This window comes from Mytilus trossulus, chromosome 7 (assembly GCF_036588685.1).
Source record: "Mytilus trossulus isolate FHL-02 chromosome 7, PNRI_Mtr1.1.1.hap1, whole genome shotgun sequence".
In the NCBI taxonomy this organism is placed as follows: domain Eukaryota; kingdom Metazoa; phylum Mollusca; class Bivalvia; order Mytilida; family Mytilidae; genus Mytilus; species Mytilus trossulus.
This window is the reverse complement of record NC_086379.1, coordinates 58,820,251-58,943,141: the sequence shown is the minus strand read 5'-3', so window position 1 is coordinate 58,943,141 and position 122,891 is coordinate 58,820,251. Positions and strand designations below refer to the sequence as shown.

Genomic DNA, 122,891 nt, shown 5'->3' with positions numbered 1-122,891 from the left:
CAAATTGCTTTTCATGATTCGTCTTCATTTGGATTTGTGGAAATCAACTGATGTATAATTGTTTGAAACTTTTAAGGTCTATATTTGACCATAAGAGTGTTTTTTTTATTATTATCTTTTATTTTATATCTCGTTAACGATGTAACTTATAAACTTCTTCTTTCGGTAGTATTCTTAATTGTGTCGTTCACTTGGATATTTTAGATGCAAGACCTCGCTACAATGTGGGTTATTGAGAAACAAACAATCATCAAATTATATAAAAGGTTAATTAAAAGCCTTGAACTTTGCCAGATTCTTTTTTATCTTTGATAAGGTTCTGTATTAATATTACTTCACATGAGTCCAAGTACAAGTAGGAGTGGTGCATATTGAAATACTAACTGTCTGCTGAAATATTATCTCACCAAACTCAACAACTCTGTTGTCTATCAAAAGGTCTAGCATTTTGATGATATCCATCTTTTGTGTATTTTTGTTGTGGGAATTAGTATGGTTCACCTCAAAGCTTGATCTGAAACAAGGAATTTGTATCTAAGTTTCTCATTTTGTAGGAAAAAAATCTATGTTTCATCAGATGTTAAAATCGACCTGTCAATTGGGATGCGGGGAAGTATTGTAAAGCGTAGCGAAATCAAAAACGAATTTATATTATTAAAAGTTATAAAGAGTTTGATTTTTTTGGTAGATCTTTAGATTTCAACATCAATCAACATCTGATTGACACTGTTAACTGAATTTTAATTTGGAGCAATCTATACTAAGCATTTACAGTTTGATTAACATGTCAGAAATAGAACACAATAAACTTGTAACACGAGTAACAATGAAAAGTTGAACAGTATTTCAAAGTTGATTTTTTTTGTTGAATAAATAAGTACCATACATGTACAGCATTGCTGTAGTGAGAATAGTAGTTTTCCTTTCGAAATAACTTTTAATTTTGTAATCATTCTACTCGGAATATTTGATACATATAATTGAGTAATTTTTTTCGTGCATTTTTTTTTTTTTTTATTAATTCCTTCATCAGATACTTCCTCTCTTAAGATTCGATCAACATTTGTTTCAATCGTTAAAATGCTATTATATAATAATTGGTTCAACTTTGACATGTAGATTCAAGATTTTTTTTATGAAAATATATTAATAATGGCCTACAGTGTGAAAGACATTAATTATCACCTTTAACTATACTACGTATATCAGAAACAACGAACCGCAAAGTGTAAAGTTTAGAGGAGAAAGTGTTTATTTGAGAAATTAAAACTGTATCATAAATATTTTTTTAAAGGTTATACAATTGTGTAAAACAATCTATCATTTTCGAAAACATTCAAGATTACAAAATTATGACAATAGCATTTTAGCACTATTTTAATGGAGCATGATTATAGTAAATAAATTTCATCACCCAGGAAAACTCATTGTTAAGATAATGCAGTTTAAACGAGGTATTATATTGCAATACAACACAAAGACGAAAAGAACATTTACTGACGATTGTATCTTAAGAATCACATCAATGGGTTGGGTTATATGTTAATGTAATTTGAAGTATGTAAAATTATTGGTTGTGAAATTGTGTGCTCAATTCATACTAAATTATTTCTAATGCGGTTTACCTGATCAAAAGGTATTGACTTATTTCTCATTTGGCTAGCAACTCTTTCTTCTTCAAATCATTTACACATAACTATATTGATGTCGTGCCATTTGCTGAAATTAATATTACAAATAAAACTTTGACCATGATATAACTGACATTTTAAATCTGATTATGTACAAAAAAATATTTATGAAATTGTGATCAAATATTTTAAAAGGAAATAAGAAAGACAAAAAATACCGTTATCTGCGTTCTTAATGAGTGTTAGATGTGATATCCCAGGGAATGTGGAAACGTTATCAGAAATACGCAGGAGAAGCAACCTATTTATTGAATCGTTTCAATAGACACTGCTAGTTTTGAATTAGGTTCCTAGAAGTTAACAGTGTTAATATGTAAATTAGTAATAACTGATTCCTGTTAACTTAAAGAAGATAGAATTACACAAGGACTATAACATACTTGTATAAGGTAAGATCATTTATATAATTTATTATTATATGTAATGTTTAAAAAATAAGCATAACCAATTCGTATGCAGCTATTTCTTCCAAACACAAATCTGCATTTTTGTTTTGATTTATTTCATTTTAACTCAACATAAGGGTTATAAGAACTTCTTTTTGTATTTTTAATAATGAATGAAAAAAATCAGTGAAATTATTTTTTTAAAATCAATTAGCTTTTAGCTTAAAATGCCCGATCTTACTTATCGTTAAGTATTTGGTTGCTCTAAACGACTATTTATAATCGTTTCATCCAAATTAATTACTGTCGAGCTCAGCAGTTTCTTTTTTGAATATAAAAAAATTTATATAAAAATCAGCGACATATTAATGTTTAAATGTGCTGGCATTTAAAGAAAGGCCTTGAATTATTAACAGAGATATTCAAACAGTTAGTTTTATAATACTATAAATCTGACCTGTCCGATACCTTACACAGGAATACAAACCTTTGAGTCAAAATTACGAAAATCATGTAGCATATGCTTTAAACATAACAGAAACCAAAAGTAAATAGTATCACATCTACAAGTAAGTGCCAGATGCGGTTTTCTTTTAGATTATTTTGATTTTCACGGTTAGAATATAGATCTCGGTAACCAAATGGTCCAAGTAGTTTGTCTATGGTGATCCCTACCCTTTCAATTCTTTATGCTGTGAGTTCGAATCGCCAAAGTGTGTTCGATTCTGATATGAATTCACTTAGGTTGCCTAGTTTTCCTACATGGGTCAATTGTTTCTTGAAGTTATTCCGACTTCCTACACAGAGAAAAACTACTACACAACCAAGGTTTCCAAAAGTGTCCATTAAAGTGTTGATACATATTTCCGTTTTAACGATTTAAAGAAATAATATGGTCCTCTGTCCGTCCTTTTTCCATAAAAGTTAAGGCACTTATTATTCAAAATTGTTTAAAAAATTACATGATGTCATATAAAAAAGATGTTGATTGATTGTCAATCAGACAATCTCCACAAGTTACCAACATGACACAGAAATTAACAACTATGGGTCATCGTGCGGTCTTCAACAATTAGTCAGCTATAGTAAGGCCCCGAAATTACAGTGCTTAACTATTCCATTGAAAAAAATGACGGCATTTTTTCTGATAAACTCCAGACAAATTGTAATTTGTCTTAAAAGTTTTAAACGTCCAGTAACACATATTTTACGCATTTTGAGGACGATAAAGTATAAAAGGTATTATTTGTGTTTATTTTTTCCGGATGATATGCAAATGTAAGGGGTTATCGGATTTGAAATTACTGTCTTAATGATTAAATCATTATAAAAAAAAGATGCATGAAGAATTTGCGATTTTGCATAATGACACGGTGAAGACGTTGTGGTCATTTTTTTTTCGTGTAGACCTTTTCCACGCTACAGATTGGTCTAATTGTTGTTTTTTTTCGAAGTCGAATGGAGTGACCTTCTATTTATATATCATTAACACGTAATGTTTACAACAATATCATATGATTTTAATCGCAATTCTGTAAATAAAAGTGAATAGCCAATATAGAGTTCCGTAATAGTTGGCGCACAACTTAATTTTCTACATTTTTTCTGTAAGGTTATAGCGATCTGCTTTAAAAAGTATATAAGGGTTTTATTACATCAAACAAGTGCTCTCTTTCATAATTTTTTTTCAAAAATAACTAAGTTCCATAGTTTGTAAATAAGATCCCTACATCATTCTACAATAGCATACAAGTGCATTACTCTAACATATGTAAAACCACCCGGTAACGTTTCATAGGTATGTATTAACGTAGTTAGCTGTAAGAAGAGTTGATTACAAAAAATGTTGTACCCTGTTTTAGATAACTACCATGTTTTACTCGTTATTAGTTTCAATCCTCTATACATCTCGCAAATGTCCCTTTTAAAAAGCGCAATTGCCCGAATAATTAAAGCGCAAACGATCATTAAAAAAACGCAAACGGCATATTAACAAAGGCCAACGTCGAAGTAGGCGGGATCAAATAATCTAAATGACAACGATATGTAATAGTTTAATAAAACCGCATGCTTCATATAATTGTGTTGCCATTTTATACTTCCCCCAAAGACTATAATGGCCTTGTACAGACTTTCATAATGACCTTGTAGAGACGTAAATAATGACCTTGTAAGACGTCAATAATGACATTAGATTTTAATTTGTTTTGTGGTTACATCTGTAATCTTTTCCTTGGTCATCGTTAAAATTAATTGCAAACCTGGAACTGTCAAGATTTGACAATATGTCATACGCATGGTCTTCTTTCTTGTGACAATACGTTGTAATTGATGTGATTGGTTTTAGTGATCTCACGATACTGGACACTGGATACTTCTTGTTATAAATAATCAACATAATTCATAAATTCCGCGAAAGTTATTCCGCTTAATTTTAGCTAGTGAGTCCCTTGAGTCCTATTTTTTCGACGTGTTTCGGTGTTATACGCGCAGGCTTATTGGGAAATCAATAATTTTGTTTAAAAAGCTAAACAACCAGGATGAATAGTGTCAATTCTAAATAGAGATGACCTCAGAGCAAGTTGTATTACCGGCTGTTACTGCTGCCTCGTAGCTAAGGCAAATTCTATATGAATAACGCAATATTTGAGTTTGAGTATCATATGTTCAGTACATCATAATAGAGCAAGAGAGCAAAGAAAACCAACAAGTTCTTGAGTAGGCCAGGACAGAGAGCGGGTTCAAACAATCTCGATAGAAATCAAATGTTATAGTGCAAATAGTACTGCATGCTTGATATCATAAAGTAATTATACTTTTAACTCGTAAAATAGCAACAAACGGTATGAGATTTTGTGAAAAACTTGACAAAAATAAATTGTTAAGAAAAAAACATATTTTTTTGAAACCCTTGGGCTGTATGTTGTTAAATGAATTATTTTATTGTTATCAACTTATATCACTGACATCGGTAAAATATACAGTATATACTATATGATCATATGGTTGCAGTTGGAAACATTCAGGATGTCTAATTTTTGATGAAAAAAAAGTATTTCAAGTTTTACCGCAATATGTCTTACTTTATTTTTATTTTTTACTTAACGGATCTATCATTGCATCATTCAAGACTAATTTAATCTGAATTTATTTCTCACCGGGACCATTTTCGATGTGTGTGCTTGCAATTTTTAGTAGCAATACGATATACACCGGAAGATAGTGTAAATCTGTACTATTTGTTACTGGCATAATATATGTTTGGTTTTTTAGGGGGAGTATGTTATTCGAAAATTGTATACAGAGACGAAATGATTGCATGACATTACTAATATTTTCGAACCTTGCGGTGCAAACTGTACACGAGTTTTTTTTTTCAAATTTGATGCTGTCAACGTTAAATCTGCCAAATTAGTCTTATTTTTTAAGTTTGTCATTCAAACATGAGCCAATGTCTTATTCGAAAAAGAAATTTTACAACAAGATGTCTTATGCTAAGATTTTTACGTGGGTATGCTATATGTTTAGATAAGACGTTGGCCCGTATTTTGATTTTGCCTAAACCCGATGTGTTAATTTGCAATTTTCAGTCAAATACTAATTATGTCAATTTCAATTTGTTTATGACGCAAAAGTGACAACACAAAGTGACAATTTATGAAGGAAACAACCCAGATTTAACCATGTCATCACTGACATATATGACAGAATTGAACATTTTATTATTTTGGCAATTTCAGAGTCTAAACATAGCTCTTTTCAAGCAACATTTTTTTTCAGATTTAATAACATACTCTTGTATACTATATTCTTTAAAGTTCGATAATATGTTGAATTGGAGAATTTTATTCCATGTGGTTCCCTGGTTAACAAAATGTGTTCTTAAATATGCCAATATGAAATGGCAACCGATAGAAAAGATACTTCTTTCTTTATCGTGTGTTATTAGAAACATCTTAATAAAGTTCAAGGTCCAAAAAGGTTGCTTTAACTACATACGGGCACTCTGTAGAAATAAATGGATCATAATTTACAGTGAACATAAAATAATTAAATCCTTGATAATTTAGTAAGTACTCCAAGATCATTTGTAGTTGATTACAACTGAATTGTTTGTAGTACATAAGGGAGGTCTGGTGCTTTGCAACCGAAAACAAAATTATGAAATTAATCATCGATGTTCCATTCTTCTTCGTTTAAATTGGCAAGTTTTTTATTATGTACATTGATTTATTATAGCATCGATCAAAGTTTAGAAGTGAATTATTATTCCCTATTCTTGTCAGTTGAAAGTTTATTCAAAACTCAACAGTACAGTGTTTACCTCTATGTACATAGAATGTATCAAGATAGTGCATCAGGTTCACAGAGTAATGTTAGCTAAAGTTTCTGTCCCTGTTCGACAGTGTTATTTTCTCTGTTGTGACCGAGCAAGTTATACCAAAACCTAATGCATAGTAATGGAATGTTAAATGCAAAAATTATAAAAATACAATTTGACAATTCTATTGTTAAAAATTTGGGCGTTAAGATTCTAGTTTGAATTCTTTCACATTTTCATTTATGATACTTTTATATGGCGAAGAGTACGGGGGTTTTCTCATTGTTGAAGTCCGTGTGGTAACTTATTATTGCTTATGTTCACTTCATTTGAACTTCGGTGGATATTTGTCTCATTCGTTATCATACCAAATCTCCTTATCTTTATATAGACGAGAAACTTGCCTACAAAACAGATGGACGATTACATCTCAATTTTTCTCCCTAGAACTCTATGCAACTTTTAACTAAACTTTCGAGGTCTGGTATGTATAGTATTACACATAGAGATTCAATACAGACGTGTAGAAACAAGGTGCTATGTTGCCGCTATTGTTTTACACGTGCAGATTGTTTGAAGAGTGTCTTGAAATAACTAACTTCTAGATAAAGATTCGATTAATTTTGTAAAATTTCAGAGAAGAAATATTTTGTAAATTTGCTTATCAGATTTGATATTGTTAACGGTTGCCTTTTATCTTTATACAGTCAAACTCGAACGCCAAATGAGGAATAGTTAAAAGTCTACTTTTTTCATGTGACTTTTTCTCTAAAATTACCAAGTAAATATAACCAAACTATCTAGAAATAATTGAATGCATTAAAAGGTGTATACATGAAATACTCATTGTGTTACGTTATGACGGAACACATGTAACCGCAGACTATCTTTAATTCTGATTGCTAATTGGTTTTCAAAATCTTTTCATCGAAAACTACTATTAATCAAAACATTTTGCAACATTTTCAAGAATACCGAAAACATATTCATTTGTATGTAGCTAAATTTGTCAAAAGTTGTCTTCTCGTAAAAAATTACGGAATTATTTTGCCAGCTGAGCGACACAGACTCTTATGATCTGTTATTTGCCATAACACTTTATGAAACAAACCTCACTTTACAACGAACTAACATACACGTTTTATAACTTTAACCAGTAAAACCTTCATTTTAGCGCATCTTGGTATCTTTTCTTTATAACTGAGAGTTTCAGTTGGAAACGAATTACTGTCACAGTTGAATAATTGATTTTTATAAGAAATTTATATTATACAACCCGCAACTTCGTTCGATTGTTTTATACGTAATGTACCCATTTTCCTAATTGTTAAGACATTATATGGTCATTTTAGGACACATTGTAACAGTTTAGCTCCCAGAAGAGAAATCTTATTAATTTTAGTAGACTTTTTAAGATTCAAATGAGTTTATGCTCATTTCTTTATGAGAGACAACATGCAATAAACGTTGCAATATTTACACCAACGCCATTCTTTTGTAGATGTTCAAACGAGTTTCTTTGTGTTAGCAATTTCAATCTCTTTAAAAATTAATGAATGCAGTGCTGTATGGTTTACAGTGCTATTTGAGTATTATCAAATATTGAATTCGAAATAACCCACACATACACACACAAAACAAAACAAATTAGATCACACACGTCTAAAATGGATATACATGTATTCATCTTCAAAATAAAAACTTTATTCTCAAATGGTATTCTTGATATGTCACACTATTTTTTTTTCAAGTAAGAATAATATTTCTGATAACAACTGTTTGTTACAGCTGTATATGAAATTGAACATGGAAATGGGAAATGTGTCAAGGAGACAACAACCCGACCAAAGAGCAGAAATATAAAACTTCGCGGATTAGCAGAGAACTAGGGATTACAACGACTGATCACATCTTTTATGAGTGATCAATTGTCAGAAGACGTTTTAGTAGGGATTCGTTTAAAAGTTCGATCACGAATATAGTGTCTCAATTCTTCCATTCTAAAACATCGCATTGTTTGATTTTCATTAATGATATTAAAAAAAAAAAAAAAAAAAAAAAAAACACCCTATAAACTTGATATATGTCCCTCAATTAATATGTATCCTGACAATTTGATGTTCTCAAGAATAATAGAAGTAGTATATTAGACTATCCGCCTAATGAAAATATTATAATCAACAAAAAAATATCTTATTAGTAAAGAACCAATTAGCCGTATTGGTTGTAAATAATTGATAAAACAAATGAACACCTATATGATGTTTGTTGGCAAGCTGCACTAACAGTTCACTCCTTACATAACACTTAATATATATACGTAGTGCTTTACGTTTACTTGAGTTGTCATACTAATTTTGCTTATTTTCATTTGTATTCAGAAAAACGTGCGAAGAGTTTGAGAGGTTTTCCCTTCTTTTGCACTAATTTATACCCTTTCCTTCAAGTAGCTTATTATTTTTTAATTAATAACATGTGTTTGAATGCTCATCACAGGTTGACATTCAATTATGCATTTTTTTACTTTTATGAACGCTTAAAAAGCATGCTTTTGAAGTAACGCAAACAAATGAATTTTGCAGAACAACAGAACAATATTTTGTCAAACACTGTGAACAAAAATCGCAAATGGTACAGCCTCTACAACTGTATCACTCGGAATATGCAGTTTGTAAAATTCCAGAGATGTAAACAACAGACCTGCTCCTACAATATACATTCACCTAAGTTAGTATTAGTTCAAATTAGAACTAACTGTCAGTTGGTGCGAGTACTCTCCGATTTGTACTCTGGATTTATTTCTGTTTGTTTCCATCTGATGAGGTAAGCCTTGTTCAAATGAAATTATAGTTTGTTCTTATGTTGTACTGTTACACCACTGTCTCAGGTTAGGAGGGGGTTGGCACCTCTAAACCCCACCACACTCTGTATGTGTGTATATGCATGTCGCAAGTCAGGAGTCTGCACTTCTATGGTTGTCGTTTGTTGCTGTGTGTTACTTTTTTTTCGTTCATTATTTTGTACATAAATTAGGGTGTTAGTTTTCTGAATTGAATTGTTATACATTTTTCGTTTGGGACCTTTTATAGCTGTATATGCTATATATGCTGTTCTCATTATTGAAGGCTGTACGATGACCGATAGTAAACTGCTGTTAATGTCTGTGTCATTTTGGTCTCTTGTGGAGAGTTGTCTCATTGGCTATCATGCTACATTTATCGATACAAAATAACTAGGTTTAAACACGCTCTTCACATAAATTCTGTTTTCACCTAAGAAAGTTGTTGTTCATGCTTCCATTTATTATAACTTTAGAAATATAAACTATATAACTGTCCTATATGTAATTTAGATGGAAACTTTTAAAATTTGACAACGGTCATTTGATTCATTCATTGACTATTATTGGTCCAAACATTTTCTTGCTCTTTTTAAAAGGACAGTAGATTTCGAAAAGAAAATATCATTTAAAACAAATCAACCAAAATCTTGATACATTAACAAGTAAACATTCGAAAGCTTTCTACAGCTTTAAAATTGATATCAACAATCGAGTAACCACTCGAACCAGTTCGATCACAAAAAGTGATGAATTGGAGCGTTTAATACCTACTAAGAAATTGTTGAATTCAAGCAGTTAAAACACTGCTAAAATCAACGCATTTCAAATGTGGATGGAAAATAATTATTCATATATAAAAGATTCACCCATCAGTTATATTGACCAAAGTAAAGACCTTTGAGAAACGTAATTAATTATTTATATTTTCGCCATTGGTAATTTACAAAAACCCACTCTATTTGATCAGCTAAATACTTGTACAAAGAATAGACTATGCAGTTTGCAAATGTGCAATTGTATTCTGTAAAAAATATTACATGAATGATTGCACTTATCAAATAAATCATTCTAAGCACGGAGTTTGAAAGCTTTACAATAAGCCAATGGCAAAATATCATCATACAAGCGATAAAAACATTACATAGGAAACTAAAAACTGTTAATTATAGTGCGAAGACATGCACAACTAAAAAAAGTTTTAAGTAAGATCTTAATTATACATCCTCTTCCTCAACAACACTTCTATACTGATTTGATAGACTTGTTAATATTTGTATGATAAATGTAAATGTGAAGGAATAGTCTTTGATGTAAGTCGTAAGCATTTGTATTTCCTCAATTAAGTTTTATCGGGATTTTTTACTTTTAATACCTTTCTTTTTACTCTAAGCCTTTAGATCAACTAAATGGTATATTAGGGTGCAAACCAATTCATTAAACTAAGCAGATTGAAATGAATTTGTGTCATGTTTAGACCTATAATTGCTATTCCAGAGATGGAATAGCTGATTAAACATCAAATCGTTTAAGTTAACGTGAAATCGTTGTACCTTGCAATAGGGATCACTGATAAAATAGAGACAAAATGCTTCTATTCATTCGATAACTGATTTTACATAGTGTCATGATGTAAGCCAGCTATGATCAGTACACCAAATACGATTTATCTGTATAAGAACAAGAACTATCACCTAAAGTTTCTTATCAGAAGTATTGTCCGTGGGTAAAATATCATGAACGTTAGGTAAAAACGGTATATTACAACAGTGAATGGCTGAGATCGATCGTTTTTCCTGGGCGAAAGTTCAAGCACTGCAAAAAGAAGAATACAAGTTATTCCACATGGAAGTGACTTGGTCACAGCGACGACTTTGAATGTTTCTATACATAAGAAAATATTTTAGATAATTGTATTTTGCACACATCACATGCATTTTAACCTACCTTATCACCCCAAAACCTTTAACTCCCCTTTAATACACCATACATAATTATATTAGCTGTTTAAGAATCTAGCACTGGCCAATATTTACAACTGCGGAAAAAAGGTGTTCAAAGCCATATACATTGTACTTTCATTTTACAATATTTTTGGATACTTACAAATGTAGCCTTTCATTTTTAACTTCATTTTTGATATTGTTTATTAATATCGCTTTGCCTATTTTTATTCAAATATTTATTGAACTGAGGTTGTCGTTGTTTTTCTTTTTTTTTCAATAAGTTTGATAAATATATAGAGATCTATTTGCAATATTCAACCATTTCTAAGGAAAATTATAAAGAATGGAAACGATGTTTGGGTCATAGAGACAAAAAACATAAAACCAATGAGCATAAAAGTATACCTTACTGGTCAACAACAACAAACATATATGACTTTGGATGCACGTACCAAACTAAAAATCTACACTGTAAGTACTACTTTGGTAGAAAAAATATGCATTTTTAATCGCAATTTCAAAATGTTATTATCCTCTGAAAACTTAAAAAATCTGTATTAGAACTATTAACTTGACGAATAAACATTATTTGATTGAAATTTGGAGTGTCTTCGTATTCAATATTGATATTGATACTTTAATACTGAGTTCTCATTCGTGTTATTTCAACAATTTCAGTACCTGTGTTCAATAACACGGCATTTTTCTCAGTTTGCGGCCTGTCCAGATTTTCTGATTCATATGTTGTTGTTTTTTTGGTAAATAAATGTTTGTCATTGGATAATTTAACAGTTTATCCTATTAATTATGTTGTATGATAAATTTGATGTAAAATCTCTGAATCGTTACTTTTGTTGATTAGTATAGTTATATGGAAACGTTAGTGAGTTATAGAGTCGATATTTATACGTCTATAACTAAATATACCGATAAATAAACTCATCATAGATACCAGGACTAAATGTCATATATTCGACAGACGCGCATTTGGTCTACTGTGACAAAAGACTCAGCAGTGACGCTCGAATCCAAAAAAGTAAAAAGAAAAAAAAAGAAGCCAAATAAAGTACGAAGTTGAAGAGCATTGAGATCCAAAATTCCTAAAAGTGTTACCAAATACAGCTAAGGTAATATATGCCATACAGCTAAGGTAAATAAATCTATGCCATACAGCTAAGATAATCTATGCCTGAGGTAGAAAAGCCTTAGTATTTAAAAAAATAATAATTTGCTAACAGCTAATTTATAAATATAACAATATCAATGATAATTCATGTCAGCACAGAAGGGACATCTGTAGCTGAATATACTTATGATGTAACTTCATTAGCTGAATATACTTATGATGTAACTTCATTAGCTGAATATACTTATAAACGTACGGTGACCCAATCTTTTCTTTTGATATTCTCAAAGCATTGTCTAAAAGCTATCTTTTCCTAATTTATTTTACAATTCTATTATTTTGTTTAGTTTCTAATTACAAAATGGTGTTTTTCCCTGTATAATCCATACAAAATGTGTCATTTTGTTACAACCTTAATATCATTTTTATTATATTTTTGAACATATATATATATATATCAAAAGATAGTAGGTTTTGGCAAAATATGAACAAATTCTATCATTTTTATCTTAGACTCCCATACCACTTATATTTACTTTTGACGATACGTCTTATGAAGTTACATCTGTTTACAGAATATAATTATGACGTTACGTTATGCTTATTAAGTTACGTCTGCCACTGAATATGCTTATTTATCGTGCTTCTCTTTGCCATCTACCTGTTCGGGGACTTCGTTATTCTCGTGTGCAAAGAGACGATATTGAGCTTGCCAAATATCTCAGGTAGTAAAACAAGACAAGAAATAACACAATAAACACAGTATCTGTAAAGCCGAAAAGATCACATTGTGGCTCACAGTTGATATTGTTTCGGATATCAATGTAAAAAAAAACGGATAATATTTAAAGAAGTTACGTTAATGAATATGAATGTAAAGTTAATAAGATACATTGAATATAAAATGTTTGTAAATGACCTTATATCAGCTAACAAGTCAAGATCAAAAGAAGAAAAAACGAAACACAGATTGGACAATTTGAAGGTAAAATGAAATAATGAAATACTTTATAAAAAGTAACAATACAAGGAAACGCAACAAAAAGTTTTTAAAAACAATGTTATTGTTCCAAAGATACATGCATAGCTTGTTATAATAGTGATTTATACACATAGACTCTTGAAAGCTTCTATATAAAATACTTTCCTAATAGAAGGAAAATTTTAACAATAGGAGGTAGTCTACATAAACGCACACAGTTAATTATCTCCATCTCGATTCCTCGTCAGCAATATTTGACATTAAAATTAAAAAATTAAAAAGTTACAAAAAGACAAAGGACGTAAAGCAGACAATAATCAATTAATTAGAACAGGCAATTAATTATTATAGAATAGTCAATTAACTAGAACAGTCAAACAAGATTAAAAGTACAATTCATTGTGTAAATGTACTAAAGACTTGAGCCTGTAAAAATGACGAATAAAACAATATTAATTTGCAATTGTATTATCAACAAATCATAAAAACGTCATAAGTTGGAGAGAACAAAATCTCAACAATAACATATAAGTAACCAATTTCGTTTTTATTACGCTTCAATCTTGACATTAAGTAATTATTCAAAACATCAGATCGAACGCCTTATTTCGCTATAATAGCTAGGAATAGATACAGTAAATTAAGAGAAAACCACAAATGCACATAATTCATCACCATTGCTTACATTAATGGAACAAGGATTTGATGGTAATCCATAACGAAGGTTCATTAATCTATGGAACCTCATCTACGTGTTCGATCAAGTTTATCTGTGTTTGGTGGTGTGACATTCTGATTTTTGTTCAAGTAATTGCATAATTCTATTTAAAAAATTTAAAAGCAAATTTAGTTATAACATGTTGATCAAATCATCGTAGAATCATATAAGACAGAAAAACTTGTTTTCTTTACTATTTTTCCTAAGTTAAAAGGATAGTATAAAGTATGTGTAAACAAACTTTCTATTTCTACGAAAGTAAACATGCGGTTACAGAATTTAGTCAAGTTTCTATCAATACAAATTAATGGAATGTAAACTGTAAGATATTTTGTATTTACTCCTGGTATAAAGAAAAGCTAAGTTCATGGTTTCTAATTGAAAAAGGAAACTCCCCAAGACAAATCTGATTACAAAAATAATTAGAAAAAAAGTCATAATTACTTATAGATTGAAGTAAATATGGCAGTACATAGCTATTCCACAGTAAAATGAAGAAGATTTTGCATAAACAAACTTCCAAACATGTTAACATGACAAAGTCCTTGTTTTGAACCTAAAAGTACGTAGAAATTCTTTTTTTATTTGTCAAGGTTTTACCTATTCTGCCATGTTTGGTGTAAGATACATAAAATGTATGTACAGATTTTGCGACAACAACCTTCGTCATATTGTCCAAGGACACAGTTATCGTCCTTTGGTTTAAAGTACTAGAACTAGTGTAAACAGTGTATAACTTGCATGTTTTATTTGATACACTTTCACAATTAATTTCTTGATATTAAAAGAAAAAACACAAAAATATTAAACTCCGAGGAAAATTCAAAAAGGAAAATCAAAAATCAAAAGGCAAAATCAAAAGTCCAAACACATAAAACGAATGGATAACAACTGTCATATTCCTGACTTGGTACAGGCATTTTCTAATGTAGAAAGTGGTGGATTGAACCTGGTTTTATAGCTAGCTAAACATCTCACTTTTATGACAGTCGCATCATATTCCATTACATTTTCAACGATGAATGAAATGCATGAAATATCAAGTAGGAGGATGTAATTACATGTCAAAAAAATTTGGGTGCTGAATCTTTATGTTAATTAAAAAAGTAGTGAATTTGTCCAGTTCTAAAAAGGTCAAATTTTAACACGTCTGAAGCTGTCAAACTGAATTTCACACCCCCTTAACACAGAATTGACAATATTTTGAGTTAGAGCTCGTAGAAGTTTCTATAATTTTAATATTATTTGTCTCACTGGTAGTACACTACACTGTAAAAAATCTTTTTGAGAAAGAGCAGGTGCGATTTTTTTAATTTGAATTTATTGTCTAAAAGAAATGCACTACAAAATAACTGTGTTCTCGTTCCATATGTAGATATTCTGCCATGTTTGATGTTAGATACAGATATTTTGCGACAACAACCTTCGTTATATGTAGTTATCCTTAAGTCAATCAATTGTTAGATTAAACCATAAGAGTCAATCTTATATGAAACAAACCTACTGCAAATCTTCATACAGTGTAAAGAAATTCAGTCAAGTCTACAGCGTCATTTGTTTGTAAATTGTGCATGATTTGATGTTTACAAACTTTTGTATATATAATTGATAAAGTTCATGGTTGCTCTAACAAATAGCTAATAAGTCAAAGTAGTTTCATTTTGTTACAAATTGAACGAGATTTTGGATTGACAATTATTTGTCAAGGACCGACAGACAGAAATGCAATCATTCAGTCAGACACGGAAAGGAAAGGACAAACCAATATTTCCTTACATATATGCAGATGTTGTACATTTTTGTATATCACAATGGATGATAAAATTATTGACTCAAACCATGATAGTTTAGATACATATTTCAATTTCAAATAATTCTATTTGCAAAAAAAATAAGACAATATAATGGAGAGGGGTAGTAAAAAATAAGGAACAAAACAATACCATATAAAAAAAAAGATATTGTATGATTGCCAATTAGACAACTTTCCACAATAGACCAAATGTCACAGAAATTAAAAACAATTGGTCACCGTAAGGCCTTTAACAATGACCAAGACCATATCTTATAGTCGACCATGAACACTAGACAAACAATGAAAAAAAAAGTATTATAATAACAGATAAAGGAGAAAATCCAACCCTATAATGTAAAATACCTTCCGATTTTCCGTAACTTAGCCTCTATAACTGTTTTGACGTACAGTGCTGTAACTTAGCTTCTATAACTGTTTTGACGTACAGTGCTGTAACTTAGCCTCTATAACTGTTTTGGCGTACAGTGCTGTAACTTAGCTTCTATAACTGTTTTGACGTACAGTGCTGTAAATTTCAACGTTTCATATCTAAGAAACTTAAACGGTTTCCCTCATTTATTTTCATTTGTATTCTCACAAGCACTTTTAGTTTATTGATAACACGAAAAAGCTTATACCATTGAGACACTGATTATAACAAATTGAATCTCAATTTCAAAAACCCTTAAGCTATAAATATTACTTGATATTCATTCAATAAAATATTGCATGTCTCAGCAACTTGTAAATCATTCTAATCAGCGATCCTAAAGGTCATCTAACTTATTGATAAGTATACATATTGCGTGCGTGTGTCAAGACATTTGAAAATCTGTTATTGCATGAAACACTGATAATGACAGCATTAAAAGCAGACGGGAGTGAAATCAAATGCACATTGTATTCTAGTAGTAGGGCCATTTATCTTAATATCTTATCCGCAGGTTCTCGTTTAAATTTTGTAAATAGATTAATTACATATGGGCATGTGAATATGATAATAGGAAATGTTGCACGACTTCGAATGATAAGATAAGATTTAAAATGGGAATAGGGAATGTGTTAAAGAGACAATTTATCCCGACCAAAGAGTGTTTTGCAATAACAAAACATGACAAACAAGAATGTGTACATAGTACACGGAGGCCTTACCGGCCGCACTAACATTTTCTATATTATGTGGACCACGAAATTGGGGTCAAAACTCAAATTTATCATCAAAATTAGAAAAATCATATCATATGGAACATGTGTACTAATTAAGTGTCAATGTGCTTGGACTCCAACTTCATCAAACTACCTTGACCAAAAAATTTAACCAGGAGAGACGGATTAACGAACGGGCTGACAGATCGAAAAACCTAATGCCCCTAAGTGTGGCATAAAAGCATATATCTACAAGTCACTGCACTGACTAAATGCACCGATAAACACGTAACAAGTAAGGTACCCACAAAACAAAATATGGAAAATTTTTAAAAAGATAACCAAGCCATCCTTATTTTCTCTATAAAGGAGACAGTTTAAATAATGGTATTTTCAATGATTATAAAAAACAACACTTTTTTACAACACAATTTCGTGTTAATCTGAATATAAAAGTATGAAGTCTACTGGGTGTGTGACTTAAACTTAACCTTACGACCTAATCTTATTTAAAGAATAACACATACATGTACCATCCAACTATGCCAGCGGAGCGAAATACTGCTTTAACATCATTTTTAGGGACAAAACCATAGGCCAAATTTAAATAGGGTGATAAAAACAAATACTAGATGCAAAACAGTCATGAGACTAATTTGGTTATTTTTGGTTTTAGAAATATTGATCAATTTTTTCTAGACTTTTAAATGGAAACAGTATTACTAACACACCTAAAAATGGGTGCTGTATTAATATTGCATTCGACTTGTCCGTTCGTTTGTCAAACTACTAACACACCTAAAAGTTGGTGCTGTAACTAATAATTCGTCCACTCTTTTCTAGGGGTTACTCAATAGAAATACTGTATATTTGGTCGGCTGATTTTCAGTGATGAGTTTTAGCGTAAGCGAGAGTACATTTCAGATCTGTCAGAAAGCATCTTCATGTTTGCCGATCCTGGAAATTTTTCAATATGTCGAATGAACTTACATTTTTTCGTTGCATGTCTCTCAAGAACAGCTGAAAGACTTCAAACTTGGTCAGCATCTATATCATGATTAGTTGTTACGTGTGAGCACATTTAGACCTGTCAGACACCTATTTCCTGTAATCCGATACTTGACTGTTTCGTATTCCATTCTCTGTGGTAGATATTTAATGTTTAAAGAATTACAAAAAAAAATCAAGGCTTAAATTATTACATCTTCATGCTTGTAATGAATATAATCTTTATTTGCCAAAAATAAACCAAAATTTCCTTCACAATAATGGTTAACTTTCTTTTATTTATTGGTTTTCTTTCCTTTTTTTTAACAAGGTATGGAATATTGCTTATTGTTATGCGGTATTATACAGTTTAAAAGACCTCTGAATGTTAAGATGTTGTTTAAGTATATTACCTACTATTATAAAACCGGTTATTATAAACGAGTAATCGACACGGAAATGAATCAAACATGAATATACTTTTTTACTTTCGTAGCATACACAGTCAAGAATAAAATGCATATCAATAATAAACTTGCACAATAAGAAACGGCTTTCATCTTCAGTAGAGTCCTAGCTTTTCATTTCCTCGCTGTCATGCTTAATTCGCAGAGGAGAATAGACAACCGTTGTTAATTAATTCAGTTCCTGGCATGTTTGTAGATTTTGTTGCGTGTTTTATTGTATTTGTTGTTCATTTTAACATTACTTTGAGATGAACGATTTATTAAATGTAAACTGAAGAAAGAAAGTGCATAATAAGTATTTGAATAGATCAATCTTCTGACTACTCAATCAGTGCATGCATCAAGTTGCTAAATAGTAATCACAGCAGATAAATCTGTTAAAAGTACGAAAAAAAAAAAATAACGTTTCAGCCTTATTTAAATAGAATTATACATCTCAGAATGGCGTATGGTGTTCATTAGTAACTCGAGCAAGCTGACATATGTATGATAAAAACGTAAGAATTCCGATATCCCACAATGCAACGCCGAGGCAACAGTTGTACGACTGGAAAAATCATAAACAATCCATAATTTGCTGGGCGAGTAATTTAGTAAAAAGGCGAAATGTGTACAAAGTCATCAAAAAGAAATTCGATCTTAAACTATGATTAGTTTTACTTTAAAGCATTTAACAAATAAAGTCATTGAACTTTTTAATAGATTCCTGCACTATTATTTTAATCGACCATTGGCATTGAAAATGGATAGGTATAATGAGGGGGGATAGAAGGGGTCCTGATCCCGAAATCCCGGGCTTAAAAACATGAAATCCCGAAATCCCGGACTTAAAAACACGAAATCCTGAGGTCCCGAAATTCGAATAAAGGATTCCCGGATCCCATCAATCCCTAAATCCCCCCCCCCAAAAAAAATCGACTTTACATAAATGTAGACTGGCGTATGCAAACTTTGTTTTTTCTCTGAAAAAAAAATCAGGAAGAGCCCTAAAAAATGCATTCTGTAATGTCCACTTTGCTTTTAGATGAATACATTTTTAGATTTGCAGATATGAGGTCAATTTGAAATATTCGAATACAGATTACATAATATAAAAGTGCAGCACAATATAGGTTTCTTTTAATCGCTTTTATAGTGCATCGCTTGAACGAGCTTGCAGTGAGTTAATAGCTTAGGCTCAGTGTTGAAGACATCAACATGACTTTTAGATGAACACCTAAAAAAAAGTTTTTCTTTGCTTAGTTTTTTGTCAACTACCTATAGGGATTTGTTTTAAGAATTAATGCAGCATATTCATTCTAATATTTTCTATAAACATACCTCCATACGCCACATGGTATCATAAACATGGAATAATGGGTACCAACTTAAGTAAATATTGAGTATCAGTTTTTTTTAAATTCTACATACATCTGCATGTGTTATCTTTTAAATGCAAAATCGTCGTCTATATTCTGTACAGTTTTGCATTTATGAAAACGGTATTGAAAAACATATAACATTATATACAATTTCAACCACCTGTTGTTACTGCAATATAATTGCATTAGATGCATGTTTCATTATAATACGTTATTCTGATTGGCTAACTTCACATCACATGTTATTCTGTAAGCAATTGCATCACTCAATAAAACTTATCATGCATGATGACACGAGGTCCCAAAATAAAGTGCACAGGTGAATTAAACAAAAACTTGATAGAAATCGTGTTTTAATGATCCTAGCTTAAAAAAAATGTAATTATAGGTATTGAATGCTTCTTTTTGTAACTTTATAGGGTTGTAAAAGCGTTAACGTTGACCGTGCGTACATACAAATGTACTTCGGTCAACGCTTTTACACCCCAATCAATTTACAAAAAGAAGCATTCAATTCTTAATTAAAGGCCTAGTAACATTGTCGTTATTATCTTAAAGCACACCGATACTTCTTCCGGTTATTGTCGCGTTGTTCAGGATACCAATCCATCTCCAATGATAATGGACGATCAAAAGTATAGTGAAGGAACTGTATATAACATACGATGACCTTATTTGCTAAATGCATAAAAGTAACACAATACATCGTCAGGGGCCGTGTCAATGAAAGTATCCTAGGATATGTCCTAAGATAGGTCTTAGGACATTATTTAGGATGGTCTGAGGACGTGTCTGAGACATGTCTTATGATGTAAAACAAAGCTATCTTTGGACAAAATCGTCGTCTATAATCTGTAGAGTTTTCATGAAAACAGGATTGAAAAAAATATAACATTATATACAATTTCAGCCACCAGTTGTTTAGTGCAATTTAAAGGCCTAGTAACATTGTCGTAATTATCTTAATAAGCACACCGATGCTTCTTTCGGTTATTGTCGCGTTGTTCAGGATACCAATCCATCTCCAATCCAGTCGACGATTAAAAGTATAGTGAAGGAACTGTATATAACATACATGTAAAATGACCTTATTTGTTAAATTCATAAAAGTAACACAATACATCGTCTGGTTTCTATGAAAACCAACACTGATTTTGTTAACATAAAACACACAGAAGTAATCAGAGTTCGATCAAAAATGTCCAAATTTGGGTCTGTTATTGTGTCAAACGCAAAATGTACCTCTCTGTATGGTTCTATAAAAATTCAAAGTTCTCAATTCAACTATGGTGTTATATCTATCTGATAGAATTTCAAAAGATGACAAACATGCTGATTAATAAATTCACGAACATTTGGTCACAACATAAACATTCGAATAAACGGCATATTGTTTGATTTTGATATCAGTATGGAATATTTTGAAACTGTATTTGCGAAGTTGAAAATTCAATGTTTATTCAAAAATTGTATTTATATTTAAAAGGGGGTAATCGTGGAATTTTTTACTGATTTCTAACCTTGGCGGTTTTCATCTACTCTTTTGTTACGCGTTGATCAAGTAAAATCTTATTTTCATATGTAAACTGCATTTAAATAGACTAACTTTCTCACCAAACCACTGATTATTCCGTACCAAGATCATCATAATGTAATAAAAAAGAGAATCCCTGTCGGAAAATGAAGTTATTATAAGGAATTAAAGAACCACTTATATTGGCCAGCTGTTCACCAAAGGGAGTTTAATCTTCGGTCAGCAAGCTTACTTTGAAATATTTTAATGATTAGACAATTCGATCTGTATTATTCAAATCGAAATAAGAACGAAGAAAGTTTCCTTGGTTTTTTTTTAATTTAATTTTGGACTAAACAACAGCTATAAGATCTAAAATTAGTAATGAAGCAATAAAACACAACCGAAATAGGAGTTAATCAGTTGTTCCGATAGCGTAATCGGTTACTGTGGATTCATTTATTTTCGTGGGTACCAATTTTCGTGGATTATGGAAAACTTGCAAGTTCGTGGATACTTAATTTCGTGGTTTTGCCGAAGCCTACATACAAGCCTATAGAAAAGTTGTTATTCGTTGATCATTTAATTTCGTGGTTCGCCAGTACCCACGAAAATTGGTATCCAACGAATAATAATGAATCCATAGTATTGCTTCACTATAAAACACTTTGTCTCATGTCTAGCAAAACACCTAGGAACAAGAGATTATTGCTACTCCAACTTGTGTATCACTCTAATGATAAATACCAATAAGGTAGTTAAATATGTTTTAAAATTGATAAATTTTGCCTCATTTTCACACAAATTTATTACGTAATGAAACATTTCATTTTATGCTACTTCGTTTTATAATTGAGAGTTAAACAGGAGAGACAAGTTCAGATACATTACATCTTCATCAAAATATATTTTACACTATGAGATTTAAAGTTATATAAACAAGTATCTGATGGTTATAATATTAAGAACATTATTGAACAAATGCATGCGTATATACTCAACAATCAACACCGAGTAATTGAAAAGATAAAAAAGAATAAGTGAGATGATAGAGCGATGATGATTTTAAAAGTTTTCCATATTGTCCGTGCTTTCCAAAAAGTGAGTTACACTCTATCGTAGCATATTTTTCAGTTAGTAACTTCGTTCGGACAACTGTTTTATTTGGACCATGGTATTATACGTCCTTCTCTGTAATTCGTTTTTTTATTACTCATTGGTATATTTGGTTATGTAGAACTAAAAGCCCGCCTTGAATATAAGTACTTTTATTTCCGTTATCCAGATTAAACGAAATTTCAAATTGATACATGTAAGAGGAGTTAAAATGTACTCTCACAAATAAATAAGGTTAAAGGCACTCTTTGAAAGAAACTCTTTTCATGTGATAATTCCATAGCAATGCCAGTTAAAGGTTTCGACATATGTGTAGATATACCGATTGTTTACTGTCGACTGCGATCTGGCCTTCGTTTAACAAGATGACATATATAACAGGTTTGTAATTAATAAAGCTCGCATACCCGTCAGAACAAGCAATGATGTTTTGTGCTGGGGCAATCAGGATGTGAAATTGAATGACAACGAATCAGATTCTTGTTTAATATAAAATGACAATCTGACCATAATAATTCCCCAAGCAATAAATCAAACTCATTAAATCATACTGTATTCCTTACCAGCCATTACTTATACGTGCTATGATAGGAATCGACAAGATGTACTTGGTTTAGGACTCACAACGTTTATATTTCGTTCCTGACAAATAAATAAGCAACATGCTTGAACAAATTCAAACTGTTGTACAAAGTTACGTTGTTGTTGAAAATGAATGAACTGTACCAGAGGCGAAAGATACCAAAGGGACATTCAAACTTTGTAGATCAATAAACCGACAACGTCCTGGCAATAAAAGAAAAAGAGCAAAAGGAAAAACAAAAGTAAATGTATACAAAACACAACATAGAAAACTTAAGACTGAGCAATGCGAACCCTACAAAACTCTGGGGGTATACGATATCGAATGCTTGTATTAGACTGAGCAATGCGAACCCTACAAAACTCTGGGGGTATACGATATCGAATGCTTGTATTAGACTGAGCAATGCGAACCCTACAAAACTCTGGGGGTATACGATATCGAATGCTTGTATTAGACTGAGCAATGGGAACCCTACAAAACTCTGGGGGTATACGATATCGAATGCTTGTATTAGACTGCGCAATGAACTCTACCAAAACTCATGGGGTATACGATATCGAATGCTTGTATTAGCAGTTTTGAGGATATAGGATTTCTATGATGCCAAGTAAAAAAAAAACAGTTGCGTTAACAACGGCCTATCATCTAAACTATTTCGATGCACCATGTGATTATGTATTTGACAATATTTGAGTTTTCGTCCATTTAAAATTGACGGATAGACGAATGGACATGTGTTCTTCTTTTTAAGTTGATATCTATAGAAAAAAAAGAGGTCAATTTATGGCCATGAAAAACATTCTAATAACAAAAAAGATATAGAGAGCAACTGCAATTGTATTCTTACTAATAGTTTGCTTTAAGAAGTTTCGCTTGTTGAAAGTTTACCATATGAAGCCGTAGAAAATATTCAAGTCAGAAATCCCTCAATTTATAAAGATTACAAAATGAAAGGTATTTATAACACTCTGAGGATTATCTGATAATTATACTAAAATCAATTCCCTGCATCGGGAAACATCACAGATTGGGATTTCTATCAATATTTAGCCATTATGTACAAGGCTAATGTTTGCTTTGGGTAACCCTTAATATCGTTTAAACTGCATATAATGTCTATAATGACAATCTTGATTTGAAAACAAATGCAAATGCTTGTTCGAAAAATTACCGACCACTGAGCATTATATCTAGGACTAACAGTCTACTAGCAGTGGTATCGACACAGAGTTAGTAATGAAAGTAGCACTTCAGAAATTTCGTCCGTTCGAATAATAACTAAAAAATGTTTGTTGGTATTGGAAACTTACTTTGTTTTAGTTACATAAACTCGAACATACTTTCCTATGATACTAGTGCCAATGTGTCCTTGAGTGCCACAATTTACAGAATATATTTTTGTTTTCCTTTCTTCTTGATATTCCATTTACTGAATGACATTGGCGCCGTGATTCCCAGAAGTACAGAAGCTTTTAATCATGTTTATAATAAAGTCTAATATTACAATGAATTGACTCAACTGCACTTTATTGACGCAGTTTATAGTCCTCAATATAATATTTTAGTATGGTATTGTAATATGCAATTTACGCAAAAGCTTTTAACTTGATTACAGATGTCATAATGATAAAACTCAAAGACACTTCATCTTCACAAATAAGCTAGAACAACAATAAAAACGCTGTTCTTTTGCTTATTCCATGTTTTTGTTGTGCATGTACTGTGTCATGGAAATATACCCCATATCATTTGTTGTTCTATTGAATTACATATGTATATATTACGAAATGTTTGCATTTTAAGCATGTTGAGCAGGAATTATTATTTATTGTGGTGACCATGGTTCCATATCCTTCCTCTTTCGTGCGTTCTCTGTTCATTTATTCGATGTTAACCGTCGTGTGTAGTAATATGTAAAATATATTATCAACATGTTGAGAAAAGCTAAATTCTGGAAGGAGAAGTGGCGGATGACCTAATAAATTATGCAAAATGTTAAATTTTGAATTTGAAAGATGAACAAACACGAATTTCTCCTCTTAGAATTTTGGTATATTTGGTATTATGAAATCAACTGATCAATAAAAACAAAACAAACACACATCTTTTAAAAGGTAAAAAATAACCAAACGTATGTATGTATGTCAACAGTTAAAACGTTCCGGAAAGCTATAAAAAAAAAGAGCACTGCATGACCAACCAAAATCAAACTTGCTGGAAGGAAGCAAACATATCATTGAAAATGTGATACACTTTACTGAAAATTCAAATTGTTAAAAGCCCTTAGACACGTTGAAATCGTTAACCAACCATCTTGTTGAAATTTTCGTGTTAACTTTAAAACATCATTGATTTAATGTATCTAAAACAATTGATTTAGTATGATTTGTATGTTAGAAGATTCATAAATCGAGAAAAAATATATATTAACTAACTCTCAAGGTTTGTAAAAACCAATACCAATATACACTTGCAACGCCTGCAATGAATTTTAAGTAAATACTTGTGACTTTATATTTGAATATTAGGAAATGAATGTTGCGAGCTTCAATAAAAATTATTCAATTTGTAACGATACAAATTTGTCCATGCGTCATTTGTTCGATAAAATTAGAGATTGTCTATGTTCAAACCAAAGAAATTTTTCGCGTTTTATTGACTTTATTCCAAAGGAAGTGTCAATCGGATGTAAATTTGAATAAATTTTCAACATTCACTCAAAGGAATTACACTCAAAATAGTCAAGACATTTGAATTCATTTGCTTCAAACGTGTAACGGTTCAATTTGTACGACTATAAGATCGACCACATTTGCGATCGTTGCGTTTTGTATTTTTTTATGAGTTTTTGCTCTCTAATTTATAAAAGCATGTTTTGTTTTTCTGCAACAAACTTTTGTACATTCTGTCTATGTCATTGCACACGATCGTGACGTCAAATACTGCTTTGACGTTGCTTTGTGAAATATTCTAAATAGTTACTGTACAGCAACCAATTTTAGAGGGGAGTTTCTATAATCAGATTAAGTATGTTACTTAATTTGAGATTGTTTTCAGTGAGCATTCATTGATCAGTAAAATAATATAAAAAGAAGAAGAAATGGTATGTTTTACAATGTTTTTTTTGTAATATGATATTTATAGCGAATGTCGACAAATAATGGCAGATCTTTTGAGTCGCTCTTTATTTTTTTCTCTACTTCTTGTGTCGATTTTGATCTTGACAGAATTTGTAAAGATTGTATAATTTTGAAGACCGTAATTTTTCGCTCTGATATGTTTGTGTTGTTGGAGTGCTTAAATGTTGCTGGAGACAATATAGTACTCTTAGACTAAATAAATTGAAACTAAATAGTTAGCATGTGTCTATAGGTAATCTCATGTTAAGAAAATACAATTCCTTATTTTAAAAGCAACATAAAAGTATATCTCATTTTCGTCTATATTTAAATTATGATTTTAAAAGTTCAGTACGTGCAATCAGACATACTAATCAATGTTATTCTACTACATGCAAAGAGTTCAACATATATGTACCTGCTGCATACATATCGGTATGTTCTACTCCAAATAAAGAGTTCAAAATCTATGTACCTTCATTGTACCACATTATAATGTAATTCGTCTGTCTAATGACAGTTACAGTCCGTTCTTACTTGAATCTTCTAAATCATGTGTCTGACATTGACGTTACAGAAGAAATCAATAACGACAACAGGCATCTTGAAACTATATTTCTATTACTGCAGCCTACACAGAACGCTGAGAAAGCGATGGCAACCACAAGAAGAATTAACGATGATCTTTAACCAACACAAATAGGTCTTATGTAGCAGGTGTCAAATGTAATTACTTATTTTAACTAGAAAAGAAGTTTCTTTAATGCAACGGAACCTAACAACGGTCTTGCAGCTAATAATCCTTTTTATACTAACTTCAATGGAGAATTATGCAATATTTCCATGCAGAATCTAAAATCCTGAGGTTAAACTAAATAATAAACCAATACGTGAGCGATTCCGTTTATAAACAGCTATCAGAAATCTCTTGACATTTCAAAACTACGCTTCAACTTTCAACAATTTAATTCCGTTATCCATTCCCTTTGCTATACGGATCGCAAGATAAAACAAGACTACACGTAATACCGTATCAAAGATTAATCAGCACGCTTAAAGTATTTATTCTCTGGTTCTTAAATATCATCTTCTTAAACTTCATTTGACTGACAAGTGCACTTCTAAATAACTTTCATATAAAAGCGTCATAAAAAGGTGCAATAGAAATATGAGAAGTACAAGGCCTACAACAAATTAGTTCCAATGTATTCAAAATAGAGGGAAACAATATTAGTATTTTAAACTAAATTTTTAACTCTTTTAAGTATATTAATGAGCAATATAAAAGTGTGTTCACTGTTAAAGGCCGTACGATGACCCATAGCTGTAAAAAAAATTGTGTCATTTGGTCTCATGTGAGAGCTGTTTCTGGCAATCATACCACATCTTCTTTTTCTTGTATATAAGTTCGTTTTTTTGGGGGTTAAAATTTTGATATTTTGAAGTATTTAAATCGAGGATTCATAATACTTTCTAGTTCTTACAATTTATCGTACATTAAGATTACAGTCACTATTGCAAACCAGCCAAAATGTACTAAAATGTACATTAACATATATGATTTTGATGACAGAACTACGATATTTTCTGAAAAATAAATTCACTGTGTTGTATATTTAGACGATTCATAGCATGAAACATTGTATAGATATTTGCTTATTGTAGAGACCCGTTTGTTGACCTTTGACGTTTGTTGACCTTTGACATAGGTTTTACTCTTTTGTTGGGTATACTTCACGATTCATTAACGTTAACCACATGTCCCAATTTACATCTTCATATTCGAGTTCGATAGTCTCAATTGAGTTCATTTACATCAATTCCATTTTCGAAATATCTTTACATATAGGATGGACATTTGCCTATCATTGAAGACCATATATTATATTGACCTTTAAATATGTTATATCTTATTTTGGTGTTATGTTTTTGTTGAATTGCTATTTCATTGACCAACAATCCCCTTTTCTTTATATAAGAGGAATTACAAGTGTGAACGCGACGTCCCCATATATGTATACAGCGTATCCATTCAAAAAAGCCAAACAGAATCACCATTTAAGGATTGATTTTACAACTGGATGCGAGAGGTTCAAGTGACCATCTTTCTTTAACCCAGTCAACCCATGGGTTGAAGTCCGACAATCAACTGTAGAGTCCATTTATTAATTAATATGACGTCTGAAAGGTATAGTTAAGTTAATTACTATTTTCCATAAAACAATATAAATACCGGGGCTACTTTACAATATTGAGAATAGACAAATTAAGAAACTTTATCTTTATTGTAAATTATGAATGGTTTTTATCAAATTTCACATTCACATCACGTAGAATAAAGTATTTCGGCCACATAAAACAGCGATTGTATATTGGTTCCATTAATCAGACAAACCATTTTACCGAAAGTTGTTGGAAATAGTTGTATGGTCCTTATACAATAATATTAACTTGAAATGACTTGCGCAGAAGAGGGAGATAATGAAATTTCTGCAAGATATTATTTTTTTTTCATTTACGACTCAGAAATCCAGAAAAGACTATTGTTAAGTAAGTGGCATATCATAATTTTTTTTTTTTTTTTATATTTACTCTACAATTGTTCACGTGTTGGTCCAAAATGAACATTATACATGTATAGAGTTATAAAATGGAAAAATACTGTAAGCAAGTCTTTAATAAAGGTGCACTACCTCAGTAAGTTCTTAAAAGTCGGGAAAAAAGAAAAACTTCCTGAAACCATTCGATAATCAGTTGTTATTTTTAACTTCAATATATTCGCAATCTTTTTCTTAAATTTCAAGGATCATGTATACGCAAAATAGGTACCGTCTATTGTAAATCTTGCTGAAAAATAACTTGGTTCCAAAATCTGGTGAAATGGAGAACAAAAGTATAATAGCAAATGTGCAACCTGTTTGTAAAGTTTCAAGGATAAAGTTATGACGTAATGAGTATTGTATGTTTATATCTTAATCAAAGTCTTAATCACAAACACGTGCATAAAGATGCAGCTGACAAATTAACGCTCAGATTCAATGTAAGAGCAAATTATATGGAAAAACTTTTAGAAATAGTTTGTCCTCGATGACTTTCAACTTTGTACTTTATTTAATCTTTTTCACTCTTTTTTTATTCGAGTGTCACGTTTGAGTCTTTTGTTGACAAAACGCGCGTTTGGCGCACATACAAAATTGCAATCCTGGTATCTATGATGAGTCTATTTATCGTTCAGAAGGGAACAGTTCTGTTTAATAATAGTATGTCTTACGAGTCATATAAAAAGTAAAGAAATCAGACATTGAGTAATTAATATCTTTAATAAAGAACCGAAAGATACAAAAAAGGGATATTTAAAGTTACTATTCGAACACACACTGGCAATGCCATGGCAAAAAATAATGACGATCAAAAGACAAACAATAGTTACTGTATACAAAACGCAAATCGAAAAAAAAATACTAAACCAACCACCACCAAAACCAGAGTGCTTCTTAAGCCAATCCTTGCTCCTCTTTAGTTTTTTAAACACAAGTTTATGAACACATTTTTTAATAGTTTGAGAAGTCATCACCATCGCATGCTACGTCTGTACGATTTCGCTATAAACAATAAAAAAAAACTCGATGTATATTATTTTACTTAAGCGTGGAGCCGTCGAGCATTTTTTTTTTTCATTTACACTGAAATCACAAGAACGTTTTATTTTCGGTAGTATCTACTTTTAACTTATTTAACTGTAAATGAGTAAAATATACTGAAAATTAAAAAATATTTTGTCAGTAATATAACATCTATTTCTCATAATAAAATTAATCTAGAAAAAAAACCACCCATCTTGAAAAAAATACAGGTACATTGTATTACAAACGGATAAAACTTTGCTACACTAGTAGTTCAGAGAATTCAAGGTGATAGCGTATTTAAGAATTATAAAGAAATCGAGCTTAACGAAGCTGCTCGCAAATAGCATTTTCTTATCTGCTTTCTGAACAATCATAGAGATATTTTGAACAAACATACCGAAATTTTATGGTTTAATTAACGCTCTTTTACACTGATCTGTGTACAAGTAAAATTACTTTGACGATGCTACTGTGAATTATTACACGTTAAATTGATTTGTTTATTTCTTGGACAATACGCATGCAGCTGTTAGATTTATTTGTAGCTTGAATATATAACTGTCTTTCCGAGTTGCTACGAGATATTATTGAAATGAAGAAAGAAAAAAAATCATTGAAAATTACACATTTTTACTGGTTGATCTTGCTTACCCAAAAACTAGTTCGGATGAAAAAAAAAGATGTGCGAGGCAACTCTCCACACGAGACCGAATGACGTAGAAACTAAAGGTCAACGTTGGTCCTTCGACAATGAGGTAAACCCATATCAGTTCATTTCAATCATATGATATTAATTTTATACTTGAATGTATTAAACTCGTTTTCCCTTACCTTGAGGCAATACTATCGAAATATTACTTTTGGTTAAAAAAAATTAGAATAATTAAAGAGCGTTTTTTTTTGTATTCAATATTACAAACAAAAATTAAAATGTTGAAATTCAGTTAAAAAATTTTGAAAATGTATTAAAACTAAAACTGTATCTACATGTATCTCACATGTTGACTTTTAACTAGTTTTTATTGTTCTACCTTTTTGCTTTCGATGCTACTTTGGGTCATGCGTATTTAAAATATATTATTTAGTTCAATATCAGTCCATGGGAAAACAAATAAATTTGATTCATAAATTCCAATTTTCAGCACGTAAAGTCAGTTCCTGAAGAGAAATTAATAATTTGACGGAACAATTTAATCTCTTGAGAGATAAGAAAGAACATGCGATGTAACCATACAAATTTATAAAAGTATAAAAAGTAGAATAAAATTGAATGGCAAACGCGCGTTTTGTTAGTCCAAATAATTCACGATGTTAGATGACATTCAAGACCTCAAAATACCACAACAAATTATAGAAAATAAAATACTGAAGTTTTCAAATTTAGCAAATACGTATTATATAAAACGGAAGTCTCGTCTTAATTTTGGATCCAAATAATAATTTAGTGGATGAAAATGATTACTTTGCTGTGTGTCATTACTAAAACATACTGTTCATTGTTTGCATAAGGATTCTGGTCTTCTATTTTCAATTTCCTTTAATTGGCGTGATATATTCATTGAACAGACATGACAAATGTTGTATCATACAACAAGACTGTTTTATCTACAGATATCTCAGACTTTTATTTCCAATTACAGATATTTAATTAACTACAAAGTCGTTCGTTCACCTTACATCAACCTAATAGTCAGAATAAAATCTTTCAGATCGTTTTATTTTTGGTAGCTAATTCGAAACTTATCATTCAATAAATAAATCAGAATAAAAAGTAAAGATATCAGATGTATGTCCCTATTTGATGGCACTGGTGAAGTAATAGGAATCATTTCCATAATTTGGTCATTAGAACTGGACGAAGAATGAAAATTTATCACATTCTCTAGAAAATTGTCTACCCAGTAAATAATTCTTAACCAAATAAGCAAACGCATCAAAGTGGAAATAACCATATAAAGGTTGTGATGTCGTTTGAGTTATAGTGAAATATGGTCTGAATATATAACTATAGATCCAAAGCAGATGTTTGTACGTCCAATTATACAACATGGGAATAGTTATCCGAAAGTTTACCTTATAAATAATTACAATATTGAGGAGTCGAGACTTATTTTAGATGATTGGAAAGGGGTCATTGGTATAATGATTTGTCACCAGATTCTGTAGATACCATTGATGAGTTTACAAACTGATTTCGAACTGAAAGTTTATATGTGAGATGGTTCTATCTTTGTTGGAAATAAGGACTGTATTTTGACTAAAGGATAAATAATGCGAACAATATTCAGCACATTTTTTCGTTTTGATTGCAATCTCCCAACAAAACCAAAACAACTAGATGCTTATATGTTCATCCATTGTCAATCCAACTAAAGGCACGGGGTTATATCCGTACAAAAACCTATTCGTTTTTGTGGAGCTCCTTATAATTTGCTGGCCCTGGGATCTAAAGTAATGTATAGTGGTACTACTTGTCCTACCATGAAATTAAGTTCATGTTAGTATGTATGCGCTAGAGAAGGTTTCTAGAAGTAACACAGTAACTCAATCGTATACGTTTTCTCATTACGATCGTGTTTTTCTTTCCTTTTCTACAGTATAGCCTTGCTTTGCTTGCAGTGTTAGAAAAGCATCTGTTTGGTGTGCTTGCTTTTCATTGTTTATCTACAGTTTATTGGTTCCTGTTCTATCAATATATTATATCATAATTACTAAATAAGAAACCTATAAAAACAATTGATTGTGCATTAAATTGCATCAGATCAGATAATGAAATTGCTTTTAGAATTATTTTTTTGTAACAGCAGCGTTGAAATCAATTCAAGCAACAGTTCATGCTCTTTCATGAATGCCAATTTTGATAAATAGGAACATGGAATTGTCATCTCCTCAAAGTGAAAAACAACATTCTATTTTCACCATTAATTATTTTCTCATTAAGTCTTTCAATTTATCAAAATGTTTGATACTTAATTGATAAGGTTTCCTATAATTCTATAATGATCTAGGTTGTCTTACATGACGCAGAGAGCCTCGCTTAAATCCAACTATAAGCGCGTAATTAGCTTCCGTAAAGATCGTATCATGTTTCAATATTGGAAACCAGAAATAGTGTTAAACTTATCGGTAAATAATGCTGGCAAGCATCGTAATGTTGTAATGTACAGCACTAAAAGTAGTATAAAAATTATATTTCATACTAAAAGATAATATGAATAAAAGAGAACCTAGCTTCGACGAAAATGATGAAAACATCGACAAGAGCAATTTAAATAATCTTTGTTTTATTAATATGTTTGTTTGTTTAAAGTTTCTAGTTAGTTATGTTGTATGTCTGCGATGTATGTTTAAACAGCTATGGCCTCTTGGTCCCAATTATTTTCACATTATTTTGTCAGTTTTGGTTGCTCACCCACTTTTGTAAATATAACGAAACTATAAACAACTGTCATAAAAAAGAGAGATTAAGCTAGCTGTATTAACATATTAAATTTTATGAACATAATATGGTATTTAAAATTAAGAGTATGGTTATTCCTGATTTGTCGATATGTGCGCCCGTTACTTTTTATTATTAGAGACTTCGTGCACTCTTCAGTATACCAAAGGCAAATAAATAATTGTTCTTAGCCCTAACAGAACTAACAGAAATGTCTTTTCAACGCTAGGATGAGACGCGTGTTTTTTAATGCAAAATTGATAGGCATGGAAGATAAGTAACGGGAACCAATATTTTTAGGTCCAAAAAGTACTGTCCGAATAATTCTAGTAAGGTTTCGTTAAAAAAAATCAAACTTCCTAAAGTATGTTTTTCGAAACCATTGTCGCCTATGGGGAAATTATATGTTTAGTACCATCTGTATCTACTCCGGAATATGACTTGTTTTTCACTTGTTCGTCTGATTGATAGATTTTGATTTTGTTAGTTTTATGGAATTTTACGTTTTGGATTTACCTTTGCCGTTCGGTAATTATATTGCACGTTTTGACATCTAATAGACATGGAAAAATTGATTCAAAACACAGTCACTATAGTTTCCAAAGACCAATAATTTGCTTCTTGTACTGGTTTCTTTCTTATTTTGCCAAGTCGTTGTCAGTTTATCTTTTTTACAGATGAGTTTGAATGTGCCTTTGCTATCTTTCGCCTCAATTTTACACCTTACAGTGGCAAAATTATCATCGAAACAGGATTTGACAGCTTATTAAAAGGGATTTAATTTACATAGTGATATGATTGCTCGGAATCAGATACCAATGCTGTACATGTCTTATATCATGTACATGTAATGTGAATCTTTGATTGATTTGAACTTGTACAAACATTCTGAAATTGTTTTTGTTTGTATGACATACATTTCTACATGAATGAATATATTGATAAATGGGACGATAAGTTCGTGAACAATTCGCTTCTTCCTTAAAACAGTATCTTTACCAGTTGCCTATGGACAAAGCACATTTTCTTCAATTTTCCTGTTTCCTGACAGTAAATATTTGAAATAAATGTGTAATTAAGTTCATTTACTATAGCTGGCAGATCATGAAACCCATAAGCAGACCTTAAATGACTGCAGCTGACAGAAATGTCTATAATTTGGCAACATTCAAACGTGGCAATCTCATTTCGACAGATAATTGCCTTAGGTACAAGATTATACAAGACATTATATTTGGATGCCCATGTCATTCGAGGTAGATTATTTCTTATTAAAACGATGCTAAATCAGAATCAATAAAACCTCTATTTAAGTTGTCAATTTTCCATTGACGCGAATCGATCATGTAGTCAACTAGCCATTGTTCTACTACAGCTACTTTCCTCTGGACGCAAACACAGCAACATTCACTGCATCGTCTTCTATATATTAATAGTATTAACGAGTTCGTCTCAATTATAAAATGGAATATGTTCCATATGACAGGAAAATCACGCAAGCAATTTTGTGCTTGCTGAGTTGAAAATGAATAGAGCTTTAGACGTATTTTTAATGTTTTGAAATGACAAAACATTGAAAACTTGATAATACATTTTCAAATTGGTTTATTTTTTTAGATTAAGATAACTAACATTTTTATTTTGATGGTTAAAATGATATTCGATCATCAGTTGTGACTGCGTCATCAAAATTCCTATTACAAACAAATTGATTTTATCTGATAACTAAGCTAATATTATGCCAAGGCTATCAAATATTGAAGTAAATGATCTCGTTATATTTTTTTAACTTGTAAGTCTAAGAAATGGCTATCCCGAATATCATCAAAATAGAATATTATAAGTTATACATTGTGAATTATTTATATTATCATTAATTCATAGACCACGTTGAACGCTGGTATTAAAGAGATAATCGTAACTGCAATTACGATTATCCCAATATGGCGACGGCAGATATAGGTGAAATCTTTACAGTCATTTTTCTCAAATGTAGCATGTTTTTGTCACAAGTTACTCAGCTGCAACATTTTTCTTTACCATTACATCATATTTGAATCGAAACGGTGCACTGGTATTGTCTAAGCGCTTTGCAAAATGCCGTTGAAAAATTCGGGATGATAATCGTAACTCGGAAAAAAGATAGTCGTAATTATGGTATTAAAAAATTGAGAAGATAATCGTAACTGAATAGTGTTTTATTGATATTGACACTAAAACGTATATCTGATAGCACATGATGAAATTATGGTGATGAATTAATCACGTTTCAACATCTTACGACATATTTTTTGTGCATATTTAATTATAAATGGTTCTAATGAAAACAGCTTCATACTATTATATCATAAAATTGGAAGGGTGAACAAGAAATTTGGATATGGGAAAAACACGAACTATTTTAAAATACACTAAACTCCCAAGAACTAGGAATGTCACAAAATATTGGAATGAGCGAAGAGGCAATTTTAAAGGAAGTTGTGATATATGGCAATACTTGTCAGGGGAAACGCATGTGTCACCCTACATTAGATTTGTGATTAATAAAATGAGAATGGAAATGAAGAATGTATCAAAGAGACAACAACCCGACCATAGAAAAAACAACAGCAGAAGGTCACCAACAGGTCTTCAATGTCGCGAGAAATTCCCGCTCCCGGAGGCGTCCGTCAGCTGGCCCTGAGACTGTTAAAGAACATTGATTTATCCTGAATAAAAACATAGTAAATATAGTAAATATTGTTTTAAATCATTTAATGCAGGTGGTAATATGTACTATTTCTTCCCTAGGGAAGCGACTACTGGTTCAATTCTAGCCCGTACCCTTTATGCCATAATGAAGTAGGAAAGAGTCGCCAGAGACAGTTTGACGAGAAATTAAGAACAACAGTTTTGCACTTTTGTGATATGGGATATTGCTAATCCCCCTCCATTTTCTCCACAAAAAAATCACCTTAATCACATAACATTGAAACTTTGAAAACAATTAGAATATCTACTTACCACAATACCTGACCCGACAGCTGCTTCATTGTCAATATCTTGAACAGGTACATGTATATATTAAAAGGTTATGCATATTGTTATCAGTTTTAAGGACATTTTTCAATAAAAGTGTGAATTTCCACTTCAGACCTAAACAAATGAAAAATCAACTTGTCGAAATTTTCATTTCTAGAGTTATTTTGAATACCTCTATTGTAGACATGTTTGTAAATAAAAAGTGCAATCTTAAATACTCTTTGAAATGATATTTTAATGTCTCCTATAGATATTCCAGTTTGTTTTACTTTATTAACTAGAAAGATCTCATTTTTTTCTGAATGTGAGAACCATTTTTTATAGATAAATATTAGACAGTACTTCACATATGAACGTACAACTTATGTAACGTAGTGGACATTTTGGTGAGTGTCGTAGTGAAAATGAAATTGAAATAGTGAAAGAATTTAACTACCTTGGACTTTTGTTAACAAGATCCGGATCCTTCATTAAGGGCATACGATACAGTTTTGATCCTGTATTTACAAGTTCGTGAAAGTTTGCATATAGGCTATTTTTTACCTGATTAAATCAAATATGTAATAAAAAATATACCTTCATGTGCTACTTTTTGAGTAAAATGAGGTCGAAATTTTGTATATTTCTTCAAAATTCAGATTTGTGGCCGTAATTTCTTTTTCGAAAGAAAGACATAACTTTTTTGTTATAAAAGATAAACACAAATTGTTTTTTGTTAAATAATCGGTAATTTCTGTGTTTTATCAGTATCATAAAAAGTTATGCATTTTTTAAATCAGAAATAACTCATATTTATCAAATGTTCATGAATTGAGGAAAATACGTAATTTTTAGCTGCATGTTTATCAAAATTAAAAAAAATCCTCTATTTACAGTTTTATAAAAATTGGGTCACATAATATCCCTGCTGAATGAAACATATTGCTGTTTTGAAAAATCGGGGTCCATGAACTCGTTTTCAAATTAGATAAGTTTGAATGATAAAAATCAGTCGAAAAATGCATCTTTTCCCGATATGTCACAGTTTGACGTCGCGAAAATAACATTTTACGTTAGCAACGTCATTCCCTCCCCTGTAACTGTATCGTATGCCCTTAAAGCAAAGAAAATACTATCAGAAAAAGCAACAAAAGCTATGTACAACGTTATCAAAAAAGGAAGGCAGTGTAATTTATCAACTGAATGCCAATTAGAGTTATTTGACAAACTGGTGAAACCAATTCTTCTATACGGATGTGAAGTATGGGGATTTGGCAAAAATGACATTATTGAACAAGTTCATCTCAAATTTTTAAAGCATTTACTACACCTCAAGAGATCTACCCCAAGCATGATTGTGTACGGTGAAACTGGACGATACCCATTGGAAATAAGCATTAAATGTCGAATGATAACATATTGGTGCAGGCTGCTTATAGATGAAAATAAGTTATCATCAATCTTATATAAATTTGTATATTCCCGATATCACACAAACAATGATGATATTTTATGGATAAAGAACATTAAAAATATATTGGACAATGCCGGATTTTCAAATTTGTTTTATGTGCAAAATACAGACTTCACCAAATGGTTACCAAAAAGTATCAAACTTAGATTAATTGACCAGTTTAAACAAAGTTGGAATTCAGCTATCCAGAGCACATTAAAATGCATTACTTATAGGCTCTTTAAGGAACATTTTGAATTTGAGAATTATTTCAACATCATAAATGACCGAGATATATATGCACTTTGTAAATTCCGAACATCGAATGGTATAACATTGATAGAAGCGATAGAAAATGTTCAATATGTACGAAAAGTGATATCGGAGACGAATACCACTATATTTTTGTTTGCCCGGCTTTACAAGATGAAAGAAGAAGATTTATCCCAAATGAACTAATACCAAGACATAACACTATTGCATTCAACAAACTGTTTAATTCAAAAAAACCAAAAACACTTAGAAATCTCAGCAATTTTATAAGATGTATTAATAGTAAGCTCACTCCTTCTTAACAACCATAATTTATATACCATACCTATACTTATAGGAAGTATTTCGTTATACAATTTTTAACTATTACACTTGACTATCAAAATCTATATATATATTCTTTAATATGTTATCTCATCCGAAAATTTTTGAATTTTATGCATTTTAAATGCATAATTTGTTTTTTTATGTATATTATTTTTCAACTTCTCTGTAACCTTTGTATTTGCATGGTTTCATGAGAATAAACTATCTAGTGGAAAAAACCATTTGGACCGTAGTGGACAAAAAGTTCCGTAGTTGACATCAACCCTATTCTATGGTGATAACATACTAAAAATTACATGAAACTAACCCTTGTTATTTGTCTTGCACGAATAGAATTGAAAAATAAAAATCTCCAATACTTGTTTCGTTGGTGACCGTTTTGAAGTGGACATATTTACATGTTTTTTTTCCCACAATCTCTATATTGCAATAGTAACAAGAATGATTATATTTATCAAAACACGTACTAAGCTGTACACGGATTTTGTTTTATAATTTTAAAACCAGATACTGAAGGATATTTGAACCGTTTCGAAATGGACATTAACAAAAATACGGTATCACTCTGGTCCATTTGAAATTGGGATGTGCTCTTTTTTGTCAACAATTAAACTGCCGCTATTAAAACATCATTTCTTTTGTAAGACCCTTATGTTTATATCTCTTGCAACCATTGAGCATGAATGTTGAATAGGGCGTCTATAGGGAAATGCCATTTTGGTTATTTTGAACCATTCAGGAATCAATAGCTTATTAGTCCCTCTAAAAATAGTATGTTTCTTTGCTTAAAAAATATTAAATCTAATTCCATGTACTGACTGCACAAAAAATCACATGTAAAGATCAAACACATTTTTTTTTTAAGTGGCTGGGACAAGATCACGGTTTAGTAGAAAAACGCCAATAAATCGAGAGATATATTTAGTAAATTTGTCTTAGATATTAACCTGAAAGTTTCTTCATTTATTTTTATTTGTCATCAATTAACTGTACATTTGCATTTTAGTACACACAATACCATTGAAATGCTGAAAGTTGCATTTAATTCAGTTACTATTATCCGATAAATAAATTACGATTATCAAACAAGTAAAATTCCATAGAGTTACGATTATCATCCCGGATTTTTCAACGGCAATTTTCAAAGTGCTTAGACAATTCCAGTGCACCGTTACGATTCAAATATGATGTTATGGTATAGAAAAACCTTGCAGCTGAGTAACTAGTGACAAAAACATGCTACATTTGAGAAAAATGACTGTAAAGATTTCACTTATATCTGCCGTCGCCATATTGGGATAATCGTAATTGCAGTTACGATTATCACTTTAATACCAGTGGTTGAACGCAATGCTTCAAACCCCATAAAAATTGAAACGCGTGCGGCTTAATGTTAATTTTATTGTTTTTTCATAATGTCGTTAAATAAACTGAATTCTTCATCAACAGTCAGAAAATATATGTATATTATACTCTTACTATTTGAAAATCTATCATTCCAATCCTTTTAATTCATTCACATTCAGATCTTTGTCACAACCAGCCAAACGGACTCGCTTATTCAGCGCTCCTCTTTAACAGCTATCTACGATGTCCGTACTACTTTCGATGACAGAAACCGATTAACATTCCGATGTGCCTGTCCCATATCAAGAGCCTGCAATTCAGTGGTTGTCATTTGTTTATGTGTTACATAATTGTTTTTCGTTCATTGTTTGTACATAGATGAGGCCGTTTTCTCGATTGAATTGTTTTACATTATCATTTCGGGGCCTTTTATAGCTGACTATGCGGTATGGGATTTGCTCATTGTTGAAGATCGTACGGTGACATATAGTTGTTATTTTCTGTGTCATTTTGGTCTCTTGTGGAGAGTTGTCTCATTGGCAACTATACCACATCTTCTTTTTTTTTTTTTTTTTTTAAATCAACGCTGTACAACCAACATTTTTCTTGGTGTAAATACCTCAGTCAGCATACACTCTAGTATCAGTTATGGATTGGGGAATGTATTGCCGACCCGAGGGCCTGTATCCAAGGCGTAAGATAATCGTACTTTCCCATGTTTACGACAATAAATCAGTTAATGCTCACCAAACCGAGCCGACCGTGCGACCACTTACCAGCCAGCCAAGGTCGTTAAAAACCACCAGTTAATATTTGAATTTGATCAAAACATACCAACTGTTAGTTGTGAGTGCCATTGTATAGTCATGATTTTTGCATGAACCCCCATGTTGATAATTTGGTAAGGCTTGCGTTGTACATACTTTAATTTTTCCTATATTGTGTTTTGCTGAATGCCTTTCCGTTTGTTGTTCGGTTTCTTAACGACTTAATACTGAATATTCCTTTTGGTATTTTCCGGCTTTCTTTTAATAGGACGGACTATAGTTATTTAAACAAAAAAGCGTCAAAGCCAACAGTAATTAGACAAGCTCTTAACATGTTTTGATATAATAATATATATACAAGAAACTATAACGGAGGTACTAAATGAAATACTAAGACAATGGAATTAGTTTAACTTTAAATAAAAAAGAACTGTATTCGTAAACAATATTTGATTCATTATAGCGCCAATACTTAGAACGCACGTGTGATCAGTATTGATGTATATATGTCTATATAATTATGAGAATACCCTTTAGCACGTTAAAATAAAAAAAAACTTCCATGTTCCGCCAATAAAATTGATGACGACATTTCAACATTTGTTTGAAGCTCCTATCTTTCATTTGACCTTTTAACTGACAAATCATTAACCATATCTAACATTTATACGAATATGCCTTTTAAGGATGGAACAAAACAATGATTTATTTGCAAGTTCGAACCTTTCTGTTAACAAATAAACATTGATGTAACGATACGGTTAATTTTGTAAAAAAACAACATGAATTTTCTCAAGCATTAATTTTCTTTTTTTTGTTTTTTAATCATTGCGTGTATTGGGAAAAGTATTACAGAAATATTCTGCATTCATTGCGTTAGACAAGGAAAACACAACCAACAACTGGAAACCTATGTAAAATGTCATTTCGGAAGTCTCAATTTTGATCATAGAATTGACATCTACTTTCAGTTTTTTCTTTCTTGTGTCTACCTTAGTTTTGTTAAATAACGAGACTTCCAACATAATTGAATTTATACCTATAAATGCTATGATTAGAAGTATTAACGCTCGAGCAATATGAATATACAGTCATGTGCAGACTGGTAGCGATTTGACGCCAGGTTGTCATTTTCATTTATTCCACCCTGTTTTATAATTTTTTTTTTACTTCGTGTTATTATACAACCTTGAAATTTAATACATTTGTTTTCCCCATACTTAATAATAATGTTGAAAAAAAATACTTGTTTTGTAAACTGAAAGAATTCATTTTGCAAACGGAGACTGTAAACAAGTTAATTATAGACTCTTGGAAGCTAAAATCTCAACCAAGTAAGATATAAAGACGGGTTCTCATATGTTAATACTAATTTCTAAGAACTTTTATCTGACGCATGTACTTGTCTCAATCTTTTACAGTCAATTTTACTACTATATTAAAAAGAAGATAAGGTATGATTGCTTATGAAACAACTTTCCACAAGAGACCAAAATGACACAGAAATTAACAACTATACGCACCCACGGCCTTCAACAATGAGCAAAGCCAATACCGCATAGTCAAATATAAAAGGCCCCAAATAATTCAAACGAGAAAACTAACGGCCTAATTCATGTACTTGTATATTTGAGCATGTTTTTTTTAACTTAAGAATATGAAACTACAATCAAGTTCAATCGCATGTCGAATTATTTAAACATATTCACAAGTAAATTGGTCTTCAACCTTTAATTTACCACTACTTTTATGATTCTCGTAATAATAAATACATTATACTACATCTTTTTTATAACAGCTGAACATGGATGCAATTTTACTATACTAGTATTGATAGTTACTACTTCAGATGTATCAGTAGTCTTTCACATTCATGAAAAAATGACGGATATGACAGATTATCACAAATAAATAAATACAAAGTAAAGTGGTGATGAGCATTTAATTATAATGTGTCATATCATGCTTCATTCAGGTGCTAATTTGTTTAAAAACATAAAAGAAATCGGTATTAGATAATGGGGAATGCTACAACGTTTTACACAAATCATTGCCATAATTGCATGTACAATTGTACAATAAATGAGAAGTAGCATAAAAGTTCTTCATATTACTATAAATCTCTGTGTCTATAAAAAATATAAATCGGAGGAGTGCATTGAAAAGATATCGGTTAAAATGAAGAGACACAACTATAAAACTAAGAATTTAATGACTCGTATCCAACGAAAGCCTTGGATTTATTGGAGTTTATACTTTACAGGATAGCAAATGTAATATTTACAAGTACGGTTCTTAAGTTTGTTTCTGACATTTTTCAATGGTTTATTGGTGCAAACTAATTAAGTTTCTATTTTAAACAGCACTTGAAGGACTTTTATGCTGCTTTTGATTATTCATTGTACCTGCGATGACGACAGTGCTTGTGTGAATCATTGAAGCAGTTCCGACTATCTGATACAAATTTCTTTAAGTTTTTAAACAAATTACCTCCTGAAAGAAAGAATGATAGGATAATTATATTCTGATTTCATGACCGCACACATTAATCTAGTTAATTATAAATATTAATTTTGATATTTATTGTGTCAATGTGTTGTGCAGTAACCATTTATTTAATATGGTACCAGATACGTTCATTTGTATAACTTCATTTACTCGTGTCTGATTATCTTACGGTGATATTAATTGCTTCATTTGTTGACAGTTTCGCACCGTTTACTGTAAAATAAATTCTTCTTGAACAAAGGAATATTTAATAGCGTACATTATATGCGATTTAGTGCACAACGAGCGCTGAGATGATGTTTCTATAAGTATAACAAATAATAAAAACAAATAGATGATATGCTTTGATTGCAACCAAGAAAACAATCTTAAATTTAAACATTTATGAAATTACAGATAACCGAATGAACAATCAGGTGTGCTGTAAAGACCAACTTTATAAAAATAATATATAACCCCTAACTATTTCCGGTAAGCATTGAACGACATCAAAGCGAAAACAAACTTTGCTAATTACATCTACATGAATTGTATTTATAAAAGTTCGTATTTTTTTTCCAATTGTCACGACAGTTAGCAACTTAATTAATCTGAACCGGTCATATGTTATTTCTATAATTCTGCTTAACTGTTGGGGTTTGTTTTTGTTATATGTGTCGTGGGTTACTAGCTCGTTGACTTTGATCTTACATCTCTTTCTATTTCTATTTATGTAAGGGCATTACAGGATCAAAGACTCTGAATGGTACATGAAAAAAGATCTTCGAAATTTTAAATTATCAAGATTTTGACCTTCCATGGCCTTATTAAAATTGAACATACGTGATTCAAAATTGTGGACTACTTTTGGCAGTGAAGTACAAACCTAGTGAAGATTTATAACGACAATTCTTAATCTTATTCTTCGATGAAAATATTTATCATTATCGATGTAAAAGATTATGCAAATTGACTACAATCAATCTGACCATTAAATCTATGATCTGACGCAGTGCGATATAATGTAAAGCATTTTTTAGTCTTCTTTAATTAAATTAAAGCATATATGAAGCATGCATCAATGAGATACAAATTCAACAACACCATTAAAGCAGAAAAGACATCATGTTTTATCCAATAACAAAAGCGCGGTGATATTTTGGGCTCTAAACATCTATTAATGTGATTTAAGCAATACTATAAAAAAATAACTACATCCAATATTTCTTTAAATCGAAAAACATTCACATTCAGACAACAAATCATTACACTAATATAAATGTCGTCTGCAGGCATGCGTGATGTTATATATATATATATATTCAATAGACGTCAAAATGACATCACATGGATGAGTTTTTATTTTGCTTCTTTTATGAATGTGCGATGCTTAATCACTCGTTTGATAAAATAATTCAGATAACATCAAATCGTCATTAATGCAACCCTGAAAACCTTTAAGTGGCCATTACAGAAACCTTTATGTCGTTATTAGAATATAAAGAAAGACATTTAATTAAAAAGATAAGTATGGAGATTGAAAAAAGTAGTCCATATAAAAAGTCTTCTGTATTTGCTGTTAAGGGTGAAAACCTACACTGAAAAATGGAGATTTTTAGGAAGATATATATTTCACAAAGTAAATACGGATATCGACTTCTCACAATAAATCAGAAGAAAGATGTAATTTCCACAGAAAACAAATAGCCTATTAATTCAAATGAGATTTCAAAGATTGCAATAATAAGAGGATTTTACAAAGAATCAAATTAAAAACTACTTCGTTGACAAGGTTTCTCGGGTTGAACAAAAATGCGACATGATAGATTATTTTTTAAATTGTTTTTAACAAGACACGATTAATGCTCTGAATGTGTTTCGTATATGATACACAAGAAAACATAAAAAGTGTCACGATTCCGTCAATTTATCGTAAAAATGTAAAAAAAAACATTACAATTCTCAATTTTCCCCTTTTCAATGTGAACGTTCTTAAAACATATCCCTGATACATACGTAGGTCTATCACGCATGAATATATATGTATTGAAATCGATAAGTGTTTACATATGTTATGCAAGTAGTTTGGCAACATGTAACATCTAGATGTAAACCAAGGCAAAATTCTAACGGTCTCATCACATTCAAGAATTGGTATGAAATTCTTAAAGAGATATTATCGTAATAATAGCACATCAAACAGATAGGTATATAAACATCACTATACAATACTTTATAATATAGACTTCTTGTTGTTACTGAAAACATACACCAGGTTCTACATGTATCAGCTGATTGAGACACCATTGTTTTTACACTATAAGTCTTATGTGTAAGTTAGAGAAGCTGAAACTGCATAAACACTAAGTTGATTTTGCTGAATAAGTAAAACAAATCAAGGTTCGTATACAAAAAAGCAAAATTTTACAAATTTGTTGTATATCATAATTGCCTTCCCTGGAATTTGAATTTATGGGTTTAGAACTAAATTATAATAAATATCGTAGAGAGGTAATAATAAATATTTCAAAGCAAAATGTGTGTTTGTCAAAGTCTGAAGTCAGTCTGAGATTTCTGCACTTAGGAAATGATCAAAACAAAATCATCGTTGATTCGATAGTAAAAGATTCAAAGCGTTTATACAATAAAATTCTGTTTATACAATACAAAAGTTCATATAAGCTTAGAAATAAGTGGAAGTTTGAAGTAAGATAGTAATAATAAAAAGATGAAATACATATGAGACCATACAATTTCTTTATTTAGCTATAACATCATCCAGTTAGCTTAAATGAAGGTGGGACTGTTTATCTCAAAATCCTTTCAAGTAAACCCTTAATGAATGATTTTGATAGCAGTCATTTCGATGTAGGCGTCTAACAATCTGTTTTGTTGTTTATTAGTTTCTCAGTACTACAAGTAGAAATGTCCAATGCATTTAAGTATTGTAAACTTTTAACACGATTAAGAATTTGTCTTTATTATATTTGGCGGATATAAAGCAATTCATTACTGTTTCTATTGTCCATCCTAAATCATTTGTACTTCAATGAATTGTTCACCCTACATTAATGGCATTCTAAAGTAACTCTTTCTCGTGTCCGCATGTTTCAAATGGTTTTTATACAACAAATTACAAAAACAACCATGTAATTTGATTAAAACTTCCGATACGAAATTAATATTAACACTTTTGTTGGTTTATTACAATTGTATATTTAAACATGAAATTGAACTGGTATCCACAAGTCGATTTAATTAAGTTATCTCAATCCTAATAATTTTTCAAATCTCATTTTCTTTTTTGACATATTTACTGACAGTAAAAAAATCAATGACCTACTCGAATGTGTCCCAAATACGCGATTGAAAAGTGTAAGTTTATTATATACAATACAAATACACAAAAGATGATCAACCAGATCAGTCATGGTAGTGGCAGCCATTGATTGGTATTGACAGAGCTAACAAAGCCTACATAGATTGGTCATAAGCAGGAACTCTTAACAATACGATGTAGGAAACGATATCGATAATGATTATCCATAGAAAGAAATAAAAACATGATGGAACTTTTACTAGTATCAGTGTTTAACAAATATTTACTTTTTGGATTTTCTCTGAACTATGACTCTACAATTACTTTGCATCAATTGCTGTTACAATTAGTGTCGCGATGTTCTGTTGATGTTACTTGTGCTTATGATATTTTATAAATTGGTATGAATATGTGCTTGTTACACATACATATATAATTGTTGATAGCTCATAGATTAACGTTCAGAATCCGCATTATTATCAATTGTATATAAAGATTAAACGAAAGAATAATTTTGCAAAATAAAGGCATATAATGAATAAAAAATCTCACTAATTCTCAGGTTATAAAGCAAAATGAATAAGGGCAACTGTGCTGATGATGGCTACTGTATGTGTTTCGTTTTCTTCAGTTTGACAACAAAGCTGTTCCTACTTTCGTTGATGTTTGATCGACATCTTCGTGTTTAAGAGCTATCAATTTGTGAATGCATGTTAATGATAAAAAAAAAAATTTCACTTAAGCAAAGTTTAGTATAAACTCTTCGAAGTTGTAGATAATGTTACATAATCTATATATTTCTAATAATGCACACTTGATAAGATTTATATTATAATTTCTTTATCAAAATTTTGATACAATTTTAACATGTAGGTGAGACGAAATTGTTGTCTGTTGATGGTTTTTTTTTTCATTTACAAGTCAGGAACCTGATGTTCAGTGGTTGTTGATGTTGTTCACAATGGTTTTTCCCCCTCATTATTCGTTTTTATAGATTAAATCGTTGGGTGTCCGGTTTGAGTTCATTTGGGGACCCTTTAGGTAGCAATACACAGTTAGGAGTTTAGTTTCGCATTATGGCCCCTGTGTATTTTTCAAATAGGAAAGTTATTGTGTAATAAAATTCATTTTTAGACAGATGAGTGCTAATTTAGGCTTCAAAGATGGTTTATAAGAGCATCAAGATGATTTTTTTACATGTTTTATGGGCTGTTTTCTGTTTGACAGTCCGTATTTTCATAGCTAGACCGGCCGTCGGTCCAGAAATTAATTTACTGTTTACAAACACTCTTTTTCTACACGAAGTTTTTGACCCAATTTTACAAAAATATGAGACGATTTTCATTGGATTTGCTGAATGATATATGTACACAGTTTCAGAAAAGGTATTACTTCAAGCGATTGAAATTTTACTTTTAGACAAATTTTGGGGAAATATGTGACATCTTCCCCCCCCCCCCTTTTGCAATATTTTATAACAATTAAATGCAGATTGTTGCCATGGATACACCAAAAAGAAATAATATTTTACCATTTTATATACTGGAAATAAAATCTATGGAAGATTCTGATTACATACATATGCCCATATATGACACAAACAGTAAGCTTGATATTGCAAGAAAGCAATGAAAAGGGAATGTTTAAATTCATAAGGGCACATTTTATTATTTTTTCCTAACTGTTTATTGCTACCTTATATCTTGCTGTTCAGTATTAGCCACGGCTCCGTGTTCAAAACCGTACTTTGACCTATAATGGTTTACTTTTGCAAATTGTGACTTTTGCATGGTCCTCAATGCTCTTTAACTTCGTACTTTATTTGGCCTTGTTAACTTTTTTGTATTCGAGCGTCACTGATGAGTCTTTTGTAGACGAAGCGCGCGTCAGGCGTATATACAATATTTAGTCCTGATATCTATGTTGAGTTTATTGTATAGAGAGTTGTCTCATTGGCACTTATATCACATCTTCTTATATCTATAAGCCGTTTCGTCAATAGCAAGCTGTGCACAGAAGATTAATTCGGAAATGAGACAAATAATATAAATTTGCTTTGGCCTTGTTAAAATTCCCTCCGTCATCTGTAAAACAATCAATAAGAAATTATATAAGAATTCATGAAATTTGTTCCATAAAATTGTTCAAAAAAAAAGTTTCACTTAGCGGCAACAATCTTTTCTTTTTTCCGACGGCGTTTCTTTTTGCTTTTGCTTTAACTACTTATTTTAAGTAATTTATTTTTCCTTACATGTCTTGATAGTTTCTGTTGTCTACATTGTATAGCTTAATGGGGCTGACACCGACAGCTGTATTACATGTAAATGAAAAGAATAATTTCATAATGTTTGCTTTGTTTAACCGACTTTTAAGTCGAGTTATATAAGTGACATTATATCAATTCTGAAAAAATAACATATTGTACCTTTGACGGCATTTCCCTACAAGATGGTCTTTGTAGGACTTGAGTCGTTTAATTTACATGTTTTTAATATTGTATAGTATAGATTATTCAGTTATTTTAAATGGTTTTCATGACAGTTTAATGGAATATGCACAAGAACAAGTAAATTAAATTGATCTAGAAAGCCCAATTTTTATTTTATTTTTTTGCAATCGGAAAGATTTTTCCAAGATCTTTTATTTGTGTTTCAAGTTTGTCATTTCAATATCGACGGCAAACAGCGATTTGTTTTCAGGACTGAGGATTTGAAATATTCGTTAAAGATTCATTCTAAAGGGACCTTTTTAACATATTTGAACAACAGTGGAATATATTTATACAAAGAACCGAAAATATAGATGGACGAAAAACATTCACCAGGTTTTATCAGCTGATTAAGACACCATTGTTTTTTTTCACTATAAGTCTTATTTTGCTTGCATTAGTTAAATATAATAGTTGAAAGAGGGGCGAAAGATACCAGAGAGACAGTAATCTATATAGCGGAAAGTAAAGTCAAAGGATTTTGCCAGTTTCTTAACTTTCTTCCTAAGAAGTTCCCGTATGAAGTATGCCTCATTATAATAAAACAAGTCGGCAAGAAGAGGGACACAATTGGTTCCTAATGGAATGCCGACAGTCTGTTGAAAAACATGTCTATCTTTGGATTGTAACTGTTCATCAATTTGACAAGTTTCGACGTTTTTCTCAGGCTTTCTTTCTATCTTTAATTTTAATGTATATACATGAAACTGTAATTGTCTTTTTACATTCATGTCTCAATAAATAACCACGGAGGCAATATTGAATTTTATTAAATGTTGTCATTTTAGTGGTATTTCCAACATTGCCATTAAGCGGGAGGTTTGGCTTACTACAAAACCAGCTTGGACCCACCATTTTTTTTTTATCTTAAAATGTCCTTTACCAAGTCAAGAATATGGCAGTTTTTATGTCATAGTTCGTTTACATGTAAGTTGCGTTGTTGTTTGTTTTTGTTGAACTTCAGTTTCTGTTGTTTCGTTGTTTCCTGTTATAGGTGATGTGTTTCTCTCGGTTTTAGTTTATAACCCGGATTTGTTTTCTCTCAATCGATTCATGAATTTTGAACAACAGTGACACTTTTGCCTCTATGAAGCATCAATATAGTTTTAAACCAGTTTTAATACTGTATGTTGGTAATTAAAAAAAACCAACAATTTAGTGACTGGTCAGATTATGTTTCAGAAAATAATCCGCGTGTCGATAATTTTTACGAAAATTACCATGTATATGTTATAACGTGATTAATTTGCGATATCAATTGTAATTCGAATTCATTTAACTAATATACAGAATATGTATATGTATATAATTTATCAATAAAACAAAAGCATATTTATCAACTGAATGCACTAATATTGATGAATATTTAATGTGCTGAACGGGCAGGTGAATGTTTTCGTACTAAACATTGTTGAATGATACATTCCTGCAGTTTTAATAACACACACAGTACCAATTTTATTGCACCAGATGCACAATACGACAATTAATGGCTCTTTAGTAATGCTCGAAGACAAAGAATTTGAAAGCCCGAAATTGAATAAAACACCGAAGAGGGGGTAAAACAAAAATGTGTCGGTTTCAAAACATTTAAAAAAAATTAATCAGATAAATTTATGGTTTAACAGCCACCACATGTTTTTAATATATACGGTTATACTACGATAGTCTACAGGGCTTTAATGTACGAACGGTGCACTTTTTTTCTACTAGAAAACGTTTAGTATAGGTGTATTGTACTCGAGTTCGTGTTTACAGGCAAACATTCCAATGCCATAATGCCATGTCAACGGCATATTTACCTGCATGTCTATAGCAAAATATTTGTTCAAACATATATTTACATGAGTTAATTTTTTATACAATTGTTTACTTACTATTGAAAGACCAATCATGCATATCAACTGACAACAGATTGCAATAAAATGACAACGTTTCCTTGTTCAATGTAAATTATGTACGTAAAAAGAAATGTACTTCATAATATTCATCACAGATTAATTTCATACTAACTGCAAATTATTTGTATTTCTTCAGGATAAAAGTACTGTAATGATAGAACATCACACCATGGAGAACAGCACAGACAAATCTTTTCCTGTAATTGATATAGACGATGTTTGTATATCTGAGATCGGTCCGTGGGAGAGCTTTCTTCTCATTATGTACAGTGTTGTTCTAATTGTGGCTATATTTGGAAATGGCGTTGTGTGCTACCTTATAATTAATGATCACAGAATGCGCAGTGTTACCAATTTATTTCTATTAAATCTTGCCTTTAGCGATATCATCAAAGCATTAATGTTGCCTATAACAATTATGGCAAATCTGATATTTCATTATTGGCCGTTCGGATCATTCACCTGCCCACTGGGAACTTACATTCAAGTTGTTGCTGTATTTTCTAGTGCGTTGACAATGCTAGCAATGAGTATTGACAGATACATAGCTATTTTACATCCGCTACGACCAAAAATAACTAACAAAGGTGTGGTATTAGTACTGATATGTGTATGGATTATGTCTGCCGCTGTGCCTTTACCGACTGCCATAACATCTAAAATTTTATATTCAAATGACACCGATCAATGTCCTAAGGGCCAGTGTATTGAGGTTTTTACAGGAGATATGAACAGATCTGTATATAGTCTGGTTATCTTGCTGCTTCAGTATTTTATTCCTCTAATGGCTCTAGCTTGTACCTATAGTAGAATAGGTTACATTATATGGATAAAGAAAACACCAGGTGAAGCTGTCCCGATGAGAGATGAACGATTAGCGAATTCAAAGAGAAAGGTAAAGAATTTATAACCGGCTATAACCATTTCTGAGTTGGTTTTTTATGCACGTTGTAATCATAATTTGCAATAATCAAATTAAGCAGTAACGAGAAACCACCAAGGATATTTTTAATTAGTCATGTTTGCATAATCGTGGTTCTACAGTAGCTATTAAACAAAATAAAACGCTCAAACACATTCTCTTCAACTAAAAAAACAGTCAGAGTAAGCTAAATTCTATATATTTTCGTACACATTTTATCTGTTATACAAATTTTAAGGAAAAGAAATTGTATTCAATTGCTGTGAAACTGTTTTAAGTCGAGCTTTACCGATGAATTACGTAGCGACAGAATAAAGATCCAGTACTTCATAATAAGTCCATAACCGAAAAAGACTACTGTGATCTTAGGCCAAAGTTGAATAAACTAAGGCAACATTAATACATGTCCGCTGTTCAAAAGTCATAAATCGATTTGGAGAAAACAAATTCAGGTTACAAACTTAAACTGAGAGAAACACATCAACTGCAAGAGGAAAACTACGAACCAACAGAACACTGAAGTGCAACAAAAAACAAACGTCAATTCAACATGCATAGAAAAAAGTATTAGATAAGTTAACAAGTGCAATATTCCATGTTAAATCATAACATTGAAGATTTTGCAATATTATCAAATCTTTCAATATTTCTACGCAAAACACACTTTTTCAAGTCTTCATTTGAAAGAGCGACATTATCATCTCAATTACCGTTACTATACAAATAGAAATAGAAGATGCAAATTACCTGCAAGGTCATACATGTAATAAATATAAGCGTGTGAAGGAAAACAAATACTATGAATAAAGTAAAATGAACCATTGCATACTAAAATCCATAACAAAAATGACGATTCCAAATTTACAATGATCACCTAAACGAATCACCTATTGGTTTTCAACTAACTAGCGACATGTGATCGCAGTATTTAGTTACCAGAATAACCGTCTGATCTGGACATTACATTGTGTCTTATTCCCAATTGGGACATTTTGACTGGTGTGGATTTGTATATTGAAAGATGCATGCATGCATCAGAGGCTTTCTACCGACGCACCTTGTCTCGTTCCTATTGTATTTTCCTTTATTTTGTATCTATAAACGGAAGAACTCGTAACAAACCTAATCAACAACTGATTGCCAATGAGACAACTCTCCACAAGATACCAAAATGACACAAAATTAACAACTATAGGTCACCGTACTTAATTTGAACATCGGTAAACTACTGTTGCCTCAAATTTATGCATAGTCATTATGTGATAAACACGTAAAAAGTAATTCTGTTATAAATAGATATAGGAAGATGTGGTCTGAGTGCCAATGAGACAACTCTCCATCCAAATAACAATTTAAAAAGTAAACCATTATAGGTTAAAGTACGGCCTTCAACCCGGAGCCTTGGTTCACACCGAACAACAAGCTATAATGGGCCCCAAAATTACTAGTGTTAAACCATTCAAACGGGAAAACCAACGGTCTAATCTATATAAACAAAACGAGAAACACGTATATATTACATAAACAAACGACAACTACTGTACATCAGATTCCTGACTTAGGACAGGTGCAAACATTTGCAGCGGGATTAAACGTTTTAATGGATCCAAACCTTCTCCCTTTTTCTGAAACAATAGCATAACATCACAACATAGAAAAACACACGATAAAATATCAATTGGCAGACTTAACTCAATCAAAACACGTATGATTAAAGACCGTTTCCAATGAATTTTCGTGACTAAAGATTACAGATTTTTACACAACAAAGGTTTTTTCTATTTTCTTTTTTTATTGATATCTGACCGTCTATCAGATCGCAAATTATTAGCTAAAATAGTTAGATAATTTAAAAGAAAACATCCTGGTTTAATATAACAGGCATACCATAGACTCTACATTAACAATGTTTTGACAGATGAATTGTGTATTTTTCTTAGGAAATGAAATGACATCTTTTTTTTAAATATGGGTTTTATACGTTCATGAAAATTGAATACAAACACTTTTATGAGACATTATCCTAATACTCTTGTCATTTAACAACATGCTGAGAAATCATATTATCAATGAAATATAGAAACATGCATCCTGCCACTAAGTACGAATATGTGAATAGTTATCAGTTACAAGAATAGATTACCTTAACCGTATTGGACACAACTTTTGGGGCCTCAATGCTCTTGAACTTTGTACTTGTTTGGCTTTATAAAAAAGTATTTTGATCTGGGCGTCAACGCGTGTCTTGTATATTAAATTATTTACAAACCTCAATCAGTACTATTAATAAATTACCACCGGTTTTTGGTGGGGTTCATGTTATTTAGTCTTTATTTTTCTATTTTGTGTTTTGTGTACAATTGTTTGACTATGTCTTTTTTTCTCTATGTCATTGTCGGCTTATATTTTTGATTAATGAGATTGAATGCCCCTCTGGTATCTTTCGCCTCTCGTTTGCATAATACCTATAACACAAAATTTATGTAATAATATTCTGCATTGATTTTCAAATAGAATTTGGCCTAATAAGCTAATTCTTTTGATCTGTCATGTACTAAGAAGGTCAATACAGATGTTGTAAAAGTAACAAAAGGTCGGAATATGAAGTGTTCAATTGAGTCAGGTTGTTTTAACATTTATAAAAGCAAAACTAAATGTAAAAAATAACATCCTTCATCTGTAAGGGAGTTACCATTTGTTTTTAAGGAGGGGGAGGCTAGGGTGAAATTTGAAGAAAAAAGGCAGAACAGGACGTTTGACTTAAAAAAAAGAAAGGATGAGACACTTTGCAAATAACAATTAATTTAAAACGAAAGTCAGGATAAACTAATAAAAAAAGGCAGAACCGATTGAAGTGAAAATAAGAATGCAGGACCAGATTACAACTGAATAAACAATACAGGACAACATTGTTCATCGTAGAACCTACACCCAGCAGCTCCTACCCCCAATAAAAATCAAATAGTAGCTCCTTGAGCTTTAAACTATTTGAACTTGATGCGCAATTGCAAAAACTTGCAAGAAAGCTCCAGTTTTTTAATTGTCATTAATATATCAAAGATAGCCATACACACCCAAATAATATATCAACATAATTTATGTGAAACATTGTTGTTGCTGTATATAGCATATCTTCTAACAACGATGTTTATCATGCTAAACTATATTTTTGTTTAAGACCCCTTGGTTATTATCTTATGTTGCAAAAACAATGAGTAAAATTGTATATTTAAACAAATTTGTCAAATTTAACAAGTTTATGACACCAATAAGACCTTAGTTATTTCAACATTAAAATGTCTGCTTAAAAAGTATTCAGAGTATTTCATCGTACTTGCATATCAATAAAATTAACTATTTTGAAAGAATGTTACTTAATTTCTTATTTCCAGAGAAAAAAAAAGTTCAAACCATACCTCATCATAACTTCGTCATATGGATATTCCTAAACATTTCAGTTGTTTGTAGTGTTCTTGTGGAGTCGAATATCAATGAACTTCCGCATGATTTTAGGGACACAGTTGTTGATTAGGTCTGTTACGAGTTCTTCCGTTAATAGACTCAAGTAAGCATGTAAGGCTCCGTTTTGAAGGCCATACCTTGACCTATAATGGTTTACTTTTATAAATTGTTACTTGGAGGGAGAATTGTCTCATTGGCACTCATACCACATCTTCCTGTATCTATGTTAGACATGTTTCGTGGATTAAAATTTCGTTATATCGACAAAATCAATATGCAAGACTCAAAATATGTGTTTTGTTAAATTCATGATAAACATTTACCAATGAACATTAATTCTTCACGAATATAATGACGCATAGTCAAATGTCCCTCAAATATCTCCTAGAACATGTAAACTTAAATTAAACAATAACTTGTTTTTAAGGATAGACAATAAGTTTCATATGTTGAAGATTATATCGATCGTCTAAAGTATTGGTAATTCAAACTTTAATGAGCAACATGTACTCAAAGTACATAGATAATGTAAGTTTGGAATCATGATGAATTTATAATGTATATCAATATTTATAATTACAGATGGTAAAGATGATGATAATTGTGGTACTTGTTTATGGAATGTGTTGGCTACCGATTCATATTGTAACATTAGTAGGAGACTATGATCCTAGGCTTTACGAGCAGGAATACACAAAACTGATATGGAATACCTCATTCTGGCTTGCGATGAGTCATGCCTGTTACAACCCGTTTGTATATGTCTGGATGAATAAAACATTTCGTCGAGGATTTTATAAAATATTTGCGACATGTTGTTGCAAGAAAGCTAGAAGAACAAACTCTCTTCTTGAAGAACATACGATGACAATGACATTGAGCACTAGAAATGGCCATTCGGGATCGCAATCAGGATCTAATTCTGTGTGAATATTGTTAATATTTGGTATTCCAAATTTCATTTAGTGCTTTTAGACAGTGATATGTCAATCTATCTTATCACATATTGTGGTTTAAATGCACCAGTCGTTCGTAGTTCATAAACTTCATACTCCGAAAAAGTGACTGTATAAATTAATACGAACACGCTTTTACCAGTGATTCTAAGATATAGCTTCGTGGCTAGGTAAACACATGCAGGGTCAATTTGTAAATTTCAACACCATGAAAGCTAGGCGTTTTGGTCAAAATTAATATTTTGAAAACGCTTTCAATAGCTATATTTATTCAGATTAATGCAGACCATATCTGACATGTTTGCAACTGTAAATGTAGATTTAGCTTTTATTGTTGTTAAAATGTACAGAACGGTGACATTTAGTTAAATTGTTACGAGAAGATATTGCTAGATTTCAAGAATACAACTTAGGATTTTAAAACAATGGTAAATTAAAACATATATAATGTACTGTTTTGATATGATCCTTTATAATAGTCTGGATTAATGTCCATATATGCAAGAACCAGACCATTTACAATAAACTCATTAGTTAAGTTCTGATATAAAGGTTGCTGGCAATCTGTAGGGGGTTATTGGGTAGATAACCGTTACATTGTGAGATTGAATGATTTATGGATTGCTGTTTTAACGCCACATTCAGCACTAAGTGCCACTTTCTTGCGAAGAAAGCCTGTGAGTCCAGATAACAACTAAGAGGGGTCTGATGGGGCGGTCCTATCATGATCAACGAGTTGATTATTTGTCGATTACGATTCACAGAAAATAAATTTCCATGATCACGGATCACGAATATATATATATATAAAAATCTATATGAGAACGGATAATGATAGCGAAAATGCGCTGATCACAAAGAACGAAAATAACTCACCAGGCCCCTAAACTAACCTTTGGTAGGAAGTCAATAGCAATCAAAACCAAGGAGTAAAGTAAGACTCAAAAACCCAAAAAACATTTACATCAACATTTATAAATAATTAATAAGAAACAACACTAAAGAAAAGAGATGCAGTAGTTTTACAGCTTAAACTTAAGTGTGTTTTGTTCACTTGCATTTGCATTAAAAATAATTCTACCCAAAGACCCAATTGTTTTATGGTAGCTGACAGATCACAATTTTATATTGCAGGTTGTAAAAGCAATAACATAATCTGTAAATTATCTGAGATGATTTCAGCTTTCCAATTGTGACCCTCCATTTCTAAGTAGCAACATTCCAGCAGCACCTGCATAAGGGGTATATATGCCCCAATTGATACGATATTCCAGTGCTTGCATTTCCTATCATGATTTTCTTGAGAGAGGAATGCTGCTCACAAAAAAGCTATTAAACCAAGAGTTCTAAATGGTGAAGTTGAAATCATCCCTGCGTACATTTAAAGGACGCTATCACGAGTTGGTTGCCCGTTATGGAATAATGTTTCACAAATGATATCGGATATGATGAATGTGACCTTCCGAATAAGACTATTTACCGGATTTTATAACATAAGCAACACGACGGGTGCTACATGTGGAGCAGTTTCGGCTAACCCTTCAGGAACACCTGAGATCAAACTATTTTTTGTTGGGGTTCGTGTTGCTTATTCTTTAGTTTTCTATGTTGTGCCATGTGTTCTATTGTTTGATTGTCTTCTGTCAATTTTAGCCAGGCGTTGTCAGTTTATTTTCAATTTATGAGTTTGACTGTCCCTCTTTTACTTATGTTGTTAACCTGTTAAATAATAAACACAGTGCCAGACAATTTTGTTGTCAATATAATGGAATTTGATGCGACTGTCACACAATTCAGATTTTTTCTTAGCTTTAAAACCAGGTTCAAGTCACCGTTTTCTGCATAAGAAAATTCCAGTACAAAGTCAGGAATATGACAGTTTTCATTCATTCGTTCGATGTGTTTGAGCTTTTTAATTTGTTTTTTGATTATGGACTGTCCGTTTTGAATTTTCCTCGGAGTTCAGTTTTTTTGTGATTTTTACTTTTTGTCAACTGTTTTGCTGTAAATAGCTACACAAAAATAAAAGTATAGTAGCTCAAATATTCATTCAGGCTTCATTCAACATTCAAATGAAAAAAACAAACTTCAATGAAGTGCTTAAAAGCTTGTATTTTTAGCCTGATTTTAATGGACGAATGTAACTTTAATGCTTTTTATACTAATACACGTGCAGATGCAATCATGAGTTAAGAAAAAATAATATCCACATTTGGAGCAGAATACGCCTACCCTTCCGGAGCACCTGAGATCACCCCAAGTGTTTGTTGGGGTTCGTGTTGCTTAGTCTTTAGTTGTCTTGTTTCCTTTCATTTTTACTGAGACGTTTTGTATGTGATAAATCAAATATTAGATTTTTGGTCAAATCTATCTGTGAACATGAATTTCATAATTGATGCCCCTTTAAAGTACTAGCTGACCATTAAAATTTGATATTCAATTATTGTAGGATAAAGCCAATTGCAGTTAATCGTTTGAGTGTCGTCATTATAGACAAAAGACGATAATATAAAAAAATAAATGCCGATAATCAACTCATTGGAGGCAAACTATATCCCTTTTCTAGATTTGATAATGTTGATTTGGTCAATAAAACTATATTAACTGTTTAGTTAATTATGTAACATTTTGTTCTTCGTTTTCATAAGTGATTCCCTTTAAGACGATCAGAGATCGATTTGTTTCTCTTCTTTTTTAAAGTTAATCGTCTTTATTCTAAATTTAAAAAAAAATTCCATGTTTTTTGGACAACGGTAGAAAATTGTATCATTGCCAATCAAATTAATTTCAAGCAATACATCCAATAATGATGAATAGTATTATGTTCACTTTTTATTTTTGAGACGACACCTCACATCTTACCTGTCGAAGTCGTGCTCAACTGTAGGTGTAGACAATTGTTAAAAAGTAATACCTAAACCACCAGTGTGACTGCACAATATAAGAGCCATTTCCATACATTCACCAAGTGAAGGTCCCCAATTCTTGATTGACATCTGCGTGTTAACAAACTCATAGTACTGTACTTTTATTTGTTTTACAAATGTCTCAACCCAAAGGATTTGGGGTTCAAAGTATATTATAATCATTATATGACAATTACTCAGTCTTAATTACGTATCAGATTGTCTTCCAACATTATAGTATGCATGTGCTACTGATACATATGTTGCGATTGCACATGATTTATCAAACAGTTTTCGTTAAAAATAAACAAATAATCACATAAGATACGAACGCAGCTGAAGCAAATTTACATGCTTCAGACAACTTTTATGTAATAAACTTCATTATCATATTCGTTTGATGTCTACACAATGCACATGTATCTTTCTATATGGTTTTTGGTGGGGTTCGTGTTGTTTATTCTTTAGTTTTTTATGTTGTGGCATGTGTACAATTGTTTTTCTGTTTTTTTTTCATTTTTAGCCATGGCGTTGTCAGTTTGTTTTAGATTTATGAGTTTGACTGTCCATTTGGTAATTCGTCCCTCATTTCTAAGAAAATATACTGTAATGACTGTTCACATAGTACATACTATTTATCGATTTTATTGAAAGGGCAATTTATTAACCTACACAATATATCATCGCTGTTTATAACTTCTTTTTGAATGAAAGTTTAATTGAACGATTGCATCTTGCCTAACGTCCAGTGGCAAATTTTAATGCACATTTAAAAAAAAGAGATTAGAGCAAATGCAATCATGTGTTTGTGGTTTTGAGTATGCTACACGTATAGTGCTAATAATTTTTAGCAGATCCTGTTCTACGTATGACACCTGTCGTGTTACCCCTAAAAACACAATCAGAGGCGAAGTGACCAGAAGTGCATTTTAAAAAATTTATATGACAATGAGTATATATGTGACAGGTCCTCTTGCTTCAGAAGTACCTATCTTTTTAGAAAAGCCAATTGCAAGTTATTGTTATAGCTTGTCCTTAATATGGAGCACTGTTAGTTACATCACTGCCCCAGGTTAATAATGGAGGGGGTTTATACGCTAAAAAAAACCGTTCATTATTATATGTTTACCCGACCACATTCTTTACATTGTATGTGCCAGTAATAAGTCAGGAGTAGTCCAGTAGTTGCCGTTGTTCATGTCTGTCATATTTCGTTTGTTAGTAAAGTGATTTGAACGTATGTTATATTAAGTTGATAATTGTCGAATTGCCAATCATACCACATCTCTTTAAATATTAATAAATCCATGAATCTCAAATCTCATAAGATATAATGAGATGCAAGAACTTTATAAAAAAAAAATAATAAAAAACAAAGACATCATTTATAGACATCTGAATGTGCAAGTCTTGGAATGTGGTTTTAGATTATTGAAATTTCGTAAAGAATGAATTGTGAAAAATATAATGTAACTTCCGAGGTATAAAAAGTATGAAAACTCCAAAATACTGAACTCTAGTATATTCAAATCAGAATGTGAAATGAAAAAATCAAAAGCTCACACACATCATACGATTGTAAGACAACTGGTACAGCATTTCTGATGTAGAAATGGAGGGATAAACCTGGTTGTATTTCAAGATAAACCTCTTCATTGTAAGACAGTGTCATATACAGAGACGTACAAAACGTATTCGGTCACAATGGCGGCGTGTTTATGTTTCAAAACGAAAGTTGCAAAGTTCATGATTGTGCTGTAAATAATCCAACCAATGACATACAACAATAAAAATTTAACTTTAATACTTGGTTAAATATCCTTTGAGCTTCAATACATTTAATATCCTGTACAGGCAAGCTCATACCGTTTATTCCCTCCGAGCTATAAACTCTTGGGTGAACTGTGCACGATAGACAGTGGCATTGTCATCCTGGAAAAGATAATTTCCTCCTGGAAAATGCATTGCTAACACTGGCCACAATAGATGTTCATCAAGTATTTCTTGATATTTAGCAGCATTAATTTATATTGCCTGCTACAGTAGTAAGTGAACCTACGCCATTCCAGCCAATACAACTATAAATCATGACTTGATATTTTGTTTGTGATGTCCTGGGTTGAACAAGGTCCGGTCTCCACCCTTCGTCTCATACGCAAACACCACGCAAGTCTCTTTTTCCAATTGACTTCCCTGATAACAATTTTTTTTCTTATTAACACCTGTGATACCCATGTTTATGTAAATGGTGTTGAATGGTATATTTAGACACGGGAACACAACTTTCTTCATTAAACCTGGTTTGTCATGTCACACAAATAACTCCTCCGACTTGTCTTTACAATGCGTTCTAGCTTGCGTTAGTCGCGAAGTTTTACAAATAATGGTCGGCCACTTCTTTGTATATTCTCCACAGAACCTGTGCCTAACAATTTCCATACATGTCAATAACTGCTGACCTGGGAATTTTAAGTATGTCAGAAATTTTCTGACGAGAAACCCCTTTCTGGAACAATCCACAATCACGTTTTTGACATCAGTTGACAGTTCCTGACCTTTTCTACCCAACTTGTTATTGTACTTGTTTTTAAATTATAATGGCAGACGACATCAAACGTCACAAGACGGTAGCCCATGTGATGCACAACGCTAAAATATTAGTACATGCAGTGAAGTGAAAGACGTGGGGCAAGGCCATTTAAAAGTCAGTCATCTTTAACAACATGAACAAGACGCCAATGTGACCGAATACTTTTGGCACGTCTCTGTACTAATTTCATTTTTTCTTTTCAATGACCACGAACTTTTTTTGCTATGTTATTGACTAATGCATTCTAAACGTCTCCCAGGTATATTTTATCTATGGTGTGCTAGAATACTATAAAACAAAAATTTGATATGGAAGTTTGAATAAAGCCAACAGTAGTATACCGCTGTTCAAACTCGTAAATCTTCGGACAAATAGCAAAATTGGGGTAACAAACTAAAGCTGAGGAAAACGCATTAAATATAAGAGAACAACGACACAACATTAAAATGTAACACTCAAAGAAACGGACAAAGCATTAGACAAAATCTGATGCGAATAACAAATATAACATCAAAACCAAATACATGAACTTGGGATAGAAAAGTACCGTGACACGTCTTATAGTAATGTGAATTCACTTAAATATACGAGAAAACAAACGACACAACGGAAACACAACATTAAAATGTTACACACACAGAGAAGAACTATAATATAACAATGGCCATTTTTCCTGACTTGGCCCAGGACATTTTTAAAGATAAAAATGGTGGGTTGAACCTGATTTTGTGGCATGTCAAACCTCGCACTTTAATGGCAATGTTAAATATAACATTGAAATGACAAAATAATATTACAGGACTACAATACAAATAAATAGGAGAACGTATTAGACAAAGAAACACATGATTAGTAGATCTATAACAAAATGCATCAGGTTTAAAATTCAATACGCCAAAAACGCGCCTCGTCCACACAAGACTCACCAGTGACGCCCAGATATAAAAGTTCGAAAGTGAAAAAAGTACAAAGTTGTACAGCACTGAAGATCAAAAGTTGAAAAAGGTTGTGTCAAATACGGCTATGTTTTTATGCTTGGATAATAACATCCTTATCACTAAGAACACTTTATGCTATGCAAACAGAAATTGCAAAATTTAAACCATATTGCAAAATTTGGGTTATTTGCAAATTTGCATAGCGGCCATTTTGCCTTATCATGACGGAAGCCTTTACAATAATATTATATAAGCCCTTAAAATAAAAATGTCAATATACAAATACCTATGTAGAATGAATAATTTGTTGGCATAAGGTGAATTTTACATGATTTAGGCTTCTGTCCGTGTACCAATGGTCATTGTATACTCGGAAATCTTTCGGTCTTTTAAGTTTAGAAAATCGGAAGCTTAACCGTTGTGTAATTGATATATTAAGATCAATCAAAATGCAGTAAATCGTAAAATAGCAAGATTGAAGACAGAAACACACATGCATGAAGATTTTGTTCATGATTTGTTCGCATATAGGAAAACACCTTGTAGGTTGAATTTTAAATTTAAATAACTTTTTACTTACCTGCTTTCTTACGTTTTCAGGCAAATTCTTTTAAAAAGATGTTGATTTCAACCTTCCCATTTCGTAAAAAGTCAAATTTTAATAATTTTCCATTAAAATTACTTAGCAATTTAGTAAATTTCCGCCATAGGGAGTTTTTAAAGATACATTAGTTTTAGGTACATGACGGAAAAGGACTGGATTATCCGACTTAATCTAAGGGAAGTAATTTGATCAAAAGGGACAAAGTCACGTGTTGCAAATCATTCAAATAAAGTACCTTTGGTTTTGCCATATGCTATTTTGGCATCCCGTGTAAACGCTCAAGTCCTTAGCAATACATTGATTTAAATATGTGTTTATTTCATTTAATTTCTGACCTAAAGCGGTATTTAATTTAATTTCATAATAACATGTTATAAAATGTTAAATCACGATAAACCTTTTTTATCAAAGAGTAACACTGCTGAATAAGATTTTGAAAACTTGCATTATATGTGAAATTGTAGTAGTGCAGGCGCCTGATCTTAATAAAAAGGATGTGAATGGTTGTTTACTCGTTTTACATATAGTATTTTAGACCAACTGAAAAGTTACAAAGATACAAAAAAAAGTTGATTCCAGTGAGAATGATGACATGAATGCCTCATAAGTAGAAACCTTGTTACACTATTGATGGAGATATGTTTTAATATCCCTAAGAAAGTTCAAGGTAAAAGGTTATTTTATTATGCAATAAATTTGTTATAATCTGTATTGAATGTAAAGCTTGTTGATTTAGGTTTCCTTCTGATTTTTTTCTCTCTCTTTTTGATAATTGGTATAACGATTTCTCATGACAATGATATTTAATCACAGTTAATCCGCTATTCTTAAGCTTGTATCTTACACATGTTCTTTCTTGATAGGACATTATTACTGTCATAAAAACTGTTAAGGCAGTTTAATGTTCACTCAAAATTTTAATTGAATCGTTGAAGAGGTTTTATGAACACAATTACAAACCGTAAGATTAAACAACAGTGTTGTCTCACTATTTCCCAGGGACATATTTATGTTTCCACTAGTAAAACTGGATCTAATTTAAAAACAACAAAACATCTGTATCTGATCGTTCCTATGGAGGTTACAAAGAAGAAGAAATTAATTTTCGGGTCATTTTAACTCGGAAGTTCAATGAATAATTATAAATCTTTCAAAAATAAACATCACTTTTAAAAAAAATTTAAATATCATACTCGTTTTGCTTCAAATTTATTATGTTTTAAAAAACAAAACCAACCCTCAAAGTTGCTAATGATTTTCCAAAAATACTTGAATTTGAGCAAAAGCCCTACAACTAAATATTAGTTGACAAACAACAGAAGAATAGTAGCCGCGCTCAAGTTTGCTTTAAAACAATTGTGCACGATTTTCATAAAATTAAAAGGAGCTAAACTTTAGTTAGAAATTTATAAAAAAATTCAAAGGGTATTCCTCTAGAACGGTTATTTACTTACTACCCAAATGAGAATCTGTCGGCAAGGTTTGGATCTAAGTATTGTGTTTTATTTCATAAAATGTGAACGAGGTAAACTAAAGTAAGACTGTGGAAACAAAAAACTATTAAAACTTCTAAGTTATAAAAAAGTAAAAACACAAAAATACTGAACTCAGAGGAAAATTAAAAAAGGAAAGTCCCAAATCAAATGGCAAAATCAAAAGTTCAAACACATCAAACGAATGGATAACAACTATCATATTCCTGACTTGGTACAGACATGTCTTATGTAGAAAATGATGGATTGAACCTTGTTTTATAGCTAGCTAAACCTCTCACTTGTATGACAGTCGCATCAAATTCCATAACATTGGCAACGATGCGTGAACAAAACAAACAGACACAATAAGTAAACATGTCAAAAATAGGGGTACATCAGTCAACATTGTGTTATCATCTTAATCACTATAAAAACAACAAATGTAACGAAAAAGCACAAAAAGGCTTACATCAAGTTTAACATTCTTTTTTTGCTATATTACACGAATTTTTTTTAAAAAGTAAAATCCACCCATAAAGGATGGTAGGTTTTCAGTACTGGTGTAAAAATGCGCGTTTGTAATTCGCACAGGTTAAAGTCTAGAAGTAAAATCACAAAAATACTGCACTTAGAGGAAAATCAATTCGGAAAGTCCATAATCACACGGCAAAATCCAACAACAAAACACATAAAAACGAATGGACAAGAACTGTCATATTCTTGACTTGGTACAGGCATTTTCAAATGTAGAAAATGGTGGATTAAACCTATAGCGCTAACCCTCTCACTTTGATGATCAAATAAAATTAACAGTACCAATTTCCCTGCACCAGATGCGCATTTCGACAATACATGTCTCTTCAGCGACCAAAATCTTTGAAATTCAAAGCTTATATAAAAGACGAAGAGCTGTAAACCAAAAGGTTCAAAAAGTATAGCCAAATCCTTGACAGGATTCAGAGCTTTGCATGAGGGAGATACATTCCTTCATTAATCATAATTTCAAACATTATGTTACAGCAAGTTTAAATAACACAAAAAAACCTCCTCATTTTCATATGGCTGGGCTGGTGAAACCCTCGGGGACTAACAGTCCACCAGCAGAGACATCGACCAAGTGGTAGTATTAAAATTAACGGTACCAATTTTTCTGCACCAGATGCGCATTTCGACAATACATGTCTCTTCAGTAATGCTCGTGGCCAACATATTTGAAATCCAAAGCTTATATAAAAGTCTCGTTAAATTCCGTTATATTTACAATGATGCTTTAACTAAAAAGATACAAAAAATAAAAGTCAAAAATATGGGTACAGCAGTTATCATCGTGTAAGGCAGCAACCATTTGATTTTCGGGGGGGGGGGGGGGGGGGGGGGGTATGTTTTTTTTCTGGACAATTTTTTTTTCCCCACCGCAATCTATTTTTTTCGCGACAAGTCGAAAACAATTTTTTTCTTTCAACTTTAGCATTACATAAAGTGGCAGCTGAGGGTGAAACAAACTTTTTTTTCCAAAAAAAACCCACACATTCTTCTGCGCGATTGAATGATTTTGACGTTTGTGGCTCAACGTATTTTGTAATTCATAAAATAAATAATATCATACTGATTGAATATTTTTAAGTACAGAGTCAAGTTATAGGAACCAAAGAAATACAAAAAGTCCAATATACAAAACAAACCACCAAAAAATGAAAGACAACACAAACAAATTGACGGGATGTATAAGTACCGAGCCACGTTAAATAGATATCACATAAATCAATCCAACAGTAAAAGTAATATTACAAATAGAACAAAAACAAATGAAAGAACAATAAAACACGTTTTTAAGATGACAAACAACATCAGTACGAAATGTAGCGACTCACTTCCCGAATTCAACGTCTGTCTGTGATTGTAGGTGATAGCATTACGCAATGAGTTATACAATTTAGATGAACAAGAAATGCGGAACCGAACGTTAATCTTACAGCTGGACGAACGTGTAAGGGTTCCACTCAACTAAGCAAAGGACTACTAGCAGTAACTTACATACCAGCTTCAGACCTCATTCAAACTTGTCCCGTTAGGGGTTAAGTATCATGCCATCATAAAGTGTTTGAAAAGAACATAACCCGTATCATCCCAACAACTGGTTTTGGGATAAATATGTTTATTTCCGATGCAAAGACCATATAAATAACGGCAACAGTAGTATACCGCTATTCAAAACTCGTAAATATTTGGAAAAAAACAAAATTGGGTTAACAAACTACCACTGAGGGAAACGCATTAAATATAAGAGAACAACGACACAACATTAAAATCACAAAAATACTGAACTCAGAGGAAAATCAATACGGAAAGTCCATAATCACATGGCAAAATCAAATAACAAAACGCATCAAAAACGGACTAAGCATTAGACAAAATCCGATAAGAATAACAAATATAACATCAAAACCAAAAACATGAATTTGGGATAGAAAAATACCGTGACACGTCTTATAGTAATGTGAATTCACACTCAAATATTAGAGAAAACAAACGACACAACGGAAACACAAGGTGAAAATGTTACACACACAGACACGAATTACGATATAACAATGGCCATTTTCCTGACTAGGTACAGGACATTTTTAAAGATAAAAATGGTGGGTTGAACCTGATTTTGTGGCATGGCAAACCTCGCACTTTAATGACAATGTTAAATATAACATTGGAATGACAACATTAAATTACATGACTACAATACAAATAAATAGGAGAACGTATTAGGCAAAGAATCATATGATTAAAAGATCTATAACAAAAAGCATCAGGTTTAAAATTCAATACGCCAAAACCCGCCTCGTCCACACAAGACTCACCAGTGACGCCCAGATATAAAAGATGGAATGTGAAAAAGTACAAAGTTGTACAGCACTGAAGATTAAAAGTTGAAAAAGGTTGTGTCAAATACGGCTATGTTTTTATGCTTGGGATAAGAATATCCTTATTATTTAGAACAATTTATGCTATGCAAACAGTACATTTTATCAAATGAATATAAAAGATTTACATATGAAGCTGAAGTATTAAATAATTACAGAAAACAAAACCCGAATACATAATGCTGAGACCAACAAAGAAAAATAGACACACCCGACTTAGTTAATGCAAAAAATCATAAAAATGACGTCACATACGAAGAGGTGAAAAGGCACAAAAATTACGTCACATTTGATATCTGTGAATCAATGATAATAACATCATATAAAATCCTTAATTACACGACAAAAGTATGGTAACTATATCCCTTCTGAATAAGTCTTTAAAAGTTTGGGGTGAATGCCGTCATTTTTGAACGAACTTATATTTACTTAATATGTCCTTAAACTGATGATAAAGTTTCGTAATAAAATCAACGGTACCAATTTTGTTGCACCAGATGCGCATTTCGACAATACATGTATTTTTGTTATTTTGAAAACCCTGGTGTATTAATGTTTCAGTAAAACAAATATTTCTTTCGTATAAATCAAATCCGTTGTAACATATACGAGCGAATCAAACAAGTTGAGATACACAGACAGCATATTAAGATACTGCACCATATAAAAAATGAATTATTAACAAAAGAAAAGGAATAATCATCTTTTTATAACTAGTTTTGTTATTAAGCTCCTGGTTTAATATATAGATATCCAGTGGTCATTGTTAGTTTTAGTTTTGTTGAAGTCAATTCGACAGATTGAATCTTTTTGGTGCACTAAAGTCATCAAAGAGAGCTAATACATCATCCAAATATATAAAAGTGTTATCTTATATTGGTCTGTTTAAAGTAAAAATGACCAAGAAAAAACAAATTGTAAATTTTAATCTTAAGTTCAATTAAAGCCGAAATTCATTTTATTTCAATTTATCTGTCACGTGAACAACGTTGAATGAGCGAATGGATGAAATTGTTTGATTCAAATCTGCAAGAAATATTCTGGAAATAGAAGTCGAATGGGCTGCTCAGAGGTTTAACAAAAAAATCGTCCAAGATAGCAGGTTTTAAATTTGGTAAAGGAGATGCGCGGTTGGTCTTTATAAGTAGGGTAATTGTATTCTGAATGTGACGAACAACAGTAATAGTATTCCTAAATAATTTGTCACGATGTTTAAAATTCGGTATGGATAAAAAATCACGGGGAAAGTGTTAATCTTTGAAACTTCCATTCAATAACGATTGGTCGATTAGTATTGGTAACAGTAGATAATATCAGTTATATACCTTTCAAATTTTGTGACACTGATGCTTTCTGTCAGGTATGTCAATGAAGTAGGCTTAAGATCTAGAGAACGGACAGTTTGAATAAACCAATATGCGATTCAGTCATGCTTAGACAAGACAGTTTCCACTTGGATACAATAAATTGTAGGTGTTCATGACATTGTCTGTACGAATAAATGTCATACACAGTGATACTTATAAACTCATCATAGATACCACGACTAAATTTTATATATATACGCCAGACGCGCGTTTCGTCTTCAAAAGACTCATCTGTGACGCTCGAATCCTAAAAAGTTAAAAAAAAAAAAAAAAAAAAAAAGCCAAAAAAAGCCAAATAAAGTACAAAGTTGAAGAACATTGAAATCCAAAATTCCTACAAGTGTTTCCAAATACAGCTAAGGTAATCTCTGCCTGAGGTAGAAAAGCCTTAGTATTTCAAAAAAATCAAAGTTTTGAAGACAGTTGATTTATAAATATAACAATATCAATGATAATTTATGTCATGACTTTTTTGTCAGCACAGAAAGTGCTATACTGGGCTTGTGATACCCTATGTGAAATAAATATCGACCCAGTGGTTGAAAATAAATCATCATACCACATCTGACTATATCTATAGCAGAAAAAAAATACCATTGCAACAATGATTTTGTATGACAGAGATTAATTGTAAGGAACCACATTATTATATTGAAAGACTAAAATGCTATTTTAGATGTACTCGACACGTATTAGTAAGACATCCTTCAATAAATGTAACAAGTGTCCTTTTATGTCGTTTCATCTGTAACAAGTGGTCGGTTAATAAATTCCCGATACCATTATTAACCTAAAATAGTAACTATTGGATAATTTCACATTGAAGATTCCAGACACATTCTGAACTTGTAAAAATAAAGGATTATTTGTGCTAAATCTTTGTACCAGACAAGACTACCTTTGTTCATGGCCCGATAACAGATCATCAATTCAAAAAGGGAAAATACAAAATAATTCCTCAACATAATCACTTGCATTAAACTTATTAGAACATAATTTGTGATTTAGTATTTGAATAGAAGGGTCTAGACGTATAATATCCAGTAATCTATCATCAGGAAAGAACAAACAAAAACCATCAGATTTGTTTACTAAGTGTGAAAAACTATTTTCTTTCAGTTCTCTAACAGTACATTCTAGGTACATATGACCGATTTTTAACATTTTTATTAATATACATCATGATGTAACATTTAATTTAAGACTACCCGATAATCATACCTTTTAAAGCATCTAAATCTATGTGTAGTGATATGGTAGCAGTGTGTGAGTAACCATTGCAGGTTGGTATATGTTGATGAAAGGAACAGAAAGGTGGTCAAAGAGTAGAAACTGTCTTAAACGAGCATATATGAAAACTCAAACGATTGACTTAGGATGCATAAATCTGGTCAACAGAACTTCTTCGGCAGTAAACATAAGAGAAATATAGATTCCACCACTGCGCAAATTGTGATTCGATGTTCACACCCAGACAGTTACATTTTAATATATAAAGCCCGAAGCTAGCCGATGTTTTTATATAATTCAAATTTAACTGTTAAAAGTGGTGGAGAAATATCGTTATACACGAGTTTTGATGTGGAGTCTGTTTCTCTTAATATTTATAGACGATCTCTTAACAATTGTCATAATGACAAGTTACACATAGTTTACTTATTAGGTTACATTATTTATCACTTTTCTATGAGACGGACCTCGCATTTTGCGTATTAAATTATAAGCATGTAACCTTTGATAATAATTAACACCACTAGGTCGATGCCACTGCTTGTGGACGTTTTGTTCCCGATGGTATCACAAACGCAGTAGTCAGCGATTCGGTGTTGACATGAATACCAATATTATATGGTCATATTTTAAATTTCCGGTTTACAAAACTTTGAATTTTCCGAAAAACTAAGGATTTCCTTATCCTAGGCATAACTTTTTGGTCCTCTTCAACATTGTACTTGTTTTGCTTCATAACTATTGTGATTTGAGCGTCACTGATGAGTTATTTAGACGAAACGCGCGTCTGGCGTATTAAATTATAAGCCTTGTACCTTTGATAATAATTTACGCCACTAGGTCGATTCCACTGCGGTGGACGTTTCGTCCCCGATGGTATCACGAACCCATTTGTCAGCACTTGGGTGTTGACATTAATATCAATTATATGGTCATTTATGTGCCTCCTTCCATAATACGTATTAACGTAAATGACAATATATTATTTACATACACGGCGGCATCTACCCATTGTACCTGTGATATTTCAAGAAAATTTATAATTATAGACAACTTGGCTTGCTTCATTTCTTGCAAACATAGGTAAATAGGTTAGTGCAATGGGAGAAAGTGCTACAATATAAAAGTATTGCCTTTAACCGCCTTGAAAATAAGTGACACAGTTGCATTCTGGTTAAAGAGGCTCGAAGGTATTAAACTTTCAGCAAACATTTAAACATTTACTTTTTCATACAATTTTTTTTGTCACTATTAGCAGATTAGTTCAACTTGTTATATTATGAAAAGGTACAAAAATATAGATTAATTAACATTCTGTTTGTTTTCAAACATGTTTGAAGAGCAATATGAAAAAAAAATATATAGAAATATTTTGTTATTTTTTAATTTTTATATTTCATATATCATATATTCATTATTTGTCGTGCGCTTCAGTTTTGCTTTGGAAAACGAACGACGTTTCTATTTATGTCTTGAGGGTTCATAGTTCGATTTGGACAATATGGATCAGATTGAGGGTGAAATATACGATGATCAGTTATCAAAAGCTTTGCTCCATATAAATCAACCTGTTGATGACACAGAATTGTAAGAGTACTAAGTAATACTTTCAGAAATTTATTCACCCACATCAGAAATAACAGCTGAAGCATTTGCACCAAACAATGAATCACATAATTTTCAAACATACGGAAACTCACTCAGGTATTTAGCGAACAATCATCAAATCCCCTATCTAGAAGCCAACACTTCAACACATCTTTTCTTCAATGGATGAAAGTGAGGTTATGAATTTTAGATGGCCAACATAATCAAAACACGGTGAACAAACTGCCTGTGACTCGTGACAGGTTCTAGGATTCTGACCATTATTTAGAACAGATAAATTCACCAAGTTCCAACCTCAGATTTGATGTGGAATTAGCAAATTTCTTGTTTACGGTCAGATAAAAGAATTTGATGCGGAACTAGCAAATATCTTGTTTACGGTCAGATAAAAGGCCGGAAAGTGATGAATATCATCCATCCTCAATAAGTTGAATGTTAAGAAGCATTGATAGAACTTTAAAATATCACACATATGGACATACAATTACAACAGAGGACAAAAATGTTACAACATTCATTCTAACCAACAACGTTTTAAAATGATGATATAATCTCTTATTTTAAAATAATCTCCTTGGTACCTCCAACCCACAAGTAAAATTGAATATTAGATGGTTTGATAACTAAATTTATTTTTGGCTACGAGAAGCGACACGTGTAATCCTAAAAAAACCAAGCCAAACAAATATAGTATGTGCGTTTGTAAACAGCATTATTTTAACGGTATTCGCTGAGCCATTTAAATGATTCTTTGAGGGAAAAAATGTCAATTTTGACTTGCAATTCTTCCAGCCAAAGAATTGTCTTTCCGTGCAGTGGAAGTACACTTGGAACAAGTAGACATTTTCTTTTCAAAAACATAAAATGGAGTAGTTATTAAAAATCAGTAAACATCCAATTATTTGGCTTCATATGCCAATTTTTATTTAATATTTGGCACCCTTATGAAATTATTCGAGGTCTAGCTTTTGAGTATTTCGTTATTTGATTGAATTCAAGGATAAAATATATTAAAGGTGTTGATTTAAATTAATCATTCACAAAGCGACCTTCAGGCTTAAGGGCACAAAAAAGTACCTTTTATTTTGCGCTATGAACAATACCCCAAATAATCTGGAATGTGGTATAACAAACAAATTGTTGGGGAAGGAAAACATTACATATACACATTAATGGATCTACAATCTGACATTACCTGAATCTTGGCATTGCTACAGGTCATGTTATTCCGACTGTTAAGTCCATTAGATGATGGATATGTACGGATTAACAATTTAGTCTTAGATGCACGATTTTTTATAAGTTGTTAGAGGCTTTGAACTAGCGTCCACGTCTACTTTTATTTTTTATCAATCTGATAAAAGCCTTTTTCAACTGATTATTTTAGTTGTTTTTATGTTGTACTGTTATACCACTGTCATAGGTTAGATGACGGTTGGGTTATGTTTAACCCCGACACATTCTGGATGTATATGCCTATCCCAAGCCAGGAGCCTGTTTTTTTTTGTGGTTGTCGTTCGTTAAGGTGTTACATATTTGTTTTTTTTAACATGAATAAGGCCGTTAGTTTTCTCGTTTGTATTCTTTTACATTTTCATTTAGGGCCTATTATAGCTCGCTTTACAAATTGGGCTTTGCTCATTGTTGAAAGCCGTACGGTCCCCTGTAGTGGACGAGGCGCGCGTCTGGCTTATATACTAAATTTAGTCCTTTTATCTATGATGAGTTTACAGTAGTTAATTTCTGTGTAATTTTGGTCTCTTGTGCTAGAGTTGTATCATTGGCAATCATACCACATTTTTTACACATAATAACGATGAAATAAATCGAAAAAAAAGGTGATTTGAACAAAGACAAAAGACTAGCAAATCGCAGTGGAAAGTGAAATTACAAAATATTGAATTCCGAGGAAAACTCAATCGAAAAGTCCCTAATCACATGTCAAAATCAAATGACAAAACAGATTAAACAAAGGGACAACAACTGCCAAATTCTTGACTTGGTACAGGTATTTTCAAATGTAAAAAATGGTAAATTGAACACGTTTTATAGCACAAAATATGGTAGTACGAGATTACTCTGACGTCCGACGGCTATTTTGCCAGACAAGCTGGGGCCGTGGGACGTCAGAGCTTGTCCGATATCAAAAAGTGGATATTTGCCCACCCAAAATAGATGCGCTGCCTCCTCGCTTCTAAAGCCGACTGAGGGCCTTAGAAATATATAAATCGGGCTTCAATCTCTTCATTTATGTAACTTTCACCTACCTGCCAACCTTTATTTTTCTATATTTTAACAGTTTTCACATAGACCAATCGATTTCCGCATTTTGACTTTCACTTTCAAATGGACGTCAAGTTACGAGAGAGTTCGTGGCCTCGAGACTCAAATATGCAAATATTTATATTGTTTTACTTTCTTTATAGGAGATCGATGTTTAACATTTAGAAGCAACCACGTGTTATTACCTCCTTTAAAGGAGATCGGTAATTAGCATTTAGTTCCGACCACGATACAATTCGGAAGCTCTCGGACATTTAGGTAACTTGCATCGTAAATGAACGAGGTGTTACATTATGGTCGTTTGCACTGTTTTCTCGGGGTCACGTGATAATCTTTGAAATGCATAAATCATAGGTCACTGTGAAAACTGTCTAATTATCAGAAAATAAAGGGTTGGCAGGTAGGTGAAACTTACATAAATGGAGAGATAAATGAAAAATTAAGAGATTTGAAGCCCGATTTATATAATTCCAAGGACCTCAGTCGGCTCAAAAAGCGAGGAGGCAGCGCATCTATTTTGGGTGGGCAAATATCCACTTTTTGATATGGAACAAGCTCTGACGTCCCACGGCCCAAGCTTGTCTGGCAAAACAGCCGTCGGACGTCAGAGTAATCTCGGACTAAAAGAATGGTTACAGCAGTCATCACTGTGTTACAATCTTAAAACAATGTGGAATTGATACTAAAGCTCGTATTACACCCGTTTTTTTTAGCCTCCTCCAAATACAGTTGATACTTAAAAAAACACTTAATAGATATTGTCTATATGTCATCAAGCTTATTCGTCAGTTTTAATCATGGAATGGTATGTGTTTTGAAGAATATTGCTATGCCATTCATATGCAAATAAATGAAAGCTGAACATTCCCATTACTTTTGTACTAACGTTAACATTTGTATGATATACCATTAAAATAGGATGTTAGGTTAGACACAAGAGGACAAAAAGCGGTCAAAAGCAAAACCACAGATAAAAAGGGAACTAGAAAGTCAATACTAACTAAAATAACTGATGAGAATAGAAAGTCAGCAATAGCAACAGGCTCCACGGAAACTCCGACTTTAGGCCACACCAATTTAATTTCTTGTTCTACGGATTTTTCCACTTCAGAAATTGGGGCGAACGAGCGATTTGAAAATTTAAATAAAAAAGAAATGAATTTGAAATTTTTTGAGGCGAAGCTTGAAAAGTAAAGGCGAGCGATTAATTTTTTTTTTATAAACATAAATCAAAGATCCTGACAAAAAAAAATGGTATGAAACTAGAATTACCACTTTTACATTGACATTTGCTAAATTTCTCAACTGCTCCACGTTTAATTTCAGCATATTTATGACTTGTATTACCATTACTTTCTGATGATCATGATGATATCAGATGTTGAACTGAATAAATGAATAACTTCAACTGCCTTATAAATTATCTACATGATGTCGCTAGAAACACAGCAGTGTCTTGCAAGAATCAGGAACTGTTTATCCTTTCCGAAAACCTGAGTTTACCCAGTGTTTGGGGTTCATGCTGTTCATTAATGGTTGTACTTTCAATTTTTTTGTATTACATGTTGGTTTTCTGTGTCTCTATTGTTTTTGGTGTTATCTTTTTGTCATGTTGATATAAATAGGATGTAGTACAAGTCCCAATGAGACAACTCTCAATCAAAGTACAATACAATGTATTTAAAGTTAACAATTATTTGTCAACATACAGCCTACAATCCAAAGCCTAGACAAAGTACAATACAATGTATTTAAAGTAAACAATTATATATGTCAACATACACAATGCTGTTTGTTAGATACAAAACGTCCATGTCAGCGTTATCGGCCGCTATGTGGTCTGACGTCATACTCTCTTTCAAATGCACTGCTGTAACATTGTTAGATAATAGGCTGATTTTTTTTAATTCCGACGCAATACGTAAACAGTTCAACAAAACTGCCACCGGCAAACGGTATTGCCGTGGACGGCAACACCTCCCCTCCTTGTGAGTCCTGAATTCTTACGACAAAAATCGGCATGATTACTTGTTGAAATTATTTGTTTTTGACTGTAATCTGAGAAAGAAGAAATCTGTGTTTTAGATATAAACAGTACAATCATTGCAATTTGACGTTGACTAAAACGCTCTGGCGATTTAATTGAGTTTTTATAAAAAAAAAATCGAAAAAACCGATGCGGGATAAAGACACGATTTTGTTTCCGGATGCGGGAAGCGGGAAAATATAAAAAAAAATCTGTTTAGAAAAAAACACGTGCGAGCGGGTCCGTCGAACAAGTAACCAAATTGGTGTGGCCTTAAGTAAAACTACTGATAAAAGGAGAATAAGAAAGTCAATACCATTTGAAATATGCGGAGTCCTCTAGCACAACACTTGGCGACATATAAAAAAGTCTGCAACCAGATGCAGAAAATCTATTGGCATATCGGGGGGTCACTTGGTTGAAACCCAAATACCTTCAAAAATAAAAAAAAAGAGTATGTCGAAGATGGTTTTTTTTATGACACATCCTAAGAGAAAGCCCGAACCCTGCATTCAATGTGTACGTCACTATAATAGGTATGTTCATCACATACAGAAAAAGACTGATCATTTTGGTTGTTTCAGTGTATTGTTTAAAATTATAATCATTCTAGTGGAGATTTATTTCCCCGAGGGTATAACAAGCTTTTGTGCTGACATGAATTATCATTGATATGGTTATATTTATAAATTAACTGTTTACAAAATTTGGAATTTTTTGAAATACTAAGGCTTTTCTACCTCAGGCATAGATTACCCTAGCTGTATTTTTAGGAATTGTGGTCCACAATGCTCTTATAGTCCAGTCAATCTAGCATACATTTGACCCTAACCCGAAAGTAATTGCAACAGAAGATTTCAAAGTTCAAATCTTTAGCATTATACCCCAAATATACACAGAAAAAAGTCCCATACAATCTAACTTGAGGAAGACTAAAAATCGCCATTTAAAATTCATATGGAGATTTGCATTGAAAAGGGAGATAACTCTTGCAAAAAAGGTAGAAGTATCAATTTTATATCAACAAAATTGATACAATATTATAACTTTACCGCTTCTATTCATCAGAATGTATTGATTCTTGATTTATTAGCGGTCTTAAGAGTATAAAAAAAACAAATCTTATGGTGTTTTCATATATTTTATCAAGCTATAATCTAGATTGCGTAATTCATAAGTTGACCATTTATTGAATAATTTAGCATGCATTCTTTTTTTTGTGGTTTAAAGTTTCTTTAGATAAAGAATTTGCTGAAAAAACATAATATACAGATATAAACAATACCAAATTTTCACATTATTTTTTTTAAAATGGTTACAAAGCTGCAAATTTGCAATTCATTTAAAACCTCTTCGATTTTGTACATTTTATGAGCAGAAGATTATATAATTTAGTCAAGTACAAACTTATAACCCAATCAAAGTATCATACTTTACATAAATTTCAAGAACAACAACCAAAAAAAGACTCCTATTTGCAAGAGTTTTCTCCCCTTTCAAAGTTAACCTATATAGGAAAGAAAAATGCTGATTTTGAGTTTTCCTCTAATTAGATTTTATGGGAATTTTTCTGTGTATACAAAGAGCATAATGCTATAGATTAGAACTAAAACATTTTCTGTTGCAATTAGTTTGAGGTTAAATCTTAGACTGAACTATTCAACTTTCATGAATGTGACCTACCGAATTAGACTATTTACCGGATTTGTTATCACATAAGCAACACGACGGGTGCCACATGTGGAGCAGAATCTGCTTACCCTTCCGGAGCACTGAGATCACCCCTAGTTGTTGGTGGGATCGTGTTGTTTATTCTTGAGTTTTCTATGTTGTGCCATGTGTACTATTGTTTGCCTTTTTTATTTTTAGCCATGGCGTTGTCAGTTTATTTTAGATTTTTGAATTTGACTGTCCCTTTGATATCTTTCGTCCTATTTTTATTTGGCCTTTAAAACTTTTTTTGGATTCGAGGGTCACTGATGAGTCTTTTGTAGACGAAACGCGCGTCCTGCGAATATACAAAATTTAGTCCTGCTATCTATTATAGGTTTATCTAATCAAGAACGGTTCATAACATCTTGGATGACACGTTTGAGAACTGTGCATCATGTAATGAATAATATTGGTGTGTTTGATGATGTACATTTATTTAAACCAAATAGTGAGTATGGTGCAAACTTATCCTGGATTTTTAAAATACCAAGGGGATAAGTCCCTTTTTGAAAACTATGTTGCCAATATCTAAGTAGCTCTATATGAGTGTTGCTTTGAAATAACTACTCATAGATTTTTATTACAAGTATAGGGGGTATGTTGAGTTACCAGGTTTATTCTAAGATTCTTTTATGTTGCTATTAAAATCAGAAACTGGGAACTGAGAAATGTATGTTTTATACCTTTCGTGTAATTGACATGTACAATTATTCTATGATGATACCTTATCACTTTGCAGATGTCAAGACTCAAAGGTTTTTTTGTTGTTTTTTTTTTTATCAAAAAGGGTGTCAATAACTTTTATTTTTTGTGTAACTCTTAATAGAGCTCATAAGATGCAAATTAATTAAAAACAAGACATGCTTTAAATTTTTTCATCTAGTTCTCATTGGCAAGATTAACATATTTACTGCCAGACACAGCAGACACACTTGATGAATTATAAACCAAATAAGTTACAGAAGTCAAAAAAATATTTATTAAAAAAATGTGTTTTCATTTTAATTTAAGTCAGAAAATTACAGACTTGTTTAGTTCTATTTATGTTTATGAAAAGACGTAATTTTAATAGGTGGCGAATGTGCCACTACCTATGACATCGTTAACCTCTATACAAGACTTCACAAGGACCTGAGCTATCTATATTGAATTGTGTTATTGAACATTTTTACTAAATATAAGATTTTTTTCCCTCATTTGTGTGGTTATAGGAGTCAATATTTTAAACTTTTTTATTCTGTTCAAATATTTCTTGTATAAAATTTAGACATAGTCATAAGCAGATTAAGACTTATTTATGTGTAAGCTCTGAATATGTTATAGGATAGCAAGTTTATATTTATTAGAATTGCTTACCATTTTGTTTTTCTTTATTAAAGTTTTTTATGGAGAATTGAAATAAAAAGATAGAAATTTAGTTCAAAATGTTTTGCAAAGTAAAATCAACAAATGAAATAAGTTTAAAATTGGTTACTTAGTCTTTCTGATGGTCTGTGCATCACGGTTGTGATTTACATGTATTTTAATATGATGTTCAATCTCGGCGTCATTTCCTCCATCTTCAAAATTCAAAAGTGGCACTCCATCCTCTATGCACTTATTGTGCAAAAGCAGTTACTTATTATTTTGACAGATTTTGGTGGCTTGTATGGCAAGTATCGATCAGTTTTATGCAAACACCTGTGAATAATATGAATAATTTAACACAGATGTATTTGATTATTTGATTCATGTTTTTAGTTTCTTGTGTACGATTTGGAAATTAGTATGGCGTTCATTATCACTGAACTAGTATATATTTGTTTAGGGGCCAGCTGAAGGACGCCTCCGGGTGCGGGAATGTCTCGCTACATTGAAGACCTGTTGGTGACCTTCTGCTGTTGTTTTTTATTTTGGTCGGGTTGTTGTCTCTTTGACACATTCCCCATTTCCATTCTTAATTTTTTTTTTTATATTAGAAAACATTGTATACTGGAGCATATATCATTTGTTTGCACCGTATCAATGTTTTTTTTTTATTATACAGTACAGCAATATGGTTATTCTCACCTTAACCTTGACTTTTAACACACCAACAGATCTTTGAATGACATTTCTTGTCTTGCAGTGCGCTGTCATAAATCTAACTTCTTGTTCATTTGCTGTATTTAGCAGTGGTGCCATCAGCCATTTCTATATTGGGTAGCCTGGGTCACCTAGCAACTAACTGTTTTGTATTTGTTCAATGTAAGCTGAAACACTTGATTTTGTCACATGAATGAATCATGAGTTTCCCTTGACCGCCTTACAGCTGTTTTTGAAAATCTGAAAAATTGCATTATTGGTTTACTTTTTTATTTTAAAAGTAATGTTTAAAACATAAATGTGTGTCAAATTAATTGAATTTGCATATAAAAAAAATAATATATTCACAAAAGTTGTAGTGTTATACACTGACCTAAAGTTTTGTTGTCCTTGATAATCTATTAAAAAAGAAATAAACGAACAAACATGTAAAAAAAGTAACTACTAATGAACTATGTTTTAATAAACTGAGAACCTTGCTTATTTTATGTGGACTATTTAGTGTATTTCCCATTTTAGTGTTTTGAAATAAATTTACGGTTCACTTAACATGTCGATTTCATATGTTTTTGGTGTTTTGTTTAAGTTAGTTTAAAGTCACTGGAACATGTGACTTTGTACTCTTATTCATTAAGTTGTCAGTTAAATATTTGTGCCGAAATATGGCTGGCTTTGACAAATTTTAATTGTGTAAATGAAAGAGGTAATTGAGGAGCTAAATAATGTGGTCGTTGGGAGACATATTCTTGTTTTACCTTAAATTAGAGTTAACAATAGCCTGAACATTTATTGCTGGGAACCTTTTTCTACAAACATAGTCATCCTCATCCTCATGTGGTCTCTGTATTGGAATGACCGTACCATCTACATCTCCCACCACGTTAGAAAATCTTCCTATTTTGTAGAATCCCTCCTTCACTGCATCAATTCCTGCATTGCCCCTTGGCAATTTTATATTCTGTAATCTCTTGAAAAATGATGATGTTACCTCTACTACACACCTGCTGACCGAAGCTTTAGACATCCCATGGATGTCTGCAGTTTCGGACAGGAAATCTCCTTAGGCCAGAATATTAGTGTAACTATTATAGTGGTAAAAGTCTGATGCTATAGCAATTACTTTTTATAATGATATAACTATTGCTTCTGTGTTTTAGTGTTAAAATGATTTTGCTGCTCATGTTTAAAGAGATATATTAACTGAGTTTTTATTATTATAATATTTCCTCATTTTAGGAGATTGATTAACTTTTTCACCATTTGTTGGAGTATTTACTTGCATAAGAGGAGCGTTTCCAGATAAATCTTTCTGTAGTTTTAATGCTAGGAAGTTTTCACTTTGTTGGCTGTTTGTTTATGTATTGAAGGTGTGCATGTGGTCAGGGTTTATTTTTTTAATACTATTTGCTCTTTTGGGAGGTAGTTGAGCTTCGTCTTTTTTTGAGTTATAAGCGGTTAAAATTATTTTTATGTCTACCTGTGCGAATTTCAAACGCACAATTTTACACCAGTACTGAAAACCTTCTATCCTAACTGTACATAGATTAATTAGGTCGTATAAGAAAAGCAAAATGAGTATGTTAAATATGATGTATGCCTTTTTGTGCTTCTTCGTTACATTTGTTGTTTTAATAGTGATATTAAGATTATAACACTATATTGACTGCTGTACCCCTATTTTTGACATTTTTACTCTTTGAGTATGTTTGTTTTGTTCATGCATCGTTGACAATGTAATGGAATTTGATGCGACTGTCATACAAGTGAGAGGTTTAGCTAGCTATAAAACCAGGTTCAATCCACCATTTTCTACATTAGAAAATGCCTGTACCAAGTCAGGAATATGACAGTTGTTATCCATTCGTTTGATGTTTTTGGACTTTTGATTTTGGATTTTCCTTTTTGATTTTTCCTCGGAGTTCAGTATGTTTGTGTTTTTACTTTTTAAATGTTATAGTTATTTAAAAATATCACTTTCCATCGGCAGGGCATCAATTGTGTCTCCCAGACACAATAGTATATCAAAGAAATTTCTACATTAACTTTGTTATATTACAGTTACCTCAGAGTGGAGTGCGGAGGCATCACTTTGTCTAGTTTTAAATAGGTCAACTTTTCACTACACAACCATCTAGTTAAACAATACTCTCTTTTTTGTTGTTGCAAAAAAAGAAGAATACGTTTTCAGCGGAATAATAACTGCCAAAAAGTGGATAATCGATATATATATATAAGTAACTATCATTCCAATAACTATAACCACGTTTTCATGTTGGAACTGAAGTTTATTTATTGAGACGATTAATCGTCACTTTGTCACCGCAGGTCGAATAGTCTTTCATATTTTACCATCAGTCTAAAATCATAAGATGAAAATCTAAACAAACAAAAATGGATCTTGGATATGTAATGTTCCCATTGCAAGACACAGTTGTATATATTTTTTTTCATTTGTGTCATTTTAAAGAATGTCTGTCAGAATATTTTTTCTTATAATAACCTTGATAACCAACAATGCTATGGATATAGCATACAAAGCGGTTATGCTTCTCGTATTTTATCTTCAATATGGTTTGAAGATATCTCGATTTTCCAATTATTTTTCATGACGGATCAATATTAACTGTTACATGTCCGCCTGGAATTAGTTCTTCAAACAAATCCTACATAACCATATGTTTTTTACCCAAAAAATATAACAGTGACTTGGTATTTTTTTTTCAATTCCGTCTATCAATAGTAGGTTATTTGACTTAGACTGTATGAAGTATTCAAATTCTATGAAATCAATTTTAAACAGGATGAAGTCTGTTAAAGATTTGATAATTTCCGTTCTCAACATAAATACAGTAACATATTTTCAGCTTACAACGATTAAATGTCGCATAAAAGTCCACATGCTAGTTAAATGTTTTCCGGGCTTTACACTTTATACTTTATAATGGTTAATAACTGTCAACTAAGCACTCCAGAAAAGTCTGTTTTTTTTTGTAATTTAACGACTTTGGTCTTATATTTAAAATCTTAAAAAGGTTAACTTCCCCTAGTTTTATTTCGAAACATGGAGAAAGTGGACTTGTTAAGGTAATTCTGCGGTGAAGCAATTTCATACCAACAATTCTGAGATCCAATTCATACCATGATAATAATTTGAATTATACATATTGCTATACAATATCCATCACAATTTTTAATTCAATATCAAATATTATACCGTGCAACCCACCTACTAGTATTTCTCAATACGCTATCTGGGGATCTAACGGAAATATGGACTCATATTCTCCGTCACTGTTATATATCTCCTGAGCTGTCGGGCGAAGGGGTATTAATGACAATCACAAAAAACACGAGTTCATAGTCCATAGCCCCAGTGAAGCCCGAAATCTATTATATTTAACCGGAGTGTCTAGAACTTTTGATTACAATTCTGTTTTTCAATTTTCTATTCGTGTTATATTTGCTCACGTATCCTGTTAATATTATCATTCAAATTATATGATAAACCAGGATATTTCTTTTCATTATACCATTTGTACGCACGACGGATACTATTATGCATCGCTGTATACTGAAACGCGTGTAAAGAAGTCGTAGTGTGTATTTTCTCTTTCATTACATGTCATTTCTTTCATAAACCTAATTTTTGTTCTAGGTAGGTAACACGTTTCAATGGAATATGTTTCTTGTTTCCGTCTTAAATTTCAAGATCTTTTGTAAAAAAAAAAAAGTGAATCTATGATGTTTTTCTTATAACGAATAAGTACCCGATATTGCCCGTTTAATTTTTTCCATATTTTCTATTTATCCAAAATTGATGAGGATACAAGGGATTCATCATCATCATGTAAATAAACTCATCATATATACCAAAATTAAATTAAAAGTGTACCTATCAATTGACAGACGTTTTTAATCATATTTCATTGTTATTCAGTGTTTTTTTCTTCTTATTAAATAATAGCTGCTTCAATTTTACATCATGGAAATGACCCAAATTTTCTTTGATTTGTTTTTTTAAGTTTTACCAGTTTGATTGTTATATTCATACAACATAAAGTATTGCGACAGGAAAATAAGCCTTCATTTCATTATCCAAAGATAGCTATACATTAAAAATGTAGTTTATCAGTCATAAATATCCTAAATATATATCAAAGATCGAGAAGACAGTCTAAAGACACCCTTTGACTTTAATATTGGAATGTCAAAATGGAGAATGTATTAGAAGTTACATGCAAACACTTAAGGTTAATTGGTAAAGTTTTAAATATACAAAATTGGGGTTATGAACCTAGTAACGATTGTGGTTTATTAAACTAGTTAAAATAGACAATAATTCCATGTGTTGAGCACTGCCTTAATCGTCTGAAAAGTCGTATTTATATATACGTCGGATCTGCGCGGACACGAACTCATAAGCTTTGGATCTTCCCAGGATTTGTTTAAGTGTTGTATTTGTTATTCCGACCAGACTTTCCCACCATCCCTCATACAAAAGGTACTTTCTATTGATTTGAATACAAGTACTCAGAACCCAAGGAATTTGGTATGCCGCGGAAACTACTTCCATGAAGACACAGCCAAGATTACAACTATAATATATGTGACGCAAACTTCACTATGAAATAAAAAATTAAAAACACTCCGTGAAAAACCTGAAACCTGTACCAGACGGAGACAATTACACTGAAACATCAGGAACGACCAAATTAAAAAAATGAATGCCAGCTTTCGAAGTGTGCAAACGGAACTTTTCAAAAAAATAACCTTTAAAGTTATCCCCGGCAAACCAACCGTAACCTAACGGGAAAGAATAACAGTACACCAAACATTTTGGAAAATGATCTTTTAACTTACCTGAATATTACCGTGAATTCTCAAAACCACAGCAAAATAATCAACAGCTATGCGATTGGATATTTAACAGAAGGGTGGAATCAGAAAAAATGAAGATTTTAACATATTGGGGCATATTGTTTCCCCCATTATATTTAGGAAAGTAAATTAAATGTCAAACCAACAAGTTCAATACCAGCTAACTTGCAGTCAAATTTCATTTAGATATCTTGTACCAGCCAAAAGTTTTATTAAAAAAACATGTCAAATTTGTCAGGAGTGTGACGCTTTTTGTGTGACAGGATTTTTTTTTAATAATTTACATGTTGAGTAAAAATTATTATGATGAATGCATGTATATGAAGATGGTTTATAATCATTTTTCAATACTAGGTTTTGTAGATTATAGATTGGTGTTATCATTGCACAAATATTATGAAAATAAATATACATTGTGAAAAGGTATGTACCAAAAATTAATATTGGCAAAATTTGATAATTTCTAAATTAAAGTGTTATGGTTGTATTTTAAAGGAGTATTTGTGTGTAAAACTGGTAAGTATTTATTGTATACATGTATAAGCTATCCATAAAAGGCTATACAGACATCCTGAGGTGCATAATTCACATATTGGATTAACTTCTATACAAGCACCCAAAAATGTCAGGAGTGTGACAACTGTCTTTAAACATGTACCAAATTTATATAACGCTTTTCATCTTTAACATTGTTATTTATTTTTCAGAAGCACCTGTTCCATAGAGAAGAAAAACATTTATTGCAGCTGTGATAATCTATATGTTGAATCTACACACTTGATTTTTAGATGTCAGGAGTGTGACACTTTTTTTATACATTCAATGACAATGTTTAAATTTTAATTACATATTCAAAAAAATGATCCATTGTTACTTGGTGTCAAAATTTTGATAGAAGAAGGTTAGTAAACATGTTTTGTGATTTGTAAGACACATGGATAATATTTATTTAGTAATAATTCATTTATGAAACTAATTGTCACCATAACATGTTGACATTTATCTCAATATATAAATGAAAAATGTAAATTATAGATTAAAAATAGCTTGAATATTTAAGGAAATGTCAATATCCTTCTGGTACACAATCATCTCTTTTGGAATTTATACAAATTTAGCTTTTAAATGCAATTCTGTTTAAGGCATAATTTGTCACACTCCTGCCATAAAATAGACAAAATAGGAAAGGAGATAACCATTTGCATTTTTTTCAGTATAAGTTAATGTAAATGATGAAGAAGCTTATAGTGAAACTACCAGCATTTAGAAAATCAACAAGACTGGTACAAAATAGACCCAACCAAAACCAGAGCAATGGAAAACAGACATCAAAAGAGAGGACTAGACAATACCAGCAAAGAATTCAAAATAATCAAAGACAACTTGAAAAGGTACAGAAAAAAAAGAAAAATCAAAACAAAGCCTACAAAGAAAAACAGAAAAGAAAAAGAATATTGGATGCAGAATTTAATGATGACTTTAAAATAAAACAGAGAAAATGGAAACAAGCAAGTAGAAAAAGGAGAGCTGAACAAAAGAAGAAAGAAGGTTGCAATAATACAGAGACAAAAGACCCTAAGCAAAGTCGGGTGAGAAACTATTCCTCTGGTCCTGCACTAAGAAAGCGTGCAGAAAGAGCAAGGAAAATTCTTCCAGAAAGCCCTAGGCCTACAGCATGGGCTAGTACCATGAAACATATCATTAAGAATGCCACACCTCGAAGGCAAAAAGGTCTGCTAGAAGGTAATACAGAAAGTGACATCAGCAATATCCTTAATATTACTGGAGCAGGAAGACCAAGCTCACATACAGAAAAGGCTAAAAGATCACTTGCATTTGCTGATGACAAGTCAATACCAGAGTCTATTTGGAAGAATAAAAAAACCCTTCAACAATACAAGACCAGAAAGGCACAACAAGTAAAAAGATTATATAAAATAAGAGTCCTTTATGATATTTGGGAACCGAGGGTAGAACGATTTCTAGAGGTACACTCTAGGATTATGCCAAACAAAAAAGACACAGTCTTGATTAATGGTGAAGTGGTTGCTAAACATCATCTCCTGTGCAGTAAGAGAGAAGCTTTCAGCAGATTTATGGAGTTACACCCTGAATTTCCCCGGAAGTTTACAACCTTTCGAAAAATGGTACCAAAGAACTTCAAACCCCTCAATCTCAGCTGCAGACAGGTGTGCGTTTTTCCAGAGAGGAAATGCAGTGATCGAGACTGTAACAACTGTGGAATATACTCTGTTGTCAACTGGTATGAACCCCCCATCACTATTTACACAGGGACAAATCCGACAAATCCCTGACTGAAATCTTGGTCTCCACATCAAGGATTGTTCCTAATTGGTTGAGGGCATTTACTTTTTGTTCAAGGTTGTAATCCTAACATGTTATGGTGACAATTAGTTGCATAAATGAATTATTACTAAATAAATATTATCCATGTGTCTTAGAAATCACACAAAACATGTTTACTAACCTTCTTCTATCAAAATTGTGACACCAAGTAACAATGGATCATTTTTTTGAATATGTAATTAAAATTTAAACAATATATGTCATTGAATGTATAAAAAAAGTGTCACACTCCTGACATCTAAAAAACAAGTGTGTAGATTCAACATATAGATTATCACAGCTGCAATAAATGTTTTTCTTCTCTATGGAACAGGTGCTTCTGAAAAATAAATAACAATGTAAGATGAAAAGCATTATATAAATTTGGTACATTTTTAAAGACAGTTGTCACTCCTGACAATTTTTGGGTGCTTGTATAGAAGTTAATCCAATATGTGAATTATGCACCTCATGATGTCTGTATAGCCTTTTATGGATAGCTTATACATGTATACATTAAATACTTACCAGTTTTACACACAAATACTCCTTTAAAATACAACCATAACACTTTAATTTAGAAATTATCAAATTTTGCCAATATTAATTTTTGGTACATACCTTTTCACAATGTATATTTATTTACATAATATTTGTGCAATGATAACACCAATCTATAATCTACAAAACCTAGTATTGAAGAATGATTATAAACCATCTTCATATACATGCATTCATCATAATAATTTTTACTCAACATGTAAATTATTAAAAGAAAATCCTGTCACACAAAAAGCGTCACACTCCTGACAAATTTGACATGTTTTTTTTAATAAAACTTTTGGCTGGTACAAGATATCTAAATGAAATTTGGCTGCAAGTTAGCTGGTATTGAACTTGTTGGTTTGACATTTAATTTACTTTCCTAAATATAATGAGGGAAACAATATGCCCCAATATGTTAAAATCTTCATTTTTTCTGATTCCACCCTTATGTTGTTTAAAAAAAAAAGAGAACATATTCTATATATTCAATAATTTCATGAAATTTCGATAGAATTGCCTGCTGGTTTTTGATACTTTTCTTCCAACATGTGATAAATGCATTCATATTATATATTTTTTGATATATATGATATGTGTCAAATATGTCAGGAGTGTGACAAAATCCCAGAAATGGATGCTTTTCTAAAAAGATGATTACTTTAAAAGTGTAGCCTATATTGGTATATTTTTTTTTGCTGATTGTTACCAAAAGTTGCGTCTTTAATGGAAAGGTGTTTTTGTTAATATTCTTAAGTAATTTTTTTCTGTATTTAAACTTTTATAACCAGGTCATTCATAATCTGCCATACATAAATTGATTGGTTAAATATTTCTCAGTGTGTTTGAATTTGTTTGATAGCCTTTTGGTCATGACTGTTTGTCTCTAATATTTAATTAACTGTGCATTTGTACTCAGATATCGCAGATCAAATTTATTCGTTCTTTGTGTAATCATACGTTTTTTGATTGAGTTAAGTCTGCTAATTGATATTTTATCGTATGTTTTTATATGTTGTGATGTTATGCTATTGTTTCAGAAAAAGGGAGAAGGTTTGGGCCCATTAAAACGTTTAATCCCGCTGCAAATGTTTGCACCTGTCCTAAGTCAGGAATCTGATGTACAGTAGTTGTCGTTTGTTTTTGTAATATATACGTGTTTCTCGTTTCTCATTTTGTTTATATAGATTAGACCGTTGGTTTTCCCGTTTGAATGGTTTTACACTAGTAATTTTGGGGCCCTTTATAGCTTGTTGTTCGGTGTGAGCCAAGGCTCCGTGTTGAAGGCCGTACTTTAACCTATAATGGTTTAATTTTTAAATTGTTATTTGGATGGAGAGTTGTCTCATTGGCACTCACACCACATCTTCCTATATCTATAAAGTGCTAAAACAGGATTTTTTTCAAATTGATGGCGATAATGTATAGAGAATTTGGTATCCAAATGTTCCTTAATCAACCTGGCATTAATAGGAAATATGTTTATGCTTTTAATGTATTCTTAATTGATGTAAAGCATGTGTATATGTTTAGTTGTATTTGTTCAAATTACTGATTTTGTTAGTTATTGAATGTCTTAATGCTTTGTCTGGACACTTAAGTTTCATAAAATAAATGATATGGTGAATGTGGTGAGACAAATTCTGAACCCCAAAAAATATTTTTATTTTTGACCATGCTCGTCACACTTTTGCCTCATTTTTTCTGATTCCACCCAGAAGAGAAAACATACCACCCAGAGAATTACCATCACTATAAACATGGCGAAAGCTGGGATCAATACACAACAAACAATTACAGTTCTTTAGTGAAAATAAAGCAAACAAAAACCATACCTCACCAAAGGACTTAACAAAGGATGAAAATATAACAGACTTATGTACCAGTAAAACCACCGTGTGCTATTTATAACTCGACACTTTCGTTTTCAATCTATTTGTATTTGTACAATAACAATCAACATTACGTTACCAATACTTACCATTATTGAAGTAGAGGGAAAGAAAGATACCGGAGGGACAGTCAAACTCATAAATTGAAAATAAAATGACAACGCCATGGCTAAAATTGAAGAAGACAAAAAAAAGTTCACATGACATAACCATGATAACATAGTAAAACTAAAAACACGAACCCAAACAAAAACTAGGGGTGATCTCAGGTGCTCTGGGATGGTAAGCAAACCCTGCTCTACATGTGGCACCTGTCGCATTGCTCATGTTATAACAAATCCATTCAATAGTCTAATTCTGTAGGTCACATTTATTAAAGGGAAGGCGAGTGTAGTTACGACGTAAGGAACATATCCGATTTCATCTGTGAAACGGTAATTCCATAACGGTCAACCAACTCGTGATGGCGTCCGAAAAATTTACCAAGGGATCTCAACATCACCATGTGTCACGTCATTTTCGGTGTACCTACGTGAGTACTTCGAAAACCTATTATTGTTCATAAAAATAGGCGAAACCTATAGACCATTTGAAGGGTTCTTGTCAATTTTAAAGTATTTTAAACAATTAAAGGATTATCATCTAGCTATCCTACAGATGGGTGCAGTCCTAACCTGTACAGCAACTTAACTTGATCAGCAGTCATTTGGACTGGTCAAAGTTAACCTATGACCAGATTTAGGACTGCTCTGACCAGTCCTAGGACCAAAATTTAGTTAGCTTGAAAAGCGGACTTGGTTCTGGGACTGTTTTTATGTCTGCCAAAAAGCTAACTTGGAAACAGGTCCGCTATTGATATAAGTTAACTTCGACCCAGTCCTGTTATAAGTTAACATAAGTTAACTTCGGAACCAGTCCTGCCGTAAAGTAAACCTCGAAACCAGTCCTGCCACAAAGTTAACATAAGTTAACTTTTGCTTTGAAAAATCCAGTCAAAACCAGACCTGTTCCCAAGTTAACTTTTGACTGGTCTGCTCAACACTTAGTTAACTTGTAACCAGGACCGCTCTTCATCGATTTCTTAAAAATATTTTTTTAATAACTTTATTTCGTAGTATAAACATTGAAAATAAAGTAAAATTAATACTTCCGTTATATAAACAGGATTAAATACAAATATTTGAAAATAAAGTACGCATAAAACGTTGCTTGTAACCCAAATTTATGTGTGATCTGACAATCTATCAATTATTAAAACGATCTTGGTTATAATGATAACGGGTACTGAATATGTATTCCGATACCTATCAAATTCAACCATATTTGCACTTTATTATGTACATGTATATCTTTGAAAAGACGTATATTTGATTTTAGTTGTATACGTCCTTGTTAGTTATACATTCTTGAACTATGCAGCCACAATCAGCAATAATTTAATTCATTTAAACACATGACTACAAAATTTTGTTCGCATAAATTAAGCATGCCAGCATGTCCTCCTTTTATTCAAAATATTGATACATTAAAATTTGTGTTTTGATACCTCATGCTGTTTGTACAACAAAATTATTTGACCGAATCAACCAAAACTGACCATATGTGCACTTTAATTTGTAAATCAATATACCCTTATAGTTAATAATTTTTTATGTCAGGATTCAATGTTCAATACAATGGACAGCATTTTTGCAATACAATAAAAAACAATTTTTATGGTGCCAGCATGTCCTCCTTTTATTCAAAATATTGATACGCAACAAATGCCTGAGATACTTATACTTTTCTGCAATGTACAAGTCATTTCTTCTTTGACTATCCATGACGTTTCGAGATACTGAATTCTTGATAATTATTCATTTGGTCTTGTGAAGATTTCCTGCTCATACAAAGACAATTTAGCGGAATTTTAAGCAACTTTCATCGAAGTGTAAGGTTTTTCTTGGTGTAAAATCAGATTCAAACACTATTTTCTACATACGGAAATTACTGTACCAAGGCGGTAATACGACAGTTGTTTTTCGGTCTATTGGTGTGTTTGAGCTTTTTATTATGCATTTAAAAAGAGACTTTCCGATTTGAACTTTCCGTCGAAGTCGGTATATTTGTTATATATACTTTTATCCGTTCCAATGGACTCAATTTCCAAAAGGTGTGTATTTCACAAACTTTATGTTTTTGTGGAGTTAAAGTGTGCAATATTGATTAACATGAACGAGTGAAATTATCTGATAAATTTCGATGCAAAGGCCCAGATAACAGGACGAGACATTTGATTTCACTCAGTTCGGTCCGGGTACTCGAATTAATTTGTCCTCTACAATCTTCCAAAAATAATCAGCGCCGATTTTAACTTAAATGGCCACGGCATGTGAAACAGGCTGTGCTAGTTTTAACAAATTGATTGCTTTAAAGCGTACATGTTGTTTTGTATAGGGTGAGCAATCTTTGGAACAATAAAAACATTATGAGGCAACAACACAATAGTTTGTTTGTGTGTCAATGTACCCGTTTCTAATGATTTTTAGTATTGAGTTCTATACCGGGTTCAAAGTAGCATTCAATGTTGTTTGCGTTCCACTTTTTCAGAAACTATGTTAATAGATTGCTGGTATTTATATATATTGGTTGATATATGTCTTGTCCGACATAATTTCAAAATTAAAATCACGTTTTTATTTCGAAATACAACTTATCAGACGCGAATAAAAACTAAGTTCACTTGACAAGACTTCCCTTGGAAGAAACCCTAAACATTATTTACAGTATTAGATACTTAATCAGCAAATTCAAGTTATAAGCATACTTATGTTTGTGTCTTAAATTACAAGAACTATTTCCGATAAATTGTGGGGTGGTAAATTTTTATAACATACGAACAAAGAATGCTTAATTGAGGACTAATCAAAGTATCTACGTATTGTCTGGGTCGAATACCTATCGGTATAATTTATCTGCAATAACTATACTTCCTTATTTTACATAAACATGGCTTTACTGTAAATTCTTTAATATATATTCCCTTTGATATTAAGTAGAAGGAATTATTCTTATTTATTCGAAAAGTTAAAGAATGCATTTCACGTTTTTTTGAATGACATAGTATTTTATTCCTGTTTGATGCTATCTTATAATATTAACTTAAACACTATTTTTCTGATTCATAGTAAATGTGATAAATCGTTAAATGTCTTTTTATGTTTATTCATTAAATCCAGCTATCTTTTAACGTGCAGAACACTTTTAATTAAGCTGCTTTTGTTGGTTCTTTAACGCTAAACATAAACATTATGTTCCACATGCAGAATATATTTTTCAACTTAGCACATTATATTTTGGTACTAGAAATGCACTTATTCACTGTATATTATAATACTAACACCACACTTGCTTCAATTCATAATATAGCTGCCGAAAATCGTGCATCCATCATAAACTATGAACATTTATAAAACTTAATTATTTAGTTATCAGACCAAGTTGAACAAGACTGACTCTTTGAATAATTCTTGACCACACGTAAATTTTAGAAATTTCATGTGAATTTTACAAATTTCATGTGCTTGAAAAGATGATAGAGGGAACATAAAAGTTCAACATCACAATAAAGAAAGACGCACTTTAAAAAATCAATTGAAATGGATTAACTCAATCAAAAGTACCTTTATTTTGAAAGCATGTAGTGAAGGCTGCATAATACATTAACTATAAGTGGTATACATTTACGATTGAATAATGTTGGTGATGACCTTACTGAATTTGAATTAACATGAATAAATGACAAAATATTTATACAAGAAGAAGTGATTGAAATTGCGAAAATAAACATTGATCCCAAAGATAAATAAATTTTGGAATAAGGAAATAATTTGGTAGAAATGTAATCAACGTAAAGACTTAGAAGAGCATGCATTTTAGTGCATCGGTTTGGTAATTTTATAGAAAAACTGAAAAAAAGGAAGACAGCTCTTCAAGAAGAAGTGAAAAAACTCCAAAACAGTAAAACCGGGACTCAGCCCAAATCCTCTAAGAAGATCAGAAGAAGTTCTGTTGGTGTCGTTAAATCAAGAAAATAGAAAGAACTTTTTGATTTGATTAAAATACTAATAAAGAGACTTTTATTTTGCTGCTATATATGTATGCTATTTATGTTGAAATTTGAGCATTCATTTAATGTTTAATATGTCAATTCTAGGGGCAGTCTATTTTTTTTCTTTAAGTGGTGCGGTGTTGTGCCACGATTATTGACAGTATTCTTTTAATAAAAACATTTCATTCAAATTTCCCGTGTATTTTCCGCGAAACTAGGTCGTACATCTTTTCATTGTTGCACACTTGCTTGGAATAATCTTTCATAGTTACAAAACAATTACAAGTTTTTAAAGCATCGTATTTAATTCCATATTTATCCTTTTTATAATGTTTGAATGGTCCAAAATCATACTTGTCTACTAGAACCGTCACTTTGGTTCACTTTCATATTAATGTACACGTGCACTATGTTAGCGTGTCTTCAGTGACGTCGTATAAGAAACATTTTCAGAAAGTAGTCGTCACTTTCAAATTATAGCCGGTGGCGAACAGTGGATTTTCACTTATCTGGATTTTAGTGTTCAGGTATTTTGGCACATATATTGTAATTTGTTGTGGATTTAAGTTTAGACATGTATAACATATTTGAAATCATCTGTGGAACGGTTTTTGTATTACGTTCAACCAACTCTTGTAAGCAGCAACCCTCTATCAAGGAAATCGTAATAGGAAATTAAAGCCCGGAAATATCGTATCAATTGGTAGATATATACGCCGTATGTAAGCGCTGCTGGAATGTTGCTACATATAAATGGAAAGTTAACAATTGGGAAGCCGAAATCATCTCTTCTGTCGTAAAGTTTTGTTTCCAACCGACCCTCATTGTCAAGTTCTAGATGTGAATACTCTCAACTCTTACAGTAAAATATATGTCGATAAACAGTCATATATATGAGAGTAAGAATAAAAATTTGTCATTTGTACAATAAATATTTCACTTGCACACAAAATGAAATTTTCAAAAAAACATGTATACAGGTGTACATGTTCAATAAAAGGGCAAATATTGCACACTTAGTCGTCGATGTCTATGAAAAACTTTTAACAACCATTTCGTTTTCATTGTTTCAGTGATCGTTCATATTTTCAGCAAAAAAGCGCAAAATGCAAGTGGTTCGAATTCAAATGATCATTAACTCTCTTGTCATTTGTACACAGAAGAAAAAGATGCTGAAGATGTAAATTTTTAAATTCATGATGGGGCAAAAAAATTATTGAAGCTGCTCAATTTAACGAGTAATACAGATTATGACTATGCAAGCATGCTAAGTGATCAAGACATATTCATGTGCATCATTCAAAACATGAAATCACGGTTCTATCAACATCATAAATTTAGCATGTTGAGGTCACATTTTCTCAAATGGAATTTCAGTAAAAAAAAATAAGAAGATGTTGCATGATTGCTCATGAGACAACTATCTGTAGAGCTCATTTGAAAAAGATCCAAACAACCTAAAGGTCACACCACCTTTAGCAATAAGCAAAATCTATAAACATTTAAAATAAAACACTAACAGCCTGGTACATACCATATACATTATTGGTAGTTTCAGAACTTTTAACATTTCTATCTGCCAGAATAAGTACTCTCCTTTATTACATTGGAAATTACTTTTTTAAACAATAATTTCAAACACGATTGTTCTCTTACTTTTAGACAAAATAGAATATTTACGATGAAGACCAATCAGTAACAGTACGCATTATATAACCCAATATGCATATTTGGACAATATATGTCTCACCAGTGATGCTTAAGGCCAGAATACTTGAAAATCGACAAGAGACTTAAACTTTGCAGGAAACACATTCAAACAAAGAAACAGACTTAAAAATCAATTGTGTGCATCTAGCAAAGACACCATTACTTACTTGTATTGTTGAAATTTTTTAAACGCGTTTTTCTTTCTACTATTGTACTTTAATATTCAATAAAAATTGACTTGCATTCTTGAATACCAATAGTCCGCATTTACTTGTATTCTTGAACACACATAGTCCACATTTACTTAAAACACTTGTATTAGTATGTGTGAAAGATGAAACAAAAGTTAATTTAAGGCAAATTACCAGTGTTGCAGTGGCATACTCTTGTCTGATGTTTGCGAGAAACAATGAAAACACGAGTTGCATTATCATGTTAGCTGTTAAAGCCGTGCAATTTCAGTGACTTAATTAATTTGTGTGGGAATAACAAATTTATTTAAATTTTACTAGTATACATTTTCTAAGCTTTGATGAATAAATAGGTGTTATCGATGACGTCATTTCAGTTATATTTTTAAATAAGTCTAGCCGTCAATCAGCCATTTCGATTTGGTGCCATGTGACTTAAACCTAAATCTGTCGTGTGGATTCGAGTCGTTTTGGACGAAACGCGCGTCTTGCGTATACTAAATTTAGTCCTGGTATCTATGATAAGTTTGTTTACAACCAGTAGGTCGATGCCACTGCTGATGGAGATTTATTTGCCCCGAGGATATCGCAAGCCCAGTAGTCAGCACGTTTTGTGCTGACATGAACTGTCATTGATATCGTTATATTTATAAATTTACTGTTCACAATTTTTTGATTTTTTTGAAATACTAAGGCTTTTCTACCTGAGGCATATATTACCTTAGCTGTATTTGGCAAACTTTTAGGAATTTTGGTTCTCAATGCTCTTCATCATCGTACTTTATTTGGCGTTTTTAACTTTTTTGGATTCGAGTGTTACTGATGAGTCGTTTGTAGCATTGAGGACTAAAAATTCCTAAACGTTGCATCAAATACAGCTTATCTGAAGTCGGTGTGATTCGTACAGGGTTAATGATATAAGAAAATGTGGTGTAAATGCCAATGAGACAACTCGCCATCTAAGTCACCAGTTTAAATTCATTCCATTATAAATCGAAGTATGGGTTTTTTGTTACTTTGGTTTGTCTTTACATGCGACTATCAATAACGGCAACCGTAGTTTACCAAACTCTGCATTTCTAAGTTTATAAGAAAGGCGATCAATACCACGCATCGTTAAATGTTAAAACCATTTTGAGTAGGAATGGACAAAGGGAAACAATTCTTTGTGGGGCCGCTGAACTAATTATGTACTATTGTGTTTCTTTTTTTATATGGTACCATAAACCAGGTAGATAACTCTTTTCTGACTAACAACAATAATTGATTCAGAAATATAAAAGGCATACGTAAAAATTACCATAAGAAACACCTGTTTCCAAAGCCGAATTTACAAGACCATGACAAGCATACAAATAATTTAACTGAAATTGGTTGTGAAATAACTATAGACGAAGAAAGTATCGATCTTAACAAAAACAATACTTGAATGGAAGGCAGAAGAGTAGTAGAACTCGATGTGATGTTGAAGGCACACGGACGCGTTGTGTCTGAAACGCATCACTGTCTGAAAGCTGAGTCGATAACGGTTGAGGAGATACCGCTGCATATAGTTTTCTCGTTAATTATGGCCTCTAGTTTTAGAAGGCAAACGGAAGCGTTTTTTTCCAAAATGTTTGTGGTTACTTCCGGATATACAAAGCAGGTACCTTTCCGAGATAGAAATAAAGTGGACAATAAATATAAACAAAAATATTAAGGTAGTTTAGGCGAGGCAGTGGATTCCAATACGTCGGTTCTACCTGATCGCCTGAGAAGAGTCGGTTGTAGTTTTTCAGATAAGATGACCATCTCGACGGGTTATTGAGATAATTTTCAATTCATTTCTATAGCTTGAAATTTACTCGTAATTTTTAAATCGTTTTTATTAGTCTTTTTACTACGAGGGTCTAAATGAGTTGCTATTAATTCAGAATAGATTAGAACACTATTGTACTTTTCGAAAATACGGCTACTTTTACTTCTGTCAGATGAAAATAGACCCATAGCGAGATATTGTTTAACTTAGCATGGAAAGCCGCCAAGCCAGTACATAATGAAAAAAGCGATATGCATGAAATTTGTCAAATATTTTTGGATGATGCCATGAAAGATGATCTCATTGACGAAGAAGATACTATCTTACCAATCTTTGCAGAGTTTGAGAGTGTTATTGAAACCGACAACAACTTATCATCGGCCTTCACAGTGATAGACAAAATAATGGCGTCCAATCTCCGTACGATAGTATCTATGACAGTCTTTCAGCACCCTCTATCTTCTATCAATATATCACCATTTCTACTATTTTGTGAAATTCTACAAAAACCATCATCGGCACATTAATCAGGAGTATTTGTCCATTTTTCCAATATTACGACTCACACACCACCTCTTTCTTCTTCTGCTTGAGAATCATCAATAACTTCTTCCGAGAACCTGCCATCCTCACAGTCTTCCACAACGATATTTCAATCTCAACTTTTCCCACGATGCAATACTCACTAGCATGCCAGAAATTTGAGGTAATGGTATCGTTGCTATTTTTTTCGCCGTTGATACACACAGCTGCCGTGACAGTGGCATCGCCACTCTTGTAGACATCTCGTTACCATATATTTGGACACAAGCGGAACCAAAAACCGAACATTCTAAATCCAGATTATCAACTCAACAAGACCAATTACAAATTCAATCACCGCAGCAATATATTCCTAGTATTTTTAAAATTAGCAAATACAATATGTTACAAGTATCCATTTAAAAAAAACGAAATGAAAGCATGGACTATAAATATCAACTTCCATTCTCAACTTCATTGTTCAAATCATCTGAAGAAATTAAACAAAAGCTCTGTTATAAGACTTTTGAGGATGCGAATTTATGCATGGGTGAAATTTGATTACTCCTCATTACAGAAATTAACAATCAACACCAAGGAATAAACAAATTCTCACAAAACCAAAGGACATTTACATCAACAGTTATAATAATAATTAAGAAACAACACGAACTCCACTAAAAACCGGGAGTGAAATGAGGTGCTCCGGAAGGGTACGCATTTCCTGCACCGTATACGGCACCCGTCGTGTGGATTTGAGTCGTTTGTAGACGAAACGCTCGTCTTGCGTATACTAAATTTAGTCCTGGTATCTATGATAAGTTTGTTTACAACCAGTGGGTCGATTCCACTGCTGGTGGAGATTTATTTGCCCCGAGGGTATCGCAAGCCCAGTAGTCAGCACGTTTTGTGCTGACATGAACTGTCATTAATTTTTTGATATCGTTATATTTATAAATTTACTGTTCACAAATTTTTGATTTTTTTGAAATACTAAGGCTTTTCTACCTGAGGCATAGATTACCTTAGCTGTATTTGGCAAAACTTTTAGGAATTTTGGTTCTCAATGCTCTTCATCTTCGTACTTTATTTGGCGTTTTTAACTTTTTTGGATTCGAGTGTTACTGATGAGTCGTTTGTAGACGAAACGCGCGTCTGGCGTATACACAATTTACTCCTGGTATCTATGATGACTTTATTCATTTCATTGATGGCTAGGAGGTTAGTTGAGACCAACTTTTTTTTCTATGATTCCATATCGATTCAAAATTAAATTTAAGTGGTGAAACCATTTAGTTAACAATGATACATCTACAAAATAAACACAATGAAAACATTTGTCCGAAGAATAAATAAACGTAGGTAAAAAAAAACTGTCAAATAAGTGGAATTCGGGAACCCCCCACGTTACTTTCTGACCTACCGGACGGAACTGTATACGAATTGACTTCGACCTATGTTACTGATCCCAATTATAAGGAGATCCATACCAAAGATACCCAAACACCAACTACCCAAACATGTAGTATTGGTGTTGGTTGTAGACCAAGTCTATCGTTCGATTAAACATTGGTAATATATCTGAAATTGATATGCTATTTTAAATTGTATTTCAGGATTTAAAACTTTAAAATTTGAAATACTTAACTTTTAGTCACAGGTATAGTTCCTGTTATAGAAATGTCATGGTTTAAGAACTAACTGTATTTAAAAAAAAAATTGAAATGTAATAACAATAAAGGTGCTTATACCATTTGATTTGTATACTAGTTTATAATTCCATTAGTTACATTATATTACATCAAGATCTCAACTACTATCCGGATGAAGAAGATACTTAGTGGACACTCTAGTAGTGATATGCTTATCACGAAATCACTAAGAACTTATGTACGTTTATAATATCTATTGTTCAAAATTGCATAACTTAAGTTAAAAATAAGGGGGGAATTAATAAAGAAAATTGTAGTTTAAATGTATATGGGTTATTGTATTATAGCAGTAAATGAGTGGTTATAATTAAAAGTGGAAACCATTACAACTTTTAAATAGGTCAAATAGTATTATTTTATTATCTATTGAAATTGTCATAATGTTATTTACTATTTATATGTATAACAAAGTTTATCTATGTGATATGAGGTAGCGACAGTTATCGTTTTTGTTTGTAAATAACCCACTTTTTGTAAGGAGGGGGTAATGTGACGATTTCAGAAAACAGTTGTGCGCAAATTATTGATATTGTTCATTTGTTTGGGAAGTATTGTTTACCAAACCTTGTGAAAACTTTATGAATTATGGAGATTGCATGTTTTAATTTAATTAGGTTGACATTGTTTGTCTATGTCTCTACCACAACTGTACTTAGTATTATTATATATAGCAAGGAGGGTGTGTACTTTATGTCATAATTACCTATGTATTGTATAAATGTTTTTATATTGTAAGTTCCTGAGTAACAGAAAGCATGGTTTTAAGACCGGTAGCTTGTAATAAAATGTACGTTACTTTTACTTTGGCGTTAACCGGAAGTCACGTGTTGTGATAAATATAATGAAAATACTGAGCAATAGTATAATTTGAAGACTGTCTTGACCATGTTGTAATTATATTTTTGTATGTTTTTCAATATAGAGATAAATGTCTTAAGAGCATTTTATGTAAGATTTATGTAGAATAGAGTTTTATTCTGATTATTGTAATATCTTCTTACGAACTATTTTTGCACCGACGTTGCGCACCTTTCACAGTAAAAGGGCTGGTATGATGTCGTGTTTCTAAGACATTAAGTGCAAAGATATGAACCTTATATGGAAGTTTCCTTATTAGGTCATTGATTTCGCCCATATTTGGAATTTCTCTCACGCGCAATAACAACACTAGCGTAAGATTGATAGTATGTTATGTAATGCGGGGTTCACACATTGCCGATTATTGCTCCCGATTGAGATCAGACAGCAATACGACACGAAAAGTGAAAAAGTCGGATTAGTATCCTAAATTATCTGGAATGTCCTATCATTGTCTGAACGCATTCGTTTTAGTTCGTAACAGATTCCTACGGATCGGGAAGGGTCCGAATAGTTCGGCAAAGCATCCCGACAGTTAGGTGCGTCCCGTAACATTCGGGGCAACTCAGCCGATTTTGTCTAGTCGGATTACAATCGTGGCTATGTCGTGACAGATTCTGCTGTATCGGATCGAATTCCGAACAATGTCTTGTGTATTCTGGACGGTGTCCTGTGGAACGGGAATGATCAGGAGTAATTTTTCATAGTTGTTTTTCTGCCGATTGAGTCCAGATTGCATCCAGATCTTGTCGATTGCGAACCGGTTTTTGCCGAAACCGTTCCGAAACAGTCCCGTTATTAATACGAAATTCGTCAATGATACCCACGTCAGAGTCCCGACAATTACAGAATACAATACGACGGAGACCAGACAAAGCCGTTTGCAATGCGATAGAGCGGACTATGATAGGATTACGTTCCGACAGTACTTGATCATCCCGAATATGCCGACAGTTTTCGAACGGATAACTTCCGTCAGCGTCGGTTTACTGTCCGGTCACTGTCTGATCTCAGTCGGATAACATTCGGTAGAGTCGGGACGCAGTCGTGACAGACTCGGTCGAATTTGACCTGGCGAAAAATACAAATCGGATTAGAAGCGGATTCAGAACGGTATTATCGGGACTAATTCGCTTAGAAACGGTTGAATATCGGTGCTTCCTGAATACTATCTGATTGTTGTCGTGATCAAATTATTTTTTTTACAAATTTTAATTTAAGTTTGAATTTCCATCCACGATTCACAGGATCTTGATCAGACTTTTAATAAATTTTAATCGGGAATGGTCCTATCAAGAACGGTAGTAAAAATCGTGAATGTGTGACCCCAGCTTAAGTTCCAGCTTGTCCCTAGTTCCGGATAGCAGTAAAATAAACTTGTCTCATAACTTTCAAGGTACAGTTTTTCTAAAGCAGCAGTTTAACTATTCATGCAGTTCATATATAATTGTTCTAGTTTCTAGTTTTATACGGAGGCCAGAATTTTACTACCGTTCTTGTTTTCTAAAGATTCTAAGATTTGAGAATAAAGTTTAACCCTCTCCAATTCACACCGGTACAGCTTACCGGAGCCAATTTCAAGATTTTTTGGGGGCAATTAGACTTGTTCCATCGCAATTTGATGACGTACAGATGTGGTGAAGGGCTTAAATTAATCCGCAGATAACCAGCAATGCGATTAAATGTGTATCAACCCTCTATCATTATTAGTTAATAAACAAGACGCCCCTAACTGATGTGTAATTTTTTTGTAAAAAACATTTATTATTCTTCGAAATTTGAGGAATATTCTCAAAAAGAAGTTCAAAGAAAACTGCTCTTTTAAAACGATTTATGACTTTTTTCAATAACTGTGCAGTGAGTTTTTAAAGAATAGTATTAAACTAATAGTTCTAACTTGTACACTTGAAGCAAATGTAATTTTTAGTGTAACAGCGCAATCACAAACTTGAAATGCGCTAAAAATCCGAAGTCATTTCTTAAAGATATTATGAGAAAAGAGACAAAAACCACTAAAATATTCTGAAATTTTTTTGCAAAGTTGAAATAGATGTTACAAAACATGGTTTCGTAAGTGTTGCGGTATGATAAAGTTGAAAATACTTTTGTTTGAATAAAGGAGCATGTATATTTCAATGAAAAATTTACAATTTAAAGAGCGGATTCCTCCTAGATTTGCGTAAAAATCATGCATTTGGCAACAAAAAATTATCCTCCGAACACACAATTCCAAAAGGAAAACAAAGTGGGTGAGAATCTTTACATTATTATTTTTTTTTAAATTTCTTCAGTAGTAGTTGACTTTAGTACTTAAATTTCAATAAATTCATTACAATGCCAGTTGCGCAGTGGTGCGCTGATCTATCCCAAGACGCTGAGATTGAGATTCGAATCCCACTGCAGGAGTTGGAAAATAATTTCCTATATTAAATTTAACTTAACTTTCAATTTCAAAAAGAAAACCTACTATTTTTTTTTAAAAGAAGGTGTGTGCCAAATTGCCCCCCTCTTTGCTCCATGGGGCTCGGTCAAGGGTGTCCCAGATCAAGCTAGCATTGGTAATTCAATGAATTTTTCCTTCATAAAAACAAATTTAGGTTGTTGATTGATTGAAAACGAATTAGACAAATAACTAGGGTCCAAGTTTGAAATTGGACAAAAAGAGTGGCCAAAATCTGTTATTTTGAATGTTTCGGACAACTATATTTCAAGACATATAGCACGTTATTCGTCTTTTTATACCACTATGATAACTTATATGGCTTCAATAGTCTCGAGGCATTGTGTTTCCACCAAAACCTGGCCCTATTAGCGTACCAATATGTCTCTGCACGACTTTTTGACCAAGGATTTCGTATTTTTTTACTTTTTGTCCAACACTCACGTGACCAAAAAATGACAAATTATCTTTAAACTTTATTTTTTTTAAATATTTTACCAATTATCTTTCATTTGAGCCCAACATGACATATGTATGACCATTGATGCGAATGTCATTTAAACAAGTAAAGGTCAAAAATGCCTGAATGGGAAAGGGTTAATAATGAATTTTAACTTTAAATAAGAGAAAGGTGCGTCAACTCGGCAAAAGTGGCCGTTTGTTTTGAATAGTTAGGGTGGCTATTTATACATCTTTTTATATTATAAAAAGAGAGTTACGAAAATAGTGACTTGTTTATTTGTGTAGTACTTTACATGTATTTATATGGAGAGTTGCTGATATAATCTGTTTCCTGAATGTGGGTTTTTGGTGTAACTGTTTTAGAGTATTATTACCTGTTTGTCGAATCTATACGGACTATTGTTAATTGTTGTTTGAAGAGATTTATTGCTGTTAATCCATGGTCCAGTTGTTTTCAATATTATGTCTGGTTAATAATAAAAGTTATTATACACTTGAAACGATTTTGTGTTTCCATTCAGAACATCAAACTAAAGACTGATCTGATAATTGATAACATTACATATGAAAAGCCTATCCGACTTACACACACACACGTATAAAGAGACTTGGCGCCGACCTTGAAACTATGTCTTGGTGATATGCAGTTGTTGTAGCAGTACTATAGTAATTAATTTATCTTTAGCGTTTATATTTCATGTGAAGTTCTCTTTGGTTCGTTGTTGGTGTCTGGTCTGGTGGGTAGTGTGGTTGGTTAGAAAGGTTCTCACCGGTTTGCGAACACGTTCATGTACTATCATAAACTTTCCCATTAAACCCAATCAATCGCACTAACACCGTAACTTTCACAGTAAAAAGAACGCTACACGTAATTTGTCAACAGCGTTCTTTTCTGACGTACATGTCATTTGGCATAATCTGCTGCCGAGTTTTTGGTTGCTCTCAAAACTTGTAAAGTTTTCTCCTTAACTTTCGTCTTTGTTTAATAATTGAACACGTTTACACTTAATGTAATTCAGTTTTAAAATCTGATCGTATATATATATATAATATAGTAGTGGTGGTTTTAAAGAAAGTTCCTTTATCTCAAGTAAAACAGAACAGTGTGATACTGTTTTTCGACATCATTGTGTGTGTGGTTTAATATTTAAATTTGGTTTTGGCTCTGATATGTCTCTGTTATGATATAATTCTATTTTATATTGAATGTAAAATTTGATACTTCTGAAATACTATTTTTTTTTGGTTTAAAAAAAATACCTATCGACTCTATTTAAAATGCTATTTCAGTTCAACGTGGGGGATTTTCCACCCCTCATAAACCAAGTTGACAAAATGGGCATCAAGAAATATCGTAATAATTTTTAATTCTCCTCTTAAAAGTCAACAACAAAAAATATTGATACTAAACTAACGGAAGCAGTAAATAATCCAATTGCTAAAACAGAACCTTACAGAAAGTCCAAACACATTTAGAGACCAAAGGCTAAACATTGTACTACTGTTCAGTTGTGTCCAGTTTCTAATATTGGAAGCAGCTTAAAATATGTTCCCAAAGCTAACCTGAATAATTGTAGTACTCATGAAAAGAAAAAGATGATTTCAACTAATCACAGACTTCAACAATCTGACATAGTTATAAATTATATACAACAAAAATATGAACTTATGGAAAATGACTGTATTTGCAAGGCTTGTTTTCTTAAGTCGTAGAGGGCAGCCAGCACAAAGAGAATTGAGCAAGATGTACCAATTATCAATAAGAAAAAGGTTCCATGCACCTTACATTCTCTACAGATGTGCTCCCCTGACATATCTCATTTTCGTCCCTCACCCATTCCTTGAATAAATTCTCTTTTTGCTACAAATATAGCTGATTATAAAGGATTTGAGATTTTTCTTTATGATTCTCATTTTTTGCAGGCTACAAGGTTTGAATCTTGATATGACAAATGCAATATATGTAACTTTATTGTAAAGAGAAAATGCAAATTGAGGTTAGAAAAGATGGACAAATTACCATACTACTTTCAAGACAAAAATTTGACCCCTGATGATTTAGCTAAAAATTCAGATATATGCAAACACTGTTTTTCTTCTGTTACAAACTATTTTGATAGTGATGCTTTTGTGAAAAAAATATAAACATTTTGAAAAAGCCACTAACACTTCCCTTCCAATTTATTTCGATAATAATAGTACCCAACTTATTACTAAAATTTGCAATGATCTTCTAGAGAGAAAGGCACTTCTTATTTCAGACATTGTGCAGTTTTATAAAGATTTTTGGGGGATTTTTTTTTTTATCTCGGATCAGTTGAGAAATCAAAACCGTTTATAATGTCACAAATTAAACACATATTCGGTGATTCCATCAACTGCAAATATGACCGACATGGTACTATAATATTAATGAAAGAAATTAATATTGTTTCTTGTCTTATTGACTCTTTGGCTGAATTAAAGAAATTTAAAACGTGTACTTCACATGAAGGAAATACACTTCAAGAAAAAGTCAAGACTGATGATGATGCAAATGTTTTGAAAAAAGCTGCAGAAATTATTAAATCTAAAAAAACAAACATCTTGTAAATATAATAAAAATTGTCCAAATAGAAGCTTGTCAAATTTTAAATTTCACAACTTCATAGAGAATTTTATTGACCAAATATTGTGGAATTTCTGGTGTTCCTAAATAGGACAGGAAACAGAATTACAGCTTCTTTTTAGGGAGAATTCATTTAGTGAGGATTTGTTCTTTTTTCTCAAATTTTTAATATTTGTTGTTTAATCTACATCAGAGATTCAAAATGTAATAAATTTCAAATGTTAATAGCTGATGACATCATTGACACGTTTACAAATTCCTCTACTGATTGCTTTAACCTCTTAAATAAATTTGGTATATGTGTTTCTAAGCAGACTTATGAGCGATACCAAACTCAAATTGTTGAAGAAAGGAAATCAAATTCAATTAATTCCTCAAAATGTCAATTTCAAAAAGCAGCTGTAGATAATATTAACAAAAGATCATCTTATGCTGCTGTTAAGTCTACAGATGCCATCGTTATTTTGATGGAACCTCTATCCAATTGGTTATAACTAAGCCATCAATAGAGTTATTGCCAGAGGAATAGCAACAGTATTTAAAAGGACATATATATTTATATGGTAAAGATGAGTATCGTTCCATAAATGTATTTCCAGATAATGATTTTAAAGTTATTTCCCTTTACAAATCAATTGCCATTTTAATGAAATATGGTTTACTTCCATCTGAAAGAGATAATGATGATTTTTGCAGGTCTGATATTGAAATAGTAATGGAAAATTGCCTAACAAATACAGTTAAGAATCAATCTCTGAGAGAAATATTGTCAGATCCTTATTATTTAAGTGATGAAAACTTTTCTAAAGTTTCCAAATTTTCTCCAGATGTGCACATTAACCATGAATTATATGTTTTTAATACTAGGGGAGGGTCAGATTTAGTAAATTTAGCTGCTGTGTCGTTTGCTTCAGGATGCTGTATTTATATATATGAAATAAACACAAACAATCCCTTAAACAAAAATCACTTACTCCTTAAGAAGAAAATAAATCCTATGTTTTTAACTAATCATTCGTTCCACATTATGGAGGTTGATGGAAAATATTGCTCTTTAATAAATCATAGGTTATACTTTGATAGTGGTATTTTTTCTCATGACAAAAAATATAAATGATGTTTCAGATTTCAGAAAGTATAATGGTTTTCATAAAAAAAAATGTCGAGTATTGCAGCCATTTGCACAGAAGTAAAGAAAGAATCAGAAATTCAGAATTTTGCTAGAAACAGAAAAAGAAAACCAGAAGATCTTCATATCTCTAATCAGTCTATACTTAATTTAGAAAGTTTTGTTAATAAAATTACTCTAGAACTTTCCAAAAGAAACAGACAGGAATCTAATTTAAAAAAAAATAATTTTGTAAATGATTTTGAAAAATCAGATTCAAAGATTGCAGTGGCCCAAAGTTGTGCTTCTACTTTACTTGAATATTGTTTTTGTAAACTGCCCTGTCCAAATAGCCATTACCAATCCCCTGGTATTCAAGAAAAAACTAGCAATACTCTAATTGAAAAATCTGAGGTTAAATATCTGTACAATTAAGATACTATCAAACACTCATTAGAGATACTGCAACACAAACTAAATGTTGGTCAGGATATCAACCATTTAGTTGTTGTTGGTGATGGAAAGACATATGACCTCTTAGTAAAGCTAAATGGTGAATATGGATCAGAACTTGATTGGGTCCTCCCTTTTCCAGGTGACGGACACATACTAAATAAATATCAGAGGATGATTATGAAGTTATCTTGATGCTGGTCTCAAGTCTTTAACACCAGATGTCCAACAATGACGTCAAGCCAAAAATGACGTTACATTTGGGATCCACTGAAAAACAAACTGTTTAAAGTCTTCCGTCTTTTATTTGAAAAAGATAACATAACTTCTGATTTGAATTTTTAATCTTTAGGCTGTATACCAACGTTCTCCCAAGTGAAATTATAAAATTGTTTTGTACTAATAAGCATCATTAAACAACATAATTTCTACTTATATGACGGTTATACATTTTTTGACGTCAGACACGCGTAGCAATGAATGTGTTTTTAATTTGATTGATTCGTTTGTGCTTTTGAGTAAATGATTGGTTTTTTTTTTAGATTGTAACACACTGATGACATATGCTTTACCCATATTATGACTCTTTTATTTATTATGTCTGTTCTGGTCACGCGTCGTTGTATTTATAACGGAATTTGATACTTGTCATTTGTTTTGCCATGTGATTAGGGACTTTCCAATTGAATTTTCCTCGAAGTTTATTATTTAAGTGATTTTACTGTATACAACAAGAGGAGCTTGCTCAAATCTAAACATTGATACATGTCTCTCTCCGGCAGCACGAGGGCTCTAGCCGGTTTCATCAGTATTTTTTGTAACAATAATCTCTCAAACATACCCAATATGAAATCTAGTCTGTCCTAATAGTTTTAAAAAATATGACCGTTCATTCTAACACTTGTAAAACGACAATATAAAATCCATTCGTTTATATAATGAGTGTTGGGCTTTTCAGTTAGCCATTTGATTTCTAGACTTTCCGATTTGAATTTTACCTGCGAGTGCAGTATTTTTGTGATTTTATTTTTTACTGTAGAGTATGAACGTTTGATGTAGACTAATTGTATAGCTTACAAGATAAAACAAAAAGTATTAACCAAATTTTCAGATAATTTAGATATCATTTTCGTTGTGTCGTTTCTTTTTTTGTATTTTGGAGTGTGAATTCGCATTACTATAAGACGTGTCACGGTACTTATCTATCCCAAATCCATGTATTTGATTTTGATATTATATTTGTTATTCTCATAGGATTCTGTCTAATACTTAGTCCATTTCGATGTGTGTTACATTTTAATGTTGTGTCGTTGTTCTCTAATATTTATTGATTATCCCTCAGTTTAGTTTGTTTCCCCGATTATGTTTTTTGTCCATGGATTTATTATGAGAATGACAGTCAAACTCATAAATCGAAAATAAACCGACAAAGCAATGACTTAAAATGAAAAAGACAAGGACACAATATAGAAAACTAAAGAATAAACAACACTAATAAAGTCGACTATCAATAGAGCTTCTCGTAGAGAATCGACAGGATTGCAACGCTTTTTTTCAAGGTTTGTCCAAAATCTATATTAAAACGCTAATCAGCAAGAATTAAAGTATTGAAATCTACTCTCGGGTAGTTACACTTAATAAATATCGTTTTTAGTATGTACTAAATAAGACCAGGAGACCAACAACAAGCAAGTGTCTGAATTGGCAAACATGGTGGCTCCTTTATTGACGAAATATCAATTCAAGATGACCTGGTTATAAAGAAGACGGGAGACAGCTGGAGTTTGGTTGGTATGGTAGACATGGACAACTCAAATAATATTTTAGACATTATATGCAATGGAAAGAAGAAAGCTCAGCTGGCAACGCATGCATTGCAATTTGTGTTCCATGGACTCTCAGGATTCAGATTCAGTTGCCTACTTTGGTTCGAAAGCTGCCACTGCACATCAGTTGAGCTCAACCTACTGAAAGTGTATTGATGTTCTTGATGAACAGGATTTTAGTTGATTACATGATGGCAGATCGCGCCTCATCCAACAGAGCATTTACCTCTGTTGTTCAGCTCAAACATGAGGGAACAGAATTTAAATTTTTGGATGTTTTTCACAGGAACCATTCCATGTGCGTAATTCAAGACATCATGCATGTATTATAGAGAATAAGAAACAATATAGAATTTAGCAAACTTGAAAATAGCACAAAACAGGGGAGATATTGATATTTTGAATCACCCTATAGTATGGGACTACTGGCTGGTTTGTTTCCATTGGTATTCATTAACAAATAACCGAGGATCATTTTACTCTCACTCCGGCCTCCAAAATGAGAAATCAATTAGCTTGATGTTCTTGACAAGAACATGCTATTTTTAATGAAGAGCTATCCAGCAATTTCACTTCTGTAAAACACATCTATTTTTACCGATATTTTTTGTAATTGTAATCAACCAATTTTTTCCCTATGTGACAGTAGATTTCAATCCCTGAATAATGCATTAAAAATTCTTAATGATTGGGACAAAAAACCATTTAAGATTCTTTTCTTTATATGGTTTCCAAAAATTTAATTACACACGAGACCAGATACGATATTTATTCTTCTGTTACTGGATTCATTTCGTAATGTGAATTATTGTTGGGTAAAGGCAACAGTATAAATCCAGGATATTTCTATTATGATATAATAGGAAAATTGTTTGGGCAGCAAAGAGGCATAAGAAATTGGCAGTGATATTGTTGGATTTTTTTAAAACTACCTCTACCCTTTTTTATTTGGAATAAATGCGTCATGTTTATCAAATTGGGAAATTTAAAATAAACCATGAATTTGACTGAAACTTTAATTTACAGACCCATTTTCAAAAGTCAAACCCTGCTATAAAATAAGACCCCATTTTGTCAGTGATGATACATAAGTAGACCCTCAAATGTGCACATATAGTCATTTTAGGCAAGAAAATAATTTAAATGAGTGCTTTTCAGTTTGAATTCATGCACAATTACTACTGAGACTCCACTGTTTGGGAAAAAAAGTAGTCTTTTTTTGGAATAATTTTAAGCCATTTGTTTCCAAAATGGGATTCTTCTCCAGGGTGAAAAGCCTTTATTCTCCACTAATTTAAGGCAAACAATATCACTGTTGGGTTAATTCCGAATCCTACACTCAAACAGTATGGACCATCCATTACAGCCATCCTTTTAGGACAATGTAGTGTATCTAATAAGAGCAACTCGGGAAAAAGTGCTTCATTTTTCAGTACTAGTGCATTAGTACCTTGTGTTCTTAATACAGCTAGGAATTAACTCATCATAGATACCAGGACTGAATTAGTTTAAACGCCAGACGCGCGTTTCGTCTACAAAAGTCTCATCAGTGACGCTCAAATCCAAAAATGTTAAAAAGGCCAAATAAAGTACGAAGTTGAAGAGCATTGAGGACCAAAGTTCCTAAAAGTTTTGCCAAATTCAGCTAAGGTAATCTATGCCTGAGGTAGAAAAGCCTTAGTAACTCAAAAAATCAATATTTTGTTAAAAGTTCATTTATAAATGTAACCATATCAATTATAATTCATGTCAGCACAAACTACTGGGCTGATGATACCCTCGGGGAAATAAATCTCCACAAGCAGTGGCATCGACACAGTGGTTGTAAATAAACTGTAAAATGAACAAATGCAATTCTGACAAAAAGAGAACTTTGCGAATATAATTAACAGTGAGAGGAGAGGACCTTTATCGGGACTCCGGGATCGGGTGTTTTTAAGCTCGGGATTTCGGGATTGCCCCTTTCGGGATCCGGAAATCCTTTTTTTTCGGATTTCGGGACGTCGTGATTTACTTTATTTAAATTCGGGACCTCGGGATTTCGTTTTTTCAAGTCCGGGATTTCGAGATCAGGATCCGTCCTATCCCCCCTCAACAGTGTTGCCGCGTGGATTATACAAGTTTATAAAAAAAAAGAGTTAAATCACAAAAATACCGAACTCGGATTCAATTCGGAAAGTCCATTATGACATGGCAAAATCAAATAAAAAAACGCATCAAAAACGAATGGACAAGAACTGTCATATTCCTGACTTGGTACAGGCATTATTAAATGTAGAATGGTGGAATAAACCTGGTTCTATTGCATAACCCTCTCACTTTAATAACAGTCTCATCAAATTTCGTTATATTTACATGATGCGTTAAATAACAGTCTCAATTAATAAAATAGTCAAACTATTGGTACATCAGTCATCACCGTATAACAATTTTAAAAGGGACAATTTAACAGAACACAAAAACATCTTCTATCTACGAACACATTGATTGATTTGAGTGTCTGACGTCAGAAAATTTTTATACGTCACATAAATTTGTCGATCAATGTGCATACTACAAACAGTTTTAACCTTCTTGCTGCCGGAGGGACACATATGTCCATGGTTAAATGTATGCAAGCTTCTCATCAATGCTGTATCTCTTTCAATAAAAATATCGAAGATAAAACAGTGTTATGTTTTTGTCCAATGGGTCCCAAATGTAACGGTCATTATGTCGTGACGTCATATATCGAATGACGTCGTTGTTTGGAATGTTACGTCACAGACGTTGAGCTGTCGTATTTTCTGGCATATGAAATGCAACCATGAAAAATGGTCGGCAGCAAGAGGGTTAAAATTTACATAGGCAATGAAGTATGCAAGAATAAATTACAGAAATAGACCGATATTCAAACTAGTCCAAAAGTTATAGGTAGAATTTATGAGAATCCAAAAATAGTTAATTCCACTACGCGATTTAAATTTTTGGGATATTTTTCACAGGAACCATTCCATGTGCGTAATTCAAGACATCATGCATGTATTATAGAGAATAAGAACAAATATAGAATTTAGCAAACTTGAAAATAGCACAAAACAGGGGAGATATTTGAATCACCCTATAGTATGGGACTACTGACTGGTATGTTTCCATGGGTATTCATTAACAAATAACCGAGGATCATTTTACTCTCACTCCGGCCTCCAAAATGAGAAATCAATTAGCTTGATGTTCTTGACAAGAACATGCTATTTTTAATGAAGAGCTATCAGGCAACACTGCATGATCCAAAACAACTGTCCTCAGCAATTTCACTTCTATAACACACATCTATTTTTACCGATATTTTTTGTAATTGTAATCAACCAATTTTTTCCTTATGTGACAGTAGATTTCAATCCCTGAATAATGCATTAAAAATTCTTAATGATTGGGACAAAAACCATTTCAGCTTCTTTTCTTTATAAACTTGAAATAGAAAAAGGTCGTTATTTTAATATTAAACTAGAAAATAGAATATGCAAACTCTGTAATGAGGAAATAGAAGATGAGATGCATTTTCTTTTAACATGTAAAATTCTGGATAATGTTAGAAATCCCTTTCTAAGCAAATTTATAGTAAAAATAAAAATATTTCAAAACTTGATAACACATCTCTTTTTATTTGGCTAATGGGAAATGAAGATAAACACATTTTGATAATAATTTGTCAGTTATTAGAGGTTTTAAATATAAACAGAAATACAATATTAAATTAGAATTCTCTATATAAAATTATGTATGATCAAATATGCATTTACATAAGTTATTTCTTTTACATTTGATAAATTATTAGTATATACTACGAGGTGTTCTGTCCAATAAAGGGACCAGAGTAACAGACTATTGGTCATATTATATATGTTTATTATTTACAAATTGCCTACTTCATTTTCTTTAATGTTATATCAATCAAGTAAATCAAAATCAATCATATTATGGACTTTCTTTAACCTATTTTTAATTTACTTTACATTATGTTTGAAAATTAGATTATAATTATTCTGCTCATTATGGGCACCGTGATTGGCAAATAAAATATTTGTTTATTTGTTTGTTTGTTTATATGGTTTCCAAAATTCAATTACACACGAGACCATACGATATTAATTCTTCTGTTACTGGATTCATTTCGTTATGTGAATTATTGTTGGGAAAAAGCAACAGTATACATCCAGGATATTTCTATTCCGATATAATAGGAAATTTGTTTGGGCAGCAAAGAGGCATAAGAAATTGGCAGTGCTATTGTTGGCTTTTTTCAAAACTACCTCTACCTTTTTTTATTTTGAAAATATGCGTCATGTTCATCAAATTGGGAAATTTAAAATAAACCATGAATTTGACTGAAACTTTTGTTTACAGACCCATTTTCAAAAGTCAAATCCTGCTATAAAATAAGACTCCATTTTGTCAGTGATGATACATAAATAGACCCTCAAATGTGCACATATGGTCATTTTAGGCAAGAAAATAATTTAAATGAGTGTTTTGCATTTATGCACAATTACTACTGAGACTCCACTGTTTGGAATAATTTTAAGCCATTTTTTCCAAATTGGGATTCTTCTCCAGGGGGGAAAGCCTTTATTCTCCACTAATTAAAGGCAAACAATATCACAGTTGTATTAATTTCGAATCCTACACTCAAACAGTATGGACCATCCAATACAGCAATCATTTTAGGACAAGGTAGTGTATCTAAAGAGCAACTCGGGGTAAAAGTGCTTCATTTTTCAATACTAGTGCATCATTACCATGTGCTCTTAATACAGTTAGGAATAAACTCATCATATATACCAGGACTGAATTAGTTTAAACGTCAGACGCGCGTTGCGTCTACAAAAGATTCATCAGTGACGCTCAAATCCAAAAAAGTTAAAAAGGCCAAATAAAGTACGAAGTTGAAGAGCATTGAGGACCAAAGTTCCTAAAAGTTTTGCCAAATTCAGCTAAGGTAATCTATGCCTGAGGTAGAAAAGCCTTAGTAACTCAAAAAATCAATATTTTGTTAAAAGTTCATTTATAAATGCAACCATATCAATTATAATTCATGTCAGCACACACTACTGGGCTGATGATACCCTCGGGGAAATAAATCTCCACAAGCAGTGGCATCGACACAGTGGTTGTAAATCAACTGTAAAATAAACAAATGCAATTCTGACAAAAAGAGACCTTTGCGATTATAATTAACAGTGTTGCCGCGTGGATTATACAAGTTTATAAAACCATTGACATTGTATTAATTAGTATACTTCAATATACTACATAAACTCATCATAAATACCAGAACTTAATTTTGTCTATACGTCAGACGCGCGTTTCGTCTACATAAGACTCATCAGTGGCGCTCTAATCCAAAAAAGTTAAAAGGCTAAATTATAATCCTGATACCTTTGATAACTATATTTATTTAATAAATGTACACAAATTTACTTCGATATCTATATCGAAGTATTAAAAAATGGTTTACAACCGACCACCATTCGAAAATGATTATGTAATTCTGAACAATTTGAAACTAGTCCATGAAAAGTGATAATTTTTTAAGTCAATATTAATGAATCCTGATTGCGCCTTTGTAGTTGCCGCACTTTTTTTATTTTGTCTTTTGACAACCTTTACGGTATAAAGTCTATATTTTGTAATATCTGGTTGACGTTGCTCGGTACTTATACATCCCGCCATAATATTTAAGCTATGGTAATTTGTCGAACTTGTTTCTTAATTGATGACCCCTGTGTTTGTGTTAATGTTGGTTAATGATATATCCAACTGTTGACTGTACCTCCATTTTTATATTGACTTATAAATTCTAGTTGCACAGAACATCAAAAACGAACTCCAAGGAAAATACTTCTATGAAACTCACTTAGTAACTGACAAAATCAAAAGCTCGAACACTTAAAACGTACGGATAACAACTTAAACCCAAACTTATATGTCAGTCGCGTAAAATTTCATTATATTTACAACGATGTGTTAACAAAACTAACGAGACTATAATAGGTGTACAGCAATCAACCTTCTGTTATAATCTTATTAACAATGAAATATAAAATATGTCGACAAAGAAAAACAAAAAGACATATTGAAAAATCTCATTATAAGAAACGAGACAAGAATACAAAAAAATACTATAGCACCATGACCGGATATACAACTCCCGAAACACTTCAATGGTTATTACAAATAGACTAAACAAGAACTGAGATTCAAAAGAGAAAAAAAACATTGCTAAAGAAAAAATTATAATTGAACACGTAATTAAAATATTAAACAAAGTCAGTACCTAGAAACTATACATCCAAGACTATCGTGTATTAATTGAGATAATATTTTTGTATTATAAATTGTTACGGAATAACTAACAAAGAAGTCTTGGTATCCTCCGGTGAACTTCTGTAGAAAAAAGGAGGAGACATTTTACGATACCCTTAGTTCATCAACCTGTTTCCCATACAATGAGCAGCTAAAGCAACTACCAAGATAGGAACATTTGATCATTTCCAAATTAAAATAGTCTCGCTTGTCATAGATTCTGGTACTCGAGCGTCTTCTCAAATTGGCACGATTATTGGCACGATTACCTCTGTCAAACATTCTCCCAAAAAAATGCTGATTGATGTTTTGACCACGAAGACTGTCCTGTCAAAATACAATAAAGGGCAGATAAATGAATTTAACTATTAGTGGATGCATGCAGAACTAGAAATTAAAAGAAACCGACACGGCTTCCTTCGCCTCATTTGTAGACTTATATCTCGAATTTGACTTACACAGTTATCTCAGTACGAGAATCTATGACGAACGAGACGATTTTAATTTTGAAATTATAAATGTCTCCCACCTTAGTAGCAATATACCAACTTCACCTGCATATGGGATATACATTTCCCAGCTTAATCTATGTTCAAGAGCTTGCAATTCCTACTCACGACTTTTAAAACGTCATCAGTGTCTGAGCAGAAAGTCGATGAACCACAGGTTTACCAAAGAACGTCTCGTCTTTTTTTTTTTTTAAGTTTATGACCCCTTCTTGTATCCGTTTTTGTACGAGTTTTTCAAAATACAATTGTATCAAAACTTCAGATATAATGAATAATAGTGATAGGCCATTTAGTACGTATACCAAAGGGAAACTTGATGGAACTTATAATTATTTACTGTTTCATTGCGTTTACTAGAAAAAGAGTACTTTGTGGCAAATAAACCAAGATTTTTACAGATATTTTCGTTATGAAAATTATAACATAGATTACTCACTTGCTTTTCTATGATATGCTAGTGTTCATTTTCTACAAAATGTTCTTAACCTGTAAATTCCAAAATACCTCTTGCTGAGTGACTAAGGTCGAGCGCACCCTAAATGGTGTACTTGATATGGTCCATATTTTTATTTGTTTTAACCAACAACTATATCAATAAACTTGCTTTTAGCAAATCAATGCTAGCACTGCATGCAATAATCCTATATCTATCAGTTATATCAAATTGCCAAATATTAGAGTAAAAGGATAAAGGCTGTGGATTTTCTATAAAATTTCCATATGTTTAGCTTTGAATCAACAGAAGGGTACATAATCCTTAAAAGGTTCATCGGAAGGTACCAAGACATTGTTGATATATATTCCGTATCAACTTCACAAATAATACATGACAGTCTTGCTGTATAGATTCTACGTACTGATGTTGTGTATCATCTTAACAACGTGTTTTATCGTGTCTTCATTTGTCTTTGTTCTATTATTAATTTTACTTTTTACTGTTCGATTGTATTTTGTGATATCCGTTTAACGTGGCTCGGTACCTACATGTATACATCTTGCAATGTGTTTGTATTATCTTACATTTTTTAGTGGTGTGTTATGTATATGCGACTTTTTGTATTTCTTTGGTTCTTATACTAAACATGTATGTCATCATAATAACTGTATTTGTTTACCTTAACTATTGTGTCTGTATTTATATTGTATGTTTCTCGGTAAACTTGTATCTAGTTTTTAGAGAATAAAGTATCTATCTATCTATCTAATGTAAGGGTACCCAAATTGCACCTATTTAGAAAAAATAGCAACGGCAATCTAACAAGATTTCCTAGAGATTAAACAATTTGTATTTTTGCGATTTGATACTATGCAGGCTTTCAACATAGGTAAATATATTTAGATATACACACAACGTTCACATGATTTATCAACAGATGGACTGTTTTCTGAAAAAGCAAAATGTACGAAAACGTCATCATTCGACGTCATCATAACGTCATCTTTTTAAAATAAGCAAATACAATATATTTAATATAAGTAACCATTTCGTAATATATGAAGAGTAAGCATGGACTAATATCCAATTGTTCAAAATATTTGAAGAAATTAAACAAAAGCTCGGTTATTAGGCTTTTGACGATGTGAATTCAAGCATGGATGCAACTTGGGTACTCCTCATTACAGAATGATGGGCACTTTGGAGGTTGATTCAAACCCATTTTTGTATGACTCAATATGGATTAAAAATTAAATTGGTGTACCTATACAATAAAGAATGATAGGGCTAAAAAAAAACTGTCAAAATAGGTGCAATTTGGGTACCATCACGTGACTGTACATTAAAAGATACCGTCAGTATGATATTGTTCTATTTTATGTCATTATGATATTGTTCTATTTCATGTCATTATGATATATTTCTATTATGAATTACAAAATACGTTGAACCACAAACGTCCAAATCATTCAATCCCGTAGAGGAATGAACTATTTGTGGATTCTTATAAATTCTATATAACTTTTGGACTATTTTAAATCACGGTCTATTTTAATATTTCAATATTTTGATTTTTTAAATAAAGGCAACAGTAGTATACCGCTGTTTAAAACTCGCAAATCCATGGACAAAAAACAAAATCGGGGTAACAAACCAAAACCGAGGGAAACGCATTAAATATAAGAGGAGAACAACGACACAACACCGAAACGCAACACACACAGACAAAACACCAAGAGAATAACAAATACATGAATTTGGGATAGACAAGTACCGTGCCACGTCTTATCTCAATATCTCAAAAATAAGAGAAAACACAAACGACTCAACGTTAAAATGCAACACACACAGAAACGAACAATAATATAACAATGGCCATCTTCCTGACTTGGTACAGGACACTTTTAAAGGGGAATAAAAGTGGTGGGTTGAACCTCGAACTTTAATGGCAAAGTTAAATATAACATTGAAATGACAACATAATGTTACAGGACTACAATACTGTAAGGCACCAGCCCCTACTCAATCTAATATAAGAATTGTGTTGATATTATTGTGTGTATTATATGACAAGTACATGCAGTGTTTGAATTGTATGTTTTGAATTGTGCATAGATTTATGATGTTATTTATTTGAATGTTCACCATATGAAATGTGTTGTTAAGACAAGCAGCTTTGAATTTTTGATCATTTTGTAATTGTTCATTGTTTGAATAGAAACAGTCATGACAGTGACATCCATTTACAAATGTAATAGAAATAGAACATATTTTATTCAATTTTATTATTGACTAGAAATTTCACAACTGTACTATTCTCATTTTTGAATGATTTATGGCACATAAAGTTAACTTTTCACAGTTTAAATCTTTGAAACTGTTATTACAGAAATAAATTGGCATCACATACTTCCAAATATCTGTATAAATATCTGACTCTTGTTAACATAACTTCCTTGTTAATTCATTTGAAATTGTTGAAACTTTTGTCCTTCTCCATGTTGATATATAAGGCTAAAGTGTCGTCTGCTGCCAGTGCCTCGTTCCAAAATTAATTTGCATTTTTATACGCCCGTCAAAATTTTGACGGGACGTATTATGGTATACAAATGTCCGGTGTCCGTCCGTCTGTCTGTCCGGCGTAAACATGTCGCACCGTAACTTGAGAACGACTTATCCAAATTTCATGAAACTTTATATAGTTATTTCTTATGATGGTCAAATGATCTGTATACTTTTTGGTGACAATAAGATTTAAACTTTTTGAGTTACGGCACTTTGTAACTAAAACAGGGGTGTGTTTTTTTCACATGTCGCACCGTATCTCAAAAACGTTTCTTGTTTATTGCTTAAAACTTTACACACTTCTTAGTTATATTAATCTTAATATCTGTATACTTTTTGGTGATGATTCAAAATTTCATTTTTGAGTTTTTGAGTATTTTGTAAAAAAGGGGGAGGGTTTTTTTACATGTCGCGCCATATCTCAAAAACGATTTATGATTATTGCTTAAAACTTTACACACTTCTTTGTTATATTAATCTAAAGATCTGTATACTTTTTAGTGATGATTCAAAATTTCATTTTTGAGTTATTGAGTATTTTGTAAAAAAGGGGGAGGTTTTTTTTACATGTCGTGCCGTATCTCAAAAACGATTTATGATTATTGCTTAAAACTTTACACACTTCTTTGTTATATTAATCTAAAGATCTGTATACTTTTTGGTGATGACTCAAAATTTTATTTTTGAGTTATTGAGTATTTTGTAAAAAAGGGGAGGGTTTTTTTTTTACATGTTGCGCCGTATCTCAAAAACAATTTATGATTATTGCTTGAAACTGTACACACTTCTTTGTTATACTAATTTAAAGATCTGTTTACTTTTTGGTGATGATTCAAAATTTTATTTTAGTGATATTTGTAAAAAAACAAAACAGGGTGGGGGGTTTCACATGTCCCGCCGTGTCTCAAAAACAATAAATGGTTATTGCTTAAAACTTCCTCAGAAACTATTTATGATTATTGCATAAAACTTCCACACAAGACGTCGGGCGTATCATACGCTCATGGCGCAGCTGTTTATTAAACATGTGCTGATGTCAATCCACATAGTGTTACTGTTAGAAAAACGCTATTTGTATGCGTGTTGTAAATAAACTGTAGTTGTTGTATGAAGAAATGTTATTCCTGATATCAGTCCTGTTGATTGAATTGTTGTTATATGAAGTTTTCCATCGTAGACTATGAAATGTAAATTACAAGCACCTGTTCTGAGTGTTCATCTTTATGAATGAATGTGTACATTCCTGCTCATGCGCAGTAGTTATAACATGTCAAGCTGATCGTTGATGATTATTAGTTCGATTTTTAATTTAACGCTTTCACAGTTGTACTCACCGGCATATCGTATATCCATGAGTTGTATTTTAAGTAATCACATAGTTTTTATAAGCTGTCAAGTTGTTTTAGCGGCGAATTCTGTAATTTTGTCAGCCGTTAACACACACATGTTTTGTTCTCATATTCAAGCCGTTACTTCCGGTGGCGCAGTTGTAACTTTATTTATTGTTGCCAAGGAGAATTGAATTAAATAACATAGTAGAAGCTTTTATATAAAAATAAGATGAGAAATGTATTTTATTTGAATTTAAGAATTATTTTCATAAATAATTATTTTTCTTTAAATCTAACTTCCGCGGGAATTTCCTACGTTCCAACATCCAACAATCCAACTTCCCACATTTTCCAACGGTGACGTAAAAAAACGCTAAAACGTTAGTCTTGCTTAAAACTTTGGCTTGTTAAGGCAGATTTGTTTGATTCAAAGTTAATTTAAGAGTAATTTCCTTATTTACTTTAACTAAATTTATAGTTATTTAATATTGAAAAGGTAAAAACAATGTCTTTTTAGTTTTTTAAAGTTAAACCTATTTTAGCGGACTTTTAGGAGCATTTGAATCTTGTTTTCTTCGGTCATGTTAAGTTAAATTTAAGAAACTGTAGCAAATACTTTTATACCTTTAGTTAATTTTACGGATTTTCCAGGCAATGCTTTAGTTATAATAGTTATTTGATGTTTGTAAATTTTAAAACACTTTAAATAGGAATAAATAGGCAATCTTTCGAAATAAGGGTATGGTTTCCATAAGGTTTGTAAACCATATTAAATTCGTTAACAGTTAGAAAGGTTCTAACTGTTAACTTAAAATAGGTACTGTTTCAGGAAGGACATGGCAGTTGACCTGATTTTGTAGAATGCTGTCTAAGTAAGGACTTGACAGTATTTCTTTTAACCACATTTTTTAGTATTTATATCAGGAAGGTCCTGATAGCTATTTTTAAAAGATATTGAACTGATAAGGTATCAGTTTCCTAAACTTACTGATCTAAATCAGAAAAGGTTTCAGATTAACTTCTTCACGAATTATTAAACTTTATATTTATAGAAATTGTTAGTTAAATAGGTAATTTATATAGCAAGACTCAACCATGTAAATTTTCACATATATATCAGTACAAATTATTATATAGTACTACCAACAGTACTTTATAAAACTAGAGATCACAACCTCCTATTTTTCCCATGTATTTCTACACATTTAATTAACTTATTTAGAATTGACAAATTGATAAACAGATTAGTTCCTACATTTTTAATGGGAGCTTAGAGTGGTTTAAAGTGGTTTATTATTATGTAATTACTGTACATGTATACTTTTATTGTGAAATACATATTTGATGAGTTATGACCCATTATATATAAAAATAAAGAAATATATGGAAACTTCAAAACTTGTTTGGTGTTCTTTTCACCAGGATATAGCATTATAATCTGATTGTCCGGATTCTATGAAAACAGAAGAACCTTTAGTCATAGAATATTCAGTCTTGTCAGTAATAGTCATTTAGTCTTGAGTTTTATACTTTTCAAAGTGGTTGGAATTCAGAGATTTAATTTTGTTTTATGTTGGGTTAGTCAACCCCTGGCTCGCTACAATACAAATAAATAGGAGAACATATTAGACAAAGAAAAACATGATTAATAGATAACAAAGAGCATCAGGTTTAAAATTCAATACGCCAAAAACGCGCCTTCTCCACACAAGACTCGCCAGTGACGCCCAGATATAAAAGATCGAAAGTGAAAAGATCAAAAGTTGAAAAGGTTTCGCCAAATACGGCATTGTTTTTATGCCCGGGATAAGAACATTCTTATTATATAGAACAATTCATGTTATTGCAAACAGTAAATTTTATCAAATGAATATGAAAGAGATATACAAAAAGAAACTGAAGTATTAACCCTGTCTGCGAATTTTAAAATTGTGTGTATGTACATTGAACGACAAATATGTGTGACGTGTAAAATTTTCTGACGTCAGACACGCAAATTAATGAATGCTTGTAAATTCACCAAAATACTGAACTTAGAGGAAAATCAATTCGGAAAGTCCATAATCATGATAATCACATGGCAAGATCAAATAACAAAACGCATCAAAAACGAATAGACAAGATCTGTCGTATAGACGTATTTACACTTGTATCGTTTATTGCGCATGTCAACGGAAGCACCGCGGGTCAATAGGTCATTTGGAGACGGAAGCTAATCCCATGACAACTTCTAAACAAGCATCAGCGCAGCACCAAAACTAATCGATAAACAGTAATACTACAACTTCAAAGTTAATATCTGTAACTATTTATTCAATTTTAATTTATGGCAGAATCACTAGATGAGTTTAATACTTGGAAAGTTTCCTCACTTAAAGAATTTCTTAGTCTTCGTGGACTTTCAGGTGAAGGTACCAAAGCCGAACTTGTTGCTCTGACATATGCGGCGAGTCGATTGTCATTACCTTGTGTGCCATCCCAATCAGAAGTATTAAGGCTTAATAAAGAAGATTATGATAAAATTCCATCTACACAAGACATTCCCGACCCATTGGCTTTGTCAGAAAAGTGGTGTGACGAGAAAGAGGGTATAGCACACTGGCCACCTACCTTTTTATCAGACATTATTTCTTATATAAATACTGTGAACCCCACCATCGGAATAGTTAACAAATACCTC

The 122,891-nt window shown here is 31.9% G+C and overlaps 1 protein-coding gene across 1 annotated transcript; it reads left to right on the top strand.

The window, feature by feature from the left end:
- The first annotated feature begins 1,702 nt into the window (after positions 1-1,702).
- On the top strand, positions 1,703-56,045 carry LOC134727177 (RYamide receptor-like). The gene is made up of 3 exons (XM_063591556.1): positions 1,703-2,080; positions 50,663-51,421; positions 55,493-56,045. Exons 2-3 carry the CDS (start codon positions 50,678-50,680, stop codon positions 55,838-55,840), a joined length of 1,092 nt encoding a protein of 363 aa, XP_063447626.1. The 5' UTR covers positions 1,703-2,080; positions 50,663-50,677; the 3' UTR covers positions 55,841-56,045.
- Positions 56,046-122,891: the final 66,846 nt, after the last annotated feature.

What these genes read in the sequence shown, in the direction of transcription:
- LOC134727177 (XM_063591556.1), top strand. Translation starts at nt 50,678, where the DNA reads ATGATAGAACATCACACCATGGAGAACAGCACAGACAAATCTTTTCCT. An exon ending in TAGCGAATTCAAAGAGAAAG is followed by an intron (nt 51,422 to 55,492) that starts GTAAAGAATTTA and finishes TTATAATTACAG; the next exon opens with ATGGTAAAGATGATGATAAT.